Source organism: Lepus europaeus, chromosome 18, assembly GCF_033115175.1.
Source record: "Lepus europaeus isolate LE1 chromosome 18, mLepTim1.pri, whole genome shotgun sequence".
NCBI lineage: Eukaryota > Metazoa > Chordata > Mammalia > Lagomorpha > Leporidae > Lepus > Lepus europaeus.
The window spans coordinates 47,430,081-47,535,296 of NC_084844.1; the positions used below are offsets into that span (position 1 = coordinate 47,430,081).

Sequence of the window (105,216 nt, forward strand, 5' to 3'; positions counted from 1 at the left end):
GAAGCAGGGGCAGAAGACATACATCCAGGGACACAGCAGGCGTTTATTTAACAAATATTTATTGTGTGCCTAACACGAGCCAGGCCCTGGGCTAGGTATCCTTGTAGTCAAGGCCCAGTGGCCTTTGGCAGGTCAGAGTAGAGTCAAAGGTCACAGAGCAGCACTCAGCCCCACAGCAATACTTGGTAAAGGTGAGAGTTGCTGTCCGCCGCCCGCTGGGAGTAGTGCGAGAGCCAGGATGACTGCGCAAGGACCCACGGGGCTCCTGCAGACTCATTCTAGAAGGTAGGGTTCCCAGGTGATAATGTTTTTCTCCAAAGAGATAAAAAGGAACTGAGTGGACTTAAGGCCAACTGCTCGCTTCCTGACAAGCCCCTGGTAGGTGAAGCACCTGGAGGCACCCATTCAGTCCTCACAGAGCCCAGGTCTCCTGGAAGCCCTCACCCACCTTCTCCGCTCCACGTCCTGGGCTCCCAGAACAGGTACAATCAAGTTCCACCTCCCCTCTTCGCTGCCTCCCATGATGTCATAGCCTGACCTCCCATGAGGCAGTGTCTTATCCAAGGTCACAAAGCTCCCAAGTGTCCTTGACTTTCTGGGTCAGTCCAGCCTGAAAGCCCCCCAGAAATGGGTGAAGAGGGGCGTGGGCTCCTCCTGCAGTCAGCGACAGGCATGCTCACCAAGTCTGCCTAGCGGTGCGCAGAGGGGCCATGAGCTGCCAGCTGGGCCCGGCGGGCAGTCAGCCCTCATTGCTGCTTGTGTCTGGCCTGAGAAGGTGACCGGGGGAAGGGGCAGATTCTTATCCCAGCAGCCACTATGGGTGTGGACACTGAGTAATAAGGAAAGAAATGGAGTTCACAAGCAGAAAGGGAGGAGCCACACACTCTTCTGAGAAACCCAAGAGGCCAGCCAAGCCGGTCAGTCGGGGCGGGGGCTGGGGGGCCGGGGGGCTGTGCCTGCCAGCGGGTGAGACCCAGGCAGGAGTGGGAAGGATGAGGGCTTCGGTTATCCCTGTGAAGGAAAATAGAGGAAGCTTTATAGGAGTAAATCAATTCAGGTTAAGGGAGCAGGGCTGGGCAGTGAAGAAGGGCGGAGCCTTGCATGAGTCAGGAGCCAGCTGGATCCCACGTGGGTGGGGGATGTCAGCCCTAGGGAAGGCCCCTCCCAGGGCAGCCAGGCTGCAGTGTGACCAGTGCCTGGCGGAGAGGACGAAGGTCTCTCCCAGCAACCCCAGCTCACTCCCAAACCAAGGCTGCAGGAGACGGGCTGTCCATGCCTGAACGGACACTCTCACAAGAGCTGGCTGCCTCGGGGAGGGGGCGGGGTTGCCCAGAGGCTCAGGGTTCCTACCGAGGCACAGGGAAAGCCTACATCTCGGCAGCACCAGGACCTGTGTCAACCTCAGCCGCCTGCTGGCCTGTGCCTCTCCTCCACTTCCAGGCTGGGGCCCGCGGGACACACCCCTCCCCCAGCCCTAGTCCCTGTCCCCATCAGGGAGACACAGAGCCCACACCACACACCAGCGTCATTCAAATGCTGATTGTAAAAAACAAAACCAAGAATAACTCATCACAATTAGCCAGAATATAGACAAACCATTTTTGTTTTCTACTCTAGGGCGGTAAGCAGTTTTCTACCCATAGATGCAAACAAAGGACATGGGAAGGCACTGTGTGAGAGATCTGATCACCTCTGAAGTTCCCAAATGTGCGAACTAACATCATGACAAAGGGGGAGGGGAGGCGCACAAGGCCACCATGGAGGAAGTCCTGGCAAGTCAGCCCTGCAAGTGGCCGAACAGAACCCGTGGGAGAAAAGCAGCAGCCGCGCATTTTAATTTGACAAAACAGAAATATATGAAGTACTAAAGATAACATACGGATATATAAATACAAGGAGATGTTTGACCTTGCTGATACCATAATGCAATTCAAACTGTGAAATAATTTCTTGCCTACCAATTGGCAAAGAATTGCTGAGAACCCAGCCTCACAGAGAGAGCGAAGGTATGGCGAAAACAGGCACTCTGGGGAGGGGAACCCGGCCAGCTGCCCTGGGGGAGACTCAGATCCTCTGCCTCAGGATTTCTCTTACAAGTTTATCCTAAAACAACAAGAAAAATGTGTAAAGCTTTTTATACAAAGATATTCACCAAAGTATTATTTACAATCATGAGACGCCACAAAGTCTCGAAACAGGTGCCTGAGTGAAGACTTCATCAGGAAAACAGGGAGGCTAAGCCACCGAATGGGAGTGCCAGGCCCGCGGGCAGTGAGCTCCCTGTGCCTCCACATCATCCCATGTGCTCAGGATCAGCATTAGCGTATGACCCCAAAAAGTCATCACAGACGCCAGCGCTGTGGTGTACTGGGCAAAGCCTCTGCCTGCAGTGCCGGCATCCCACATGGACGCCGGTTCAAGTCCTGGCTGCTCCACTTCTGAGCCAGCTCTCTGCTATGGCCTGGGAAAGCAGTGGAAGATGGCCGAATTCCTTGGGCCTCTGCACCCGCGTGTGAGATCAGGAAGAAGCTCCTGCCTCCTGGCTCCCGATTGGCACAGCTCTGGCTATTGTGGCCATGTGGGAAGTCAGTGGATGGAAGACTTTTCTCTGCCTCTGCCTCTCTGTAACTCTGCCTTTCAAATAAAAAATCTTTAAAAAAAAAAGTTATTATAGCATACCACTAAATGAAAATGATTATAAAATAGCAGTGAACATGATCCCATACTTGCTGTTCAAGACAATAAAAGGTAAAATAATTCATTTGGGTTGTAGTTAATTGTTTTTTAAAGATTTTATTTATTTATTTATTTATTTGAGAGGTAGAGACGGAGAGAAAGGTCTTCCCGGCCGGCGTGGCGGCTCACTAGGCTAATCCTCTGCCTGTGGTGCCAGCACCCCAGGTTCTAGTCCCAGTCGGGGCGCCAGATTCTGTCCCAGTTGCTCCTCTTCCAGGCCAGCTCTCTGCTGTGGCCCGGGAGGGCAGTGGAGGATGGCCCAAGTCCTTGGGCCCTGCACCCGCATGGGAGAGCGGGAGAAGTACCTGGCTCCTGGCTTTGGATAGGCACAGCGCACAGCACCGGCCATCACAGAAGATCCGCCTGCAGTCCAGGTGAAAGTAGCGGCTCCCCCACAGAGAGGTCATCAAGGTGGAGCCCAAAGGATTTCCTGAAGACTTTTTTTTTTTTTTTTTTTTGACAGGCAGAGTGGACAGTGAGAGATAAACAGGGAGAAAGGTCTTCCTTTTTGCCGTTGGTTCACCCTCCAATGGCCACTGTGGCCGGCGCATCGCGCTGATCCGAAGCCAGGAGCCAGGTGCTTCTCCTGGTCTCCCATTCGGGTGCAGGGTCCAAGGACTTGGGCCATCCTCCACTGCCTTCCCGGGCCATAGCAGAGAGCTGGCCTGGAAGAGGAGCAACCGGGATAGAATCCGGCGCCCCAACTGGGACTAGAACCTGGTGTGCTGGCGCCGCAAGGCGGAGGATTAGCCTGTTAAGCCACGGCGCCAGCCTTCCTGAAGACTTCTGTTGTGCATGGTGAAAGGGAGGGCGGGGCGGATGGAGATGGATCACAAAGGAGAAGCTGGTGTGGATGTTGGTCCAGAGGAGATGACCAGTGGGTGCCTGGAGGTTGAGGAAGGGTCTGGGTTTGGGAGAGTGGACACAGCCAGAAGGGGGAGACCCGAGCGGGAGGCCCATGGAGAGGGCAGGCTCAGGAGCCTTGTGAAGGGGAGGCAGCAAGGCCCGGACAGTCCCACTGCCTGCTGGAAGGGGAGCTCGCAAACTTTTTTTTTGATAGTGAATTACTTTTCAGGATTCATAAGTAAGTAAATTTCTCATAAATCTGGATTTCTGGCTTCCCTCAAAAATCAAGATGACTCAACAACACTAGACAACTACTCCAGTAACCAGCAGTGATGACTAGAGCAACTCCCTCTTAGCTGGGCCACCACTCTTCTTGCCCAGCCCCTCTGTGAACACACAGCCCTCATGTGCACTGGTCCAGAGCTCACTGAACTCCCAGCCAGGCCCTACAAGGCACTCCCGCTTGGCCCTGAAGGCCGGAGTCCTGGGACAGCCACGTCTGAAGGAAGGACCCTATGCGGACCAGACTGGGGCCCCTCTCTGCCAGGAGAGAACAAGTGTATCAGTGGCAAGCAGGGTGGGGGAGCTCAAAAAGCACGTCAGTCTAGTGGTGTTCTCTAAGTAAAATATTTGGAGCTGCCTTATTAAAAAAAGAATCAGGCCTCTCTTCCATTATCATACAATTATGTATTGTCAGAGTCATTACCTAATTATCAGTTATTTCACACTGATTCTGGTCCAACATGTGCTCTCACTAGACATTTTATTTCGTGGTTTCATTAACTACTTAATTATCTGCACTACTGCCAAATACAAGATTCTGGGAAGATTTGGTAGCATAAATTAAGAAGTAATTATAAGTAATTTCACTTACTACATCTCACTCATTGATCGTAGCTAGCAAATATGGAAATGCCAGATTGTAATGCTGGGAGGAGCTGCCTTTTCTCTTCCCTGTGTCACCTCCCTGACGCCGCCTTCCCCAGAGGTTCACAAGAGCATGGCAGACCCAGTGCACCTGCAGCCCTGGGCACTGGCTTTTGAGATCTGACACAAGAGCCCAGTCTCAGCTCCTCGGACGTGAGTTCAAGTCCCACTTCCACAATTCAGCCCTGTGAATAACCCTAGAGCCGGTTAGGCTCTCTGCGCTTCCATTCAGTGTCACACAGGACACCAGTCCATCACCTCCCAGGGCTGCTGAACGAGACAATCTACATAGGACACCAACAAGCAACACTGGTTTTCTGTTCCTTCCTCCATAATGTAGAAACGGAAGCTTTGTTCTTGGCCAAAAGGTGACATTGTGGGGCTGGCACTGGGGCACAACAGGTTACACTGCCTCCTGGGACTCCGGCATCCCATTTTGGAGCTCTGGTTCGAGTCCTGGCTGCTCCCCTTCCAATCCAGCTCCCCACCAATGCGCCTGGAAAGGCAGCAGATGATGGCCCAAGTGCCTGGGTTCCTACCACCCATGTGGGAGATGTGGCTGGAACTCCTGGCTCCTGGCTTTGGCTTGGCTCAGTCCTGGCTGTTGCAGGCACTGGGGAGTAACCCAGCAGATGGAAGATCTGTCTCTCCCTCTCTGTTGTCTGCCTTTCAAATAAATAAATAAATAAATAAATACATCTTTTTAAAAATTAAAAAAAGTGGTATTCTCTACCTGTAGCTTGTACCCGCAGCACATACCTGAGGTGACAGTCTACGCGAGTCCACTGGTAAGATTTTTCTGGAATCTCAGAGGCATTCTGGGCCACAGAGATGCAGACGGGAGGGAGCTGAGTATAGTGAGGGGTGCAGCTGCCGCGGCACCGGTCTGGGAGGGGTCTGGGAGGGCCACATGTGCGCTCTTCCCTGGTTTTCACTCTCCTGGGGTGGCTGGAAAGGTGACTTGGGTTTACACAGCCTGTGCCCGCTTCAGAGCAGTATAAAGAAGCCGGCTTCCGCCAAGCCCCACTGTGCTTCCTGCTGTGTGCCTCTTCCCCCAGGTCCCCTGCTCCTAGAGTACCCGTGTCCCTCCACTTCCCCTGCAGGGAGCTCAGAGGCCTGGGTGTTCCTGCCTGGACCGAGGGGGGTGGGGAGACGCTGTGCCCGTGCTCAGTCACAACACAGCTCCCTGCAGTAAAAGCACAGCCTCTGAAAGGCAGCATTAGCTGTTCCAACCAGCAATTAAAAAACCGCTGTTTTAGTCATTTGGGTGAGTCACAGCAGAACAGAGCGTGAGGCCTTGCTGCCGGGCGGGGGGTTCTGATGCTCCGCTGGCATTTGTGCCGAGGGGTACATGGGATACATGAGATTCTCCAACCATCCAAGCCTGGCTCCAGTGGGCAGAAGCTCATTCATCCTACTTAGGCAGAGAGCACGACTCCCCCAAGATCTGTGCGGCCATGCCCCTGTCTTCAGGACATCCCCTGCTGCACCTCTGAGCTCCCCTTTCCTAGAGGGCTCCTGACTTGTTTTCCAAACTGGACCTTCTCCTTTCTGATGGGCAGATCCACAACACTTGATCCTGCACCGTAAAAGTAAGGGCGGATAAAACCTCTCCATGAGCCGACAGAGCCTTGCCAACTTGGATGGTGCATACAGTCAGAGCTCTCGCTAACCTTTGATCTAAATCACAACCAAATACACCCGATGTGAGAAACGACTAAGGGACATGGAAACAGTCTCCTCCTTGGTGTTCTCGGGAACAGAAAGCTTGTGAGAAGTCACCATATGAAAAATCACTTAACATCCCCCCCTCCCGTATCCCCGTTAACTAGATACCAATAAAGAGTTGGTCACAGGACTGATCCAAGGACAGATGGAAAGAAAAGAAAAAATAGTCAACTGGGACCATTAAAAAAAAAAAAAAAAAAACTCCCCCCAAACTAAAAGGTTGAAAGGGATTATTCTGGATAAAAAGACCATGGGTAGTGTTTTTCTCTTTATAATTTTATTTTTCAAATTTTAGTTATGTAAAAATGTACTTGTTTACATAAAAATACTTATCTGGGTAGTAACTGGATATTTCAAGAAACATGGACACAATTTTATCTATATCTGACAGCGAATGTGCTAGATAAAAGGGCCACCGCTGCCCCCGTGTGGCTCTACATGGAAATGCTGTGGCTTAGGACGAGGGAGGGGCTGCTCCCACAGCTAGTCAAAAACGCACCAAGTCTCTAAAAAAGACGGCCCCAGATTCTCCATGGGCCTTTATGTCGTTCTCACACCTTGCAGTTTGTATTATTCCTGTTAGAGTTTACAAACTGGTGTGCTCACAGAGGAAGCCTTGATTTCCACTAAGAAAAAAAGAGGTTTTGTTTTCTAAAATACATATGAATCAATAGGAACCCTTAAAATGGGCTGACACCTCACCACAGGGCTGCCAACCCTGTAGGAGGTGTCACAAAGCTCGAAGCTCGAAGCTCGAAGCTCGGGGTGGCCAGAGTGGGGCGAGAACCAGATTCCAAAGCAGACTCCAACGAACAAAAGCAGCCTTGGTTTGCCTCGGAAACAAGCCGTGCTTCTGCTCCCGTTTTAGTCATCAAACGATCAGAAGGCAAGTCAAGGAACCAGAATAGAACTGAAGACAACACCACAAAGATTTGATTTCCAACCAATTCACCAACAGAACTTGACCTCCAGACTGAAGGAGAGCATCACTCCAGGTAACCCCTGTGAAGAAGAGCCCCTTCTCTCCGGCATGCGGGGTGCCCTGCACATCACCCCTTCATGCAGCCTGTGCAGAGCCCAGCTGGCAGGTGTCCTTTGAATGCAAATGTTTTCAACAAGATAATCTGACTACTCTTCTCAGGAGGAAACTGAGACCTCCAAACACAAGGAAAGCACACAGGCTCCAGCACCTCCAAGCCTAGGGACGCCTCCCTTGTCGCAGGGGGCTCTGTGAATTCTAAGGTCCTCAGCTTAGCAGCTATAAAACCTCCTCCATGACACCACGTCTCCACCTGGGATTGACACCAGGCACAGACACACCTCTTGTGCCTCCAGTCACAGAACATTCTCTGGGACCCTCTAAGACTAAACAAAGATCAGTTCTAAGCCAGAAACACTCTGAACACACAAGGAGTGTAAATAAACATGCTAGTTGCAATAACATAGAAAAAGATGTCACATGAAAAAAAAAAACCAATCACCACCATCACCACCTAGGAAGCTGAAGGCACAGCAGGAGCACAACCAAAGTTACCCATAGACCCACACACCCCAGCCACAGAAAGCCAGGAAGCAAGGCCGGCGCCGTGGCTTAACAGGCTAATCCTCCGCCTTGTGGCGCCGGCACACCGGGTTCTAGTCCCGGTCGGGGAGCCGGATTCTATCCCGGTTGCCCCTCTTCCAGGCCAGCTCTCTGCTATCGCCCGGGAAGGCAGTGGAGGATGGCCCAAGTCCTTGGGCCCTGCACCCGCATGGGAGACCAGGAGAAGCACCTGGCTCCTGGCTTCGGATCAGCGAGATGCGCCGGCTGCAGCGGCCATTGGAGGGTGAACCAACGGCAAAAAGGAAGACCTTTCTCTCTGTCTCTCTCTCTCACTATCCACTCTTCCTGTCAAAAAAAAAAAAAAAAGCCGGGAAGCAAACACACCGACGGGACACAAGAGCGGTCAGTCCGAGCAACTGAGGCCAGGGGCAGTTTTGTTGTGGTTTACATTTGTCCAAATCTTTTTAATGAGCAGGCACTACTCTTTTATAAACAAGCAAACAAGTACTCACTGATGACGTGGAATAGGTGCCACGTAACTCAAAGATCTTCAAATCATATCAAGAACACTAGGTAGGGGCCAGCATATGATTCAAGAGTAATGTCAGGTGGTGTCGGCCAGCCCAGCAGAGAGTGCCCGGACAGAGCAGTCCAAGGCCCTGGCCCGAACGCTGGCTGTGTGACTCTGACCCTGGGTCCCTCGTTCTGACAAAAGAGCGGCTCTTAATCCTTCACAGGTTACTGATCCGCTCTATGCTACGGTCCTATTCCCCAGAATAAAAACAAAACACAGCTGCTCACAGCACACTTAGAAGTAATTCCAGAAGGTTTGTGGGTGCCCTAGAGGTCTGTGGACCAGGTGAGCACACTGCCCTGTTCAGCTCAGGATCCCCTGCCATGGGGAGGCAACATATTTTCATTTTCTATACCTTTTTTGAGTATCTGATCTAGCTGCCACCAAGATATGCCAAGCCCATCTGCTTTCTCCCCTAACCAACAGCTGCCTGTCCAAGGACTGGCTTAGCTACGCGGCCGAGGTTTTAGTCTGGAATAGAACCCCCGGCTGCTGGAGGGAAATCAAGCTGTGAAAGTCAAGTATGGCAGAGGGTTACTAACACAAGAGAACAAAAAGGAGATTCCTTCCAGAGGCTTCTCTGCTCAACCCTGGCACTGCAACTGGGGAGGTGTTTTAAGGACAGGGTCACCCTGGCCACAGAATTCTCCAACACTAGCAGGAAAACATGGCGTAGACTATACGGAAGCCACAGAGAGCGGCATTTGGTCAGCAGCACGGGTGAGACTTCCCTGCTGCACACAGGTCTTGCCCCCTTTTGCATTCCCACCATCCTTCCACTTACCCCGCAAGGCCAAGAAAATGGCTCCCAAGCCCAGGACTCACACAGGAAGGACAGCTCTTGACTCGAGCATTCTTATATTAAAAACAAAACAAGTTCCACTTTAATGTCAAAACAAAAATGAGACAGCAGTAGCCCTGCTGCAAAACAGTACTCTTAGCAGGCTGGAGGCAGGGCCTGGCACGCTGGGCGGGTGTCTGACCATGGAGGGGCTCAGCTCACCCAGTGCTTCCTGACGAGCAACAGGACGGCCTTGGGCCAGGAACCGACTGACCTACCGCAGCTTCCCTCACCTCCCGCCCGGGGCCAGCTCCTTTTAGGACAGACGCAGGAATCATCAGCCAGAGTGAGCAGGTCCAGCCTGAGGGGGACCCTAGGATGCAGGGCCCAAGGCCTGCTCGCCCCATGACCTCCTGACACTACAACAGTCCAAAGCTGAGGTGGCCTGCTGGAGTCTCCTTGAAGTCCCTCCTGAGTTTCCTGATGGCTTTTTGTTGTGGCTGATAAGCAAGTTCTCCCTCCTGAGCTTCCACAATACAACCCTCTGGAACTTAAGAAAAAAAGGGTTGGGGGGCAGGGAATGGATTAATTGGCTTCTCCTCTTTAGGTGATGCCGCATGAGGCTACTAAGGGAGCCAGAGCTGGGTTTCCTCTCGCCAGCCCACAGGCCTCTCAAAGCAGGCTTCACAGACACCTCTCTACCTGGACACGCAGTCTGGAGTTAACTGGCAACAAGCCTGAGAATCTGGTTCCGCAGGTAGGTGCACAGCTGGTTCATCAAATCCCTGTTCTGGCCCTCAACCCAATGCATTTCAACTAAGGCGTCGCCCACTTCCTTCTTAACGTTGATGAGACACTTAAACAGGTACTGAGCAGCTGCTCCTGGCAGAGGCCTGCCCGTCTCAGCCCCAGGGCTGCTCAGCTGCTCAGGAGCCTCTGGGTCCTGGGCCCCGTGGCCAGAGCCTCTGCAGCTCTCCACAGCCTCCGGCCCTCCTTTCTCCTCACTTCGCTCTTCCTCCATGGGTTCTGGGTTTTCTTCCTGGGAAAGGGACTCCTGGCTTGGGCAATGGCCCCCAACAGCAGCAGGCTGGCGTTCGTGCAGAGCAGGCCCACCTGGGGCGCTCTCCCCAGGGCCCTGCACCCCGTCCTGGCTGCTGCCCACAGACTCTCTGGGGGTGGACTTCTTCTCTTCCAAGGCCTGGATGACATCCTCAGGAGCTCGAGGAACTTCTCTCAGTTGTCTCACGCGCTCTCTTTTCTTTCTCCTTAAATGGATCCAGGAATTTTCTATGGCTGTTAGGAAAAGGCTAACCTCCTCTTTCCCACAGGGAACTCGCTTATGCTGCACCTATTGAGGAAAAACACATTTTATAGGAATTCACTTTTCTCTTCTCCCCAGACTCCTTGAGAACAAAGAAGACAGAAAAGGAAAAAGGGAGCCCAACACGAGGCCTTCACTGGTGCCTTCACCAGGTACCTTGAGGTCGGTGAGGATTTTTTCGATCCAGGTCGTCACCACGACTATGCCTTCCGCCGTCTCCGCCCCGAGGGACGAGGCTTTCAGGGACAGCTCCTTCATCACAGACGCCAGCACCACAAATGTAATGGGTTTCCTCGGCTTCTCTAGCTTCCTCCGCTTACTCGGTGGTGACTGAAAGACAAGGGAAGGCAATGAGAAGAAATATACCCAAGTAATTAAACCCTGTGCACGACAGTGGACTTGGCCAGGAAAGGCTCCATGGCTTCTGCTACCGATCATGGAGCATCAAAGCCACAAAGGCCTGTGCGTGTGACATACAGCCGCCAGTGAATCACAGCAGGGAGGCCCAGGGCCGCGGGGATCTCCTGGGTCAGCACAAGCACTGCTGAGTTGGAGCTGGATAGAGGGCCACGCAAACTACGTCTCCAGCTGGAGAGGAAAGACCAGCACCGGCGAGGAGAACGGTTCTGAAAGCTGCTTCCGTGAAAATCAAGATTCACATTTTCCTTTCTATTTTAAACTTTGAAGGTGAACAACACCCACTAGAGGGACTCAAGTTCCATTTTAGAAACCAAATCATACCAACTGTATTTAAAATTTATATAAGTAAAAATTCCTAAATGGTGCTTTTTAAAGAAAACAGCTCTTGGGTGAGACCACGTGTATTACGAACACTGTGCTAAGATGGATTTGCACTTGCTCACAAAACTTTTTTTTTAAAGATTTATTTTATTTGAAAGACAGAGATACAGTGAGAAACAGAGAAGTCTTCCATCCACTGGTTCATTACCAAATGGCCACAATGACCAGAGCAGGGCTAATCTGAAGCCAGGAGCCAGTCGTTTCTTCTGGGTCTCCCACAAGGGTGCAGGGGCCCAAGGGCTTGGGCCATCCTCTGCTGCTTTTCCAGGTGCATTTGCAAGGAATGGGTTGGAAGTGGACAGCTGGGACTCGAAATGGCACCCATATGTGATGTTGGCACTGCAGGCTGGGGCTTTAACCCACTGCGCCACCCCCCTAACAAAACTTTTTTAAAAAAAGATTTATTTGGGGGCCAGCACTGTGGCACAGCGGGTTAATACCCTGGCCTGCAGCTCCGACATCCCATATGGGCGCCAGTTCGGGACTCGGCTACTCCACTTCCGATCCAGCTTTCTGCTATTGCCTGGGAAGGCAGTGGAGAATGGCCCAAGTCCTTGGGCCCCTGCACCCACTTGGGAGACCAAGAGGAAGCTCCTGGCTGCTGCCTTCGCATCAGCACAGCTCCGGCTATTGCAGCCAATTGGAGAGTGAGCCAGAGGATGGAAGACCTCTCTTTCTCTCTCTGCCTCTCCTTCTCTCTGTGTAACTCTTTCAAATAAATAAATAAATCTTAAAAAAAAAAAAAAAAAGGTATATTTGGGGCCAGCATTGTGGCATAATGGGTAAAGCTGCCACCTATGGCACTGGCATCCAGTATGGGTACCAGTTCAAGTCCCAGCTGCTCTGCTTCTAGTCCAGCTCCCTGCTCATGTGCCTGGGAAGGCAGCAGAAGATAGTCCAAGTGCTTGGGCCCCTGCACCCACATGGGAGACCCGGAAGAAGCTCCTGGCTCCTGGTTTCAGCCTTGCTCAGAACTGGCTGTTGCAGCTATCTGGGCAGTGACCAGCAGATGGAAGATCTCTCCCTCTCTCTAACTCCGCCTTTCAAATAAAAAATAAATCTTAAAAAAATTATTTACTGGGGCCAGCACTGTGGCGTAGCAGGTACAGCTGCCACCTGCAGTGCCAGCATCCCAAATGGGCACCAGTTCAAGTCCCGGCTGCTCCACTTCCGATCCAGCTCTCTGCTATGGCCTGGGATAGCAGTAGAAGATGGTCCAAGTCCTTAGGCCCCTGCACCCATGTGGGAGACCTGGAAAAACTCCAGGCTCATGGCTTTGGATCAGCACAGCTCTAGCCATTGCAGCCAATTGGGGAGTGAACCAGTGGATAGAAGACCTCTCTCTCTCTCTTTCTGCCTCTCCTTCTCTCTCTGTGTAACTCTTTCAAATAAATAAATAAATAAATCTTTAAAAAAATTATTGAGTTATTTGAAAGTCAGAGACAGAGACAGATCACCTATCATCAGTTCACTTCCCCAAATGGCTGCAACAGCCAGGACCAGGTCTAAAAATCAAGACAACTCTCAAGGTTTGGGGCAAAATGAGCAGGTAAGGATAATAAGCTCCAATTACTGGGCAAGGCCTCATGAAGACCAACCGGCAGCCCCACATTGTACACACACACAACCAACTAGCCAGTTTATTCCAAACTTTTATAGTATCAGAAATAATATCTCAAAGAAAAAATCCATCATTTTTTCTTTATATTAGAAGTAAGAAACTTAGGCCGGCACCGCGGCTCAATAGGCTAATCCTCCGCCTGCGGCGCCCGCACACTGGGTTCTAGTCCCGGTTGGGGCGCCGGATTCTGTCCCGGTTGCCCCTCTTCCAGGCCAGCTCTCTGCTGTGGCCCGGGAGTGCAGTGGAGGATGGCCCAAGTGCTTGGGCCCTGCACCCCATGGGAGACCAGGAGAAGCACCTGGCTCCTGGCTTTGGATCAGCGCGGTGTGCCGGCCGCAGTGCGCCAGCCGCGGCGGCCATTGGAGGGTGAACCAACGGCAAAAGGAAGACCTTTCTCTCTCTCTCTCACTGTCCACTCTGCCTGTTAAAAAAAAAATAAGAAACTTAAATTAAAGAATGCTAGAAAAATAAACTCAGAAGGGAGAAAAGAACCAAACAGCAGGCATGTGTGAGTCTGCTCTTGAGAAACAGATAATGGACCCTGAGACCTGTGTGAGCCTTAACTTATTCAATTATGTTTCAGACAAGATGAGATGAATTCTACTGACATTACGACAGTACTACTGTTATTACTCAATCACCCAGCGTCAGAGACATAAAATTTCTATAGTCTTCTGAGAGCCTACCACTTTGCATTAAGGAGCTTAAAATAGGATTATCAAGCAGAGGAGGAAGCCAGACAGTGGTGTGTGGGAGGAGGACAGAGGAGAAGAATGGGATTCCCCACTCCACTTCACAGTACCCAAGGCCGCAATCACCAACAGCCCCTTGGAACAAGCACCCCAACAGCCCGCCCAGCACCCTCACGGCTAAAGGTCAGGGTTTCCCAGCTCTTCTCCTGTCTCTTCTGATGGAGGGAGTGATCTGGTGTGCTCACGCACTCCAGCCCACACAGCAAGGTACTGCCACTTCTCATTCATCATTACGCTGGTCTGTAATCCTTTTTCCAAAGTCAGAATGGAGGCTTCATCATTTTTGGACATTAAAGGACACAAATACAGCCTCATCAAAGCTGACAAGAACTCTATCAAGAGTCCATGTGCAAACTCTTGAGGGAGTCAGAGACGACAGAACAGCGAATGCATCACCCTGCTATCTCACACCTAAACCAAAAGCTTCCGGCGCCTTCACCTTGAACTCTGGCCCCAGTTTTTCAGACAGTGGTCAAGCAACAAATCTGGCATTTCTGAAAATTTCTAATTAACTGCTGTAAGACACACATATACATACTGTCAGCATTGTTCCAAATTAACTTTTATTTTACTATAGAAGCTAGTTATTCAAGAGACAGAAACTCTAGATATTCTCAACTGAGGTTTTTACATGATTAGAGATTAACTTAAGTATGCCTTAAAACAATCATTCAAGTCCCCTTCTGTCTGTATGGAAAATTCCTAGTAGGCAGGGTCATGGTAAAACATAAGATCGGGGCTGGCGCTGTGGCACAGTGGGTAAAGCCGCTGCCTGCAGTGCCAGCATCCCATATGGGTGCCGGTTTGAGTCCCAGCTGCTCCACTTCTGATCCAGCTCTCTGCTGTGGCCTGGGAAAGCAGTAGAAGATGGCCCAAGTCCTTGGGCCCCTGCTCCCGTGTGGGAGACCAAGAAGAAGCTCCTGGCTCCTGGCTTCGGATCTGCACAGCTCCGGCTATTGCAGCCAACTGGGGAGTGAACCAGCGGATGGAAGACCTCTCTCTGCTTCTGCTTTTCCTTCTCTCTCTGTATAACTCTTTCAAATAAATAAATCCTAAAAAAAAAGATCAGACTTTTTTTTTTTTTTTTTGGACAGGCAGAGTGGACAGTGAGAGAGAGAGACAGAGAGAAAGGTCTTCCTTTACCGTTGGTTCACCCTCCAATGGCCGCTGTGTCCGGTACACCACGCTGATCCAAAGCCAGGAGCCAGCTGCTTCTCCTGGTCTCCCATGCAGGTGCAGGACCCAAGGACTTGGGCCATTCTCCACTGTACTCCTGGGCCACAGCAGACAGCTGGACTGGAAGAGGAGCAACCGGGACAGAATCCAGTGCCCCGACCGGGACTAGAACCCAGTGTGCCGGTGCCGCAGGCGGAGGATTAGCCTATTGAGCCGCAGCGCCGGCCTAAAAGATCAGATCTTAAGAAATGAATAATCTGGACCAGCCCTGTGGCACAACAAGTTAAGACCCTACTTGTGATTCTGGCATTTCATATCAGAGTGCCAATTCCAGTGCCAGCTGCTCACCTTTTGATCTAGCTCCTGGGTAGGCAGCTGAAGATGGACCAAGTACCTGGACCCCTGGCAACCATGTGGGAGACTAAGATGGAATTACAGGCTCCTGGTGTAGACCTGGTCCCACCCTGGCTGTCGTGCAGCAAAGTGACAGAGAGGGAGAAACATACAGAGAGAGGTCTTCCATCTTCTGGTTCACTCTCCAAATAACTGCAACAGCCAAGTCTGAGCCAGGCTGAAGCCAGGAATTGAAAACTCCATCCAGGTCTCCCCACTGGTGGCAGGGACCCAAGTTCTTGCACCATTTTCACCTGTTTTCCCAGCCCATCAGCAGGAAGCTGGATTAGAAGGGGATTTGAACTGGAACTCTGATATACAATGTGGCACTGTGCCACAATGCTGCTTCAGTCCCTACTTCTTAATGTTAAAAATATGCTTTACTGAGCAGAGTTGTCTACAAATTTCTTAAACCATCACTTTAATTTCTAGATCTCAGTGGTTCAGTCAAGAGAATTCAAATGAGGGCAAAGTTGACACAACCCAGCACAGAATCTGCTATATTGCCAAAGCTCCACTGTTGACTAGAGCAATGGCAAACAGCCCTGATGAAGCCGCAGACTGCATGAAATCATTGATTTCTTCCTACCTCCTGCAGGTAGTAGATCTACTGAGCCTGAAGCCACAGCCACTGTGTTTTGGCAAAGCAGCTTCTAGGATGGCCTTCAGGCCAAAGGGTGCTCTTGACCACTGCACTGGGACCTTGGCAGCTGCTCAGCTACTCTCTGAACAGCGACTGCCCCAGGCCCTCCAGGCTGCCACTCTGCTGCCAGGATGTGGCCTGAACATTCTGCTGCCTAAAACTGCAGCTTCCTCATTAAAAGCTCAGTGGCCATTTCTTTTACTGTCTTAATTTGCTAAGTTGAAGTTTAAAATTTTCTGAGGTGCAAGCACTTGGCACAATGGTTAAGCCACAGCTTGGGATGCCCAAATCCTGTATCAGACTGCTTGGGTTCATTCCAGCTTCCTAGTAATGTGCACACTGGCAGGTAGAAGATGGCAGCTCAAGTAGTTGGGTTCCTGTCACCCACAGGGGAAAACCCATATTGAGGCCCTAGCTCCTGGCTTTGCCCTGGCCCAGCCCTGGCTGTTAACAGTCATTGGGGAATGAATTATCATCATTACAGCTTAGATCTCTCTAACCTGTAAATAAAATTTTAAAAAACCCTCAAATAATTCTCTACAGAATGAAACAATAGTAAAATGCCCTGAACCAATTCCTAGAATATAAGTAAAAACAGTAAAGAGTTTAAAAAGAGAGAGAGAGAGAGAGAATGTAAACTTCCTGTAAAATGTTACCTACTGGGGATGGCGCTGTGGTGTAGTGGGTAAAGTCTGCACCCATGTGGGAGACCCAGAAGCTCCTGGCTCCTGGCTTCAGCCTGGCCCAGCTCTGGCTGTTGCAGCCATTTGGGAAGCAAACCAGTGGATGCAAGACCTCTCTTTCTGTCTCTCCCTCTCTGCCTGCAACTCTCTCTCTCAGATAAATAAATCGTAAAAAAGAAAAAAAAAAGTCCCTCAATGGAGCCGGCACTGTGGTGTAGCAGGTTAAGCCGCTGCCTGCAACACTGGCATCCCATGAGCATCAGTTCAAAACCTGGCTGCTCCACTTCCAATCCAGCTCCCTACTAAGTGCTTGGGCCCCTGCACTCACATGGGAGACCTGGAGAAAGCTCCTGGCTACTGGCTTTAGCCTGGGCCAGCCCTAGTCATTGTAGCCATTTGGAGAGTAAACCAGTGGATGGGATATCTCTTTCTTTCTCCTTCTGTCTCTCCTTGCTCTGTAACTATTTTTCATGTAAATAAATAAATCTTTAAAAAAAAAAAATGGCCAGTGCCGTGGCTCATTAGGCTAATCCTCCGCCTGTGGCGCCGGCACACCAGGTTCTAGTCTCGGTCAGGGTGCCGGATTCTGTCCCAGTTGCTCCTCTTCCGGTCCAGCTCTCTGCTGTGGCCCGGGAAGGCAGTGGAGGATGGCCCAAGTGCTTGGGCCCTGCACCTGCATGGGAGCCCAAGAGGAAGCACCTGGCTCCTGGCTTCGGATTGGCGCAGCGCGCCAGCCGTGACAGCCATTTGGGGGATGAACCAATGGAAGGAAGACCTTTCTCTCAGTCTCTCTCTCTCACTGTCTAAATCTGCCTGTCAAAAAAAAAAAAAAAGTTCCTCAAACATGAAGAAAAAAGATAAAGCTTCTAGAAAATAGTATAGAATATATTCTTGACCTTGGGTCTTAAAGAAGTTGATAAAATAAGTACTAGTCATAAAGACAAGGTACACTACATTAAATTATGAAGTTCTTGTTCATCCAAAGATGCTGCTGGGAGAAGACATTATCAACACATATAACTGAAGAAGGGCTCGTGGCCAGAACATATTTTCAATGACTGTAAGATTAGCTAGAAAGAGACAAGAGAGGGGGGCTGGCATTGTGGCACATCAGGTTAAGCCAGCACCTGTAATATTCATCCGATATAAGTACCAGTTTGAATCCCAGCTGCTCCATTTCTGATCCAGCTCCCTGCTGATGGCCTGGGAAGAGCTGCAGGAGATGGCTCAAGTGTTTGGGCCTCTACCACATACATGGTAGACTCAGTTGAAGCTCCAGGCTCCTGGCTTCAGCCTGGCCTAGCCCCAATCATTGCAACCATTTGGGGAGTGAACCAGAAGATGGGAGACATCTCTCTGTAACTCTGCCTTTCAAATCAATTAATCAATCTTTAAAAAAAAAAAAATTTAGCTGTAAAAAGGCAAAAGTCTCAGACACTTGACAAAAGAAAAATATCAGCTGGCGCCATGGCTCAATAGGCTAATCCTCCGCCATGCGGCGCTGGCACACCGGGTTCTAGTCCAGTTGGGGCGCTGGATTCTGTCCCGGTTGCCCCTCTTCCAGGCCAGCTCTCTGCTGTGGCCCGGGAGTGCAATGGAGGATGGCCCAAGTCTTTGGGCCCTGCACCCCATGGGAGACCAGGAGAAGCACCTGGCTCCTGGCTTCGGATCAGCGTGGTGCACTGGCCGCAGCGCACCGGCCGCAGCGGCCATTGGAGGGTGAACCAACGGTAAAGGAAGACCTTTCTCCCTGTCTCTCTCTCTCTCTCATTGTCCACTCTGCCTGTCAAAAATAAATAAATAAATAAAATAAAATAAAGAAAAATATCTAGTTAGCCAAAAAGATGTTAAAATTCATTAGTGATTAGAAAAATGCAAATTACATACATAATGACAGGGCCATTGTGGCACAGTGGTTTAAGCCACCACTTGTGATGCCAATGTCCCATATCAGAGTACTGGTTCCAGTCCTAGCTGTTCTGCCTCTGATCCAGTTCCCTCTTAATGCACCTGGGAAAGCAGCAGAAGATGGCCTAAACCCTTGGGTTCCTGCCACACATGTGTAGAAATGGATGGAGTTCCTGGCTCCAGTATTCAGCCAGGTCAGATCTGGCTGTGGTGGCCATTTGGACAATGAACCAGTGGAAGTAAGATCTCTGTCTCTCCCTCTCCCTCTGCTATTTGAAAAAAATAAATAAATAAATAAAAATTGACATAAATGTTAGAACATCAAGTGTTGGTATAGACGCAGAACAAGGGCTGAGACTATTAAACACTGCTGGGTTTCAACCCTAACCCCCAGAAAGGAAATCTTTACAGAGATTTACTAACACTGAACTTCTCCATGACCTGCAATTCCACTACTAGGTTCATATCCAAAAGCAATGTGTAGCCAGGCATATGGAAAAAATTGTACAAAAATGTTCACAGTAACATTATTCATAATAGCTATAAACTGGAAACAATTCAAATGCTCTAAACAGTAGAATGGCTAAATTGTAGCATATCCCTAGGATGGAAACTATGTAGTAACACTGTTTGCACAAAAGTTAAGACAGTCTTTGGGATGCCTGCTGCCAAGTGGGAGATGTGCATGGAATGCCGGGTTCCTGACTTCAGCCTAACCTAGGCCCGACAGTTGCAGCTGTTTGGGGGTGAACCAATAGATGCAATATCTCTTTTTGTGTCTCCCTCTCTTTGTCAATTTGCCCTTCAAATTAATTAATTTTTTTAAAAAGAACAAATTAGAGGCCAGTGCTGTAGCATAGCGGGTAAAGCCGCTGCCTGCAGTGCCGGCATCCCATATGGGCGCCAGTTCAAGTCCTGGCTGCTCCACTTCCGATATAGCTCTCTGCTATGGCCTGGGAAAGCAGTGAAAGATGGCCCAAGTCCTTGCGCCCCTGCACCCACATAGGAGACCCGGAGGAAGCTCCTGGCTCCTGCAGCCATTTGGGGAATGAACCAGCGGATGGAAGACTTCTGTCTCTCTGCCTCTGCCTCTCTGTAATTCTCTTTCAAATAAATAAATAAATCTTTTTAAAAAATGAAAAGAACAAATTAAGAAATCAAAACCTTAAAAAAAGTGTGGGTGCTAGCATTCTTGTGCAGTGGGTTACATTGCCACCTGTGATGCTGGCATCCCATAGGACCACTGGTTCAAGTCCTGGTTGCTCTACTTCTGATCCAGCTCCATGCTAACACACCTAGGAAAGCAGAGGAAGGTGGGCCAACTTCTTGGGCCTCCACCACCCATGTTGGAGACCCAGATGGAGTTCCTGGCTCCTAGTTTCAGCAAGGTCCAGTCCCGGCTGTTGCAGGCATTTGGGGGGATTGAACCAGCTGATGGAAGATCTCTATTCTCTGTCTTTGTAAACTGCTTTTTGAGTAAATAAATCTTTTTTAAAAAGTGACTGAAACTTCTCTTTAATGAAGGAGGTAGAAAAAAGAAGAAATTAATCAATTAAGCCACCACCTGCAACACCAGCATCCCATATGGCCGCCGGATCAAGTCCCAGCTGCTCCACTTCTGATCCAGCTCTCTGCTAATGTGCTTGGGAAAGCAGCGGAAGATGGCCCAAATTCCTGGTACCCTGCACCTACATGGGAGTCCTAGATGAAGCCCCTAACTCCTGGCTTCAGCCTGGCCCAGTGCTGGCTGTTGTGGCCATTTGAGAATTAACTAGCAGATGGAAGGTGTCTTATCTCTCCCTCTCTGTTAACATTTGCAAATAAATAAAAATAAATGTTTTATTAAAAATATATTAAGGGGCTGGCATTGTGGCATAGCAGGTTAAACTGCTGCCTGCAGTGCCAGCATCTCATATATGGGAACCAGTTCAACTCCCAGCTGGCCCACTTTCGGATCCAGCTCCCTGCTAAAGCTAATTCAAGAGGATTTTGAAGAGAATAGAAACCTCATGGGAATGTTTTGTTACCTTGATGCCTAGGGCTTCGTCCCTAGCTGTTTTCTGCCATAGCTGGTACTGGGAAGAAGTCTGAGCTTAGTGCTCCACAGCATTTATTCCTGTATGTTTTTATACATTCAGCAATTATTAGCTGAGGGCCTCTGTGCCAGACACTACACTGGGTTGGTGCCATGGCAGAGACCCAGTGATAGGAACAGGGGACAGGGAACCAGCAATGTCAGATAGGGAGGAGTCAGGCCAGCTGTTCAGGAGGTGGCACGCATAAAATCAACACATAAATGTTCATAAAGCACACTGGCTCTTGTTAAAATGACAGGGAGGCCTGAAGTGCCAAGCTGATGTCTGCTTCCAACTGGCAACTCCCAGGGCACCTCTTTGGAATTCCTCAGCTAGCAGGGATTATGAAACCTTTGGAGTAGGAGTAGAATACCGTCAGGGGAGCATAGGTATAACACCCACAACGTCAACTCATGGATTTGACCCCTCCCTCGGCCTGCTCTCCTGAAGCCCTCTTATTACCCCCCAGACAGGAAAGTCGTGGGCATAGAGGAAAGGTCTTACAAGTATGGGGATGCTTTTTAAAACCCAAGTTCTTAGGAAATGCTTATACCAACAATGCACTGCTCACTAGAGCTTACTTACCCCTTTTTCTCTTGACCAATGTCAAACTTCCTTAAAAGAAAAAAGAAAAAGCAAAAAAAAAAAAAAAAAAAAAAAAAAAAAACCAAAAACAAAACCAAAACAACAACAAAAAAACAAACCAAAACAGACAACAACTATAAAGAAAACCCAAAGCAGAGCTAAGACAATACTTTCAGCAGTTAGAGGCAGCCTAGGATAAGGAAGCTTTCTAAGTGGCTCATTAGAATTCCATAAAGAGCAGCTCTCACAACCTGCTTCCTGTGATTCATCATTGGTCAGAAATGACGGCACAAAAATGCCATCAACGCCAGGGCTCGCCAATGTGTTGCTACAATAAATCCAGACAACAGCACTGGGATTAGTGGAGGTACTTGAACCATCAGTGCATTAGAATTTTCCAGCATTCAGCACCAAGAGAAACGAGTCAGTAGGCCTGAGATAAGTGCAAACACAAGTTGCCATAGTAACTGGCACATTTACCCTAAAATGGCAGGAATGGGGGTGGGGAACTAGGTCAATATTTCTGCTTAACCAGCTCTATTCCTTAGCTTCCTCTCCTTGTCCAAAGCATCCTCTTCCTCCTGTCCCACCCTTAACAAGCACAAAAAGGGGAAAGTCAGGTTAGCTTGTAAAACAACAGGGGGTGGGGAGAGGTCCCACGAGCACCCCAGGATTACCCCAGGGAAGGCAGTCGCTGATCAGGGCACCAGTGCTAAGAAACTGTTGCTGGGTTACTACAAACCAGAAATTGCCACTTTCCCTGTAGCGGTTTAAGTGTTTCTAATGGAACACTTGGGAATGCAATAACAGCCTGGGGCTGGAGCAGAGGGAGGGAGGGAAGAATACTCTAGCAGGGGAGAGAGATCTGAGGCTGGTGGCAAGAGACATTCTTTGATGTTTGGAACTATGACACCCTGAAAGGAACAGGAAGGAGGCTTAGGGGATTCCTTTTCAAAATAAACTGACTCTGCTAACACACAAACACAGTGCCCTCTGATACTTGGATCTGAAATGGCTACTAATCCTCCAGGGCAAGAGCAGCCCTGGTCTCTGAGCTGGCGTGGACGGTGCCAGAGCTGACTATCGGTTCTTCAACCTTTCCTGCCAACAAGCCTGGGAGACAGAGTAAACAGAAAGCATCTGCTCCACTTTCCCATAGCTGCCGGTGCCGGTACAGGGACACCTGGGGACATGACTAATTAGTCTAACCATTCGGTGGGAAGGTCCCAGTATTCCAGCAGACAACAGAGAGGATAATCCTTCCAATGGTAGGAGCGTCAAAAACGCCCCTTTTTGACTGGTGACTGACTGGTGCAAACGCAAACCCCTAGATAGCCTCATGCACTGTCGGGGGTGAGTCTAGGTGAAGGCCATTTAAATAGACCTGGGGAGCTGCACTTCAGCCCTACAGCCCGCCCAGCTGCTGAGCAGAGGTAGGACAGGCTCTGCCTCAAATCGGAGTTCATGTTTTCAAAAGCAAGGTGGCAACAGCAAACTGTCCCACTGTGCTTCTCTGATGTGTGCCTCAACGTGTCTACTCTACAAGAGCAGACAAAGGGACTCGGAGACACAGCAAGATCGACTATGACTTCAGAGACCTTGGGAGAGAAGCCCCAGGAACAAGCCTGCTGTGTGGGCTGGAGAAAGGTCTGCAGGAGAGGTAGCAGGCTTCTGTAAACACCACGTGCTGAGAACTGTGTCAAACTTAAGGTGGGAGGCTGCAGGCCACAAGCAGTCATTCACTCTTGCAACAGAAGCTTAACAACAGACACACGCTACTCTATCACCACCTCTCAGCACAGTGCAAGAAATCATTCAGCCAGCCAGCTCAGAAGCAAGTTTTTTTTAAACATGCAAGAGTGCTTTTAAAAATTTACGGAATGGGGCTGGCGTAGCAGGTAAACCAGTCGCTTGCAGTTCTGGCATCCCATATGGGTGCCAGTTCGAGACCTGGCTGCTCCCTTCCAATCCGGCTCTCTGCTGTGACCTGAGAAAGCAGTGGAGGGGGGCCCACCTGCGTGGGAGACCCAGAGGAAGCTTCTGGATCCTGGCTTCAGACTGGACCAGCTCCAGCTGTTGTGGCTATTTGGGGACTGAACTAGCAGATGGAAGACTTCTATTTCTCTCTCTCTGCCTGTAACTATGCCTTTCTTTCTTTTTTTTTTTTAAAGACTTATTTATTTGAAAGACAGAGGTACAGAGAGAGGTAGAGCCAGAGAGAGAGAGAGAGGTCTTCCATTCTGCTGGTTCACTCCCCAAATAACTGCAACGGCCAGAGCTGAGGTGATCCGAAGCCAGGAGCCAGGAGCTTCTTCTGGGTCTCCCACGCAGGTGCAGGGGCCCAAGAACTTGGGCCATCTACCACTGCTATCCCAGACAATAGCAGAGAGCTGGATCAGAAGAGGAGCAGCAGGAACTTGAACCAGTGCCCATTTGGGATGCTGGTCCGGTACTCCGGGTTCTAGTCCCAGTTGGGGCACCGGATTCTGTCCCAGTTGCTCCTCTTCCAGTCCAGCTCTCTGCTGTGGCCTGGGAGTGCAGTGGAGGATGGCCCAGGTCCTTGGGCCTTCGCCCGCATGGGAGACCAGGAGGAAGCACCTGGCTCCTGGCTTCAGATTGGCGCAGTGCGCCGGCCGCAGCGCACCAACATTAGTGGCCATTTGGGGGGTGAACCAACGGAAAAGGAAGACCTTTCTCTCTGTCTCTCTCTCTCTCACTGTCTAACTCTGCCAGTCAAAAAATAAATAAATAAATAAAAATAAAAAATTAAAAAAAAAATAAAAAATAAAAAAAATAATTTTGTGGGGCCAACATCATGGCGTAGTGCAGTAAGCTGTCACCTACAGACCCGGCATCCTATAGGGCACTGGTTCAAGTCCTGGCTGTTCTACTTCCAGTTCAGCTCCCGGCTAATGTACCTGGGAAACCAGAAGAAGATGGCCCAAGTGCTTGGGCCCTTACACACATGTCGGAGACCCAGAAGAAGCTCCTGGCTCCTGGTTTTGGCCTGGCCCAACCCTAGTAGTTGAGGCTATCTAGGGAGTAAACCAGAGGATGAAAGAAATCTCTCTTTCTCGCTCAATCTCTCTCTCTAACCCTTCCTTTCAAATAAATAAAATGAAAAATTTATAAATAAAAGATAAACCTGTGGGGCCAGCATTATGGTACAAAGGGCTAAGCCACGGCTCGAGATGCCAATATCCACTATGAGAGTAGCTGTTCTACTCTTGGCTGCTCCACTTCTGATTCAGCTTCCTGCTAGTGTGCCTGGGAAGGCAGCAGATGATGTTCCAAGTGCTTGGGCCCTGGCAACCCGTGAGAGACCTGGAAGAAGCTCCTGGCTCCTGGTCTTGGCCTGGCCTAGCCCTAGCCATTGTTGCCATTCTGGGAGTGAACCAGTGGATGGAAGATCTTTCTATCTTTCCCTCTCTGTCTCTGTAACTCTGCCTTTCACCTAAATAAATAAATCTTAAAATAAACAAACCAACCAACCAGAAAAAAGATAATGGCCTGTCACTCAGCTTCAAAAATGGTCAACATTCAAGTGCTAATCTCAAAGGTACACAGGCCTGTTCACTGGGATTACCCCTAAGTGTGGCATATCAAGGATGAAACCCAGCCGGCGCCGTGGCTTAACAGGCTAATCCTCTGCCTTGCGGCGCCGGCACAGTGAGTTCTAGTCCCGGTCGGGGCACCAGATTCTGTCCCGGTTGCCCCTCTTCCAGGCCAGCTCTCTGCTATGGCCAGGGAGTGCAGTGGAGGATGGCCCAAGTGCTTGGGCCCTGCACCCCATGGGAGACCAGGATAAGCCCCTGGCTCCTGCCATCGGAACAGCGCGGTGCACTGGCCGCAGCGCGCCTACTGCGGCGGCCATTGGAGGGTGAACCAACGGCAAAAAGGAAGACCTTTCTCTCTGTCTCCCTCTACTGTCCACTCTGCCTGTCAAAAATTAAAAAAAAAAAAAAAAGGATGAAACCCAAATGGCAATTCTAAAATCAGCAGACAGAAGCAGACTGCAGCTTCAGTTGTTGAGGCATGGCCATCAGGATACTTGAATTTTTAATCTCTAAAAATGTACTTCTGGGGCCGCCACTGTGGCACAGCGGGTTAAAGCCCTGGCCCAAAGTGCCAGCATCCCATATGGGCTAGTTCTAGTTTCTCTCTAGTTTCTAGTCCCGGCTGCTCCTCTTCCAGTCCAGCTGTCTGCTGTAGCCTGGGAAAGCAGTGGAAGATGGCCCAAGTCCTTGGGCTCCTGCACCCACGTGGGAGACCCGGAAGAAGCTCCTGGCTCCTGGCTTCGGATCAGCGCAGCTCCAGCCGTTGTGGCCGTCTGGAGAGTGAACCAGTGGATGGGAGACCTCTCTCTCTTTCTCTCCCTCTCTGTAACACTTTCAAATAAATAAAATAAATCTTTTAAAAAATAAATAAAAATAAATTAAAAATGTACTTCTGAGGCATCTATACGTGCTGAGAAAAATCACCAAACCCATTTCATAGAGAAAGGCTCCCTAGTCACCGTGTCCTGTTTATTTGGGGGCACATTTCAGGGAAACACAACAGTATCGATTTAGTTCATTCATGACCTACCAGACCCCCTCTAAGGTAGCAGCTAGAGAAGCCCAAGTAAGGTATCTACTTACTGGTACTGTTACATCATCATAAAAACTCCAAGCTAAAGCCCATCGCATTGTCCGACCTTGACAGAATTCGGTGTAGGTGACTTTGGGAACCTACAATTGACAAACATAGCATCTCATTAAAATGAAGTCATTCTACCAATATGTGTCTGGCTGCTGCCTCATGTTAAATTATCTACTGGTCTGGGTCGGCGCCGCGGCTCAATAGGCTAATCCTCCACCTACGGTGCTGGCACCCCGGGTTCTAGTCCCGGTTGGGGCACCGGTTCTGTCCCGGTTGCTCCTCTTCCAGTCCTGCTCTCTGCTGTGTCCCGGGAAGACAGTGGAGGATGGCCCAAGTGCTTGGGCCCTGCACCCGCATGGCAGACCAGGAGGAAGTACCTGGCTCCTGGCTTCGGATCGGCGTAGATCCAGCCACGGTGGCCATTTTGGGGGTGAACCAACAGAAAAGGAAGACCTTTTTCTCTGTCTCTCTCTCTCACTGTCTAATTCTGCCTGTCAAAAAAAAAAATTATCTACTGGTCCTTCTTTTTCATCAGTTAATAAAATATTTATCCAAAAACAATTATCCAGTTGCCATTTAATAACCAATGAATAAATTATCTCTCAACAAAGTTACATATTCATATTTTCCCCCATAAAACAATAGAGAGAATTTTACAGATCTGTAAAAAAAGATTCACGTATACAAAAATACGCAAAATAGAGTTCTTCAGGGAATCATTCATAAAACAATGCATAACTTTTTTTTAAAGGAAGACAATCAGATTTTATGAAACAAAAAGGAATTACTATGTAGCTTTTCAATTTTTTAAAAAACAATTTTATTGATTTACTTTCATTTTACTTGCAAGGCAGACAGACGAAGCAGAGAGATCTTCCATCCAGGAGTTCAGTCCCCTGGTGTCCACAACAGTCAAGGCTGGGCCAGGCCAAAAGCAGGACCCTGAAACTCAACCAGGGTCTCCCATGTGGGTTGCAGGGACCAAAGTACCTGAACCATCACTTTCTGCCTCCCAGGTGCACATTAGCAGGAAGCTGAAATCAAAAGCAGAGTAGCTAGGACTCAAACCAGGCACTCCAACACAGGAGGCAGACATCTTAAACACTATGCCAAATGCATATCCTTGTAGCTTTTACAACTTAACTAAAGAAATGGCATCATGCAGAAAACAGGAATGGTAGAATGTCAAAAGAAATCAGAGATGATGAACCTAGTTTCTACCACTGACTCCATACCTGACACTTTTTGTTGGAAAAAAAATCATCCTACTAGAGACAGGCATTGTAGCACCATGGGCTGAGACCTTGTTCGGGACACCTGCATCCCATATCAGAGTGCTAGTTCAAGTCCCAGCTACTCTGCTTCTGATTCAGCTTCTTGCTTGTGCATCCTGGGAAGCAGCAGGTAATGGCTCAAGTGCTTAAGCTCCTGTCACCCACATGGGAAACCTAGATGGAATCTCTGCTCCTGGATGTTCATCCTGGCCTGTCCCTGGTCGTTGCAGGCATTTAGGGAGTGAACCAGTAGATGGAAGATGTCTCTCTCAATCTAAATATAAAAAATATAAATATAAATAAATATAAATATAAAATATAAAAATAAATAAATATTTTTTAAACAGAGAAATATCATCACACACATGCCACATACCATAACAAGAGAGAAACTGGCAAGGGAGCTTTTATTCTTCACCTACTTTTCTAAATGGAAGCAAAGAGCTGTACTCATATAGACTATCATACTAGTGGGAAGCATACTAGCCTAAGGTTGCATTCTGGCTCCTGTGTATGTGTGTGTATCTATGTTTTGGCAGGGGTTGCTTTTAATTATCTGAAAGGCAAACAGACACAGACAGGAATCTGCTTTTTTTTTTTTTTTTTTTTTTTTTACAGGCAGAGTGGATAGTGAGAGAGAGAGACAGAGAGAAAGGTCTTCCTTTTTGCCGTTGGTTCACCCTCCAATGGCCGCCGCGGTAGCGCGCTGCGGCCGGCGCACCGCGCTGATCCGAAGCCAGGAGCCAGGTGCTTATCCTGGTCTCCCATGGGGTGCAGGGCCCAAGGACTTGGGCCATCCTCCACTGCACTCCCTGGCCACAGCAGAGAGCTGGCCTGGAAGAGGGGCAACCGGGACAGGATCGGTGCCCCGACCGGGACTAGAACCCGGTGTGCCGGCGCCGCAAGGCGGAGGATTAGCCTAGTGAGCCGCGGCGCCGGCCTTTTTTTTTTTTTTTGACAGGCAGAGTGGATAGTGAGAGAGACAGACAGAGAGAAAGGTCTTCCTTTTTGCCGTTGGTTCACCCTCCAATGGCCACTGCGGCCGGCTCATCGCGCTCATCCAAAGCCAGGAGCTTCTCCTGGTCTCCCATGCGGGTGCAGGGCCCAAAGACTTGGGCCATCCTCCACTGCCTTCCCGGGCCATAGCAGAGAGCTGGCCTGGAAGAGGGGCAACCGGGACAGAATCCGGTGCCCTGACCGGGACTAGAACCCGGTGTGCCGGCGCCGCAAGGCGGAGGATTAGCCTGTTAAGCCACGGCGCCGGCCAGGAATCTTCTGTACACTGGTTCACTCCCCAGATGTCTGCAACAGCCACGACTGGACCAGCCTGAAGCCAGCAGACTGGAACTCAGTAATTCTAGGACTCCCACAAGGGCGGCAGGAACCTAAGCATCTGAGCCATCAACAAGTGCTGCCTCCCAGCACGTGCGTTAGCAGGAAGCTGGAATCTGAAGTAGAGCTAGGTACTCCCACGGGAGATGCAGGCATCCTCACTGGTGTCTTAACTGCCACGCCAAATGTCTGCCCCTGATTTTATCTTTCATCAGCTAATTGGTCAGAACAAGTCCTTAACCTACCTTGCCTTTAGCTTTGGTATGTATTAAGGAGTCAGATGTATAAGATATCCTAACCCTTCTCTGCTGTAACTGCAGAGAAGGCCTCATTGAATATCTATAAAAAGTGACTTTTTTTCTTAAATTACATTAATTAGAGTATAATTTGGCCTTACAGTTAAGACATCAATAGTGTCCCACATTAGAGTACCTGGGTTCAATACTCTCCTCTGACTACTGACTCCAGTTTCCTGCTAATGCAGACCCTGGGAGGCAACAATGATGACTCAAATAGTTGGATTCCTGCTCTCCACATGGGAGACCTAGACTGTTCTTGGCTTTCAGCTTAGACCTCAGCCTAGTCCCAGTTGTTGCAGGCATGTGTGTGTGTGTGTGTGTGTAAACCACAGTATATGAGCTCTCTTTCTGCATCTCAAATAAACAAATAAAAGTTTAACACATAAATAAATTACAGAATTTTTAAAAAGCCAAAAGCAAAACATAGAACTCATTCAGAGTGTTAAGTGTAAAGGAGCTCTCCATAGGCACACGCCTCCTACAGACTGGGACAGTAATGACAAAGCCTTACCCCCTGTATGCGGAGCTCTTCCTTCAGAGGAGCCAGGCTACACTTCTTCCCCAGCATGCAGCTGTACCACCTAGCAAAACCAGACAAGCAAATACTGCTGAGACGGTTACACTTCCCAACTAATATCACTCAAGCAAACAAGATGAGAACATGGCAAACAAACATTGAGTTACGTTACAAGGGATAGGGCTGGTGCTATGCCGCAGTGGGTAAGGCCACCGCCTGCAGTGCCAGCATCCCATATGGGCACCGGTTCAAGTCCCAATTGCTCCACTTCCATTCCAGCTCTCTGCTATGGCCTGGGAAAGCAGTAGAAGTTGGCTCAAGTGCTTGGGCCCCTGTATCCATGTGGAAGACCTGAAGAAGCTGCTGGCTCCTGCCTTCAGATGGGTGCAGCTCTGGCTGTTAAGGCCAACTGGAGAGTGAACCAGCAGATGGAAGACTCTCTCTCTCTCTCTCTCTGCCTCTACTCTCTCTGTGTAACTCTGACTTTCAAACAAATAAATAAATCTTAAAAAAAAAAAAAAGTTACAAGGGACAATAACAATTATATGTTATATAGTTAGACCAAGACTGAAATCTAGTGATGGAAAAAAAATCCCAGGGGCTGGCACTTTGGCACAGCAGGTTAAAGCCCTGGCCTCCAGCACCAGCATCCCATATGGGCACCGATTAGAGTACCGGCTGCTCCACTTCTGATCCAGCTCTCTGCTATGGCCTGGAAAAGCAGTGGAAGATAGCCCAAGCCCTTGGGCCCCTGCACCCATGTGGGAGACCTGGAAGAAGTTTCTGGCTCCTGGCTTCAGATCGGTGCAGCTCCAGCCATTGCAGCCATCTGGGGAGTGAATCAGCAGATTGAAGACCTCTCTCTCTCTCTCTCTCTCTCTCTGCCTCTGCCTTCCTGTAACTCTGCCTTTCAAATAAATAAATAAATAAACCTTCTATAAAAAAAGTCATTTACGGGGCCGGTGCCGTGGCGCAGTAGGTTAATCCTCCACCTGCAGCACCGGCATCCCATATGCGCACCGGTTCTAGTCCTGGCTGCTCTTCTTCCAATCCAGCTCTCTGCTATGGCTTAGGAAAGCAGTAGAAGATGGCCCTAGTCCTTGGGCCCCTGCACCGCCTGGGAGACCAGGAAGAAACTCCTGGCTCCTGGCTTTGGATCGGCGCAGCTCCGGCCGTTGTGGCCATTTGGAGGAGTGAACCAGTGGATGGAAGACCTTTCTCTCTGTCTCTTCATCTCACTGTCTGTAACTCTACCTCTCAAATAAATAAATAAAATCTTTAAAAAAAAAAAAAGTCATTTACAATAGCATCAAAATATACAAAATATGTAAGAACAAAGCTAGTGTAATGTGTATAAGAAACCTGGAAAGCACTGTTGAAAGAACTATAAATAAATGAAGAAATGACACCATGTTGGAATGGAAGACTCATTATTATAGCATCAATTCTCTCCAATGTGATCTTAAATTCAACACAATCCCAACCAAAACTACAGTAGTCCTCTTCATGAAAGTTGACAATAATGATTCTAAAATGTATATAGAAATGCATAAGATTTCAAATAGCCAAAACAGCTTTGGGGAAAAAAAGAAAGAAAATTGGAGGGTATATTCTACATCATTTCAAGATGTAAAGACGTATGATAAGTGCTGTGGCTTAGTAAGTTAAGCCTCCACCTGTGGCACTGGCATCCCATACAGATGCCAGTTCGTGTCCTGGATGCTCCTCTTCTGATCCAGCTCTCTGCTAAAGGCCTGGAAAAGCACTGGAATATGCCCCAAGTGCTTGGGCCCCTGTACCCACGTGGGAGACCTGGAAGAAGCCCCTGGCTTTGGATCAGCCTGGCTCTGGCTGTTGCAGCCATTTGGGGAGTGAACCAGCAAATAAAGACCTCTTTCTCTGTCTCCCCCTCTCTCTGTAACTCTGCCTCTCAAATAATAGCTGATTTTTAAACAAAGGATGCTCTTCAAAGAACTTATAGAAATGCACAGGCAACAAAAGACCAAGAGGAAATACTTGAAAAACAGATAGGATAAAGGACTGTACTCAGAACATATAAAGAAGTCATACAGGGGCCAGCATTACTGCCCAGTGGGTTAAGTGGTTGCTTGGGACACCTGCATCCCACATCAGAGCACCAGTTCAAGTCCCAACTGCTTCCCATCCAGCTCCCTGTTAATGCATCTGGGAAGCAATGGATGATGGCACAAGTACTTGAGTTCCCATCCTGTGGTTGATCCAGATGTTGTTCCTGGCTTCTGGCTTCAGCCTGGCCCTGCTCTGGCTGTTGGAGCTGTTTAGGGAATGAACCAGCAGATGGAAGATGTCTTTCTTTCTCTCTGACACTCTTGACTTTCAGACAAATAAGTAAATCTTAAAAACAAACAAAAAAGAACAAAAAACTCCTATAACTCAGTAATAACAATATACCAATAAAAAGAAATAAGGACCAATAAGCACATGAAATGGTGCTCTGCAACATTAGTCATTGGGGGAATGCAAATTAGAATCATAACATCACCATATATGTATTAGAAAAAAAATTTAAGCATGCCAGCACAAAATGGCATCAACTGAAATGCTCAGACATTGCTGGTGGAAATATAAAACATGTAGTGCAATCACTTGGAAAAACTGGTGAATTATTGCAAAGTTAAATATATACTTGCCATAGGGCTCAGGACCTAGTCTGAGGTATTTGCTCTGAACAGGGAAACTAGCTTCTGACTTAGGTGCACCCTGGGTGGCAACAGAGGATGATTCAAGTTGTTGAGTCCCTGCCACCCACATGAGAGACCCTGATTGAGTTCCTGGCTCCTGGCTTCACCCTGACCCAGTGGATGGAAGCTCTCTCTGTCTCTGCCTTTCAAATACATACATTAAAATAGAAGAAAACAAAGACTTGTACGTAAATGTTCATAGCATTTTTATTCATTCAAGGCAAAACCTGGACATGGCCCAAAGTCCATCAACAGATTAACAGATTTTGGTATATCTGTGAAATGGTACACTACTTAGCAACAACAATGGAAGAAACCCAACAACTGATACAGACACTGCATGCATATACTCCATGAAAGGAGCCAACAGAAAAAACTACATTTTGTATGATTCCCATTTACATGAAAAGTTTCAAACAGCCAAAATTATTGTGACACAAAGTATACAGTAGGGGCCAGCACTGTGGTGTAGCAGGTGAAGCTGCCACCTGCACTGTAGGCATCCAATACGGGCGCTACTTTGTGTCCTGGCTACTCCGCTACCCATCCAGCTCCCTGCTAATGGCCTGAGAAAAGTAACAGAGAATGGCCCAAGTGTTTGGGCTCCTGTTACCCACATAGGATGAAGCTCCTAGCTTCAGCATGACCCAAACATGGCTATTGTGGCCATTTTGCAAGTGAAATCGCAGATGGAATATCTCTCTCTGTCTCTACCTTCCTCTCTGTAACTTTTATTTTCAAATAAATAAAGTGTCAGAAGAAAGAGAATATCAGGGGCATTAGGGAACTTTTTAGAAGGACAAAAACATTCTGTAACAGCACCAGTGCTGAGGCTACTCCTTGTAACATCAGCATTCCATATCAGAGCATGGGTTCAAGTCCTGGCTACTCCACTACTGATCCAACTTCCTGATAATGTCCTACAAAGGCAGAAGATGATGGCTCAACTACTCAGGTCCTTGCCACCCATGCAGGACACCAAGATGGGCTTTCTGACTCCTGGTTTTGCCTTGGCCCAGACTTGTCTGTAGTGGACATTTGGGAAGTGAACAGCTGACGGAAGATCACTGTCTGTATTTCTCTCCCTCTGTCACTCTGATTTTCAAATAAATAAACAAAAATATTCTATATCTTGGTTGTGGTGGTAGTAAACAAACATTTGTCAAAACACCTCAAACTACCCATTGAAAATTGGAGAATTTTATTGTTACGCAAGTTTACCTCAGTAAGACTGATTCAAATTTATAAACTTATAAATGTGATTATCTTATTTCTTCAAATATTTATCAAATAATAGTTAACAATATAGTAACATCTTATAATTTCCTTCTTGTTTTATAACATAGTTTTGTCCATTTCAGGCGTGGAAAGCCAAGACACTGTGGCAAAAAAATGTCCAACATGAAGGATCTTTGTGAGAGACCCCAGTGAAGAGAAGGGGCCTTCAAAGAAGGATGTACTTTTCTCTGAATGGAGGAGAGAACTTTGACTTTGCTTATGGCCTTGTCTAAATACTGATGGAGATTGTGGATTCAAAAGGCTTCCATAGCCTAGGCAGCTCATGACAAGAGCCTTGGGTGATCACTTACGTCATATTTAAGAGTGTTAACTTAAATTAACAACAGGAGTCATTGTACACTTCCCATACTTCTATCCTCAATGAGTTGTATTATGAGAATAAACTGTAAAACTTGTTCTCAAACAGCTTTGTGTGTGTGTGTGTCTGTGTGTGTGCAAATTGTTGACATATTTACTTACTATAGAGTTGGTCTTCTGTGTATAAAGTTAACTGAAAATAAATCTGAATGGAGAATGGGACTGGGAATGGGAGAGAAAGGAGGAGGCGGGGTGGGAGGGCGATTATGGTGGGAAGAATAATGATTTTCCTAAAGCTGTACTTACGAAATTTTACTCCTTAAATAAAATATTTCTTTGGGGGAAAAAAACAACATAGTTTTGTCACAACAGCAACAGTCTCCTTCCACTAAATATCACAAAGTATTCCTATGTCATTCAAAATTCATCTAATTGCACATTATTTTAGAAAGGACATTTCAGATTAAGGGATGTGTACTCAATATTTATTTATTTATAAGATAGCTACTACAAAGGTAAATTTTAAAGCAATTTAAAGTTCTGACAGAGTTGGGGCCAGTGCTGTGGCATAGTGAGAAAAGCTGCCACCTGCAGTGCCAGCATCCCATTTGGCCTTTGTTTGAGTCCCAGCTGCTCCACTTCCGGTCCAGCTCTCTGATATGGCTGGGAAAACAGTGGAAGATGGTCCAAGTCCTTGGGCCCCTGTACCCGCTTGGGAGACCTAGAAGAAGCTCCAGGCTCTTGGCTTTGGAATGGCACAGCTCCAGCCATTGTGGCCATTTGGGGAGTGAACCAGCGGATGGAATACCTCTCTCTCTCTGCCTCTCTGTAACTCTGTCTTTCAAATAAAATAAGTAAATCTAAAAAAAAATTTCTAACCGAGTTTAAGAAACTCAAACCACACCACACATTAGATTAAAAGTACATATAATTGGCCATTTTGCAGGTCAAAACTGTTGAAGATGAGCAATCTTATGATTCAACCTAATATATTAAATCACATAATTAAAATATTATATTTTAAAGTATACAAATATGATTATATTATTTAGAGATGGCAACCATCAACAAATAATTTGTTTTCATTGTCTGTGGGATCATCAACAGATAACAGCACATATTTTTGTTTAGTCAATTCTTTTTCCCTTGAAAGTACAAAGAAATTATTGTTCTACCTAAACTACTTTAAACAAACCCAGGTAGCTGTCAGCGCTGGGGCATAACAGGTAAAGCCGCCACCTGCAGTGCTGGCTTTACAATATAGGTGGCTCCATCCAGCTCCCCGCTAATGGGCCTGGAAAAGTAGTGGAAGATGGCCCAAGTACTTGGGGCCCTGCACCCATGTGGGAGACCTGGGGGAGGTTCCCGGCTCCTGACTTTGGACTGACACAGCTCTGGCAGTTGAGACCATTTGGGGAGTGAACCAGTGGATAGAAGATCTCTCTTTCTCCCTTTCTCTCTCTCTGTAACTCTGCCTTTCAAATAAATAAATCTTTAAAACAAAAACCAAATTCAGATAAATTTATCGAAAGCATCATCATTTTCATTTGGTGGTTTAAAAATGTTTGGAAGGAAAATAATCTCTCTTAGGGAAGACAGTGTATAGAAGGAGAGATCCTGAGCCACGAATTAAAAGCTTGGTTTTTCTTTTTTTGTTTGTTTGTTTGTTTTTGTTTTGACAGGCAGAGTGGACAGTGAGAGAGAGAGAGAGAAAGGTCTTCCCTTTGCCGTTGGTTCACCCTCCAATGGCCGCCACGGTAGGCGTGCTGCGGCCGGCGCACCACGCTGATCCGATGGCAGGAGCCAGGTGCTTATCCTGGTCTCCCATGGGGTGCAGGGCCCAAGGACTTGGGCCATCCTCCACTGCACTCCCTGGCCACAGCAGAGAGCTGGCCTGGAAGAGGGGCAACCGGGACAGAATCCGTCGCCCCCACTGGGACTAGAGCCCGGTGTGCCGGCGCCGCAGGCGGAGGATTAGCATATTGAGCCGTGGCGCTGGCAAAAGCTTCTAATATATCAGGAACAAGAAAAATTAGAAGCAGTTAGGGCTCACACAGTAACAGCAGAAAATGGGTTGGGGCCAGCTCTGTGGCAAAGGGGGTTAAAGCCACGTCCTGCAGCAACAGTTCGAGTCCCGGCTGCTCTACTTCTGATCCAACTCTCTGGTATGGCTTGGGAAAGCAGTGGAAGATGGCCTAAGTCCTTGGGCCCATGCATTGGAATGGGAGACCCAGGGGCTCCGGCAGTTGTGGCCATTTGGGGAGTGAACCAGAGATGGACCACCTCTTTCTCTCTCTGTCTCGACCTCTCCCTGTAACTCTCTTTCAAATAAATAAAAATAAATCTTGGCCGGCGCCGCGGCTCACTAGGCAAATCCTCCGCCTTGTGGCGCCGGCACACCAGGTTCTAGTCCCGGTTGGGGCACTGGATTCTGTCCCGGTTGCCCCTCTTCCAGGCCAGCTCTCTGCTGTGGCCAGGGAGTGCAGTGGAGGATGGCCCAAGTGCTTGGGCCCTGCACCCCATGGGAGACCAGGAGAAGCACCTGGCTCCTGGCTTCGGATCAGCGCGGTGCGGCGGCCATTGGAGGGTGAACCAACGGCAAAAGGAAGACCTTTCTCTCTGTCTCTCTCTCTCTCTCACTGTCCACTCTGCCTGTCAAAAAAAAAAAAAAAAACTTAAAAAAATAGGTTAATACTTTTCCTTTAAAACTAGCATTCTTGAACTATTTAAATCAAAGCTACCAGAAGAAAGAAATGATCAAAACAGAGGATAAAAAGATACTAGAGGTTCTTCAGGAAATGAAGGAAATCAAGTATTTAGATAAATAAGACCATTCATGGTTAAGCATGTTATTGATACTCAATATAAAATAGGGAGTTCATATTTCTTGTAGCTTTCCTTTAAGTTGAATAGTGAATTGTGAATCTTTCAAGATTTCTTTCTTTTTAAAAAATATTAATATATTATTTATTTATTTTAAAAATATTTATTTATTTATTTATTTATTTGAAAGGCAGAGTTACAGAGAGGCAGAGGAAGAGGCAGAGGGAGAGAGGTCTTCCATTCGATGGTTCACTCTCCAGATGGCTGCAACAGCCAGAGCTACACCGATCCAAAGCCAGGAACCATGAACTTCTTCCAGGTCTCCCACATGCATACATGGACCCAAGGGCTTGGGCCATCTTCCACTGCTTTCCCAGACCATAGCAAAGAGCTGGATTGGAAGTGGAGCAGCCAGAACTCGAATGGGTGCCCATATGGGATGCTGGCACTGCAGGCAGCAGCTTTATCCACTAATGCCACAGCGCCGGCCCCTATTTATTTTTGAAAAGTAGTTACAGAAAGAGACACAGAAAGATCTACCATCTGCTGGTTCACTCTGTAAAAGGCTGCAATGGTGAGGGTTGAGCCAGACCATAGCCAGGAGTCAGGATCCTTCTCTAGTCTCCCACGTGGATACAGGGACTCAAACACTTGGGCCATATTCTGCTGCTTTCCCAGGCCATAGCAGTGAGCTAGATGGGAAGTGGGTAGCCAGGACTCAAACAGAAACCCAAATGGGATGCCAGCGCTGAAGGCAGTAGCTTTACCCACTATACTACAGTGCTGGCCCCTAAGATTTCACCTCATCAATTTACTTACTGTTTTCTGCACCAGTTTGTTTGTATAGAAAAAGCAGATGTCACTGGATGTGTTAAAATTCTGGTTTAGCTTCTATTTTAAAAGTGCCTACCCACTATATCCTAGCTGCTCTCATAGGCACTGTGTGGCAACTAATCTTTGATGCACATGGGAAAAAAAAAAAGAACAAAAGATCTCGTTACTCTAGAGAATTTGAACCCATTATACTATTTTAATGTTAACTTAGCAGTCTACTCATGACAGCATTCAGGAATTCCTCTGAGGTGATTGGTTTCAAGAAAAAATTATTTTGAAATAATTTCAAATGCACAGAAGAGTTGCAGGGTTAGTGTATTAGTATAAACCAGTATACTTGTCACTCAGATTCACCAATTACATTTTCTACCATTTACTTGACCTGTGTATGTGGGTATGTGTTTCTTTTCTTTTCTTTTTCTTTTTTTTTTTTTTTTAATTTGACTGGTAGAGTTATAGACAGTGAGAAAGAGAGAGATAGAGAGAAAGGTCTTCCTTCTGTTGGTTCACTCCCCAAATTGCTGCCATGGCCGGTGCTGCACCGATCCAAAGCATATGGGTGCAGGGGCCCAACCACTTGGGCCATCCTCCCCTGCCTTCCTGGGCCACAGCAGCAAGCTGGACTGGAAGAGGAGCAACTGGGACTAGAACTGGCACCCATATGGGATGCCAGCGCCGCAGGCAGAGGATTAACCAAGTGAGCCACGGCGCTAGCCCCGGGTGTGTTTCTTTTCTTTCTTTCTTTTTTAATGATTTATTTTATTTATTTGAAAGGCGGGTCTACAGAGAGAAGAGACAGAAAGAGAGATTTTCCATCTGGTTCATTACCCAGGGCCAGGTGAGATGGAAGCCATGAGTCAGGGGCTTCTTCCTAGTCTCCCTAATACGTGCAGGGTCCCAAGTACTTGGATTGGAAGTGGAGCAGCCTATGTGAGATGCCAGTGTCAGGCAGCAGCTTTACCAGCTATTCCACAGTGCTGGGCCCATGTGTATGTTTCTAAAGCATTTGAGGGTTAGTTGTAGACATCGTCATAACCCTTTAATCCTAATATTTTGGTATATACATCTTAAAATGAGGAGTATTCTCTGTTACTCACAGAACAATTATCAAATTGAAAAAATTTAACATTTATAAAAAATTGCTATCTGGAATACAGATGTTCAAATTTCACCAATTATCCCAATTTTTCTCCCCTGATGCAAGATTCCATCTAGGATCATGCATTTCATTTACTTGTCATGTCTCTTTAGCCTCCTTCAATCTGAAATAGCTCCTTGGTCTTTTTTTAGCACTTTCGTGACCTCAATATTTGTGAAGAATTGTTTTACAAAATCCCTCAGTTCGGTGTGTCTGAAGTTTCCACATCGTTAAGATCCAGGTTATGCATTGTTGGCATGAATAGCACAGAGGGGTTACTGTGTCCTAGGTGCATCAGGAGATGGTCACCTGGCAGTTTTTTCTGTAATTATACTGATAAGTAATCTGTGGGGAAATACTGGAAACTATGGAAATACCCAATTCTTCAAATTTCCCTTTGTTGATTCTTCCACAAAGCAATCATTACTGTGATGATTGCAGAATGGTGATGTTCCTGAGTTTAATTTTTCTGCATTTACTCACTGGCATTCCATTGTAAGGAAGATCTTATACACTACCTTCCTTCTGTATTTCATTTACTTATTTACTCAATGGATTACAAACCATGGCTATCCTTATTCATTTTGAAATTCATGTTGTCCCAGATGTGGCTTGAGCTGTCTCCTTGTCCTTTGGACATATCATGGTCAAACACTTCTTTAATGCCAGGCACGACAAAACATTCCAGGCTCCTTCTGCACCTACCCTGTCCGAGCACCACAAGCAACCATTTCTCAAGGAACTCTGGTTCTTTTCAGTAGAGAATGGTTATTTGGAAACTTTGGCACAACAGATTAAGCCACTGCTTCTAAAGCCCACATCCCACAAGGGCACTGGTTCCAGTCCCAGCTGCTTCACTTCGAGTCTCACTCCCTGCTAATGCACTGGGGAAAGCAGCGGATAATGATCCAAGTAACGGGGCCACTGCTACCTCTATGGGAGACCCAGATGGGCTTCGGCCTGGCCCAGCCTCAGTTGTTGTGATCATTTGGGGAGTGAACCAGTAGATGGTTCTTTCTTTCTCTGTCACTAGGCCTTTCAAATAAATAAATAAACCTTAACCTATGTTCCTTATTTTAATTATTCAAAAGCATTTTTCATAAATAAGTAACACTACATTTTTTAAAAGATTTATTTATTTATTTGAAAGAGTTACAGAAAGGCAGGGGCAAGGACAGAGAGAGAGAGAAAGAGAGAGAGAGAGAGAGAGAGAGAGAGAGAGAGAGAGAGAGAGAGGGACAGGTCTTCCATCCACTGGTTTACTCCCCAAATGGCTGCAATGGTGGAGCTGGGCCAATCTGAAGCCAGGAGCCCTTCCAGGTCTCTCACATGGGTGCAGAGGTCCAAGGACCATCCTCTACTGGTTTCCAAGGCCATAGCAGAGAGCTAGATCGGAAGTAGAGCAGCTGGGATTTGAACCAGCACCCATATGGGATGCCAGCACTGCACCACAGTGCCGACCCTGAAACCCTCCGTTATTAGAAGCTTCTCCAAGACAATGGAACCAAGCCTTCTTATTCCTTTTTAAACTGCCTAACGCACTCAAAATACAAGCCTATTTATTTTATTCTCCTCTTTGACCATCTAAAGCACAACCAACCAGTCACTACTTCCTCTAGAAAGAACTGCCAATCCTCTAGAAAGAACGGCGCCAATCAATGAGGCTTTAGCATAGCACACCTCAAAATGAATGAAACTCAGCTTGATACCTAAGTTAATAGGATTAAAAAGCACACAAAGTAAATAATTTTTAAAAATGTAAACTGGCCCACCATCTTTCAGGTTGTTTATCCTTTTCTTTCTTACTATGAAGGAAAAATCCAAATAGCAGCATCTGCCCCATGAGGAGCTCACAACTAGGAAATGCTCCTGGACACTTTAATTGCAAAAATGCCATACTACCTGGAGAACCAGCTGGCATACCATCTGTCCCTCAATAATTTTCCACCTTTCATATCTGTGTGGAGGAATTGTATCAATATTCAAAAACCACTTAACTGACTTGTAACCCCATTTTGAGTCTCCAAGATGAAAGCAGAGGTCAATGACCATCCAGAGGCCAGTACTGTGGCGTAGTGGGTTAAAGCTGTCACCTATGGCACCAGCATCCCACATGGGTGCTGATTCATGTCCCAGCTGCTCCATTTCTCATCCAGCCTCTGCTAATGGGCCTGGGAACAGCACTGGAAGATGGCCCAATTGTTTGGACCCCTGCCAGCCACATGGGAGACCCGATGATGTTCCTGGCTCCTGGCTTCAGCTTGGCCCAATCTGGCCGTTACAGCCAACTGGGGGTGAATCAGTGGATGGAAGATCTCTCTGTGTCTTTCCCTCTCTCTCTGTAATTCTTTCAAATAAATAAATAAATAAATCTTAAAAAAAAAAAAAAAAAGATGGCTATCCATGATAGTCTCCAGATAGCAATTCAGTAAGCAATAAGAAGTAACGCATTCTCTAATAATGAAAAGAAGAAATTTTAACATGTAACAATGAGTTAATTAATTATGAGCTGTAATCAAGCAAACAGCTTGATAACAATTGTTATGGTGGGTGTTGTGGCTAACCTGCTATTTGGGATGTCCACAGCCTCGGTCAAATCCCAGCTACTCAACTTCTAATCCAGCTTCGTGCAAATGCACATACTGGAGGCAGCAGATGATGGCTCATGTGCTTGGATTCCTGCCAACCACCTGAGAAACCCAGATGGAGTTCTAGGCTCCTGGTTTCAGCCTGGCACAGTCCTATTGCAAGCATTTGGGGAATGAATCAGCAAGCGGAAGAACTCTTTCTCTCTCTTATGTGGGTGCCAGTTTGAGTCCTAGCTGCTCCACTTCTGATCCAGTCCCTGCTAATGCATCTGGGAAAACAGTGGAAGATGGCCCAAGTTCTTGGGTGCTTGCCAACCATGTGGGAGACCTAGATGAAGCTTCTTGGTAATGGCTCTGAACTGGCCCAGCCTGGCTGTTGTGGATATTTGGACAACCATTGGATGGAAGATATCTCCCCCTGCCTCTGCAACTTTGCCTTTCAAATAAACCTTTTTTTTTTTTCTTTTAAGATTTAATTATTTATTTGAAAGGCAGAGTTACAGAGACAAAAGGATAGGCAGAGAGAGAAATTCCATCTGCTGCCTTCCCAAGGTGCATTAGAAGGAAGCTTGATCAGAAGTGGAGTAACTGGTACTTGAACCAGGCACTACAATATTGAAAGCACATTCCAAGCAGCAACTAAACCTGCTGTACCACAACACCCACAACAGATAAAGCTTAAAAAAAGGAAATGGAGGGCGCTTTACCTTAAAAATATATACATAGTACGTGTAACATTTCCTTTCAATGTAGTGGACAACTAAATCTACTGGATTCCTCCATCAGTTAAGAGCTAAAAGGATCTTATTATCTATTAATTGTAACAAATGTTTATTTATTTAATTCTATAACCACCCCATCAGATAGTTACTATTATCTCATTTTTACCCATGAGAAAACAAAATTTCAAATGTAGGTCAGAGAATCACATTAAAAAGGCTTAGATTGTTAAATTTGTCATCTATATCCAAATGTATGGATGATACCCAAAGCTACCAACTGGGAGAGGGTAGGGAACAGAAAGGAAAAGGCAAAAAGAGAGAATGAGTGAAACCACAATCAGGTTAGTGCTTTGTAAAGCACAGATCTTTGATTTCTGAAAAAACATAAAGGTATTGCCTTAAAGGGCACCAGCTGTGGGTCTAATAATCAATGACAACCATGGAATTCAGACCATGAGGAGTCTGACACAGGAAGTTTGGTCATGTATCCAGAAGGTTAGATGGGGGAAATCCCTTAAAAAAGAAAACCTTATTAACTGTACCCACGTACAGTGGTACCCCTGTACCCATGTGGGAGCCCTGGAAGAAGCTCCTGGCTCCTGGCTTTGGATTGGCACAACTCCAGCTGTTGTGGACATTTAGAAAGTCAATTAGCAGATGGAAGACCTTTCTATCTCTCCCTCTCTTTGTCTGTAACTGTCTCTCTCAAATAAATAAATAAATCTTAAAAAAAAAACAAAAACAAAAACAAGTGTGTGTGAGGATACTAACTGATAATATGTACAAAGGAAGGGCTGGTTCTGTGGCATAGCAAGTAAAGTCACTGTCTACAGTGCCGGCATCCGATATGGAGTGCCGGTTTCAGTCCCAGCTGCTTCACTTCCAATCCAGCTCTCTGCTATGGCCTGGGAAAGCAGTAGAAGATGGCTCAAGTCCTTGGGTCCCTACATCCATGTGGGAGATCCAGAAGAAGCTCCTGGCTCCCAGCTTCAGACTGGTGCAGCTCCAGCTGTTACAGCCATCTGGGGAGTGAACCAGTGGATGGAAGACTTCTCTCTCTTTCTCAGCCTCTGCCTCTCAAATAAATAAATAAATCTTAAAAAAAAAATACATACAAAGGAAAGCAGTAATAGCTGGATGTGCAAATGAAAATAATATTTATGAGCAATACTCCTTCACAAAATACTGTTCTACTTACTTTTCAATAGAATCACTTCATTTCTTCTTCCCTTTTTTCTTTATCTTCCCTCTCTACCTGAGTTCTGACAGACAGCTAAGTCTTGTTTTTGTTTTATTTTTATTTATTTATTTATTTGGGAGGGAGAGAGATACTGTTCTTATCCACTTGTTCACTCCCCAAATGCCCACAATGGCCCTAACTGGGCCAAGCTGAAGCTAAGAGCCAAGAAAAAAACTGGGAGCCCACTTGGGTGGCAAAAATCCAACTGCTTGAGCTGCCGCCTGCTGCTTCCCAGGGTGCACATTAGCAGGGAGCTGGAGTCAGGAGCCGCCCTGGAGCTGGGTATCAAATCCAGATAGTCCTGCTAGGCTAAATATCCCACGCTCTTTCTTCTTTGAAATGTTCCAATGTCTGATAAAATCAACATAGAGCAAAAACTGTTTGTTTTTTTTGACAGGCAGAGTGGACAGAGAGAGTGAGAGAGAGAGAAAGAGAGAGAGAGAGAGAGAAGGGTCTTCCTTTTCCATTGGTTCACCCTCCAATGGCCGTTCCAGCGGTGCGCTGCAGCCGGCGCATCTCGCCGATCCGAAGCCAGGAGCCAGGTGCTCCTCCTGGTCTCCCATGCAGGTGCAGGGCCCAAGGACTTGGGCCATCCTCCAATGCACTCCCAGGCCACAGCAGAGAGCTGGACAGGAAGAGGAGCAACCAGGACAGAATCTGGCATCCCGACCGGGACTAGAACCCGGGGTACTGGAGCCGCAGGCGGAGGATTAGCTTAGTGAGCCACGGCGCCGGCCAAGCTGCTTTCCATAAACACTTGAATAAATTTACATTAACAAATCAGGATATTTGTTGATTTTGGAACTGGCTTTTTATTAAAATAAACAGCTTTAAATAATTGTAAATCCAAAAGAAAAGGAAAAAAGTCTTATCCATCCAGCAATTCTATTTCTGTGTACATATATCCAAAAGAACTGAAAGAAAGATGTTGAAGAGGTATTTATACACCTATGTCCAAACAGCACTATTCACAAAACCAAAGGGGAGAAGCAACCCAAGTGTCCAACAATGGAGGAACAGATAAGTAAAATGTGGAAAATTATTATTGTTATATGGCTTTTTTTTTTTTTTGGACAGGCAGAGTGGACAGTAGAGGGAGACAGAGAGAAAGGTCTTCCTTTTGCCGTTGGTTCACCCTCCAATGGCCGCCACGGTAGGCGTGCTGCGGCCGGCGCACCACGCTGATCCGATGGCAGGAGCCAGGTGCTTCTCCTGGTCTCCCATGGGGTGCAGGGCCCAAGCACTTGGGCCATCCTCCACTGCACTCCCTGGCCACAGCAGAGAGCTGGCCTGGAAGAGGGGCAACCGGGACAGGATTGGTGCCCTGACCGGGACTAGAACCCGGTGTGCCGGCGCCGATTAGCCTGTTAAGCCACGGCGCCAGCCTTTTTTTTTTTTTTTTGGACAGGCAGAGTGGATAGTGAGAGAGAGAGACAGAGAGAAAGGTCTTCCTTTTTGCCGTTGGTTCACCCTCCAATGGCCGCTGCGGCCAGCACATCGCGCTGATCCGAAGCCAGGAGCCAGGTGCTTCTCCTGGTCTCCCATTGGGTGCAGGGCCCAAGGACTTGGGCCATCCTCCACTGCACTCCTGGGGCCACAGCAGAGAGCTGGCCTGGAAGAGGGGCAACCGGGATAGAATCGGTGCCCCAACCGGGACTAGAACCCGGTGTGCTGGCGCCACAAGGCGGAGGATTAGCCTGTTAAGCCACAGCGCCGGCCTGTTATATGGCTTTAAAAAGGAAGAGAATTGTGGTATATACTACACTGATGAATCTTGAAGACCTTATGCTAAGTGAAAACAAGCCAGTCACAAAAGGACAGACTGTATGCTTCATATATAGGGACCTGAAGTAGTCAATTCAGAGACAGAAAGAATGGTGGTTGCCAGGGAGGGACTGGGGGAAGGAGGGGATGGCACACTGTTTAATGGGCGTGGAGTTATTGTTTTGTAAGATGAACAGAATTCTGAAGGTTGGTTGTACAACAACACAAATATACTTAGCACTACTGATCTATACATTCAGAACATTAAGATGGCAATTCTTATGTTTTGTTTATTTTCCACAATAAAAAACAGAACTTCCTTATATCCCAAAGTGAAAACCTAGGTTGAAAGCTCTTTTAGTTTTGAACTACCACCTTATCCATCATTTCAACAACACGTGGCAGCGTGAGAGAAGTCAAGCGATACAAATAGCTCTTTTCGAATACCTTATGCTGTTTAATGACAGGTGTGTTGTCCAAAATAATTAGCTTTTAAAAAGGAACAGCCTTAACCCTCCTCTAGAGCTGGGTAGTAACCGTAGTTTCCCTTCATTAAGCTCTTGACGGCTCAATGTCCTCACATCTGTCACTGTTTGAGAGACTGAGTCCAAGAACATAAACGGCTTCAAGGACCAGGCAACACATTATTCTGGTTCATGGGACAGATCTGAACCCATCTGTTTCTTAATCAAAAGCCATATTTGAATCAGTTTTGTTCCATCACAGGACCATACTAACGGGAGCAATACAGTCAGATGGTATTTTCCTTTTCCCTTTCTATGTAGCACAGATGATTACAGGAAACCCAAACCCATTAAAGGCACAAGAGCACCCTCAGAAACAGCATCTCTGCAGACTGTAGTATAAACTACCTTTTCAATCTTTACATGTTTATTTTTCACACATTCTGATTACTTTCCCCCTGAGTGACAGATTTCTTCAAGAATTACACCAGGGGGTCGGGTAGGTAAGTATTCCTATTTGTAAGAAGCAACTTACCTCAATCTTTTTTTAAGTTGTAAACTGTCATGGATGATCCTTTTAACAAACTCTAATTCGCCTCCTTCTGCCATGATCTCTGTGACACCTCCCGTATTCACAGAGCTGGGTGGAGGCCGCCGAGGATTCCGAGAGTTCACTCCCTGAATACAACAAGACAATCTGGTGAAAAATTTTTACACCTTAAGAATCAAGCCTTTGAATGTAATCTAGCTCTACATTAGAATGCTTTAGAGGCCGGCGCCGTGGCTCAACAGGCTAATCCTCCGCCTTGCGGCGCCGGCACACCGGGTTCTAGTCCCGGTCGGGGCACCGATCCTGTCCCGGTTGCCCCTCTTCCAGGCCAGCTCTCTGCTGTGGCCAGGGAGTGCAGTGGAGGATGGCCCAAGTGCTTGGGCTCTGCACCCCATGGGAGACCAGGAGAAGCCCCTGGCTCCTGCCATCGGAACAGCACGGTGCGCCGGCCGCAGCGCGCCAGCCGCGGCAGCCATTGGAGGGTGAACCAACGGCAAAAGGAAGACCTTTCTCTCTGTCTCTCTCTCTCACTGTCCACTCTGCCTGTCAAAAATAAAAAAAAAAATAAAAAAATTAAAAAAAAAAAAGAATGCTTTAGAATTATTTAATTTTACTTTCCAAATATTATACTAGATTTAGGTCTAAATATCATAATAGTCACTACATTTTTTATTTTTATTTATTTACTTATTTTAAAAGATTTATTTATTTATTGAAAGGCAGAGTTACAGAGAGCAGGAGGCAGAGAGGTCTTCCATCCGCTGGTTAACTCCCCAGATGGCTGAAACAGCCAGAGCTGCGTTGATCTGAAGCCAGGAGCCAGGAGCTTCCTCCGGGTCTCCCACATGGGTGCAGGGGCCCAAGCACTTGAGCCATCCTCTGCTGCTTTCCCAGGCCATAGCAGAGAGCTGGATAGGAAGAGGAGCAGCCAGGATGTGAACCGGCACCCATATGGGATGCCAGCACTGCAGATGGGAGCTTTAACCTGCTGCACCACAGCGCCCGCCCGAGTCTCGCTCTTGCATTCACTGCACGCCCCTCACGTATGCATTTGCTTTGTGGACTTGCCACCCTCCCATATAGGTGCCAGTTCGAGTCCCGGCTGCTTCACTTCTGATCCAGCTTTCTGCTATGGCCTGGAAAAGCAGTGGAAGATGGCCCAAGTGCTTGTGCCTCTGTGCCCATGTGGAAGACCAAGAAGAAACTCCTGGATCCTGGCTTTGGATCTGTCCAGCTCTGGCCATTACAGACACCTGGGAAGTGAACCAACAGATGGAAGACCTCTCTCTCTACCTCTACCTCTGCCTCTCTATAACTCTGCCTTTCAAATAAATAAATAAATCTTTTTTAAAAAAATATTTAAAGTTAATAATAAAAACAAAAAATAACCCAATTTAAAAATGGGCAGAGACTCTGAACAGCATTTTTCCAAAGAAGAAATGGCCAATAAGCACATGGCAAGAAGCTCAACATCAGTCAACAGGAAAAACTAACCAAAACCACAATGAGATAAACACTATCTCACAACTACCAGCATGATTATAACCAAAAAGACACGTAAGAATTATTGATGAGGATATGGAAAAGTGGAACTCTCAAATGCCACTGCTGATAGGAATTAAAATGGTAATAGTAACTTTGGAAACCAGTCCCAGCTCCCCAAACAACTAAACACAGAGTTAGCATATGATCTATCAGTTATATTACAGGGTGTATACCTACAAGAAATGAAAATCTACATCCACAGAAATAGTTGTCCATGAATGCTTATGACAGCATTATTCATATGAATCATAAAGTGGAAACAAAGCAACCCAAATAGGAGTAGGCCCTTGGCCTAATGGTAAAGACATTGTTTGAGGCACTGATAGGTTACAACATGGATGAACCTCAAAACAGGCAAATCTACAGAAAGTAGATTGGTAGAGGCTTGGGCCTCAAGGAGTGCTGGAGAGAAACAAAGGGACTACTACTGGGTAATGGATTTCTTTCCATGGTGATGGAAATGTTCTAAAAATTATGACAACTGCTGCACACCTCTGAGAACATAACACAAATCATGACATTCTATACATCAGATAGGTGAATGTTATGGTATTTGAATTATATCTCATTGGAGCTTTTGTAAAAAATACTTAGGTCAGGTGCTAGCAATGTTCTATTTCCTCATCGGCTAGTTCTGTAGGAGTGTTAACTTTGGAAAAGCCAATGTATCCTTGTGACATACAGACTTCTCGTTTTTTTTTTTTTAATTTGAGGGAGGAGGAGGCACACACTCTGACCTGTTGGTTTACTCCCCAAATGCCCACAAAAGCCAGAACTAAACTAAGAGTTAGGAACTGAATCCAGGTTTCCCATGTAAGTGGAAGAGAACCAACTACTTGAGCCATCTCCACTGCTTTCTAGGGTGTGCCTTAGTAGGAAGCAGAGTTGAGAGCCAAGAATTGAAACCAGGTATTTTGATATGGGACAGGGGCATCTTAACTGGTGTCTTAACCACTAGAAAAACACCCACCCAACATGTGGGTACTTTTTTTTTTTTTTACAGGCAGAGTGGATAGTGAGAGAGAGACAGAGAGAAAGGTCTTCCTTCCGTTGGTTCACCCCCCAAATGGCCGCCACGGCCAGCATGCTGCACCGATCCGAAGCCAGGAGCCAGGTGCTTCCTCCCGTGCGGGTGCAGGGCCCAAGGACGTGTGCCATCCTCCACTCCCTTCCTGGGCCACTGCAGAGAGCTGGAATGGAAGAGGAGCAACTGGGACAGAATCCAGTGCCCCAACCGGGACTAGAACCCGGTATGCCGGCGCCGCAAGCGGAGGATTAGCCTAGTGAGCCGCGGTGCCGGCCTATCCTTTCCTAAGTTTTAAGCACCTTCCTCTCCTTATAATTAATGTTACTTTTTATTATTAGTGGAAGGTTTGCTAGATTAAGGAAAATGGCTAAATCAACACTTTTTTATAGCACTGAAATTTTATAATAGGTTGCTCTTTTTATCCAGTGCATCTTTTTCCATGTTCATGGGCAAGTATATTTTTTCACTTGAAGGTGGAAAAATGAAATCAGACACTTGTTCACCTCAAGTGACAGGAGGCAATAAAAATCATGATTTCTTCCGTAAACCAGTAAGTGCAGTCAAGGAGTGGACTATGACCTAAGTTGGTCCAATCAGAAGAAAATCTAATGTCCAATGACTTGGGTAAGAAAGAGCTCCCTTCTCATCCTCCCACCCTCTAAGTATTGCTTTACCACAAATAAACCAGACAGAGAACAAAAGCAACCAAGTACTAGGTTATAGGCAAGAGAAACTGGAAAGGGAAAAACAAAACAACAACAACAAAAAAAAACAGAGCCTCACCCTTTATGATGGAATTCTTCCATCAAATGGCTACCAAAGACCAAAACTACTGCTGGATTTCTCAGATATGTAAGCCAATAAACTTTCTTTGTTGTTAAGTCACTTTTTCTTTTTTTTTAAAGATTTATTTATTTGAGAGACAGAATTATAGAGAAAGAGGTCTTCCATCCACTGATTCACTCCCCAAATGGCCACAACAGCCAGAGCGGGGCTGATCTGAAGTCAGGAGCCTGGAGCTTCTTCCAGGTTTCCCATGTGGGTGCAGGAGTCCAGGCACTTGGGCCATCTTCTGCTGCTCTCCCAGACCATTAGCAGGGAGCAGGATTGGAAGTGGAGCTGCCAGAACTCAAACTGGTGCCCATATGGAATGCTGGCACTGCAGGCGGCTTAACCTACTATGCCACAGCCCTGTTAAGTCAATTTAAATTGGATTTTTAGGTACTTCAAATCAAAAGAATCCTGATATAATTTCTAAAATCAAAGTTGCTCTTTTATCAGTAAACAAGGAAAATTTACTTAAAGTAGAAGCAATGGAATTACTTTAAAGCAGATATTTTACCTTGGCTTCTAATTGATTGGCAAAAAAGGGAGGGTTGCACATGCAAAAGTCATAGATAATCTCAGATTCTTCCTTAAGAGCATCCATCAGGAGGGTCTTCTGCGGCACCTTTACCACTAGGAGAAAACACAGGAATTATTAACAGCTATTGATGCTGTGGGGGCTCTAAAACATGGCTGCCAATTCTCTGATGCTACTCCCTTGATGAAGAGATGCTCCACACCGCAGGCTTTCAGGGCAATGAAGACTGAAACAGGGGATACCACTACACACCTACTAGAATGGTCAAATTCCTGAACACTGACAACCCCAAGTGCTGGCAAGGATGTGAACAATGGAACTCTCATTTATTGCTGCTGTAATACAAAATGGTTCAGCTACTTTGTAGAGCAGCTTTGTGGAGAGATATGGGGTGGGATGACTATATATTTTTATTATCAAGGAATCCATTTTTATGACTGTCATGAAGCCCAGGCTGAGTTAACAGTGATGGGTTTTGGGGATAACGTTTCTCCACCCTGAACTTACTGGTTGCAATCTTTCTTCTCAACCTCAACTGAAAACCCCGACTCACAAGGCCTCAATCCCTGCCCTCCTATTTCTGGCCCAAGTCAAGTATGTAGGAGGTTTTTTCAGAGAAGAACATGACTTTGTCTTCCCAGAAGACAAGCCCTCCACTTTACTTTATGAGGCAGACAGCAGCCCTAAACCACAGACACGTTTGGGCCTGCGCAGACCTCAACAGGTTCAGCTGCTTTGGAATACATTTTTTTTTTTTTTTTTTTTGGACAGGCAGAGTGGACAGTAGAGGGAGACAGAGAGAAAGGTCTTCCTTTTTGCCGTTGGTTTACCCTCCAGTGGCCACCGCGGTAGGCGCGCTGCGGCCGGCGCACTGCGCTGATCCGATGGCAGGAGCCAGGTGCTTCTCCTGGTCTCCCATGGGGTGCAGGGCCCAAGGACTTGGGCCATCCTCCACTGCACTCCCTGGCCACAGCAGAGAGCTGGCCTGGAAGAGGGGCAACCGGGACAGGATCAGTGCCCCGACCGGGACTAGAACCCGGTGTGCCGGTGCCGCAGATTAGCCTACTGAGCCGCGGCGCCGGCCAGAATACATTTTGATAGTTTTCTGCAGAACAAACATCTTTCCACACAATCCAATAAGTGTGCTCCTTGATATTTACCTGAAGGAACTGAAAACTCTTGTGTACAGAAACTCTGCACACACATATCTATAGCAACTTCATTCATAATTGCCAAGACTTGGAGGTAACCAAGATGTCCTCCAATAGGTGAACGCATAAACTGTGGCACGCTCAGACAACGGAATACTGAAAAGAAAAGTGCTACACATTGGGGCAGGCAACTACCCTAGCAGTTAAGACACCTACACCCCACATGAATACCTGGGTTCAGGGCATGTGACTCCAGCTTCCTGCTAGTACAGACTCGGGAAAGCAGCAGTGATAGACAGCTCAAATAATTGGGTTCCTACCACACATGCGGGAGACCTGGATCGCATTCCCAGTTGCGAGCTTTGGCTCAGCCCAATCCTGGCTGTTAAGGTATTTGGGGAATGAACCAATGGATGGGAGCTCTCCCTCCTTCTCTTTTTTTCTGCCTCTCAAAAAAATATGTATTTTTAAATGTGCTAAAAAGAAATGACTTAGCAAATTATGAGAAGACATGGAAGAAACATAAAATGAATATTATTAAATGAAAAGCCAACCAGAAAAGGCTACATACTCATGATGCCAGCTGTATGGCATTTTGGGAAAGGCAAAACTATGGAGACAATAGAAAGATCATGATCGTCAGGGGCTAGGAGAAGGAGGGAACGATTTGTAGGCAGTGAAACTACTGTGCATGATACTGTAATTGGTGTAGCCCAAACCCAAAGACGACGTAACACCAAGAGTGAGCACTATTGTAAACCATGGATTCTGGGTGATGATGAGTATAACTGTACATTCACCAACTGGGACTAATCCCTCTGGTGAGGGATGCTGACAATGAGGGAAGCTGTGTACATAGGAGAGCAGAGGCTATGTGGGAAATTTCTGTACCTTCCACTCAATTTTGCTGTGAACTAAAAACTACTCTTAAAAAAAATCTGTTAAAATATACAAATAAACAAAGATACAACCCTTGGAAATGGTCCTAAGGGCATACATCAAATTAAAAAAAAGTTATTGGGGCTGGTGCTTTGGCATAGGGGGTAAAGTCACTACCTGCAGTGCCAGCATCCCATATGGATGCCAGTTCGAGTCCAGCTGCTCTCTATCTCTGCCTCTGTCTCTCTATAACTCTGCCTTTCAAATAAACCAATCTTTAAAAAAAATTATTCATGAAAATAAGTAAATAACTTCATTTCAGCAAACAGGCAAATTCACAAATATGGAATCCACAAATTGTGAGGACAGACTGCACTTACCATGTTCTTTGTGAGCTAATTATAGTATCAAAACAACAAACGTTACAATGGGCCAGAATTTTTTAAATGACCAATGTCTACATTAAAGCAAGAGAAGAGACTTGTAAAATCAGAAAGGTTTATAAACCAGCCTTGAAGAAGACAGTTATTCTGTGGAACTCACCTTTTATGAGATCAGATAAGTTATTCTTTTCCACATTTTTCTTTGCATAGTTGAAACACATATCATCCACTTCTGTTGCAAGGAAATACCAGCCATTCAAGGTTGCTCCAAGTAAGGGATAGATGCAGGATGCCCCAGTTCCTAATAAAATAAATAAAAATTCAAAACACATCCTATACACCAGAGGGAAAGCTAAGAATAACAGTGAAAATATTGTTTTCTCCTCCTTTCAGAATTCTTATAGCTTTCACAATTAAAATCATAAGATAGTAAGTGATTTCATACATCCTGTGGCTACTGAGTTCTCTAGCCGTTTCACATATATTTATCTTCCCTTAGAATTGGATTCAGCCGGCGCCGCGGCTCACTAGGTTAATCCTCCGCCTTGCGGCGCCGGCACACCGGGTTCTAGTCCCGGTCAGGGCACTGGATTCTGTCCCAGTCGCCCCTCTTCCAGGCCAGCTCTCTGCTGTGGCCAGGGAGTGCAGTGGAGGATGGCCCAAGTGCTTGGGCCCTGCACCCCATGGGAGACCAGGAGAAGCACCTGGCTCCTGCCATCGGATCAGTGCGGTGCGCCGGCCGCAGCGCACCAACCGCGGCGGCCATTGGAGGTTGAACCAACGGCAAAAGGAAGACCTTTCTCTCTGTCTCTCTCTCTCACTGCCACTCTGCCTGTCCAAAAAAAAAAAAAATAAAAATAAAAAAAAAAAAATAAAAAGAATTGGATTCAAACTTCCTAGAAAACAGAAAGCTTGCTGCCTTCCTTTTTCAGTACGTTGTATGTTAAAGAAAGTACAAATATGGGCCTGGCGCTGTGGTGCAGCAGGTTAACGCCCTGGCCTAAAGCACTGACATCCCATATGGGCACCAGTTCGAGACCCGGCTGCTCCACTTCCGATCTAGCTCTCTGCTATGGCCTGGGAAAGCAGTAAGAAGATGGCCCAAGACCTTGCGCCCCTGCGCCCGCGTAGGGGGCCCAGAGGCAGCTCCTGGCTCCTGGCTTCGGATCGGTGCAATTCCGGCCATTGCAGCCAGTTGGGTAGTGAACCATCGGATGGAAGACCTCTCTCTCTCTCTCTCTCTCTGCGTAACTCTGACTTTCAAATAAATAAATCTTAAAAAAAAAAAAAAGAAAAAGAAAGTGGACAGGGCCGCGGCTCACTAGGCTAATCCTCTGCCTGCGGCACCGGCACCCTGGGTTCTAGTCCTGGTCAGGGTGCTGGATTCTGTCCTGGTTGCCCCTCTTCCAGGCCAGCTCTCTGCTATGGCCCAGGAAGGCAGTGGAGGATGGCCCAAGTCCTTGGGCCCTGCACCCGCATGGGAGACCAGGAGAAGCACCTGGCTCCTGGCTTCGGATCAGCGCGGTGCGCCGGCCGCAGCGGCCATCTGAGTGTGAACCAAAGGTAAAGGAAGACCTTTCTCTCTGTCTCTCTCTCTCTCTCTCTCTCTCACTGTCTATTCTGCCTGTAAAAGAAAAAAAAAAAAAAAGTACACATAGCTGAAGGCCGTGGAATATATGACTGATTAACTAAAAATGGTGAAACTCATCACCTAATAAACTTAATACAATTTAAATTAATACAAAAATAAATTTTCTTTAAAAAAAAAAAGCAATACTCTTCGTTAAAACAGATCAAGTCTCATTCTCCAAAGCAAAAAAAAAAAAAAACACAGTCTAAAATGTTTATACTAAATTGCTCTAGTCCCCAAATTTCTGTTGTCACTTGAAAGAAGTCAGAAGTAAAAAAGAAGAGAGAACTCAGTTCTCAGATGCGGTGACAAAAAAAATTTTGATTCAGATTCAAAACACAAGTCATTGGCTGGCCCCACCACAGCTTCAAGTGAGTCATTCACAGGCAAAAAACACTCTTTGACACCAAGGATTGGTCCTGAACTTGTGGTTAGAACCACTAGCTCTAGAGTGGACTATATAACCCTAATTATTGCTTTTACAGCCATTGACTGACTAATCTCAGCCAAATTAGATCCTACAGAGTGTACTCAAGAGAAGGCCTGCTTTCCCCTGACCGCATCCTGGTTCCAGTCTAGCCTTCTAAGGACTTGGCAGGCAGAAGTAGAGCCTGGAGATTCTCCTGACACAGGGGAAACCCAGGACCATCTTACTGCTTCCTTAGGTGGTGTTCTGAACAGGCGGGCTAAGAAAAAAAGACTAGACGACTGATGAGCATTTCAGTTCCTTGAGTCACAACGATTCCTACACAGTCTGCTAGGTTTGCCCAAGTCTTCTGGCCCTGATACTGCTGGGCAAATACCTACATGGAGACTTGCAATGAGAAAACAGGGTAAAGGCTACTCAAGATCCTCTCAGAAGCCAGCATTCTTTTGGCCCAGGTGGCCACTCTGGTGAGCCATCGTCATTCAGAGCAGGGGAAAAACCCAGACCACATCCCACAGCCCTGACCCTCGCACACAACTGACTCGCTTCATACTTTGACTTTATTTCTAAGAAAAAAATTATGACATCCAGGGAAATAAATGCAGGCAAAAGTCCCGTCTGCCCTTACTCTCAGAGTTTCTCAATTCTCAAGACCAGAAAACTTGCATTCTAACATTCCAAACCCCTCAGAAAGTCAAATGACATTTAAAAAATGGGTAATAATCTTCATAATGATAAATAAAAATGGAAAGTAGCTAATCATAGAATTAGAGCAAACTGAGTCTGGGGGAAGATTTTATATAAAACCCTAATTAGAATGAACGTGATTGAAGCAAGCAGTGCCCCTTGTGAAGAGCTAGAATCCATTAACCTTCCATATCCCCAAGTGTTTTTATTTAGAGGGTCTGGGGCACAATTAAAATCAAATTAGTACCAAATAGGTTGTCAAGCATTTTAAGTTTTCTAGAACCCATCAGTTCATCTTCTGTTATGACTATAAAAGGGTTAAACCCTACTGTAGTAACACAGTACTTGGTTCAGATGAAATGTTCAGAATTTTCTTTCTTTTTTTTTTTTTTTAATTTATTTATTTTAGTTGAAAAGCAGAGTTACAGAGAGAGAAATCTTCCACCCACTGATTCACTCCCCAAAATGGCCAAGATGGCTAGAGGTGGGCCCAAGAGCTGCTTCTGAGTCTCCCATGTGGGTACAGGGACTCAAGGACTTGGGCCATCTTCCACTGCTTTCCCAACCCATAGCACAGAGCTGGATAGGAAGTGGAACAGCTGGGACTCAAACCAATATGGGATGCTGGCACTGCAGAGGCAGCTTAACTTACTATACCACAGCGCCTGCCCCAGTGCTCAGAATTTTCAACATTAATGTATCAGAAACTTTGCAAGACCTTAGGATAGTGTATATAGCAAGGAAACAAAAGGCTCTACACTTTCCAATGCAGTGGCAGAGAATGGCATTAATTAAATAATCAAACAAATGAAAACAGTTAAAAATGCAAATAAATGCCATGAAGGAAGAATCATGGCTTTCTAAAAGCTTGCAACTAAGGAACTCATCTTGGGCTGCACAGTCAGTTGGAGAAGGTTCTCCTGAGAAAAGTAAGGCTTCAGTCAACAGCTAAAATATAGTATAATTGAGAATGAACAAGGTGAAGGTAGGGGAAGTCCCAGGTACAAGGAACAACATACACAAAGGCCTGAGGTCAAGACGGTTTATTAGAAGAACTAAACAACAACTGTAGAAAACAAGGGTAACAATTTCAAAAGATGAAAGGAGAAGCCTGGAAATGAAAGCAGGATCAGACAACAGAAACTGTAACAGGCCAAGTTTAAGTTTTGGATGGTCATCACAAAAGCAACAGGGTACCATTAAAGTGGGAAGGATGTGATCAAATATGGATTTACTCATATTTTCTGGATGCAATGAAGAATGGAGTAGAGAAACAGCAGAGTAGACTAATTGAGAAGCTAGTCTGTAGACAAGATGAGAGAATGCGATTCAGACTGGGCTGGTGGCAGAAGACAGAAGCTGATGATTTAAGATACATTTCAGGGGTCAGCACTGTGGCACAGCAGGTTAAACCACTGCCTGCCACCAGTATCCCAATATCACAATATCAGAGTACTGGTTTGTGTACCCACTGATCTACTTCCTTTTTTTTTGACAGGCAGAGTTAGACAGTGAGAGAGAGAGACAGAGAGAAAGGTCTTCCTTTTTTTCCGTTGGTTCACCCTCCAAATGGCCACTACGGCCGGCGTGCTGCCAGGAGCCAGGTGCTTATCTTGGTCTTCCATGCGGGTGCAGGGCCCAAGCACTGGGGTCATCCTCCACTGCCTTCCCGGGCCACAGCAGAGAGCTAGACTGGAAGAGGAGCAACTGGGACAGAATCCGGTGCCCCAATGGGACTAGAACCTGGGGTGCTGGCGCTGCAGGTGGAGGATTAGCCTAGTGAGCCGTGGCGCCGGCCATGATTTGCTTCCAATCTGGCTCCTTGCTAACGCACCTGGGAAAGCAGCGAAAAGACGGTCCAATTGCAGAGGCCCAAGCAGTTGACCTATCTTCTGCTCTCCCAGGCAATAGCAGAGTGCTGGTTCGGAAGAGGCTGGCTGCTCCACTTTCAATCCACCTTCCTGCTAAAGTGCCTGGAATGCAGCAGAAGGTAGCTCAAGTCCTTGGGCCCCTGGACCCATGCAGGAGACCTGGAAGAAGCTCCTGGCTCCTGGCTTCAGATCATTCCAGCTCCAGCCATTGTGGTCATTTGGGGAGTGAACCATCAGATGGAAGATCTTTCTCTCTTTCTCTATTTCTGCCTTTCAAATAAATAAATCATTAAAAAAATTTACTATGAAACTTCATAAAGATTTTTTAAAAAAAGAAAAAGAAACAAAGGAAGTCAACCAGGATAAGTAAGAAAGAATATGAGTTTGGTTTTGGACATGGCAAGTCTTGGATGTTTTTGAGAAATTCAGATTTCTCATATATATATGAGACCGGAGGTCAAGAAAAGTAAATCTCGATGAGGGAATCTATAAATACATGACTTATTTGCAGGGAGGTGGGAAATAAAGTCATAGATGTGAATGAAATTATAGTGCTGAATGAGAAAGGGACTAAAGACGGAAGCAAAGTAAGGACTGTCAATATGTAATGGTCAGATACAAGAAGGTATGCCTGAAAAGTGGAGAACTACTCAATGAAAGAGGAAAACCAGAGAACCCTGGTGTCATAGAAGCAAATGGAGACAAGTGCATAAAAGACAGGGGAGGGGCTGGCACTGTGGCATAGTAGGTACCGGCATCCCATAAAGGCACCAGTTTGAGTCCTGGCTGCTCCACTTCCAATCCAGCTCCCTGTTAATGCACCTGGGAAAGCAACACAGGATGGCCCAAGTCCTGGGGCTCCTGCACTTGAGTGAGAAATCCAGAAGAATCTCCTGGCTCCTGGCTTTGGATTGACCCAGCTCTGGCCCTTGCAGTCATTTGGGGAGTGAACCAGTGGACGGAAACCTTTCTCTCTGTTGCTCCCTCTGTCTGTAACTCTGTCTCTCAAATAAATAAATAAAACCTTAAAAAAAAAAAAAAAAAAAAGAAAGAAAGAAAAGAGAGAGAGAGAAGGAGGGAGTTAATAAATGCAACCAAAAAGGTCATGGAAGAATAAGACTGTAAATGTTCATTGAAAATGCATGCAAATGTCAAAGTTAAACACAATTACTATCTAGAAATTGTGAATGCTATTGACTACACTATACATACATTTAAAAATAAACAAAGAGATGCCATTTAATCTTTCCTAAAGGAATAGTAAAGGCCAAGAAATTAGAAAATGTAAATCTCTATCAAGTGAGGGGCCCGGTGCTGTGGTGTAGGGGTAAAGCCGCTGCCTGAAGTCCCAGCTACTCCACTTCCAATCCAGCTCTCTGCAACGGCCTGGGAAAGCAGTAGATGGCCCAAGTCCTTGGGGCCCTGTACCCGTGTGGGAGACCTGGAAGAAGCTCCTGGCTCCTGGCTATGGATTGGTGCAGCTCTGGCTGTTGCGGCCATCTGAGAAGTAAACCAGTGAATGAATGAAAGACCTTTCTCTCGGCCGGTGCCACAGCTCAATAGGCTAATCCTCTGCCTGGAGGCACCGGCACACCAAGTTCTAGTCCCAGTCAGGGCGCCGGATTCTGTCCCGGTTGCCCCTTTTCCAGGCTAGCTCTCTGCTGTGGCCTGGGAGTGCAGTGGAGGATGGCCCAGGTGCTTGGGCCCTGCATCTGCATGGGAGACCAGGAGAAGCACCTGGCTCTGGGCTTCGGATCGGCGTGGTACGCCGGCTGCAGCGCAGTGGCCATTGGAGGGTGAACCAACGGCAAAAAGGAAGACCTTTCTCTCTGTCTCTCTCCCACTGTCCACTCTGCCTGTCAAAAAAAAAAAAAAAAAGGCCTTTCTCTTTCTCTAAGCCTCTGCCTCTGTGTAACTCTGCCTTTCAAATAAATAAATCTTTTTAAAAAAATTCCATCAAATGAAACATTGGCTACAATAAACATGTATTTATAATTATAAAACACACCCTGGCTTCATCTCCTTTGCATCTCTACTTACTCTCTTAATTCAATAAAACGAGGCGTGCTCTCTATTTTTACTTTACCTTTCTGCTTTTTTCTTTCCTTTAATCTTGGATTACATATCTGCTACAAATAATCATCCAAAATATTCCTGAAAGTATTCAGGCTCACATGATCTTTTATTATATGACCATCTCTTCAAAATTCCAATAATTGGACTACTGTACTAGCATCAAATAAAGCAGAGTAATGACAATGCCCAACAGGCCGGTGCCATGGCTCACTTGGCTAATTCTTCGCCTGCGGTGCCAGCACCCTGGGTTCTACTCCCAGTTGGAGCGCCGGATACTAGTCCCGGTTGCTCCTTTTCCAGTCCAGCTCTCTGCTGTGGCCCGGGAGGGCAGCGGAAGAAGGCCCAAGTGCTTGGGTCCCTGCATCCACATGGGAGACCAGGAGGAAGTACCCGGCTCCTGGCTTCGGATCGGTGCAGCACACCGCCTGTGGTGGCCATTAGGGAAGTGAACCAACGGAAAGAAGACCTTTCTTTCTGTGTCTCTCTCACTGTCTATTACTCTCTCTCTCTCTCTCTGTGTCTCTCTCTCTCTCACTGCCTAACTCTGCCTGGCAAAAAAAAAAAAAAAAAAAAGACAGTGCCCAACAGACACAGACAGCAATGTGGACATCTAAAAAACTATGTAAACACAGCCTCACTTCATTCTGCACTGCTCTGACCCTTTGCTCCATTTGGCACTCACAACACCTCCATAAGAGAAATCAATGGCAGAGAAGCTCAGGTGCAGCCAACAAGACTAGCAACATCTGAAAGCTTCCTCTTTCACAACAAATACCCAGCAGAGGAGTTTACAAAGAATTTGTGCAAAACTTACATTTAGCCAAAAAAAGAATTTTAAACTATATACCTATGTCAATTCCTCTTCGGAGAGTACTTTTGTCAGAGTCCTGGTGACCAATCAGATCTTCTACCCAATGAATATAGTTGAGTCTCAAGGGAACTGTGGGAATTAGTCTCTCCACTGGAATATCAATGGAAAGTCCAAAATCTTCCCTTAGGAGAGTGCAAGTCAGGGCTCTGACTGCTTCAGGGTCTTTAAAATTAAGACTGAAGGGTAGAGAAAAAGTAGAATTGATTAGTAAGAGTCACTGTGTTGTACAAGCTCTAGAGCAGTCAGGCAATATCAAATGCCCATTTGAATTTCCTAGACAGATCACCCATAAACAGTCACATACAGTACCAGGCACAATGGCATAAACACATAGGTCTTTAACATAGTCACAGCATACTTTCGAATGCAGTACAATTTTCCACCAAAAACACTGCATTATTTATACATGGAGCAGAGATTAAGAGTAGCTCTGCTCAAATTCCTGACTGTCCCCTCACTTAGCTATGTAACTTTGGACAAGTTAAGTGAACCTATGTCATAGTGCTGGTGTCAGATAATCTGTGAACAGTACACAGCACAGTGACTGGTACATAGTAATTACTTTACAAATGCTGGTTATTTTTTTTTTTTTACTATTAACATCATTTGACATTAGTATTGTTTGAAGATGATACCTGAAAATGGAAAGAAGTGTAATGTTCAACAATGAAAACAGAATCAGAACTTAAATTTCACACATTATTAGACATCAAATTTAAAATGCAACTACTTTTAACAGCTTTATGAAGCATAATTTACAAACTATAAAATCTACCTTAGGGGTATAAATAAATACCTCCTAATATATTAGCAGAATTATAGAACTACTGTCATAAATCAACTTAAGAACACTCCCATCACCTGCGTCTCATGCCCATTTCCAACTCCAGGCCTAGACAGCCACTTTACGCACTTTCTACCATTGGAGATTTGCCTTTGCTGGACATTTCATATCATTGAAATCATATAATATATAGTCTTTTGAGTTTGGATTCTTCCATTTAGCACAATGTTTGTGAGGTTTATCTATGTTATAACATGTATCAGTACTTCATTCTTTTTTTTTTTTTTTTTAAGATTTATTTATTTATTTGAAGGGCAGAGTTATAGAGAGGCAGGCAGAAAGAGAGAGAGGTCTTCCATCCGCTGGTTCACTCCCCAGATCAACTTCTGACCTACCTCATCTTATCTGTTCCCTCCTTGGTTATCAAAAGCACAATCATTTGAAAAATTCAATGACAATCTGCTTGAATGCCACAACAGAAGAAACAGTGCTGTGTCCACCTGGCTACCATGGAAACCTCAGCTTGGTACCCTGGACCCAAGCTCCCTCTATCACCCACAAAAAATACGCTCTAGGACGGGAACTGGGAAACCTGGACTGTGATTTTGGCTTTGCAGTCAATTTGTCACTATAGTTCTTAAATTTCAGTATCTCTGTAAAATTAAGAGATTGGACCAGATAATGTAAGGGTCAGTTCAGCTAGAATTTTATGATTATGAGCATTCAAGAACTCAAGGAATATAGTTCCCACTAGCCTTTTGTGAAGGAATTTCTAATGAAAGAAATCCAGGCCATCGCTGTGGTGTAGCAGGCTAAGCCTTCACTTGTGGTGTTGGCATCCCATAGGGCGCTGGCTTGAGTCCCGGCTGCTCCACTTCCAATACAACTCTCTGCTATGGCCTGGGAAAGCAACAGAGGATGGTCCAAGTGCTTGGGCCCCTGTACCTATGTGGGAGACCCTGAAGAAGCTCCTGGCTTTGGATTTGCCCAACTCCTGCTGTTGAGGCCATTTGGGGAGTGAACCAGTGGATGGAAGACCTTTCTCTCTGTAACTCTACCTCTCAAATAAGTAAAATCTTAAAAAAAAAAAAAAAGTCAATCGAGAGATAAATATACAAACTGTGGCACAAGTGATGACAGTGAGTGTTGAAGCCATTTTAACCGGAGAACTGATGAAAACACCTGTAAACTGTGACTACCCAGTAAAATGCAAATGCTTACAAGTCATGCTAATATATGCATCATTAAAACTCAGGATGATAAACAAGAAAGGAAGAGGAAGTTAAATACATTATTTCCTCATCTTTTATTATTTTTTTTTTAAGATTTATTTATTTGAATGCAGAGTGACAGAGGGAGAGGGAGGAAGAGACAGAGACAGGGGTCCTCTATCCACTACTTCACTCCCCAAATATCTATAACTGCAGGGTCTGGGCCAGGACAAAGCCAGGAGCCAGGAACTCCATCTGGGTCTCCCGTATGAGTGGCAAGGACCCAAATACTCTGATCATCATCTGTTACTTTCCAAGACACATTAGCAGAAAGCAAGATTGGAAGCAGAGGAGCTGGGTCTCAAATGGACACTCTGACTTGGGATGTGGGCAATGCAAACTGTGGCATAACCGGCTGCACCACAACACCTGCTGTGTTCTCATCTTTTATATATGGGATCAATAGATTTCATTTAAAACGGATAAATTAAGTGGAAAGGTATAAGTAAATATATAAGACTATAAACACTAGAGGAATCAAGATAATAACATAATCAAATAAAATCAGGTGGTCAAAGAGAGGTGAAAAAACCAGATCATACAATGTAAAGAAGAAAAAGAAGTAAAAAAAAAAAAAAAAAAATGAAGCACAATAGAGGGCAGGCATTGCCACTTCTTGCTGTCCTGGCATCCAATATCAGATGCTGATTCACGTTCTGGCTGCTCTGCTTCCTAAAGCACCAGGGAAGGCCACAGGTGATGATGGCTCAGTGCTCAGGCTCCTGCCACCCACTTAGGAGAGCAAATGGAGTTCCTGGCTCCTGGCTTCAGCCTGGTCCTGTTCTGGCTGTTATGTCCATCTGGGAGATTGCATTTTTTTCTCTCCCTCTCTCTGCCATTCTGCTTTTCAAATAAAAATGAGTCTTAAGGAAAAAAATGGGGACCAGCGCTGTGGTACAGTGAGTTAAAGCCCAGGCCTGTAGGCATCCCATATGGGCGCTGGTTCAAGCTCCGATTGCTACATTTCCAAAACAGCTCCCTGTTAATGTGCCTGGGAAAGCAGCAGGTGGCCCAAGTCCTTGGGCCCCTGCACCCATGTGGGAGACCCAGAAGAAGCTCCTGGCTTCGGATCGGCTCAGCTCTGGCCTTTGCAGCCATCTGGGAAGTGAAACAGCAGAGGTAAGATCTCTCTTCCTTTTTCTCTGTCGCTACCTTTCTCTGTAACTATGTCCATCAAATAAATAAAATAAATCTTTTGAAAAAATGAAGCACATTAAAGAAATTTAAATCTAAATTAATAAAGTCATATATAAGATTCTTGGATTGGGGTTGGTGCTGTGGCATAGAAGGTTAAGCTGCTACCTGCAGTGCTGGCAAACCATATGGGCACCAGTTTGAATCCCAGCTGTTCTGCTTTGGATCCAGCTCCCTGCAAATTGCCTGGGAAAAGCAGCAGAGGATGGTCCAAGTACTTGACATCCTGCACCTATGTGGAAAACCTGAAGGAAGCTCCTGGCACCTGGCTCCTGCCTGGCCCAGTGCTGGCTATTGTGGCTATTTGGGGAGTGAACCAGCAGGTGGAAGATCTTTTTCTCTCTCCACCTCTGCTTTTCAAATAAATAAATAAAAATCTTTAAAAAAAAAAAAAAAGACTCTTGGATCAGTTCAGAGACAAAACCAATTAACTACAATAAACTATGCAGTAAATAAAAACTATGCCTACATGTTTCTCTGCCTCTGCCTGTCTCTGCTTTTCAAATAAAAACAAAAATTAAATAAGTTTAAGGAGGGGGGCATTCAGTGCAGAGTTAACACACTGCTTTAATGTCAGTGCACCATTTCAGAGTGTCTAGGCCTAAATTCCAGTTCTGCTTCCATATCCCACTTCCTGCTAATACATTCCCTGGCAGACAGCAGGTAACAGCTCAAGGACTTGGATCACTGTTACCCACATGGGAAACCCACACTGAGTTCTGGGAAACTGTTTCAGCCTAGCTGAGCCCTTGCTGTTATGAACTTTAAGGGAGCTCAGTTGGAAGATAGGAGGTTTTTTTTCCTCTCTCTCACTGCCTGTCAAATATAAGTGAAAAATAAAAGTTTTAAATGACACTGACAACAAAGGGATTCAAAGTCTTAAAATAAAAATTTAAGTGAAAGTATACCAGAAACTACAAATTAAAAAAAAATAATAACAGGAGTTATGATCTGACAATGGACAGGCTTAAATTTTACAAGAAAAAAAGGATTAAATGAGACAAAGAAGCAATTGTGTGGGACTGGGAAAAAATACGGCATGCTAGATTGAGGTCAGAAGAGCAGTAACTTTTAAAAGTAATTGACTTTACATTTAGGTAGAGATTGGTGATCTTTTAAAGAATAGCTTCCACAGAACACTGGAAGTAGAAGGTTATTGTATTAAATATATGCTAGCAATAAAAAGTCTCATTAAAATATATTTAGCTCATTTAAAGGGATATTAAGTCTATTCTTAGACATCAGAAGTAGACAGATATTAATTTTGTCATTTGTGGGGGCAGATAAAAGAGAGCTAATCCATGGGCAAGAAACCATGAACACATTTCTGCTTCACTCAATCGCATAGCAACTGCCTCAATCAATTTCCACGTAAAAAAGAGAAAAATACTTGTATTTCTTTTGTATTTCTTCCTCAATTAAAAGCAGTACAAACTCAGGATCAACAAGATATATTATGTAGCAATAAAAAGGCATGAAATCTATGAAAACTTACAAAAATATTGTATTTTACTCCTATGAAATTAGTCAAGTGCATGAAGAAAATGGGCCAACTCTATCTCATACAATTGCATAAGAATGAAAATCGATTTTCACACATGGAAAGAAGTTCATACCTGCACACCTCACTAAGGCATTCAAATGCATCAGTCTTGAATTCCACATATTCCACTGCTCTACAGTGGCCCAATCTACTGCTCAGCTTCATCACTAAATACACAAAAGGAAAATATTCCAATATAATGTTCGAAGTCTTAAAAATCTCAAATGTAAAAAATTTCTATTAAAGAGAATTAATAATCTAGATAACTTAAAAACCTGATGAATAGTACATCCAAGAAAAGGACATACTAACATTAACTACTGCCTTATAGCTTCTGAACGTTCTTTTGAACTATCATTTCAAAGAAATTGTGAAAATCAGGGATTATAAACTCTAGTACTTACAGGAAATAGCTATTGATATTACTCAAAATGGCAATCCCTGACAAGACAAGAATTGTGCCAGAACATCTATCAACATACTCATGACAGTCATCCAACCAAAGAAATGAACCAAACACATGGCATAAAGTCCTCACATTGCAGACAGTACCAGTTTGTGGCTGAGCAGCCAGTTCAATGACCACACCTTTGAGAGAATGATGCCAGTGACTAAAATGATTACTCCAAAGTTATGGCCACCACTCAGTTTTAGGCAAGTAATGTGTAGGGAGTTTGTTAGCCCAGTTTTGCCAGATCTCCTATTTTCAAACAAAATTAGCAATCAATATTTTCATATGAAATCTCTTCAAATCTTACGATCTATATGGGCAACACACAGTAACTACAAGGCTGACAGGTTGTATTCTCTATTGTAACTAATGGAACTGTAAGGAAAGCTGGGGTACTTGTTACTCCACAGTTTTAAATGGTAAAATACAAACAATATGTCTCTTTGGGGCTGGTGGGTGCTGTGGCCCAGCAGGTTAAGCCGCCATGTGCAGCTCCAGCATCCATATAGGCACCAGTTCAAGTACCAGTTGCTCCACATCTGATCCAGCTCCCTGCTGATGTGCCTGAGAAGCAGAAGATGGCCCCAGTGCTTGGGCCCTTGCACACAAATGGGAGACTTGGATGAAGCTCCTGGCTCCCGGCTTTGATCTGGCCCAGCCCTGGCCATTGCAGTCATTTGGGGAGTGATCCAGCAGATGGAAGATGTCTCTCTATGCCTTTCTCTCTCTCTCTCTAACTCCACCTTTCAAATAAATAAATCAATCTTAAAAAAAAAGTTTCTGAGTACTATTTTGTTCAATTGAATTATACTTTGAAATTTATACAAAAATTGGAATACTGGTATGTACATATTCCTTTATTCAGGCAATGGATATTGATTGTAACCTAACTGCCAGGCATTGTGTAAAATGTTAGAGATACTGCAAGCACAAACATGAAGCTTCCCTTCATGAAGCTAACAGTCTCATAGAGGACATCAACCAATCCAAGAACCACTCAAACACACATAACACAGTTAACTGATAAATGCTGTAAAACATTTTACAAGGTAAAATGTTTACAATTTACAAGGTAAAATTTTACAAGGTACAAGATGCTATAAAACCTATGTAATAAGTGGATCTGTTTTCAGAGGTCAGGGAAGATTTCTCCACAGAAGTGATAGAGCAAAGAACTGAGAGAAAAATTAGCAAAGGAGAAGAATAGGAGAAGGGAACATGCATTCTAGCAGTCCTACATGAGCAGAGCAGACCTAAGGCAAGTGTGAGCTCCGAGGGCATCCCAGCTGCTGAGAGACAGCCACCACATCTAAATGCACAGGACAAGGTAAGCTTACCTCAGGATGAGGCTGCAGAGGAAGACAGAGGCCAGATTATGGAGCACCTTACAATTAGGGCGATCACTGGAATTCTGTCATCTAATCTGCGTCTTTTTTGAAAGTAAAAGCTCTTAATAATGAATCACATCAGGATAATTTCAGTCCATGTTAAAGATTTAGGTCTGGATGGTGTAAAAAATAGACCAAAGTGGAATTAGTTACCAAATAGAAAGCTATTGTTGGAGCCTGTGTTGTGGTGCAGCAAGTTAAGCTGCCACCTGCAATGCCAGCAACCCACGTGAGCACTGTTGCAGGTCAAGGCTGCTCCACTTCCAATCCAGCTCCCTGCTAATGCACCAGGGAAAGCAGTGGAAGACGGCCCAAGTGCTACGGCTCCTGCAGCCACATGAGAGACTGGGGTAGAGTTCCTGGCTCCTGGCTTCAGTGTGGCCCAGCCCTGGCCATTGAGGCCATCTGGGGAGTGAACCAGCAGATGGAAGCTCTGTCTGTCTCTCTCAGTAACTCTGCCTTTCAAATAATACATAAACCTCCAAAGAAAGAAAGCTTTGCTGTACCTAAGAGACTAGATAATGTTGACAATAGCAGAGAGAGGGAAAAATGATAAGAATTCAAAGCTTTTTTGGAGGGAAATGTTATGAAGGATGGCGATGGAAGAATACATCTCAAATTTGTCTCCTAAGGTTCAACAGGATAGACAATGTCATCCACTGAAGTCAGGAAATCTGGCAGAGAAACATTTTTAAGGAGAAATATGAGCTGCATTTGAGACATTGAAGTGGAAACACAGAGTGAGCAGCGATCTCTAGAAATGGAGCCCAGCAAGAAGTTTGTATAAATGTATAAGTGGTTTGCAAACAAACAAGTGAAGCAATGCCATCAGGAATGTGTAGTGACTGCTAGGATACGGGGTTTCTTTCTGGGGCAATAAAAATATTAAGGAATTAGATATTGGTGATGCGTGCACAACTATGTCAACATACAAAAACAACTGAATTGTACACTGAAAATGGTGAATTTTGTGGTATGTGAATTAATGTCAATTTTTAAAAACTTAAGTGGAAAGAAAAGACAGTCAACAGAGACAAATTATACATTTAAGACAAAGATCACCACACTGTGCACTGTGGAGAAAGGTGGGGGATCTAAAGGAAAAGATGGAGTCTTTAACTTAATTAGAATACAACAATAATTATTATTGGTTTCCAACAGAACCAAAACTCAACCCATCATCTCTCTAAGGACCTAAAATCCTATCTTTACCACGTCTCTTTCATCATAAGCTAGTTAAGAAAAAAAAATCTCATGAGTACTTCAGGGGGAAAAAAAAAATCAATATTGTGGCTTCTCCACAAGCTCATATCTATCTCTGGGCTTAAGAATCTATAATAAAAACATTTAAGTAGTTTTTAGTGCTGATATTTACATATTTCCACTGCTAAAATTTTGGTAAAGTTCACCTATTAAACTAAATGGCTGGGGCCAGCGCTGTAGTGTAAGGGGTAAAGCTGCCGCCTGCAGTGCCGGCATCCCATATGGGTGCTGGTTCAAGTCCCAGCTGCTCCACTTCCAATCCAGCTCTCTATGGCCTGTGGGAGCAGTAGAAGATGGCCCAAGTGCCTGGGCCCCTGCACCCATGTGGGAGACCCAGAAGAAGCTCCTGGCTCCTGGCTTTGGATCGGCGCAGCTCCGGCCGTTGATGTCAATTGGGGAGTGAACCAGCAGATGGAAAACCTCTCTCTCTCTCTCTCTAACTCTTTCAAGTAAAAATAAATCTTAAAAAAAAAACTAAATGGCCTTACCAATCAACAATCAAATTCAAAAAACAATTTAAAAGTGGGTAAAGGACACTTGAATAGATTGCTCCGAAGATAGACATGGCTAAGATGCATATGAAATGGGACCGGCACTGTAGCAAAGCAGGTAAAGCCTCAGCCTGCAGTGCCGGCATTCCATATGGTGCTCATTCAAGTCCCAGCTGCTCCACTTCCAATCCAGCTCCCTGATAATGTTCCTGAGAAGGAAATAGAAGATGGCCCAAGTGCTTGGGCCCTGCACCCATGTGGGAGACCTGGATGAAACACCTGGCTCCTGGCTTCAGATCAGCCCAGCTCCAGCCATTGCGGCCATTTGGGGAGTGAACCAGCAGATGGAAGACTTCCCTTTCTCTCTACCTCTGCCACTCTGTAACTTTGCCTTTCAAATAAATAAATAATTAAAAAGAAAAAAATAAATAAAAGAAATGGTGATCAGCAACACTAATTATTAGGTAAATGCATTTGAAAACCATAAGATATCACCTCACACCTGTTAGGATGGCCAATATGTTAAAAAAAAAATAATAATAGGTTGTTGAAGATGGGGGCAAAATTATATACAGTTAGTAGGAATGTAAAATAGTACAGCTACTATGGAAAGCAGAATAGAGGTTCCTCAAAAAATTAAAAACAGGGGCAGGCATTTGGCCTAGTTGTTAAAACACTGATTAGGATGCCCACATTCCTTACTGCAGTGTCTGAACTCAAGTTCCAGTTCTGCTCTTTTCCTTTTTTTTTTTTTTTTAAGATTTGTTTATTTATTTGAAAGTCAGAGTTGCACAGAGAAAAGAGAGGCAGAAAGAGAGAAAGGTCTCCTATCCTATGGTTCACTCCCCAATTGGCCATAACGGCCAGAGCTGAGCAGATCCAAAGCCAAGAGAAAGGAGCTTCTTCTGGGTCTCCCACGCGGGTGCAGGGGCCCAAGGACTTGGGCCATCTTCTACTGCTTTCCCAGGCATCAGCAGAGAGCTGGATCAGAAGTGGGTCTCGAACCGGTGCCCAAATGGGATGCCAGCACTTCAGGCCAGGGTGTTAACCCACTGCGCTACAGCACCGGCCCCCCGGCTCTGCTCTTGATTCTAGCTTCCTGCCCATGCAGACCCTAGGTGGCAGCAGTAATAACTCGAGTAATTGGGTCTGTGGAGGCCTAGACTGAGTTCGCAGCTACCAGCCTCAGCCTAGCCCACCTCTAGCCACTGCAGCTATTTGGGGAGTGAATCAGATTTGGAGTACATTCTCTCTCTCTCAAGTAAATAAATAAAACAACTAAAAACAAAATAACGATATAATCCACCATCCCAACTCTGGTATATATAAAAGAATCGGGAGGATCTCAAAGAGATATGTGCAAACTTATGTTCACTGTAGCACAATTCAGAATAGCCAAGATTAAAAAAACAAAACAAAACAAAAAAAAAAAACCTGAGTTGTCTAGGATAAGGTGGATAAAAACAGTTCTGGGTTTCAGAGTACTTGCTTTCCATGACAAAGGCCAATTCTGCCAACAACGAAACCAGGATATTTCCCTGGGCGACAGTAATCACAGAAGACAGACAGTGCTGCATCAGCTTCATGAGACATTCAGGGTAAGAGAACCGGCAATATAATTAATATTTGGAGAGGCCCTTCACATAGAATTAATGTCTAGTTATTCAAAAATATATATACATAGTCACTGATAAACCAGGACTCACAATGAATAGTGGATCATATCCTAATCAAATAAACTGAAAGGCACTAAAGTCTTGACTTTTAGACTTTGTTAATCTGAGTATTCATTTCTACTTCTAAGAAAATGCAGACACTAGTCTGAGTGTTAAGAAATCCTTTTGTAGGACAAAGTCTAGCCATTCAACTTCACTAGTTAAGTATCTAGGTCACATCAGCACCCTGGGACATTAAGAAATCCTCAACACAGACAAGATCGTTTTCATTCTCATTTCCAAGCTCATAGGGAGGCCTAGGAACTAAAATTAGCTCTCACTGGGAAATCTGCAACTTATTCATTCTATCAGCCTTTGTTATTTGTTTAACACATCCAGTTTCACAAAACAGCCTATTGTCAACAGGTTCATGTCTGACTTCCTCAGAATGACTTCTGTGTTCCTATTGATAAATGCAGTATTATGTATTATGACCACTGTAGATGGATTTTGGAAGGATACATTTCTACAGTCCATGGTTGAAATAATAATTGTTCTAACAGTGTAGAAACTAAACCTGATGTAATAAGAAAGATCAAAGCCTTCTAACCTTATTCCAACCTTAGTTTCTAGTCATCAGATCACCACTGAGGTGCTAAAAATGATAGTTGCCCAGTGTGATGGGTCTTTGGTTTAAAAACACATCAGTTAAGTGTCACATTCTATTCAAGTTCAACTGACAGAGCTCTAGTAAATTGCAGGCTGTCCCTATGGAGCTGGTATTGTGAAAAAGCACAAACTAAAATCTAATTGCAATGGTCAGATATGATTATAACCAAGCAGTGACAGGTGCAGGGAAGAAAAACAGAAAGGGGCAGGGGAGGGAGGGAGGGAGGAGCAAGATGGGAGATCACACCAGCCAGCCCTGTCATTTATACTAGGCTTCAGAACAAATGTAAGTGCTTATCATTATTAAGTGTCTACAATGTGTCAGTCACTATGTTAGTCAGCTTTTGAGGACTGCTAACTGTATAAAGTAAAGCTAACTATATAAAATAAAGAGTTTATTTTGGCCCAGGGTTCTGCAGGTGGAAGGTCTAGGGACCTCATCTGGGGGTGTTCTTGCGAAGTCCCAAAGCGGCACATGGCACCATGTAGCGAGCGACAGGGAGTGCATGTGGTATGTCTCACCCTCTACTTACAAAGCCATGAGGCTTCACGTCGTGGAGATTCCCCTCCAACAATCTACTCCAACCTAATTACTTTTCAAAGGCCCCACTTCTAAGCACCACAATATGATTAAGTCCCCACCCTCTCAGTCCTATTAGCTTAAGATGTTAGGGATTAAACTCCTGAGTTCAAGGCTAGATATTCCCACCACAGCCTGTGCTATTTAATTACTGCCACCCTTCATGACAACCTCCAAGGTATGTTCTCTTACTCCCACCTTCTTTTTTGGGGGGAGACTCAATCTCAGTAAAGTTAAAAAATTTCCTAGGGCCAGTGCTGTGGTGTGGTAGGTTAAGTCTCCGCCTGCAGCACCAGCATCCCATATTGGTGCTCATTCGAGTCCCAGCTGCTCCACTTCCGATCCAGCTCCCTGCTAATGGCCGTTTGGGGAGTGAACCAGTGGACAGAAGACCTCTCAAAAAAAAAAAAAAAAAAAAATTCTAAAATCTCAATGCTAGGAGCGGTAACCAACATGAATACTGAGGATGACTGAGTTAGAAGCAAACCTATCAGCAAGTGTTGTGGCATACATAGTGGGTAAAGCCGGTGCCTGCAGTGCCAGCATCCCATATGGGCGCCAGTTCAAGTCCTGGCTGCTCCACTCCCTGTTAACGTGCCTGGGAAAGCAGCAGAAGATAGCCCAGGTGCTTGAGTCCCTGCACCCACATGGGAGACCTGGAATAAGTTCCTGGTTCCTGGCTTTGGCTTGATCCAGTCTTAGCCATTGCGGCCATATAGGAAGTGAACCAGTGGATAGATGATCTCTCTCTCCCTGTTTCTCCATCTCTCTAACTCTGCCTTTCAAATAAATAAAGTAAATCTTAAAAAAAAAAAGTACTCCTCTCTCCACAATATCTTCCATGTCCCTTGAGAGAGAGCACATAATTGTTGAACAAATAAATGACACTCCAGCCCACCTCAAGTCTCATGTTTAGTCTAGACATTACATTTCCATCATTAGTGGAGTTTATATTTGGGTGATTCTTCTTTCACTCTACAATGCAAACAGGAAGGAGGAGGATGTCTGGGAGTGGCCATGTTCAAATCACACTATATAGAATGATCTCTTCTTTCCTATTACAGGTCCCTTCTAGACACACTACGCCACCAACTACAAAATGCTCATATTGCCCTATCCCTGAAGACAAACAAGGAGTTTCTCATCAAGATGAGGTCTTCCTCTTTTGTTTTTCCCTAAAAAAAAAAAAAAAAAAGCTTTAAAAGATTTCGATTTATTTAACAGGCAGAATTAAGAGAGACAGGGAGAGACAGAGGAATAACTTCCATTTGCTAGTTCATTCCCCAAAATGTCTGCCAACAGCCAGAGCTAAGCCGAGTGAAAGCCAAGAGCCTGGAACCTTGGAACTCCATCCGGGTCTCCCACGTGGTTGGCAAGGACCCAAGCACTTGGGTTATCTTCCACTGCTTTCTGAGGTGCATTATCCGGGAGCTTGATCAGAAGTGGAGCAGTCAGAACTTGAACCAGTGCTCATATGGGATGCTGGTGTCATAGATGGCAACTTAACCCGCTATGAAGGCCAGCCTCTATATGTAAAAACTCTTAAAATACTTTCACCTATTATAAAACAACTACTTTGAAATTTTTTTAAAGATTATTTATTTGAGGGTCCGGCACTGTGGCATAGTGGGTTAACATCCTGGCCTGAAGCACTGACATCCCACATAGGCGCAGGTTCAAGACCCAGCTGCTCCACTTCCGATCCAGCTCTGCTGTGGCCTGGGAAAGCAGTAGAAGATGGACCAAGTCCTTGGGCCCCTGCACCCGCATGGGAGACCTGGAAGAAGCTCCTGGCTCCTGGCTTCGGATCGGCTCAGTTCTGGCCATTGCAGCCAGTTGAGGAGTGAACCATAGGATAAGAGACCTCTCTCTCTCTCTCTGCCTCTAACTCTGACTTTCAAATAAATAAACAAATCTTAAAAAAAAAAAAAAAAAAAAAAAAAAAGATGTGCTTCCAGAACAGTTACTGGAAACCAGGCCCAGTGCAGGCACTCGCACATGTTTAAAAAAAAAAAAGATTATTTATTTGAAAGGCAGAGTTATGAAAAAGAGAGAGAAAGAGAGAGACAGAGATCTTCCATCCGCTGTTCACTCCCCAAATGGCCACAATGGCTGGAGCTGGAACAATACGAAGCTAGGAGCCATGGCAGAGCTTCTTCCAGGTATCCCACATGGGTACAGGGCCCAAGTACTTGGGTCACCTTCTGTTGCTTCTCCAGGTGCTTTAATAGGGAGGATCAGAAGTAGAGCAGCCAGGACTTGAACTGCCACCCATATGGCAGGAAGCAGCTTTACTTGCCACAGCATCGACCCCTCTAGTCCCTTTCTGTGCACAGCATATCAGCACAGGTATTGTGTTTTTAATTTGAAATGCAATTATCATGTTTATAGTCTGCAACATCCCTTCTAAAGGCTGCATGGTGTTCCACTATATAGAAATACATTTTAAGAACCTACATACAGGGTATTTAGATTATTTCCAATTTGCTTGGTTATCAAAAGCCTTAGAATGAGGAAGACATTGTGGCACAGCAGGTTGAGTGCCACCTGTGACACGGGCATCCCATATAAGCAAGTCCTGTATCAATGTTCCACTTCTAATCCAGCTCCCTATTAATCTTTCTGGAAAAGCAGGGCAAGATGGCCCAAGCACTTGGGTCCCTGCCACCCACATGGGAGACCAGAATGGAGTTCCTAGCTCCTGGCTTTGACCTGGCCTAGCCCTGACAGTTATGGTCATTTGGGGAATAAACCAGCAAATGGAGGATCTCTGTCTTTCTTTCTCCCTCTGTGGCTCACTCTGTCTTTCCCTATCTCTCTCTGTAACTCTGCCCTTCAAATAAATAAAATAAATCTATTAAAAAAAAAAAAAGCCTTGGGATAAACATGCTCAATCCACATTACTTCATTTGAACATGTTCTTTAGAACTTTTAAGGCTGCAATTCCATCATCATTCTATCACTCAATCCCTTGAGTATAATTTTTACCATAGCATCTATCTTTGCTAATTTGACTCATTTATTTTTTTCTTTTGTAAGTTGCTTGTTTCCATCCTTAATTTTATTGAGGTTTTTTCCTTTTTTAATATCTTCTAAGAATTCCTTATATTAAGGATATTATTATTCTTTTGTCATATGCTACATATTGTCTTGTCATCTTTTACTTATAGCGTCTTTTAAGTTTTTTTAAGGGGTCGGCTTTGTGGTGCAGTAGGTTAAGCTGCTGCCTGTGACACCAGTATCCCACATGGGCATCGGTTCAAGTCCTGGTTGGTCCACTTCAGATCCAGCTCCCAGCTAATGCTCCTGGGAAGGCAGCAGCAGATGACCAGAGTACTTGGGACCCTGGCTACCCACATCAGAGACTGCAATATGGGGTTCCAGGCCCCTGATTTTGGCCTGGTCCACAGACCTGGCTGATGTGGCCATTTGGAGAGTGAACAAAAGAGTAGAAGATCTCTTTTGTCTCCCTCTCTACAACATACAGAATGTATTTACCAACCATATTATCTGATAAGGGGTTGATTTTCAAATATACAAGGAGCTCCTACAACTCAAGAACAAAAAAACTAATAACTTGTCTAAAAATTAGGATGTAAAGTAGACATTTCTCCAAAGAAGACATACAAATGGCCAATGTGTAAATGAAGACACTCAAAGTAATCATCAGGGAAATGCAAATCAAAGCCCCAATTAGACGCCTGCCACCTCACACCTCTTAGGACACCTATTATGAAAAAAAGATACTAAGTGTTAATGAGGATGTGGCATAATTTGCATATTGTTAGTGGAAATGCCAAATAATAAGGCCACTATGGAGAACAAATTGCAGTTTCCTCAAAAAAATTAAAAGTAGGGGCAGGTCTTTAGCTTGGTGGTTAAGACACCCACATCCCACATCAGAGTATCTGGATTTAATACCTAGCTCCTGGCTTCAAATTCCTGCTAATGCAGACCCTTTGAGGCAACAGTGATGGGTCCAGTAAACAGGTCCCTGCCATCCATGTGGGAGACCTGAATTGAGTTCCTGGCTCCCAACTTCAACCCAGGTTGTTGTGGGCACTGGGGAGTCAACTAGTGGATGGGAGTACATGCTTTCTCTTTCTTTGTCCCTGTCTGTCTCACAGATAAATACATTTTTTTAGAAAAATAAAATTAGACCTACCAAATGATCCTGTAATCTCACTTCCGAGTATTTAACCAAAAGAAATAAATGAGGATCTTGAAGAAATACTAGCACTCCTATTTTTTTTTTTTTTAATTATTATTTGACAGATAGTTAGACAGCGAGGGAGAGAGACAGAGAGAAAGGTCTTCCTTCTGTTGGTTCACCCTCCAAATGGCCACTACAACCAGAGCTACACCAATCTGAAGCCAGGAGCCAGGTACTTCTTCCTGGTCTCCCATGCAGGTGCAGGAGCCCAAGCACCTGGGCCATCCTCCACTGCCTTCCCGGGCCACAGCAGAAAGCTGGACTGGAAGAGGAGCAACCGGGACTAGAACCTGGTGCCCATATGGGATGCTGGCGCCACAGGTGGAGGATTAACCAAGTGAGACACGGCGCTGGCCCCAAGCACTCCTATGTTCAATGTAGCACTATTCACAATAGCCAAGATGTGGAAAGGAACTAAGTGTCCACCATAGTTGGATAGACATATAAACTGGAGTATATACAAAATATGGAATATAAATATTATTTAGCCTTAAAATGGAAGGAAATCCTACAGTATGCAACAGCATAAATTAACCTTGTGGGTATCATTCTATGTGAAACAAGCTATCACAGAAAGACAAATACTATATGATTTCACTTAAAGAAGGTATTTAAATAGTCAAACTCATAGAAGCAAAGAATTGAATAGTGGTTCTTAGGAGGTGCAGGAAGGAGACATTGGAAGTTGAGAAACTATGGGTAGAAAACTTCAGTTATGAGGAAGACGTTGTGGAGCAGCAGGTCAAGCTGCTGTTTGGGATGTATCCCATATCAGAGGGCCAGTTCAAGTCCCGACTACTCCACTTCCAATCCAGCTCCCTACTAATGTGCCTGATAGGCAGAGGATGATGGCTCAAGAACTCAAGTTCCTGCCATCCATGTGGGAGACTAAGATGGAGTTCCAGGCACTTGGCTTCAGCTTGGTCCACCCCTAGCTGTTGCAGCCATCTGGGGAGTAAACCAGCACACAGAACACCTTCCTCTCTGACTCTTCCTCTCACTCTGTCATGCTTTCAAACTAAAAAAAAGAAAGAAATAAAGAAGAGAAAAAATTTATCTATTTGAAAGACAGTGAGACCCACACACACACACAAAGAGAGAGAGAGAGAGAGAGAGAGAGAGAGAGAGAGATCTTTCTGCTGGTTCACTCCCCAAATGGCCAAGATGGCCAGGGCTGGGTCAGGCTGAAGCCAGAAGCCATAAACTCCATCCAGGTCACCCACATGGGTAGCAGAAGTCCAAATACTTGGGCAATGTTCTGCTGCATTCCCAGATACAATAGCAGGGAACTGGATGGGAAACAGAGCAGCTGGAACTCCAATCAGTGCTCCATATGGGATGTTGGCATTGCAGGAGGCGGCTTAACTTGCTGCACCACAGTACCAGCCCCCCAAAAAATAAATCCTTTTTAAAAATAAAATAAACTGGGGCCAGAGCTGTGGCTTAGTGGGTAAAGCACCGTCTGCAGTGCCGGCATCCCATATAGGTACCGGTTTGAGTCCCAGCTGCTCCACTTCCAATCCAGCTCTCTGCTATGGCCTGGGAAAGCAGTGGAGGATGGCCCATGTCCTTGGGGCCCTGCATCCACATGGGAGACCCAGAAGAAACTCCTGGCTCCTGGCTTTGGATCAGCACAGCTCTGGCCGCTGTGGCCAACTGGGGAGTGAGCCAGTGGATAGAAGATCTCTCTCTCTCTCTCTGCCTCTCCTTCTCTCTCCGTGTAACTCCAACTTTCAAATAAATAAATCTTTAAAATAAAATAAAATAAACTGCCATTCTGCAAGATGAGTAAGTTCTAGAGATCTTCTGTACAACACTGTGCCTAACAACAATACTGTATTGTACACTCAAAAATCTGTTAAGAGGGAAGGTCTTATGCTAAATGTTCTTACAACAATTAAATAAGAGAAGCACCCACGTGGGAGACCCAGAAGAAGCTCCTGGCTTCGGATCGGCGTGGCTTCAGCCGTTGCGGCCATCTGGGGAGTGAACCAGTGGATGGGAGACCTCTCTTTAACTCTATCTTTCAAATAAATAAAATAAATCTTTAAAAAAAAGAAAGAAAGAAGAAATAAAAAAGGAATCTGGGGCAGACATTCGGCTTAGTGGTCAAGACGCTGCTTGGAATGCCTGCATCCCATATTGGACTCCCAGTTCAAGACCCAGCTGCTTCGCTTCTGATACAGCTTTCTGCTCATGTGTATCCTGAGAGGCAGCAAGCGGTGGCTACCCCCACATGGAAGACCTGAATCAAGTTCTAGGCTCCTATCTTTGACCTGGCCCAGCCCTGTGAATAAGCACATAGAAGATTTTTGTCTCCCTGCCCTTCAAATAAAATTAAAAGGTACAATTCTGTCATTGTCCATCACCCTGTCCCTTACCCCCTAGTCCTAATGACCAAGGTGTTATCCTTACTCTAAAGTCTTTACATAGTTTATCACTTTTTCATTTATGTTTTGTGTTTTTGTTTACTTTTCACTTCTTTGAAAGGCAGACAGACACAGACAGACAGAGATCTTCTGCCCACTGGTTCACTTCCCAAATGTCTGCAATAGCTAGGGCTGGGCCAAGGAATCCAGGACTCAATCCAGGTCTCCCATGTGAGTGGCAGGGACTCATCAACCATCACCTGCTGCCTACCAGGGTATGTATCAGCAGGAAAATGGAATCAGAAGCAGTGCCAGGATTTGGACTGAGGCTCTCTGATAGGGAATGTGAGCATTCCATGTGGCATTTTGATTGTGGTACCAAAAATCCACCCTGGGTTTTTGTTATCTTAAATAAAATATCTGAGGGGAGCTACTTAGGAGAGAAGAAAGCTTAGTTCTGCTTACAGTTTTGGAAGTTCACATTTCAAGATCAAGTAGCCGCATTGATTTACAGATCTGGTAAGCTGGAGTATGGGGAAGAATGCTGACAGGACAAGCCAGGAAGCAGAAAGAGAGGCAGGCCACACTGCTTAAATGACAGGCCCTCACGTAAACTATCATGCAGGGGTAAGCTCCCAGTGACCTAAAGACCTTCCACTGGGCTTCCTGGAAGACATAATCAGATCAAATCTCCATTCCAATTCATTAACATAACACTTTGGAGATCAAGTCCCCAGTACTCAGGCCTTTGGGGACATCCAAACTATTACTCAAACCCTAACAGATGGTAGCGTACTTAGGAGTCAGGTTGTAAAGCAAGTACATAAAAGGAAAATCCAGCATTGTCAAAATCACACTGGAAAATTCCTCCAGTCACTCTTATACTATGACATCTTCACATTCTAATAAACACAAAGGAGTCAACATTTTTTAAGAAAAATTCACTCGGTCCATTTTACGCCCTCTCTGGGAGGTTTACTATTGAGTACAATACAGATAGGAAAAGAATCATCCCACGCTTTAAGGTGCACATTTGAAGGGGTTCTGTTGTCTGGACCTGGAAGAGTTTCCAAACATCACTCCAGGCTAGCCAGCTGGTGGTCTGTTCTTGCCTCAATACCAGACAGGTATTTTAACAACTTTAACTTAATATATCTAAAAACCCACCTGGGAAAGTTTACAGTCCTTTTTTTTTTTTTTTAAAGATTTATTTATTTACTTGAGGGACAGAGTGAGAGGTCTTCTATCCACTGCTTCACTCCCCCCACCTTGCAAATGTCAACAGCGGGAGCTGGGCTAATCCGAAGCCAGGAACCAGGAGCTTCTTCTGGGTCTCCCATGGGGTACAGGGGCCCAAGCACTCAGCCCATCTACTACATTTCCAGGCCATCAACAGGTAGCTGGATCAGAAGTGGAGCAGCCAAACTCAAACCAAACTCAAACTGGTGCCCATATGGGCACTTAACCTACAGGGCCAGCCCTGAAAGTTTACAGTCTTACACCTTTCTACCAAACACCAATCTTTCATAACACTGGCCTAAAGCATTTTTTCCTTTGAACTTTAGAAACATCATGCCATTTTCTCTCTAGAAAACTTCACTGGGATTGGGACTGGAGGGGTGGGGGGGGCAGTCCTCTCACTTGTTCATGCCTTCCGCTAGACATCTGAGGGTAATTCTGCCATTTTACCTACACATAGATCTTTATATATTTCTTATTAAGTTTCTATCATGGGAGTTGCTATGGGAGATGGGCTCTGCAATTCTATTTTCCAAATAGTATTTGAAATTATTCATTTTCTTATATTTATTTTCTATATTTTATATTTTTAAAGTTTATATGCACATTTTATCTACCAACTTTGCTATTTATTTTTTAGGTGATTTTTGAATGTTTTTCAGGTAATTAGTTACATCTTTCAATAAATAAGGGAAACAAAGGACTCTAAAAGAGTTCCAGCTCAGTCATTCCTTATTGTTATATGCCTATGCAAATTATCTGAAAAGAATGTGTATTTATGTTTGTAGGTTAAAAAGGTAAAAAAAAAAAAAATCAAACCCACTGATATATTATGATGCTTAACCTTTTCTGGGTCAATGAGTCTTTAAAAAGCAAAACTGTAAATTCTAGAGCAAACTTTGAAGCTTATCTTCTCAAGAAAAATATACCCATAAGTATTTTTATCTGCCTTCAAAGCCTTCACAGATCCTTTGAAAGTCCCCTAGGTCATTACTTTCTGTTTATTTCTGTCTACTTAGTTAGATAGGGGTAAAATATCTTCAAATCAAATCAACCTTGTAAAAAAAGATTTTTATTCATTTATTTCAAAGGCAGAGTGATGGAGACAGACCAACAGCTAGGTCTGAACAGACCAAACTCAGTGCTAGGAACTCCATCCTAGTTTCCCACATGGGTGGCAGGGACCCATGTACTTGAGCCATCTTTTGCTGCCTTCCCAGGAACATCAGCAGAAAACTGGATCAGAAGTGGAGCAGCTGGGACTTGAACCAGCAATCTGATTTGGAATACCAGCACCACATGCAGCAATTTAACCTGCTGTGCCACAATACCAGCCCCTGATCAAACATTTTTTAAAAGGTATTTCTGGGCCAGCGCTGTGTTATAGAAGGTTAAGCATCTGCCTGCAGTGCTGGCATCCCATATGGGAACTGGTTCAAGTCCCATCTGCTTGACTTCCCACCCAGCTCCCTGATACTATGCCTGGGAAAGCAATGGAGGATGGTCCTAAGTGGAAGACCCAGGTTAAGCTCCTGGTTCCTGGCTTTGGCCTACCCCAGGCCCGGCCGTTGTGGCCATTTGAGGAATGAGCCATCAGACGAAAGATTTTCTCTCTCTCTCTCTCTCTCTCTCTCTCTCCTTCCCTCTGTCTTTCCTCCTCTCTACATCTCTGCTCTTGAAATAAATAAATAAATCTTTACAAAGAAAAAAAAAAGTATTCCTATGTTGCAGTTTCCAAACAGTCTTCATTTATTAAATTATTTATCAGGGCAAACATTTGGAACACCTGTTAAGAGGCAACTTGGCTGGGCTGGTGTTGTGTCTATTTGGGAATGAACCAGCAGTTGGAAGATTTTTCTTAACTTTGCCTTTCAAATAAATAAAAAGCAAATCTAAAAAAAAAAAAAAAAAAAAAAAGGCTGCCTGGGATGCCTGCATCCCATACTGAGTGCCCAGGTTCCTGCTAATGGGCACCCTAGGAGGCAGCAAGCTGATGACTTAAGCACCTGTGTCCCTGCTACTCACAGGGGAGAGCCAGACCGAGTTCTAGGCGCCTGGCTTTGGCCTGGCTCAGTTCTAGTTATTGCAGCATTTATAGCAATCAATTTAACTAGCAGATGGAAGATCAGTCTCTGCATTTCAAATAATTTTTTTAAAATTTTTAACTACTTATCTTAAGCTAACCCCCTTTTTTCAATTTGATGCCTTTTTGCTTTCAACTTTATCTGATTTTGGGTAACTCTCATTTACCTGCTCATCTCTTTATTATTTTTCATTTTCCTCTAATTTATTTGATATATGTGCTATGATATGAATTTGTCCCCCAAAATTCATATATTGGAATCTTAATTCCATACAAAAGTGTCAGAAGGTGAGGATACCTAATGGGAGATGTTTAGTCATGAGACTCTGCCTTCAATAATGGTTTAAATCTGCAACCAGAGTCACAGCGTAGCGGGTAAAGCCATGGCCTGCAATGCCAGCACCCATATGGATATGGTTCATGTCCTGGCTGCTCTACTTCCGATCCAGCTCCCTGCTAATGCCCTAAGAAAAGCAGCAGAAGATGGCTCAAGTGCTTGGGCCCCTGCTACCCATATGGGAGATGTGGAAGAAGCTCCTGGCTCCTGGCTTCAACCTGGCTCTGCCCTGACCATTGCAGCCATCTGGGGAGTGATCCAATGGATAGAGGATCTGTCTCCTTCTCCCTCCCCCTACCCCTGTAATGCTGACTTTCAGATAAATAAACACATCTTTAAAAAAATGATAGATTGGCCGGCGCCGTGGCTTAACAGGCTAATCCTCCGCCTTGCGGCGCCGGCACACCGGGTTCTAGTCCCGGTTGGGGCACCGATCCTGTCCCGGTTGCCCCTCTTCCAGGCCAGCTCTCTGCTGTGGCCAGGGAGTGCAGTGGAGGATGGCCCAAGTCCTTGGGCCCTGCACCCCATGGGAGACCAAGAGAAGCACCTGGCTCCTGCCATCGAAACAGCGCGGTGCGCCGGCCGCAGCGCGCTACCGCGGCGGCCATTGGAGGGTGAACCAACGGCAAAAGGAAGACCTTTCTCTCTGTCTCTCCCTCTACTGTCCACTCTGCCTGTCAAAAATTTAAAAAAAAAAAAAAAAATCATAGATTAACGCTACAAAAAGGGTTGTGGAGCTGGGCTTGCCGCCCTTCAACCTTCTGCACAAGCAGAATGCCCTAGGCAAGAACGCCTTCAACAGAAGCTAGGGCCTTGACTTTGGACTTAGCCTCCAGACCATAAGAAAAAAAATTTTATTCATTATAAATTACCTGTAACACAAGACAGACCAAAACGGACTGCCACTAACACACGGAACATTGTTTAATAGAGGAATTATCCTCATGCACTCAGTAAATATCTATTCAATGTCTAATACTTGCCAGATAACATTAATCCCTTTAGATACACTATTAAAAACAGATTCCTTTGATTTGCTCTGAGAGTGATTTTTAAATTTCATTTATGTATTTATTTGAAAAGCAGAGAGACAAAAAACAGACATTCATAGAAACAGAGAAAGAGATATCCCATCTGTTGGTTCACTCTGCAATGCCCACCAGAGCCAGTAGCAGACAAAATGGAAGTCAGGAGCCTGAAATTTAATTCAGGCCTCCCACGGGGTAGCAGGGACCCAATTACTTGAGCCATCACCTTCTGCCTTCTAGTGTATATGAACAGGAAGCTAGAATGGGAAGCAGAGTCAGAACTTGAACCTGGGCACTCCAATATGGGATACAGGCATCCCAAGTGGTGAATGAATTACCACACCAAGCATCTGCCACTCATTGTGACTTCCTAAAAATACCTATCTTGGAGTGGGTATTGTGGTACACAGCATTAAGCCTCTGCTTATCTTATCAAATCCCCCTCACTTCAAATCCTGTCCTGGAGCCTCCGTTTCTAAGCTATAGGAACACTGCTAAGAGTGAAGATGAAGCCAGCAAAATGCCTAAGACACTGTGATCCTATTATTCCTTAACTTCTGTCTTCTCCCACCCTGCTTCTCCACATCCCCCTTGTGGAATCACCACACCTCTCTCTAAGCAGCCTTGAAATTTCCAATTCCCTCTGTAACTCCCACAGATTTTAGCAATGCAGTCAGAGATGGTTCCTTCTCATAGATATAGTGTATATGTACATTAGTCATTCTCAAACAATTATATTTTTTGCCATTTCCTGAAGTACCTTATACCATTATTTTAATTTTTAAAAGCCAGCTTTTAAATCTACATTCAGCGACATCTTAAATAATACATTGCTAATGTATGTGAAATCAGTTTTGATGTTCTGGTTATTATTTTCCTATTTCACATCAAAATCCAGTCAACATGTTTTAGATCAACCAGCGCACAGTCCTAAATTCTTTGTAGTTACTCTGGGATCCTTGCAAGGTAGGCAATAATGTGGACATAGAGAATTTTTTTTTTTTTAAATTTGAGAGGCAGACAGACAGGTAAGAGTTCCTATCTACTGGTTTATTCTGCAAATGTCCACAGTGGCTAAAGTTGGAAGGTGGACATTGAATCCAAGTCTCCCATCTGGTGGTGGGAACCCATTTACTTGATCTATCACCTCTATTTCCCAGCACCTTACACAAGCAGGAGGCTGGAATTAGGAGCTGGAGCAGGTATTAAACTGAGGTACTCTGTTATGGGACATGAGCATCTTTTTTTTTTTTTTTTTTTTTAAGACTTATTTATTTATTTGAAAGGCAAGGTGACAGAGAAAAAGAGACCTTCCTTCTACTGCTTCACTTCCCAAATGACCACAACAGCCAGGGCTGGTCCAGGCTGAAGTCAGGAGCCTGGAGCTCCACCTGGGTCTCCTACATGGGTGGTAGGGGTCCAAGTACTTAGGCCATTCTCCACTACTTTCCCAGGCACATTTACAGAAAGCTAGCTCAGAAGTGGAGCAGCCAGAACTTGAGCCAGTGCCCTGATGATAGAGACTGCAGGTAGCAGTTTAGTCTACTGTGCTACAACACCCACTCACATGGTAATCTAACCAGCTCCTAAAATCAATCTGTGGAATCTTGCCCCAAGATTTTTTATTTTTTTTTTTTTAAGCAAGAAAGAGACTTAAAAAGTATTTGGCCCAATCCTCTCTTTTTGGAGACTGACTGATTGAGTTGAAAGACAGAGTAACAGAAAGAGAGAGGTTTCTTTCATCTGCTGGTTCACTCCCCAAATGCCTACACAGCTAGGGCTAGCCCAGGCTGACGCTAGGAACTCCATCCTGGTCTCCCATGTGGGTAGCAGGAACCTAAGCACTTGAGCCATCATCTGCTGTCTTCCCAGGTGCATCAGAAGGGACCTGGATTGGAAGCAGAGTAGCCAGGACTCTAACTGGCACTCCAATATGATGCTGGAGCTATAAGCAGCAGCCCAACCTGCTGTTACCACAGTGCTAGCTCCCAATCCTCTTATTTAAGAGATGAAAAAACTGAGACTCTCAGAGGTTAAATGATTTGTCCAAGGTCACATGGGAAATTCAATGAAATGTCTACCATTAGCATTCCATCAATCCACAGAGTATTTTCCACTACATTGTATGCATTAAGATGGCACTAGAATGAGAGAGTAAGTTTTCACCTGTTACCTACCTCACTCTTCCATTCAGATTTATCTGAACATGCTGCTTAAAATCAGGATATTTGGATGCCAGATATGCAAAGTCAGGAGGTTTGTCCTTGTATCTATTTCTTGCATGCATTGATTTACTCAGAGCCATCTTTAAAAAAATAAAACAAAAGGAAACAAATCAGCATATTTAGTTAAGAAATTAACAGGGAAAAGCTGTGGATGCCAAGTCAACAGTTACAGCCAATACACCTTTGCCAATTAAGTAAGAATGCAGGAATGAGATTTTTTAAATGTATACAGCAAACAAGCATATGAAAAGATGCTCAGCATCATTCGTCACCAGGAAAACACCAATCAAAACCACAAGATACCACATCACATGCATTACAATGGCCACTAGCAACAAAAAGCAAAAGTGATTTTAAGAGACACAACATGTTTATGAGAATATGAAGACACTGGATTCCACATGCACCGCTGGTGGGAGTACGCATGGGGCAGCTGCTGTGAGAGAGCTTGGCAGTTCTTTAACAACTTAAATATAGCATCACTGTGTGAGCCAGCACTGCCACTCCCAGGTACATTCACAAAAGAACTCAAAAGGAGGGATTGAACATGTACTCCTACACCATCGTGCACAGCAGAAATATTCATCTTATTTACAACAGCAAAAAGATGGAAAGAATCTAACTGCCCACCAACAGATGGAAAGATAAACCAAACACGATATTCACGTAGTAAAACACTCATAAAAAGGATTGAAATTCTGATACATGCTACAACACAAATGAATCTTGAAAACATGCTAAGGGAAATAAACCACACACAAAAGGACAAACACTATACAATCCCATTCACTGCAGGTACTAAGAATAGGCAAGTTCGGCCGGCGCCGTGGCTCAACAGGCTAATCCTCCGCCTTGCGGCGCCGGCACACCGGGTTCTAGTCCCGGTTGGGGCACCGATCCTGTCCCGGTTGCCCCTCTTCCAGGCCAGCTCTCTGCTGTGGCTAGGGAGTGCAGTGGAGGATGGCCCAAGTCCTTGGGTCCTGCACCCCATGGGAGACCAGGAGAAGCACCTGGCTCCTGCCATCGGAACAGCGCGGTGCGCCGGCCGCAGCGCGCTACCGCGGCGGCCATTGGAGGGTGAACCAACGGCAAAAGGAAGACCTTTCTGTCTCTCTCTCTCTATCCACTCTGCCTGTCAAAAAAAAAAAAAAAAGAAAAAGAAAAAGAATAGGCAAGCTCGGCCGGCGCTGTGGCTTAACAGGCTAATCCTCCGCCTTGCGGCACCAGCACATCGGGTTCTAGTCCTGGCTGGGGGACCAGATTCTATCCCGGTTGCCCCCCTTCCAGGCCAGCTCTCTGCTATGGCCCGGGAAGGCAGTGGAGGATGGCCCAAGTGCTTGGGCCCTGCACCCGCATGGGAGACCAGGAGAAGCACCTGGCTCCTGGCTGTGGATCAGCACATGATGCGCCGGCCACAGCGGCCATTGGAGGGTGAACCAACGGCAAAAAAGAAGACCTTTCTCTCTGTCTCTCTCTCTCACTATCCACTCTGCCTGTCAAAAAAAAAAAAGAATAGGCAAGTTCATATAGATATAGAATAGAACAGAAGTGACCAAGAGCTAGAGGAAAGCGGGAATGGGAGTCAAGGTACCATGGGTACAGAGTTTCAGTTTGGGATAATGAAAAACTTCTGGAAATGGACAGTGGTGATAACTGTCCAACAGTGTCACTGTACTTAACAGCACTGAATGATACACTTAAAAATGGTTAAGATGGTAAATTTTATGGTATGTTTATTCTACCTCAGTAAAAATATACACAACATAGAATGAATTTTTTTTAATCAAGAGAAGAATATCAAAACCTATTCCTTTGAGAGCACGAAAGTGACAGGAGCAGTGTAATCTAGAGGTGAAACAACACCAGAGGCCAGTTCTTTACAGTGGCCTCACAAGGACTGAATATTTGGAGGTGTGCCATAAAGTCACTAAAGTCTGAAAACAAATCTCAGACCCAAATTTCTTAACATTCCTAGGTAGCTGAAACAAATGAAAACAAACACAATTTTATCTTCTTCCAGATTACAAAAAGGAAAAGCACTAATGTATTTATATCAAGAAATAAAAATAGGAAGAAAAACCATTGTAGTGGTTTAGTAAATCTCTAGGTGTTTGATCTTTTTTTTTTTTCCTCTTTTTAAAATATCTATTTAGGGGGCTGGCGTTGTAACATAACAGGTTAAGCTGTTGCCTGTAATGCCAGCATCTCATATGGGCACCGGTTAGAGTCCCAGCTGTTCTACTTCCAATCTAGCTCCCTGCTAATGTGCCTGGGGAAGCAGCAGCAGATGGCCCAAGTGCTTGGGCCCCTGCACCTAAGTGGGAGACCCAGATGAAGCTCCTGGCTTGGGATCAACCCAGCTCCGGCCATTGTAGTCATATGGCAATGAACCAGTGGATAGAAGCTCTCTCTTTCTTCCTCTCTCCCTCCCAATAACTCTGCCTTTCAAATAAATAAATATTTTTAAATAAAAAATAATTATTTTTTGAATCAACACATAAAAACTGTACATATTTATGGAGTAATGTGTTTCCATATATATACCCACTGTATAATGTTTATATCAGGGTAAACATCTCTTTTCTCTTATCATTTCTTTGTAGCAAAAACATTCAAATCTTTCTTCTAGCTTTATTAGATAATTTTTTTATATTATTTGAAAGGCAGAGTTACAGAAAGAGGGAGAGACATACACAGAGAGACTCTTCCACGAGCTGGTTCGCTCTCTAAATGGCCACAATGGCCAGTGTTGGGCTGGGCCTGGGTGAGCCCAAAGCTGGGAGGCTGGAACTCCATCTGGGTTTCCCATGTGGGTAACAGGGGCCCAACTATTTGAGCTATCACACTGCTTTCCCAGGCACATCAGCAGGGAATTGGATCAGAAGTGGAGCAGCCGGAACTCAAACCAGCGCCCATATAGAATGCTGGAATCACAGGCAGAGGCTTAACCTGCCATGCCACAACACCCGCTCCAAATTACCAATAAAAAAAAAAAATTTGAGTGTATATCTCTGGGTGATAAGTGACTTTTATTTTTTTCTTTATATTATTATATATTTCCACATTTTTAGAACAAGCATCCATCTGAATAATATTATGTAAGTCAGAAACTTGCGATTGATTTAATCTTTCTCTTTCCATCTCCTTTCCAAAAAATCACCAGGGGCCAGTGCTGTGGCACAGTGGTTAAGGCCGTTGCATGTGATGCAGGCATCCCATATGTGTGCCAGTTGGAGTCCCAGCTGCTCCACTTCTGATCCAGCTCCCTGCTAATGACTGGTGAAAACAGTGGAAAATGACCCAAGTGCTTCAGCCCCTGCCATTCCATGGGAGCCCCAGGTAAAACTTCTGGTGCCTGGCCCAGCCCCAGCCATTGTGGCCATCTGGGGAATGAACCAGAAGATCTCTATCTCCCTCTCTCTGTAACTCTTTCAAAATAAATAAATAAATCTTAAAAAAAAAAAAAAATTACCAGTCCTATGAGAATTACCTGATCAATACCTCTCAAAGCCATCTATTTTCCCCTACCCAGACCAATAGAAGCCCAGTACTAGCTACCCAGATTGCTACAACAGGCTCCTCATTGGCCACTCTCATTCTTGCTATTCCTTTTCTACCTTGCTGTGATAGTGTCCGGACACAAATCTCAGTATGCCTGTCTCCTATCCTAGTAGCTCAAAATCTTACTCAGGATAAAAACTACAGTCATTACTTCAACGTACATGTAAGGCCCTGCAGAGTCTGGTCTTCCCTATCGTTTCACCTGCAGATTAAGTCGCATCCCCCTGCGCTGCTTTCTGTCCCTCCACCTTGACCACAGGACCTTTACATATGCTGTTCCTTTTTTCTGTAATATTCCTTCCTCTCCCTCTCCAGCTAGTGAATTTCTTTTTTTTTTCTTTCTATTTTTTTTTTTTTTTTTACAGGCAGAGCTAGACAGTGAGAGAAAGAGAGAGAAAGGTCTTCCTTTCTGTTGGTTCACCCCCAAAATGGCTGCCATGGCCAGCGCACTGTGCGGATCCAAAGTCAGGAGCCAGGTGCTTCCTCCTGGTCTCTCATGCAGGTACAGGGCCCAAGCACTTGGGCCATCCTCCACTGCCTTCCCAGGCCACAGCAGAGAGCTGGACTGGAAGAGGAGCAACCAGGACAGAATCCGGCGCCCCAACCGGGATTAGAACCCGAGGTGCCAATGCCAAAGGCGGAAGATTAGCCAAGTGAGCCGCAGTGCCGGCCCAGCTGGTGAATTTCTACTCACCCTTAGGAACACAGTTCAAGAATCTCTTCAAGTTATTTCCCTAACCTCCCCCTTAAGTCATGACCCCTATTACGCAGAGCCCTAATAATAAGTAGCTTTCCTTTACAAGCTTGGTTGGAGATATGAGTTACCTAGTAATAAATCTATTAACACTCTCTCAGAAGCCTTTTTTGATGGCTTTCTACACAGGAAATCAAGTCGATTTCAAAAAAGAATTGTTGTCTTCACACCAGACCTTCCCATATCATATATCCAACCACCTACCATTTTTCTCACTTGAATGGTTCAAAAGTATTTCATTTACAGTGTGCCCAAAATTAAACTGTTCCAACCCATCCCATACTGGTCCTCTCCTAATCTTCCCTATCCCACTGAATGGCATCATTATCTTTCTTGTGGTGTGCAAACCAGAACAATTCTACCTCTCTGGTTCAGATCATTTTTACCTCATTAGCGTCACTTTCTCAAGATTACTATAGAAGCCTCTCATAACTCTTTTAGTAACTACTTTTGCCCCCCTAACATATTTTTCACCCAAGAGACATTCTCTCTCTCTTTTTCTCTTTCTCTCTCAATGCGAATTTAAACATTCCCTTGCAGAAATCCCTCAGGGGATTCCTAAAGCTATTAGGCTAATAAAGTGTAATATCATTAACAAGGCATGCATAATCTGGGCCCTGCCTATCCCTCCAATCTTGTTTATTGCTGCTTTCCCCTTTTGCACTATGCTCCAGACATACTGGACTTTTTTTCATTTGTTCTGCTGCTTGGTGGTCTGCCCACCATCTGCTGTTCTTACTGCCTCTAAGATTCTCCTCACACTTTCGCCCTCTCCTTCCACCTCCACCCCCCATGGCCCATTAGCCCTTCCAATCACACCCTAAGCATCACTTTCTCAGGCAGGTTTTCTTGGTGGCCATTCAGTCTGGTGCCTATTCTCTGCTTTCAAAGCACTCTATGCTTTTCCTTCAGAAGTCCTCAGCTGGCTTTCATGTGTATAGTTTACACAGGAGGGGTTTTAAATGTTTGTGGAGGCCGCAGCTGTGGCTTAACAAGCTAATCCTCCGCCTTGCGGCACCAGCACATCGGGTTCTAGTTCTGGTCGGGGTGCTGGATTCTATCCCGGTTGCCCCTCTTCCAGGCCAGCTCTCTGCTATGGCCCGGGAAGGCAGTGGAGGATGGCCCAAGTGCTTGGGCCCTGCACCCGCATGGGAGACCAGGAGAAGCACCTGGCTCCTGGCTTCGGATCAGCACACGATGCGCCGGCCGCAGCGGCCATTGGAGGGTGAACCAACGGCAAAAGGAAGACCTTTCTCTCTGTCTCTCTTTCTCACAATCCACTCTGCCTATCAAAAAAAAAAAAAAAGTTTGTGGAAAAATACAATTGAAAGATATTCTAAATTTTCTATGAAATTTTTGAATCCCCCTTGTATGTCACTCAAACACACCAGGCTGCAACTATATCCACTTTATTCTTCACCATCCCCCAGCAACTGGCATACAATACGTATCTACTGAATAAATGAACAGTTCAGAATGGGAGGGCGGGGGGATCAGTAGTCACCTGGAAGTTTTTCAGCATACTGAGTTACCCACATTTTGCCCCTCACATTATCAATGAAACTCACTATATTCCAGTTAGAATTTCCTAACATGAGAATATCATTTACAAAGCATCAGGAAAGACAGAAGCATAATATTAGGATAAGTCTCAGTCCCCAAGAAATCCAAGTAAAGAAATATGCTTTCTTTTCTTTTCTTTTCTTGACAGGCAGAGTGGACAGTGAGAGAGAGAGACAGAGAGAAAGGTCTTCCTTTTGCCGTTGGTTCACTCTCCAATGGCCGCTGCGGCCGGCGCATCGTGCTGATCCAAAGCCGGGAGCCAGGTGCTTCCTCCTGGTCTCCCATGCGGGTGCAGGGCCCAAGCACTTGGGCCATCCTCCACTGTCTTCCCAGGCCACAGCAGAGAGCTGGCCTGGAAGAGGGGCAACCAGGACAGAATCTGGTGCCCTGACCGGGAATAGAACCCGGGGTTCCGGCGCCACAGGCGGAGGATTAGCCTATTGAGCTGCGGCGCTGGCTGCTTTCTTTTCTTATGAACAACAAATTGAAAGGTACTCTAACAGCTAACTCAAGACTGTAAGTTAAAAACTGGTAGTATATTAGGGCTCTGCAACACAATAAAGATTCTAAAGCGGGTTAAGCAGCCACCTGTAACACCCGCAACTCATGAGGGCACTAGTTCAAGGTTCTGCTGGTTCACCTCCAATGCAGCTCCCTGTTAATGGCCTGGGAAAAGCAGTGGAAGACAGCCCAAGTACTTGGGCTCCTGCCACCCACATCAAAGACCCAAAAGAAGCTCCTGGCTCCTGGCTTCGGCCTGGCCCAGCCCTGGCCTTTGTGGCCATTTGAGGAGTGAACCAGCTGATGAAAGACCTGGTCTCTCTCCCCAACCCCTCTATAACTCTTTCAAATTAAAAATATATTTTTTTAAAAAAAATAATAATAAAATTCTAGGGACTGGCACTGTGGCATAGTAGGCTAAGCCTCTACCTGCAGTGCCGGCATCCCATATGGGTGTCCTGGCTGCTCCTCTTCCAATCCAGTTCTCTGCTTATGGCCTGAGAAAGCAGTGGACGATGGCCCAAGTTCTTGGGCCCCTGCACCTGCATGGGAGACCCAGAAAAAGCTCCTGGATCCTGGCTCCGGAATGGCCCAGCTCTGGCTGTTGTGGCCATTTGGGATGTGAACCAGCGGATGGAAGATCTCTCTCCTCTCTCTCTCTCTAACTCTACCTCTCAAGTAAATAAAAAAAAAAAAAAATCTTAAAAAAATTGTAGACTACATAGCTGACAACAGTGTACATATAATACAATGTTCTGAACATGCGTGAACAAGCTAAATTACACATAAGGCAAATTAAATTCAGTTCCTACATTATTCAACTTTCTGGTCAGAACTAATGCAGAAAGAATCAAACCATTTTCTTGCTCATCAGCTTCCCAATACAGGCAATCAGTTCTTAGCTCAATATATCCCTGTTCCCAAGAGTTTAACTGGGTGTCAACTCTAGCCAGCATCAGCACTGTCACTACTCACTTGGCTTTAGCCTCAACTACTTGTCCTGCTTCATTCTGCTACAGCCACGGTGGTCCCCTTGCTGTTTCTCTATCAAGTCTGGCACACTCAGGCCTTCTATATTTTGCACCTGCTGTTCAGTATGCACAGACTGCTCTCTCCCTGAGCAAGAACTACAGTGTCCTCTCACCTTGTTCAGGTCTTTGGTCAAATGTCCCCTTCTCATTAACACCTTTCCTGAGTACCCCCTTTAAAAATGCAGTAAGTGAACACACTCCTTGTCTCTCTTCCTAGCTTCAGTCTTCCACACAACTTACCCATATGACATTCCATATATTTTGCTTACTTACTGCCCTGCCAGTATGCTTTATTTTGCCTGTCTTATTCATTGCACTATCCCACCACCTAAAATAAGGCCTGGGAGGGTAGGCACTCAAATATCTGCTGGTTGAAAGCACAACAGAGCTCTTATCATTGTCAGGGCCACCCTTATTGAGGGTAGGCAGTCCCCATCTTCAGTCTCAAAAAAAGCACAGCCAGAGGGCTGGGACTTCTTCCGGGTTACCTGAGTCAGTCCAGAAATCTAAAGTAGTAAACCCTTCAGAACGCTTCTATTTCCTTTGATCTTTCTCATCTCCATGCTTCTGTTTCTTTGGTTCTTCTGACTCTTAACCCACGGTCTTCAACGACCATTCCTCTTAATACAGAAGCCTGTAAAACAGTCTAAATTCTACTTTCAGAACTTGGAGTTCCTTCTGCACAACTCCCTCCCAACATAACCCCAAACTCCGTTTCCTCTCCTCGCCTTCCCTCATAAATCCGACTTTTCCCACTAATCCCGTCCCTGCCAGTTGTCCATCTCTTCCATTCCTTCCTTGCCCAATCTTACCCACCGCACTGGTCTTCCCGCCTCAGTTTCGGATCCCTCCAAACCGCTTCAGTCTCTGGGGTCTCTCCTACTTCAATTCTAGTCTCCGTTCTATTCGCCAACTCCTCCCAGTCACCCAACACCCTCGCACGCGCACAGACACCCACAGCAGGTCTCCCCCTCACGAGCCGCAAACCCGACGAGGAAACCAGGTGATTCGTGGATTAAGCAATCCACGATCACAGCCTGCATGTGAGATGTTAAGTGACCCACCTCCGATGCCGATGTTCCTGTCAGACAACGGGTCTGGCCTGGGCCTGTACAAGCCCGGAATCTTGAACCAGCCGCAGCGGCAAGCTCCTGGAAACGCAGATGTTACGCTCTCAGTGCGCCGCCATCTTGTGAAGCCGTCTAGCCTTGTGATTGGACAAGCCAATCGCGCGCGACCTATAACAGATCCTGAGGGGAAAAAAGCAACTGTCGCGAGACTTGGAGTTTGTGGCTTCTGCCGGTAGAAGGCGGGGGTGTGGTAGCAAGCGGAGTCCTGTGAGGTGAGGCGAGAATCTGCTTTCGAATTCGCTGAAGAACTTTTTTTTTTTTTTTTTTTTTAAGGTAGGTTTCTGGGCCCCACTCCAGACTTAGTAAATCATAATCTCTGGAACTGGAAGGGAATATGAGGTTGAGGAAGGGAGACTGGGGTTTGATGGCAAGCCGTTGGCGCCTACTGTGCAACAGGTCTGCCCTCGTTCGATGTCACATTTACCCATCACAGATAAACCTGTACGGAGGGGAAGGTAGTCTGTTTACAGAGTTAGAACGAAGGGCCAGCGGTCCTGAGTCGTTTATTCAAGGTCTTACGTTCAGATGACCTCAAGTCCCCGTTCTTCGTGTTTTCTCATCTGCCACTTGAGTGGGAAGATCTGTTTATGCACTTCATTTTTTTTTTCCAAGTCGGTTGTGCTTATCTTTACCCTATAGTAAGTAGAATGAGCATTGGTCTCCCCATTTTACAACTGAGACAGAAAGGTTAAGGACGTTCCCAACTAACAAAGCAAGGCCTCAAGTCAGCCTCTCTATACCTAGTACTTCTTTTTTTTTTTTTTTTTTTTTTTTTTTTTACAGGCAGAGTGGATAGTGAGAGAGAGAGAGACAGAGAGAAAGGTCTTCCTTTTTGCCGTTGGTTCACTCTCCAATGACCGCTGCGGCCGGTGCATCTCGCTGATCCGAAGCCAGGAGCCAGGTGCTTCTCCTGGTTTCCCATGCGGGTGCAGGGCCCAAGGACTTGGGCCATCCTCCACTGCCTTCCCGGGCCACAGCAGAGAGCTGGGCTGGAAGAGGGGCAACCGGGATAGAATCCGGCGCCCCGACCGGGACTAGAACCCGGTGTGCCGGTGCTGCAAGGTGGAGGATTAGCTTGTTAAGCCGCCACGGCGCCGGCCCCTAGTACTTCTTTTCATTAAAAAAAAAAAGGGGGGGGGGGCTTTCTTAGGTCCTAGTAATTAATCTGAAAGCTCTTGGCAAACTGGGAGATAGCAGGGAATGGAGCCTAATTCATGCAGATTTGAGTGAACCAGTAGTTGCCCAAGGAAAGCTGAGGAGGTGTCTTCATTATGTATCATGTAAAACCCAGTCTGAAAATGGATGATGTAAAACACCAACCATTTTATTTGCTCAGAGTTCTGAAATCTGGGCTGTGATCAGCCCAGCTGTTCCATTGTCCTTTCTGGTCCTCTAGCAGAGGCTGGCTCTACAGAAACAGCTACCCCCCTCCCCACCCCCAGTCTCTAATTCTCTCCCTGTCCACCTGGCCCTTTTGCATAATTTCTATAACAGAGTAGCCAGACTTCTTACATGTTGCCTCAATGATCCCAAAAGGAAAAAAGTGGAAGCTGCTGGGTCTTCCTAAAGCTTAGGTCTAGAACTGGCATGTTCATCGCTCCCTTAGTTAAAGCAAATCTTAGGGTCAGCCCAAAGTCAGGCGGCAAGAGGGACATCAATGTAACATAATACCACAAAATGTTTTCTGTCTTGTGGCCAGCACTGTGGTACAATGGGTTAAGCTGCCTACGTTCTATCAGGTTGAGTGTCACTTTGAGTCTTGGCTGCTCCACTTCAATCCAGCTCCGTGCTCATTCGCATGGGAAGGCAGAGAAAGATGACCCAAGTGCTTGGGCCTCTGCCATCCATGTGGGAGACCTGGATGGAGTTGTTCTGGCCTGGCCTAGTCTGGGCCAATATGGCCATTTGGGGAGTGAACAGCAGATTTAAGATCTCTCTACCTCTCTGTGTTACTCTGCTTTTCACATAAATAAATAAATTAATTAATTAATTAATTAATTTTCTAAGAAAACATTTCGGCTTTAGTTTGTTGTAATGTAGGCACTAGTTTTTTGTTGTTTTTTTTTTTTTTTTTAACAAAATTTAATGCTTGCTTCTGAAAATGTTGCGGAATGACACCTCAAACTAGTTAGGTATAGTTGGTATAGAACCTCCCAACTGGGTCCATTATGGTGCAGGAAGCCAATTACAGACATTGGGGTGGTGGAAAAAAGTAGGTATTTATTGCAAAGCACAGAGCAAGGACCCAGGCACCTATTGCTTAATTCCAGGGCTCCCTGAGGAGTTTGGGGTAAAGGTTTTCGTAGATTGAGATTGGGGCTCAGAGATGCATGATCAACTCATGTCCAAGTTCATGATTGGCCAGTGATGCTGTGGCTCTTTAGGGAATTTATGATGGCTGGGTAGACTTCACTTGGTCTGGAGGGATTACATGTAAATGGCAGTTATACTCCACCCAGACCTGGAATTTTACTACACAAACCGCTACCGCTCCAGGACTAACAGTCAAGGTTTTTTTTTCTTTCTTTCTTTCTTTTTTTTTTTTTTTTTGACAGGCAGAGAGGATAGTGAGAGAAAGACAGAGAGAAAGGTCTTCCTTTGCCATTGGTTCACCCTCCAATGGCCGCCGCGGCCAGCGTGCTGCGGCGGGCGCATCTCGCTGATCTGAAGCCAGGAGCCAGGTACTTATCCTGGTCTCCCATGCGGGTGCAGGGCCCAAGCACTTGGGCCATCCTCCACTGCACTCCCAGGCCACAGCAGAGAGCTGGCTTGGAAAAGGGGCAACCGGGACAGAATCTGGCGCCCCGACCGGGACTAGAACCCAGTGTGCCGGCGCCGCTAGGCGGAGGATTAGCCTGTTGAGCCACGGCGCCGGCCTCAAGGTTCTTATCTATTGGAGAAACAAATGACTCCTGGAGTCCTGTGATTTGAATCTTGTAGGGTCACTTATGCCTCGCCCTCAGTTCAGTGATTTCCTTTTTGTAAAGGACAGGCAAGGATACCTTGGGCTAAGGGAGACAGACAGGAGACTGACACCTGCTTTTACATTATAGAGGTTCAGTTTCAAAAATATTAAAGAATAAAATGACCTCTGAGATGTGACTGGTGGATTGAAGTAGATTTCCTTTAAGATATTGGTAATTTCTCTTAGCTCCAAAGAGAGATCCAGCTCCACTGTGGATCAGGCCAGCCAAACCCTAATAGCTCTGCAGCCGAGGAATTTGGGCTTTAATCTCACCCCCAATTCTTACTAACCCTGTGATTACGGGCAATTAAACTCTGCAGCCTCAGTTTGCTCAATATTACAAAATAGCATAATAAGCTCATAGGGTTGTGAGAATTAAATCAGATAATGCACACAAAACATTCAGCATAATGTCTTACACATAGAATAATAATAAATACATAGTAATAATAATATTATTATTCCTCATAACTTCTCTGGTCAGTTTCCATTTTAAAAAGTCATTTTACAGGGTGGCTCTCTGACTCAGCAGTTGAGGCACCGCCTGGGACAACCATATCCTATGTAGGAGTGCCAGGTTTGAGTCCTGGCTCCTTGACTTCTGAATCTGCTTCCTAGAATGTGCACCCAGAAGGCAGCAGTGATGGCTCACGTACTTGAGTACCTGCCACCAATGTGGGAAACCCGGATGGAGTTCCAGGCTCCTGACATTGACTATACTGGACATTTGGCGAATGAATCAGTCTCTGTCTATCTTTCTGCCTTTCAAAGTTAAAAAAAAAAGTAAATAATTTTTAAAAGATTTATTTATTTATTTGAAAGGCAGAGTTACAGAGAGGCAGAAAGAGAGAGAGAGAGAGAGATCTTCCATCTGCTGGTTCACTCTCCAAATAGCTGCAACAGCCAGAGCTGGGCCAATCCAAAGCCAGGAGCCAGGAACTTCTTCTAGGTCTCCCAAGCAGTTGCAGGGCCCCCAAGTGCGCCATCCTCTACTGCTTTCCCAGGCCATAGCAGAGAGCTGGATCAGAAGTGGAACAGCCAGGTCTTGAACCAGCACCCATATGGGATGCCAGCACTTAGGGCAGCAACTTTACCTACAGTGCCAACCCCTATAAATAATTTTTAAAAATAATAGATTGTAAAATTAAAAAAATAAAAAATATATAATTGGAAATGTGTAAACAATTTAAATAATACAAAAAGATAAAAGAAGACAAAAATTATCTGTTGGCGTCACAGGTGGCAGCTTTACCTGCTACATCACAATGCCAGCCCTAGTGTTGTGGCTCTTTAAAACCATCCAGGCAAGGCCAATCTGGAGCCAGACAAGGCTGGGTTTGTTGGGAGGGTTGGGGAAGGCCCCAGAGTTTTGGGTTTTCTCCAATGCTTTTGTGCAGCCCCACAGAGAAAAAAGTCCCTGGCTGTCCTTTGTTGTTTGTATCTCATAGCCCTTTCATTCCAGTTTTCCATCAGCTTTTTTAAGTACCTCCATAAAACTACTCTAGGAATGTCAAATGGGAGGAATTTGATACAGGAAATTGGTTACACAAAAGATCTAACAGCTGAGAAACCAAAGAGGCGATGGTGAAGCAACACTGGCTTAGCAATAGCAGGAAGCTGCTGTCCCAGCTGGGTCTGAGGAGGGTCAAGAGGTGGCTTTACTGATGCCCAGAGCTGGGGTCCACCACGAGGAGCTAGAACCACAGCAGGAGCTCCCCAGTGTGGGGCTAAGCCATGCAGAAGGTGCAGTGTGTGCAGGAAAATGCTCCCTGAAGTTGGGCAGTGGGGGGCCTCAAAGCAATTTTTTGAGATTCACTGAAAGAGGATATCCAATAATAAATGGGTAAAGTCTTCTGTTGGAAAGATGCACTGTTATATATTTTATCAGGCAGCTCTTTTCAATTTGTATTTACTGTGGATAAAGCTGAGATGAACATCTTTTACACACAGATGCTAAAAATCTAAGTGGTTTCCACTTTGCTGCTGCCCTGGGTGGACAGTGGAAATAAGAGTAGGGGGAAGGCAAGGCAAGCTAGGATTCAACTTCTCTCTTGTGGAAAAACTGTTGGGAGAGTCTCTGAACCTCCTGGAGATGACCTTGGCCTGACCTCTTTAATGGCAGTGCGTTGAGTAGTAGACCTCAAATCGTAATGTGCAGATCACCTGGGAACTTACTAAACAGCAGTTTCCCAAAGCAGCACCCCAAAGAGTCTGATTCAATCTAGAAAGGGATCTAGGATTGTGCTTTTTACTATTATTATTATTTGAGAGGCAGAGTGTTATACAGGGAGAGCTCCCAGTATATAGTTCACTCCCCAGATCCTCAAAATGTCCGGGAATGGGCCAGGGTTGGAGCCAAGGGCCGGGAATTCAGTCCAGGTCTCCCATGGGGATGGAAGAAATCCAACTACTTCCTGCTGCCTCCCAGGGTCTCCTTTAGCAAGAAGCTGGAGGCAGGAATCAAACTGAGTGACCCAATGGAATTTGGGTATTTTCTTTTTATTAAAAGGATTTTTAAAAAGATTTATTTATTGGGGCTGATACTGTTGCATAGCAGGTACAGCTGCCGCCTGCAGTGCAGGCATCCTATATGGGCACTGGTTCAAGTCCTGGATGCTCCACTTCCGATCCAGCTCTCTGCTTATGGCCTAAGAAATCAGAAGATGGCTTAAGCCCTTGGGCCCCTACGCCCACTCGGGAGACCTGAAAGAAGCTCCTGGCTTAGGATTGGCACAGCTCTGGCTGTTGCGGCCATTTGGGGAGTGAACCTGCAGATGGAAGATCTCTCTCTCTCTCTGTCTCTGCCTCTCTGTAACTCTGCCTTTCAAATAAATAAATAAATCTTTTTTAAAAAAATTGTTTATTTATTTGAAAGGCAGAGTTCCAGCGCCAGTGCTGTGGCATAGCAGGTAAAGCCACCGTCTGCAGCACCAGCATCCCATATGCTCCACTTCTGATCCAGCTCCCTGCTAATGCACCTGGGAAAGCAGCAAAGGATGGCCCAAGTCCTTGAGCCCCTGTACCCACATGGGAGACCTAGATGAAGCTCCTAGCTCCTGGCCTCAGCCTGACCCAACCCTGGCTGTTGGGGCCATTTGGGGAGTGAACCAACAGATGGAATCTCTCTATATATCTGCCTCTCCTTCTCTGTAACTCTTTCAAATAAAATAAACAAATCTTAAAAAAAAAAAAAAAGCAGATTTTCAGAGAGGAGAGACACAGTGAGAGAGCAAGAGATCTTCCATCTACTGGTTCTCTTCCCAAATTGCTGCAACAGCCAGGGCTGGGCCATGCTGAAGCCAATACCCTGGAACTCCACCCAGGTCTCCAACATGAGTGCAGGGGCCCAAGGAATATGGACCATCTTCCACTGATTTCCCTGGTACATTAGCAGGGAGCTGGGACAGGAATTGATACCCATATGGGATGCTGGTGTCTCAGGTGATGGCTTAACCATTTATGCCACAACACCAGGACCAAAATGTGGGCATTTCAAATGCTAGGTCCAATGTCCAGAACGTGCATTTTTTACAAATACCCCAACTGATCTTTTTATTTTTTATTTATTTATTTTTTTTTGACAGGCAGAGTGGACAGTGAGAGAGAGAGAAAGGTCTTCCTTTTTGCCGTTGGTTCACCCTCCAATGGCCGCCACGGCCGGCGCATCATGCTGATCCGAAGCCAGGAGCCAGGTGCTTCTCCTGGTCTCCCATGCGGGTGCAGGGCCCAAGCACTTGGGCCATCCTCCACTGCCTTCCCGGGCCATAGCAGAGAGCTGGCCTGGAAGAGGGGCAACTGGGATAGAATCCGGCGCCCTGACCGGGACTAGAACCCGGTGTGCTGGCGCCGCAAGGTGGAGGATTAGCCTGTTAAGCCACGGCGCCGGCCACCAACTGATCTTAATGTAGGTGGATTCTGTGATGTAGCTGATTCTGTCACATGGACCACACCAGGGGAAACACTGACTCTCAGAGGGAGGTAAGTGATGTTCAGGTAAGAAACAAGAAAAGTTGGGATGGAGGAGCTGATAGGAATGAAGTTAATTAGGCATATTTTTTGCTCTGAAGGATCAGGGTCCAGGGTGCTTTATGTGGGGCAGAACTAACTAACCTACTCAGAAAGACTCCAAGTGCCTCTGTCTTTTCTTAAAACTAGTATTTCCTCCTCTCGCTTGTGCTCAGTATTATTCAATGAGGAATAGAGAGGGACACAGAAACATCTCAGCATATACACAGGGACATTCAAAAGGCCATGAGTGAGGCCAGCATTGTGGCGTAACCATTAAAGCCATCACCTGAGACACCAGCATCCCATATGCGTTTCAGTTCGTGTCCTGGCTGCTCCACTTCCTATCCAGCTCCCTGCTAATGGCCTGGAAAGAGCAGTGGAAAATGGCCCACGTGTTTGGGTACCTGCAGTTATATGGGGGACCCAGATGAAGCTCCTGGCTCCTGGCTCCTGACTTCTGCCTGGCCCAGCATTGGTGGTTGCAGTCATTAGAGGAATGAATCAGCAGATAGAAGATCTTTCTCTCTCTCTGAATGTCTCTCCTCCTTCTCCGTCTATAACTCTGAGTTTCTAAATAAATAAATACAATTTTTTTTTTTAAAGTCACAGGTCTGTGGGCATTTGGCCTGGTGGTCAAGATGCCACTTGGACACCCACACCCTGTATGAGTGTGTCTGGGTTCAAGTCCAGTTCTGCTCCCAATTCTAGCTTCTTACTAATGCACGTCCTATCTGGCAATGGGTAGTGGCTCAAATATTTGGGTCCCCACCACTCATATAGGAGACCTATTTGGCTCCTAATCAGGCCTAGCCTCAGCTGTTATAGGCATTTGTGGAATAAGCCAGTGGATGGCAAATCTCTCTCTGTACTATTTGCTGTCTTTCTCTCTCTCTCTTTTCTTCCCTCATTCGATTTGCCTTTCAAATAAATAAATAAATAAGGGGATGATTTGTAGTTCAGCAGCTTAAGCCAACCTTTGCATTGTCACTATCCCATATCAGAGCACCAGTTTCAGTCCCAGCTGCTCCACTTCCATTCCAGCTCCCTGTTAATACACCTGGAAAAGCAGTGAAAGATGGCCCAAGTGCTTGGGACCCTGCCACCCATGTGGGAAACCACGATTGAGTTCCTGGCTCAGCCTGGCACAGGCATTACTGTTGTGGCCATTTGGGAAGTAAACCAGTAGATGAAAGTTCTCGCTGTCTCTCCCTCTCTCTGAGTGTCATTCTGCCTTTCAAATAAATAAATAAATAAATAAAAAGTCTTGAAATAAAATGAGAGGAAGAGGAAACCCCATAGCCACTTCTGGGTCTCTCAAAGTGCTTTATCCTCTGTTACCCATTTCTCTCCAACAGGAATTAGGAAGAAAGATGTCCAACGGAAACTTTTTTTTTTTTTGTTTAAGATTTATTTACTTATTTGAAAGAGTTACACAGAGAGAGAAGGAGAGGCAGAGAGATAGAGAGAGGTCTTCCATCTGCTGGTTTACTCCCCAGCAGGCCACAATGGCTGGAGCTGCGCCGATCCAAAGCCAGGAGCCAGGACTCTCCTCCAGGTCTCCCACACGGGGGCAGGGGCCCAAGGACTTGGGCCATCTTCCACCGCTTTCCCAGGCCACAACAGAGAGCCAGATCAAAAGCAGAGCAGCCAGGATTCGAACCTGTGCCCATATAGGATGCCGGCACTGCAGGCAGTGGCTCTACTCTCTATGCCACAGTGCTGGCCCCCAACAGAAACTTTTAAAAAAAAAAAAAAATATATTATTTATTTGAAAGTCAGAGTTAACAGAGAAAGAGGGGGGGTCTTCAATCTGCTGGTTCACTCACCTGATTACCACAATAGCCAGGGTGGGTCAAGCCAAACCCAGGAGCCAGGAGGTTCATCTGGATCTCCATGTGCACAGCAGGTCCCCAAACACTTGGGCCATCTTCCATTGCTTTTCCCCTGCCATTCGCAGGGAGCTGGAAGGGAAGTGGAGCAGCCAGAACTCAAACTGGCACTCGGATGGGATGTCGGCAACACAGGCAGCTGCTTTACTCACTATGCTACAGCACATAAATACCCCAACAGAAACTTTAAAAGGACTCCTTTGCTGTCTTCCAGAGACTGGGCCAAGTCCCTCTTCTACTCCTTTCTAATCTTTTTCTCATAGATCTACTTGCTGCTATGTCATGGCTTCATTTTCCAGCCATGGTTAGGTAACATAGCATTTTTTTTAACTTTTATTTATTTATTTGAAAAGCAGAATGATGGAGAATAAAGGAGAGACACACAGAGGGATCTTCCATCTACTGGTTCACTCCCCAAATAGCTCCAATGGCCAGGGTTGGGTCAGGTTGAAGCTAGGAGCCTGAAACTCTGTCTGGGTGTCCCACATGGGTGGCAGGGACCCAATCACTTGGGCCATCTTCTTTTTTGTAAATTTATTTATTTATTTATTTGAAAGGAAGAGTTACAGAGAGGCAGAGAGAAAGAGAGAGGTCTTCCATCCACTGGTTCATTCCCCAAATGGCTGCAACAGCCAGAGCTGTGCCAATCCTAAGTCAGGAACCAGGAGCTTCTTCTGGGTCTCCCAAACAGGTGCAGGGGCCCAAGGATTTGGGCCATCTTCTACTGCTTTCCCAGGCCATAGCAGAGAGCTGGATTGGAATAGGAACATCCAGGAATTGAACCAGTGCCCATATGGGATACTGGCTCTGCAGGCAATGGCTTTACCTGCTACGCCACAGTGCCGACCCCTGGGCCATCTTCTGCTGCCTTCCCAGGCACATTAGCAATGAACTGGATTGGAAGTGGAGCAGCCAAGACCAAACCAGGGTTCTAGTGTGGGATGTTGCAAGTGGGGGCTTAACCTGCTACACCACAAAGTCAGTCCTTGGCATTATTTTCTAGGACAACAGGACTATGCCTGGGACTCTGCTTTCTGATCCAGCCACTACAACACCTGCCTTCCCTTATCCTAATGCCTTCAAAGCATCCCAGCTCCTGCTTTTTCACAGCTGCAGTTTCCAGTCTGCCTGGGCCTCTGGGCTTCCTTTTGCCTCTCTGGCTCTCTTTCTCGTTGTGTGTGAACTCTGCTGGCCTAAGGCCATCAGGGTCCTCACTTATTCTCCCTATGCAATGCGTCTTGATTCAAAAGCCACTCAGTCTTTGAAAGACTAATGTGATTTGCCTTGAACAATTCAATTGAATGGATTGGAATTCAAAATAGTTGAGTTCTATTCTGCCTCCTCCCACTGCCTGACTCTGTGGCTTGGAGCAGGCTCCTCATCCCCTCTGAGCCTGCTTACTTGTCTGTGAGATGGAGGGTGTTGTCTTTTGGGGCTTTGATAATGTGCATGGACTCTAAAAAGGTGAAGTGATCTTAAAGTTCATCTAGCCTTATTCACTTGTTGAAAGATGAAAAACAAGGCTTGGGTGGGAAGAAAACTTGGTTGGGCTAGGTATGATTAGCTCTTTAGTGGCAGGTGTTGGACTAGAACTCAGTTCTCCTGTGTCTCCATCATCTTGTCTTCCTGTTGCCCGCTGAGGCATTGAGGTAAGGAAGAGACCTTCAGCCACCAGCTTAGCCCTGCTCCATCTCCATCCAAAGACAACACTTGTCCTTTGGAAGACAACGGCCATTAAAACAGATGATGAGGCTGATACCATCTGGGGGTGGAAAGAGCCTACCTCAACAGTCAGCCCATCCATTACTCAGCTTGGCAAGTTAAGGCCTAGAACTCTTCCCACATTAAGCCCTGCTATAGAAGGGAAAGGTCAGGATGCAGAGAATAACAAAAATGTTAGATAATAGCTCTATCTGTCCCCTCAGATCCTAGCTTCTCTGAATCTAAAACTGAATCCAAGTCTCCCACGTGGGTGGCAGGAATCCAAGTACATGAGCCAACATCTGTCTCCCAGGGTGTGCATTAGCAGGAAGCTGAGTGGGAAGCAGAGCTGGGACTTGAAGGCATGCTCTCTGATGTGGGATTCAGGCATCCCAAGCAGTGTCTTAACCACTGTGCCAAATGTCTGCCCCTAGAAGGGGTTTTCTGTATCACAGAGGATCTGCAGAAAAGGCGGAAAGGAGGAGGAGGAAGCCTTTGGCCTGATCCTTCTGCCAGCCCAGGAGTTGAGAATTTACCTATAAAATGGAGAAATGGAAAGTGAGACAAAGAACTGAGTTGGTTTGTGATGCTACCAGCGTAGTCTTTGTGTATGGGACAGTGGAGATGGACTTAGTGCAAAGGTATCTGGGGCCCCTGACTTGGAAGGTCACAAAAGCAGAGGGCAGAACTTAAACTTTTTTTTCTCTTTTAAAAACTTTTTTTAAAGATTTATTTTATTTATTCAAAAGACAGAGTTACAGAGAGGGAGAGGCACAGTTAGAGAAATCTTCCATCTGTTGGTTTGTTCCCCAAATGACTGCAATGGTCAGGGCTAGGTCAAACCTAAGCCAGGAGCCAGGAGCTAGCTTCCTTTGAGTCTCCCATGTGGGTGCAGGGGCCCACAGACTTGGACCATCTTCTGCTAATTTCCCGGGTACATTAGCAGGCAGCTAAATTGGAAGTAGAGCAGTCAGGACTCAAACTAGTGCCCATGTGGGATGCCAGCTTCACAGGTGGTGGCTTAGCCTGCTATACCACAATATCAGCTGTCTCTTTTTAAAAATGTTTATGAAATTCTTTTCACTATTATTTGAAAGACAGAGAGTGAGTTCCCATTGATTGGTTCACTCCCCAGTTGCTCACAGTGGCAAGAGCTAGGCCAGACCAAAGCCAGTTGTGAGGATCTCAATCCAGCTTTCATATGAGGGTAGCAAGGACCCAATTACTTGAGCCATTATTGCTGTCTCCCAGGGTCTGCATCAGCAGGAAGATGGGGTCAGAGCCAGAAATCAAACCCAAGCACCTCAGTGTGCGACACAGATGTTGGAACCACTAGTTTAAATGTTTGCCTCTTGGTGGAGAAATTTTGAAGTTCACATATAGCAGTCTCCAGAACATTCACAAAAAAAATATGTATTATGAAAAACTTTGCCTGGATTTCCAGTTTTTTTGCATCAAAATAAACTCACCTTTTAATCCCATTTTTTTATGAACATTTTGAAATCCCCTTCATTGAGCTTGGTTTTTGGGGAGTCCCTCATTTCCATGGGTTATGTACAATTTGGGGAGGACTTTTGCTGGAGGGGACACTGGACCCTCAGGCCCTAGTTCCAACAGGTGGCAGTGTCTGTCGGCTGTTTCCATGGCTAACAAGGTGATGTGGAATCTTATCCCTGGGTGCAGTGAGCAGCTGCTCCCTCTCAGAGGGCCCAGAGCTCCTGCTCTTAGTCTTAAGGCCCTCTCTGCTGTCTCTTCTACCTTTCTGGGTGAAAGTTCTGGTTGATGGTGGTCAAAATATTTTTAAAACAAACAGAGCATGGTCATG

General features: G+C 45.6%; 1 protein-coding gene across 3 annotated transcripts; it reads right to left on the bottom strand.

Moving 5' to 3' along the window:
* Window positions 1-3,451: 3,451 nt before the first annotated feature.
* METTL16 (methyltransferase 16, RNA N6-adenosine) lies at window positions 3,452-92,910 on the bottom strand. Of its 3 annotated transcripts, none has more exons than XM_062215745.1 (10): window positions 92,763-92,909; window positions 84,241-84,368; window positions 59,482-59,681; window positions 52,104-52,244; window positions 49,510-49,625; window positions 45,581-45,723; window positions 29,151-29,220; window positions 25,734-25,823; window positions 10,613-10,786; window positions 3,453-10,483 (listed from the first exon to the last, which is right to left on the bottom strand). In XM_062215745.1, exons 2-10 carry the CDS (start codon window positions 84,366-84,368, stop codon window positions 9,857-9,859), a joined length of 1,689 nt encoding a protein of 562 aa, XP_062071729.1. In that variant the 5' UTR covers window positions 92,763-92,909; the 3' UTR covers window positions 3,453-9,856. The 3 variants fall into 3 exon arrangements, with proteins under 3 accessions (XP_062071731.1, XP_062071729.1, XP_062071730.1); XM_062215746.1 differs by lacking the exon at window positions 92,763-92,909 and adding an exon at window positions 92,511-92,599; XM_062215747.1 differs by lacking the exon at window positions 25,734-25,823 and having other exon boundaries at window positions 3,452-10,483; window positions 92,763-92,910.
* Window positions 92,911-105,216: the final 12,306 nt, after the last annotated feature.

What these genes read in the sequence shown, in the direction of transcription:
- METTL16 (XM_062215745.1), bottom strand. Translation starts at nt 84,368, where the DNA reads ATGGCTCTGAGTAAATCAATGCATGCAAGAAATAGATACAAGGACAAA. An exon ending in CTTATCTGATCTCATAAAAG is followed by an intron (nt 49,626 to 52,103) that starts GTGAGTTCCACA and finishes GTTTTCTCCTAG; the next exon opens with TGGTAAAGGTGCCGCAGAAG. An exon ending in ATGATGATGTAACAGTACCA is followed by an intron (nt 10,787 to 25,733) that starts GTAAGTAGATAC and finishes CTTGTCTTTCAG; the next exon opens with TCACCACCGAGTAAGCGGAG.